We start from the raw sequence: 141784 nt of genomic DNA on the forward strand, positions 1-141784 counted from the left end.
TCCTCTGCTTTTCCCAGACCACTCCCTAGGAGCTGGATCAGAAGTGGAGCAGCTGAGACACGAACTGGTGCCCATATGGGATGCTGGTGTTGCAGGTGGCAGGTTACTGACTATGCAACAATGCTGGGCCCCCAGCACACGTATTTTTTTTTTTTTTTTAAGATTTATTTTTTTGAAAGGCAGAGTTAGAGAGGCAGAGAGAGATCTTCCATCCGCTGGTTCACTCCCCAAATGGCCACAATGGCCAGAGCTGGGTGGATCCAAGCCAGGAACCTGGAGCTTCTTCCAAGTCTCTCATGTGGGTGCAGGGGCCCAAGGACTTGGGCCATCTTTCACTGCTTTCTCGGGCCATAGCAGAGAGCTGGATTGGAAGTGGAGCAGCCAGGTCTCAAACTGGTGCCCATATGGGATGCCTGCACTGCAAGCGGCGGCTTTAGCCACTATTCTACAACACCGGCTCCCAGCACATGTATTTAAAAAAAAAAAATTTAAGATTTATTTATTTGAAAGGCAGAGTTACAGAAAGGCAGAGGCAGAGAGAGATCTTCCATCCACTGATTCACTCTCTAGATGGCCCCAACAGATGGAACTGTGCCAATCTGAAGCCAGGAGCTTCCTCCAGGTCTCCCACGTGGGTGCAGGGACCCAAGGACTTGGACCATCTTCTGCTTTTCCAGGCCATAGCAGGGAGTTGGATTGGAAGTGGAACAGCCGGGACTCGAACTGGCACCCCATGGGATGCTGGCACTGTGGGCGATGGCTTTATGTGTCACACCACAGTACGGGCCTCAGCACATGTATTTTTTAAAAATGTTAGCGAGTGCCTCCTTGTGCTGGTTCATTCTTCAAATGGTGGCAAGAGCCTGGGCTGGGCCAGACTAAGCCAGGGGTCTCCATCGTGAGTGGCAGGGACACTAGTACTTGAGCCATGACCGCAGCCTCCCACTGCATTAGCCGAGAGCGGTACTGCGCCAGGGCTGAAGGCCTGGGGAGTGAAAGCTTAACCTGCCGAGTCACAGTGCCCCACCCTGGCCAGCACATTTAGAAATGCACTTGGAATGTTGATTTAGTGGGGCTTTAGGGAGCCGGTGGATATCGTGTCACGCTGCGTCTCCACAGCTCTGTCCCGTGAGATCCAGGCCCTGAGAAACACGCTCAGAAAGTCCCAGCAGTGGTGGGTGCCTGTGTGCGCTGTGCTTTCCCACAGGAGACGCAGAGACCCAGAGAGGTCACACAGCGCTTAGACGCAGGTCTGAGACTGCCACCGAGTGTCCTGTTCCCCAGCCATCTGCCCACTCGCCACACACCTGTGCTCTCTGGAGTAGGGGGAGACAGTGAGAGAGCTGGGCCCACAGCCCCCAGAGGGCGGGGCCGCAGCGGGTATCTTGTCCTAGTGGAAAATGGAGCCCGAGTTAGCATAGGGACACTTTTTGGTCTGGAATTCATACGTTTGCGATCAAAAGTCATTGATGGCTCTCTTCAAAGGCAACACCATGTCCTCCCCAGACAGAAAAAAAAGTGCAAGTGTTAAGACTTTGCTTTCTTCTTTTTAAATCCCGGGGAGGAAGAGACAGCCCCTAAGGGAGTCCCCGGTCTGCATTGCTTCCTGGTAACCGGTCCTGCAGCAGGCGCTGGGCTGGGCTGGGCTGGGCTGCCGGGGCGGTGCGCGGTGCGGGGTGGCGGGCGCGGGTCTGCGGCAGCGCGGGCGGGGGCACTGCAGCACCGCGGCCCTCGGGCGGCGGGCCGTGCGCGCTGGAGGGGGCGCTGTGGGCTCTGCGCGGCGGCCTTTTGTCAGCGCGCACCGCCGGGCCAGCCCTCATTTCCTCCCAGCCTCGTGCGGGAAATGGATTTGATTCTCCCGGCAGGGCTGTGAGGGACGAGCGGGAACAGCGCCTTTGTCAGCGAGCAGCGGCCTCCGCGCTCCGAGATTAGCTCCGCCGTGGAGGAGCCGCGCTGCCGGGAGGGATTCCTGGCGGGATGCGGGGGACACGCGGCGCTGCGGACTAGCGGGGCGCCTTGATGAGGCGCGCCCAGAAACCACAGCAGCCCGCGTCCCGCTCCGCAGTGGAAGAGCAGACCCGGAGGAGATGCCGCGCGGGAGGTAAGGCGGCCTCTGCTTTGTTGATTTTCACTGCATCGAGGAGCCTTGGTAGCCGCCGTGGGTCCGACAGGTTTCGGGGGATGATGTAACGCTGAGGGCTCTTTGAAAACCCGGGCCGCAAACGCTGGCCCCTGCGTGGGGACGGTGGGACCCTTGCCCGGAGCGTAGCGCCTCGCCCGCGGGGCCGCCCACCCTCTTCTTCCCTGCCTGCTCCGCCGCCGCCCTCCGGGGCGCTGGGCGCCCTCCCTGGGGTCTCGCTCTCCGCCGCAGGGCAGCTGGAGCAGGTGCAGCGGCCACTGCCTGCTGTGTTCGGGTCGAGGCAGCTGACACGTGAGTGGGGCCCTGGGGGTTTGGATTCTGATGCGACTGCACCACTTTGAAGAGGGAAAAGGCCACTGTCCCTGAGGAGATGTTGCCGGCCTGTGCCCCTTTAGCTACCATCTTCCCTCCCTTCTCTTTCCTTGTCACCTTCCTCCTGCACCGCGGAGGAGGACACCTGGGCCTGGAGGCGGGAGTCTGCGGCTGCTTGTTTTGAAATCGCCACCTCCGTCTACCTGGTATGGAGGGAGGGCGGGCGGGCAGGGCCGGGCCCCTTTGGGATGCTCATCAGGCGCGGGGCTGGCCTATTGTCTTGCTTTTCCTTTTCCAGTTTCTCGTCCCTCATCTCCATCCTCTGCCAAAAAAAAAAAAAAAAAAAAAAGTAATAAAATAATAAAACCTAAAAATTGAAGAGGCAACCCCCCCAGCCCACATCCTATCAAATTCTTAAAAATTGTCATTTTTCTGTGATATGCAAGTGTCACCCGTCTGTTGCTTTGCGCCCACGCCTCTCTTCTCTGGCAGTTCATCCTGTAGGATCCAGCTGACTCCCATAAGCCTCATAAAGAATAGAAACGGCTTCTGTTTCCTAAGCGGGCATTTCATGCCCACTCACCCCTGAAGAGGGCCAGGTTCCGCGTCCTGGCTGAAGCTGGGGAATTGCAGAGGGTGTCCCCACCTCTCCTCGCGTTTGTGATCTAGCTGGGATTCATGAGATGTTTAACCTGTGCCATGAGAGGTGTTCTCCTTGATGGGACTTGAAGACTATGTTTCATTTGAAGGAAAAAGCAATAGCTGGCCAACACTGGAGTGAATTTCAGCCTTGCAAGTGACACCTCCCACTAGCATATGAATAATATATGTCAGAGATTTTAAAGAGGGTGCTAGCCCATTTGAGGTTTTGACTTTCTGATGTTCTGCCTTCATTCTGTGAAGCAAGCAGACTTTCCCTGTGCCTGTAGACCAGGACCTTGCCCAGCCCCCTCACTTCCTCCCCAACAGGTACCAGTTGAAGCAAACTTTTTGTTATTAGGATGATATCAGCACATTTTGGAAAACCACTGAAGATAAATCACTCTTTGATCCAAAATGCATAACAGTTTTGTAGCCAGCCCTATTTTGCTGGCTGGTCCAGTCAGAGACGTGTTTGTCATAGGAACAGCACACAGCCATGCCTGCAATGGCACTTCACCTGTGATTTCCAGCTTGGGCTGAATTTGTTTTAAATATGACTCATAGTGTTGAAATGAGCAAACCTCAACTGTTCTTATAGTTTACAGATGATCAGGTGTATTTATTGGCAAAGGACTTAGTGTCAAGGTTTTTAAATATATTGATTTCCTACCTCGTTCCACAGGGGTTTTAAGATAGTTTACTATAGCAAGGCAGCCTACCTTGGAAGTATCTGGAAAAGGAAAAAACAAATCAAAGATAGAGACATAATATGTTTTAGACTGAGGCTCTTATGAAAACATAAGCATGCAACCCTCTGTGCTGGCTCTGAGCAGGAACAAACACAGCTTTAAACTTCCCAGCAGCTCATGCAAAAACGAAATGGACTTGTCCACGGCTCATACGTTCCATGTGTGTGTTCATTTATTCACTCACTTGTTCACTCAACAGGCATTCAGTGAGGACTGGCCAGTGTCAGTGAGAGGTTCTGGGAACAAAGGGTTGAAGCAGTTGGGCGTGGCCCTCTGCCCTGACAGCGCTTAGAGACAAGTGTAAGAAACAGACAAATCTCTCAAATGAGCATGTAATTATAAGTTGTATTTAGGAAAAGCATGAAGCACCACATGCCAGAACACAAAATAACCACTTAATAAAAGCACAATGATTCTTGGCTCAAAGGAACTTTTCCCAAAGATGATCTAGTGGTTGGAATGATGTCTTCAATTACCCCCTCGGCAGACACAAGACAAGTCTCCTGGGTTGTCCCTGACAGTGGCCCCTGGTGTGAGCTCATGATTCCACGACACAGGTCCCTCAGACCCCCGGGGTTCTGAGGCTATGTGTATTTTGAGATATCCGGGCATTCTTTAAAACTAGTGGTTTCATTCCAGTGACAAAGTCATTAATATTGAAAGTGTGCTCTGGATCATTATGATGACAAGTCCCAAACTGAGGCTGAGGCCCATGTTGTCCTCTGTGCCTTCCCCTTCCTGGTGAGCCAAGGGCAGGCCTGATGGGCAGCATCATAGTGGGCCGGAGGGGAGGGGAGGATGCCCAGAGTGTGACTAGTGGAGAGTCTGCCCACGGTACCTGCTTGGCAGATGAAGAGAACAGCTGCTATACTGGCAAGGAGCGAAGATCTCTTGCAAACAGATGTGGTCCAAAAAGCAATGGGAAAGTTGCTGTTGGTGTTAGCAATACTTTGATTCGATCTCCACCTACACTGAGCTAGTAACACACATGAAGTACCCTGCATCTCAGGTAATGAGAAAGGTACTTTGTGAGTCATTAAGTGGAGTCAGATTGTCTGACTTCAAATCCCATTTTTCTCTATTTGCTGTAAGACTCTGGGCAAGTTATTTAACCTCTCTGTTCCTCAGTTACTTATGAGAACATAGCATTGTATGTGTGTGATATTAGTTTCATAGCAATATTACAGGAATTAGTGAATTATTATACATGAGACTTGGAACATATAGTAAAGTTCAATAAATTTTAATGATTATCACTATTTTTATTAGTCTTAGATGATGCCTCATTTATGTAGCCACTCCAGAGTAGATGGATGGCAGATTTTTTAAAGCTGCTATTTGATTGTCTTCAAGATGCAAACATGTTTTTGAGGTTATTAAGGCTGTTTTGCTTCACCTATATTAGTCTTGTCAAAGTTCTAAAAATGATAGCGTGTAGAAAGTAGACCTCGGGCTACAACTGCATGTTGTTAATTCCAAATGGTGTTTTCAGCAAGACAACATGACCTGTTGCAGTAAATCGACTTTTATTAATCTGACACTTTGAAGTTTGGTAGTTGTATTTGTACATTTGCTTTGGCATTTAGTAATAAAGCTGGGAAGCAGAGATGTTTAGACTTGGTCTTTATGAATGTACACATTTAGGTTACATTTTAATAAAAATCGCTTAGATCAACCCTGGGGTCAACAGATAATTTTTTTCCTTCAAAAGGGATTTTTGTGTGGTTTAGGCATTTTGAACTGTGTACAGGAACATGCCCAAGATTCCTAGAATAGCATTTTTGAATCTCTAGAGACCAGATTGCAGCCCCAGCTTTGGACCCCAACACGCACCTTGGCTACTGAAGTTTTAGCCAACTAAACTATGAAAGAATTTTTTTAAAGATTTATTTTATTGAAAAGATTTACAGACAGAGGAGAGGCAGAGAGAGAGAGGTCTTCCATCAGCTGGTTTACTCCTCAATTAAATGGCCACAACGGCTGATGCTGCGCCAATCCGAATCCAGGAGCCAGGAGCTTCTTCTGGGTCTCTCACGCGGGTGCAGGGGCCCAAGCGCTTGGGCCATCTTCCACTGCTTTCCCAGGCCACAGCAGAGAGCTGGATGGGAAGTGGAGCAGCTGGGACTTGAACTGGCGCCCATATGGGATGCTGGCACTGCAGGTGGTGGCTTTACCCGCTACACCATAGCGCCGGCCTCTATGAAAGAATTTTAAAGCAGTGATTCTCCACATTGCCTGTCCTCTACCACTGAATCCCAAACTGAAAGAGCACTGATGGAGAGAGAAGCTTCTAGCAAAGACTCATCCAAACCTATCTTCCAAAGCAGACTACTTTGCTGATATTATTGAATAAAGTGGAAAGGAAGTCTAGTCTTTGAGGGTACAAAGTCTGACTGTTTTAATTAAAGCAAGTTTATTGATTGCATTATTCAGATCTATTTTTAAGTTTTCTTTATGCTCAGTGATCTGTTAAAGATTGCAAGAGGGCCAGCATTGTGGCACAATGTGTTAAGCTGCTGCCTGCAATACCAAATCCCATATTGGAGCACTGGTTTGAGTCCTGCCTGCTTGCTTCCAGTCCAGCTCCCTGCTAATGTGCCTGGGAAGGCAGTGAAAAATGGCCCAAGTACTTAGACCCCTGCCCCTATGCAGGCCACTCAGAGTTCCTGGATCCTGGCTTTGCGTGACCCAGCCCCAACTGTCACGACCATTTGGAGAGTAAACCAGCAGATGGGAGATACTTACCTCTTTCCCTCCCTCCCTCTCTGCCACTCTGCCTTTCAAATAAATAAAGTGTTAAAAAAGATTACTGGGCTGGCGTGTGGTGTAGAGGGTTAAGCTGCTGCCTGCAGTGTCTGCATCCCATGTGGGCACCAGCTCGAGTCCCAGCTGCTCCACTTCCAATCCAGCTCTCTGCTGTGGCCTGGGAAAGCAGTGGAAGATGGCCCAAGTCCTTGGGCCCCTGTACCCACATGGGAGACACAGAGGCAGCTCCAGCCATTGTGGCCATTTGGGGATGAGCCAGCAGATAGAAGATCTCTTTTTCTCTCTGCCTCTGCCTCTCTGTAACTCTGCCTTTCAAATAAATAAATAAATCTTAAAAAAAAACAGGGGCCGGCACTGTGGCGTAACAGGTAAAGCCGCTGCCTCCAGTGCTGGCATCCCATGTGGGCGCCAGTTCGAGTCTTGGCTGCTCCACTTCCAATCCAGCGCTCTGCTGTGGCCTGGGAAAGCAGTGGAAGATGGCCCAAGTCCTTGGGCCCATGCACCCACGTGGGAGACCTGGAAGAAGCTCTTGGCTTTGGATCGGCACAGCTCTGGCCATTGTGGCCATCTGGGGAGTGAACAGAAGACTCTCCCCACTTTCTCTGCCTCTGCCTCTCCTTCTCTCTCTGTATAACTCTGACTTTCAAATATTTTAAGCAGCAACTTAACTCTTGCACCAAATATCAATCCCTATTTTAATCATTTACTCGCTTCCTTTTATAGTTTCATAATCTAAATTTGTATCTTCAAACAAAATAGATCAGACTTGTTTTCCTTAAACTTTATGAAGTTGGAATTGTCTCATTTGTCTTGCTGAGTGTTGTGACTGTACCACTCCTCTCCACGAGCACTATTTAGATGCTTTAAAAAGTATATTTATCCTAGGAGTGTTTGGAGCCCTTCGCTTGGCTGATGGTCAGAACTATCTTTGGTGGGTTGTTGGGTAACCCAGCATATCCAAGGCAGAGGTGGTTTGTGGAAGACAATGGTCACTTTGAGATGAGTTTGATGTATGGGTGGTCAGTAGAGAGGCAGGTGTGTGGCTCTGGGCTAAGATCCAGGAGGGAGATCTCAGCTGGGGGCATAGGGTTCTGGCACACAGATAGCAATGGTTTCAAGATGGCAGCATGGGCCTGCCTTTTCTTTCTCCAAAATGACCAAAGACAAGAGGGAAAACAGATCTGTCATCATTGTGGACAACAGAGAGATAACAAACAATGGGCCCAGATTCTTGAAGAACTCTGTAGAGCATATGGTACCAGCCAGTCCCTGATTCAATAAGGGACCTTCCTGGAAGAAGTGGCAATATCCTAACATCTGATTCTTAGGATAATCCCAAGGCTCAGTGCAAAAGGACTGATTGGGTATTGTATGGTCCGTGGAGTGAGGGGTGGGGTGTAAATCCAAGGGCTCTAGGAAGTCTACCAGAATTTCCACCCTGGGTTGTGGACTCCCAGTTTTATGGGCGGGGGCTTCTAGTGAAGGCAGGCTTTAACCAGCTTGCAAGATCAACTCTAAGCATCCTGACAGATGCAGGTGAAAATAGACGTAGATACACAAGTGTGGTCTGAGCCGGCAGTAGCTAACCTTAGCGTACTTTTTCTGATTTGAGGCCTCTGACTCCATGAGCTTCACAAGTGGGACCTGGAAGCCAGGGAGCCTAGGATGTGGCTGCCCAAAAACCTGTATTTCATTTGTGACCTGCAATGGACTCCCCTGTGCTTAGCCTTGAGCCCGCTGCAAAATCTTACCAGGTGGAGCAGCAAATCCCTCGACTTCATCAGTCACAGCTCCAAGGATCATTTGTCACCCTTTGCCCCAGCCCCCTATAGACAGTTGGCTTGACCAGGCATGGACTTGTGAGAACTTGGACTCTCAGGGCTGGCAGTCATACTAGGCCACTGCAAACAGGGGCCGGGGCCAGGATGAGAAGACAGAATCCTCCAAAACAGGAGAGAAATCATGGGTCTTCCCTTTGCTCTCCTTGTTGGTTGGTTAATGACTCCTTGAACTGATTCCAGTTCTAATAGCTTCCATGAGACCCAGTTTGACTTTGGTTCTAGGTCCACGTGGTTGCCCCTTCATTCTGCTGGGGCTGGTTGGCATGGGTTTCTGCTTCCTGAAGCCGTGCCGACCCTGATCAGTGTCTACACATTTCTACACATTTCATGAGTTCTTTCTGCCTCCCTAGATGTCCTCCATCCACCATTTATTTATTTATTTTTTTGACAGGCAGAGTGGAGAGTGAGAGACAGAGAAAGGTCTTTACCGTTGGTTCACCCTCCAATGGCCGCTGTAGCCAGCGCACCGCACTGATCTGAAGCCAGGAGCCAGGTGCTTCTCTTGGTCTCCCATGGGGTGCAGGGCCCAAGCACTTGGGCCATCCTCCACTGCCCTCCAGGGTCACAGCAGAGAGCTGGCCTGGAAGAGGGGCAACCGGGACAGAATCTGGTACCCCGACTAGGACTAGAACCTGGGGTGCCGGTGCCACTAGGCGGAGGATTAGCTTATTGAGCCCTGGCATTGGCCCCACCTTTTATTTAACAAGTTGATTGTTTTAGAAAGCCAATGAGATAGATAAACTTTCAGCAAGCCCAATTAAGACAAAAAAGAAATCCACAAGACTGGAATGCCATTTGGGACAAAGGGGAGAACAGAGCTGCAACCGTAAGAACACTGCATTGTTGTGTCCTTACATATGAAATTGGCTGAACTGAACCGTTTTCTCACCAAATAAGAACTACTGTATGGACTCGGGAGATGGGACGTCGTGTTCCTGGATGGGAAGAGCCAACGTTGCAAAGACGCTGGTGCTCACAGTTCCTGCTGCGTGGATGGCAGCCTTCCTGGGCACCAGAAACGATGCAGATTTGTTCCTATTTTTACAGTCCTTTGGCAGTTTTCTGCAGAATTTTGAAAGGGTAGTGAAATTCTTGTGCTCAGTTGTGAACCATGTTATTGAAGGGAAAATCCATATAAGTGCCTTGGAATGTGACTGACAAATTCTTTTTCTTGAAGAACAAATGAAGTTACTAAACTTTGAAGTGCATGAGGACTTTAGAAGACAGAATCTCATTTAACAGTGAATATGATTTTCTGCCTGTGTTATTTTATTCAGCATGCATTTCATTATGTTTGCTTTCTTCCCTTGGTATGGAACCCCCATGAGAATCTCTGGGCTTTTGCTTTTAAAAAAAAATTTCAGTGAACATTTGAGACCAGTAAAGAGTTCTTGGCTTCTGGCTTGAGTCATGCCCAGTTCTTGCTATTGTGGACGTTTGGGGAGTGAATCAGTGGATGGAAGATCTTGCTCACTGTCTGTCTTTCTCTGTGTCATTCTTATTTTCAAATTAATACATAAATAGATTTTTTTTTTTTTACAGGCAGAGTGGACAGTGATAGAGAGACAGAGAGAAAGGTCTTCCTTTGCCGTTGGTTCACCCTCCAATGGCCGCCCTGGCCGGCGCGCTGCGGCCAGCGCACCATGCTGATCTGAAGGCAGGAGCCAGGTGCTTCTCCTGGTCTCCCATGGGGTGCAGGGCCCAAGCACTTGGGCCATCCTCCACTGCGCTCCCTGGCCACAGCAGAGAGCTGGCCTGGAAGAGGGGCAACTGGGACAGAATCCCGCGCCCCAACCGGGACTACAACCCAGTGTGCCGGCGCTGCTAGGCAGAGGATTAGCCTATTGAGCCGCGGCGCCGGCCAGACCTTTTAAAAAATCTGTGAAGAGACCCAGTAAAGAGTGAGGGCTGGAGCAGCTCTCTCCTCTTCTACTTGTGTCAGATGGCAAAGTATGCATACCGATTATCCCAGCATCCTTTTATTTAGAATTTATTCCTCTTCCCATTAACACCACGTTTTCCTTGGATCTTTCCAACACCCTCGCTTGTGTCCTAAATTAGCTGCATCTGTTACCATAGCTATGCAGTATCCAGCTTAACCATTCCATGCTTGTTCTTGCCATACTATTTTCAAGACATCCTTTCTCTTACTTCATAAAATGCACTATTATTTTTCCTTCTCCTCTCTGCAGATTTTTAGCTTTTTGAAGGCAATGCATGAGTGTGTTAATAAATCAAACAGGACTGCAGGGGTTCTATCAAAAAGCACAGCTCCTGCCCCTCTCAGACCCCAAACCTACAGGCTAACTAGTTTTAGCCATGCTTTTTTTTTTTTTTTTAAAGATTTATTTTATTTATCTGAAAGAGTTACAGAGAGGTAGAGACAGAGATGTCTTCCATCCACTGGTTCACCACCCCCATTGGCTGCAATGGCTGGAGTTGCGCTGATCCGAAGCCAGGAGCTTCTTCCAGGTCTCCCACATGGGTGCAGGGGCCCAAGGACTTGGGACATCTCCTACTGCTTTCTCAGGCCATAGCAGAGAGTTAGATTGGAAGTGGAGCAGCCAGGACTAGAACTGGCGCCATATGGGATGCTGGTGCTTCAGGCCAGGGCGTTAACCCACTGTGCCACAGTGCCGGCCCCCTAGCTGTGTTTTTTTGTTCTGCTGTGGTTGTGTCTTGCTTCAGTATGCACGTCCTACTGTTTCTAGATTTATCCACCTCAGCTGTCATCTAGGGACATTTTGCCATGAAATCATACTACATCTCCTTCTCACTGCCTTTCTCTTGGTCAATCTTTTTTTTTTTTTTTTTTTTTTTGACAGAGTGGACAGTGAGAGAGAGAGAGAGAAAGGTCTTCCTTTGCCACTGGTTCACCCTCCAATGGCCGCCGTGGCCGGCGCGCTGCGGCCGGCGCACCGCGCTGATCCGAAGGCAGGAGCCAGGTACTTATCCTGGTCTCCCATAGGGTGCAGGGCCCAAGGACTTGGGCCATCCTCCACTGCACTCCCTGGCCACAGCAGAGAGCTGGCCTGGAAGAGGGGCAACTGGGACAGAATCCAGCACCCCGACCGGGACTAGAACCTGGTGTGCTGGCGCTGCAAGGCAGAGGATTAGCCTAGTGAGCCGCGGTGCCGGCCGGTCAATCTGACAACTCCAGACATTGTGCTTATTAAAAACCAGATTTCTCATTCCATGGGCCGTTGATTCTGTCACTTGATGCTCTATTCTGTAAGATAATACTGTCACCACTCCTCCTTGCTGGTTTCTACCTCATGCCCTGTAGTTTGGTGTTTACTTGCACCTTACCAAAGTTACTGAAATATTTTGTTCCATGGCCACAGTTAGTTTCCATGATTTGTCTGTAAGGTAATTCTGAAAGCTGAAAACTGTTCATTATCTGACGGCATTGACATTGTTCACTGCACGATAAATAGCGCGCTATAGATCCATATCCTCCTCAGGGGCTCCAGTATCTCAACCCTTGGGCCACTGAGTACCAGGGTGAAGTGCAAATGGATTCCATTGTCAGGGTCCCGGAACGCTCTCCTGAGAAGTTCTCAGAGGGCACCCGCACCGTCATAGCTGCTCCGGCTCTCCCCGCAGTGCCGTCATAGCTGCTCCAGCTCTCCCCTGCGAGCATGCGGTTTCCCTGAGAGATCCATCCCGGGATGAGAGCTGACAGGGCAGTACAAGCATGGTGCTTTGACATAAAGAGGGAGACGGCAGCTGAGTGCCTGACTGCTGACATGTGAGGGGTGGGTGCAGTGTGCCGCTCTGTACAGAGACCTGAACTTTGTGCCCCCGGGTTCAGCCTTTTTAGCCCCTCGAGCTCCCTGCAGCCCTGCCGTCTCGGAGTCAGGGACATCTTTAGGGCTCCAGCCTCCTCTTTCCTCTCAAATGTTAGTCTCCTGCCCTCTGCCATTTGCTCTCCAGAAAACTGTTGAAACCTCTCCTCTCCCTGTGAGTCTCTGTGGGTCTGTTTAATGGGGTCTTTGGAGACAGCTTAGAATTGAGCAGGCCTACCATCTGGAGTAAGAAGCCAGGAGCGTTAACTTCAGTTAGGCAACACCTAGTGGTGAAATAACCTACCACCAAGACCATGATTTAAATTCAAACCATGGCGAAGTTTGCTTTTCTTTGTTGTACAAATGCCTCCAAACAGCTGCAGCACCCCTCTGGGATCCTCCAGAAACAGTGTCACTTTCTCCCACCCTGCTTAGGGTTACTGACCTTCAGTTACATAACTCACCGGCAGAGTTATTCAGACTGCAGAGAAGTAGAAGTGGCAAACGAGAGAGTTTGGCTAATAGTCTAATGGGGATTAAGGATGAAAATGAGGATTACGAGGTGGGTGCTTGGCCTTGTGGGTGAGATGCTGACTGGGATACCTGCGTCCCTTATTGCAATGCTTGGGTTCCAGCCCCAACTCCAGCTCCTGACTTGAGCTTCCTGCCAACGCAGACCCCAGCAGTGATGGCTCAAGAAGCTGGGTTCCTGCAGTTCCTGTGAGAGACCTGGGTGTGTTCCTGAGTCTTAGCTTTGGCCTTGACTGTGGTGGGCACTGGGGAGTGAACTAGAGGATGGATGCTCTCTTTGTGTCTATTTCTGTTGACTGAATAAATTTAAAACAAAACAATTTAAAAACTAAACAGTTTTTGGGATTGTGCAATGTATCTTAACTGTTAAAATTACAGGCTATGAAACTTGTGAGTTTTGAAGCCTGTACTTACTATACTTAGTTCTGAATTGAAGATATATCAATATTTTGCATATCAAAGAATTAAAATCCACCCTTAAGACATCAGATATGTTTATGGATGAAATGATGTAATAGCTAGAATTTGTCACAAAATAACTTTTTAAAAAATTTATTTACTTGAAAGGCAGAATGACAGAGGGAGAGAGAGATCTTCTGTCTGTTGGTTTATTCCCCAACCGGCTGCAACAGCTGGGTCTGGGCCAGGCCAAAACCAGGAGCCAGGAACTCCATGCTGGTCTCCCAAGTGTGTGGTAGGATCCCAAGTGCATAGACCATCATTTGCTGCTCTCCCAAACACATTAGCAGAGAGCTGGATCAGAAGTCGGGCAGCTGGGACTCCAACCAGCATTCTAATATGGGATAGTTTCATTGCAGGCAGCAGCTTAACCCTATGAGCCACATGCTGGCCCCTCCAAATAATTTGTTGCATGTAGGGCTAGTGAGGTTAGAGGTGAGCTAAGATAGACTGTGAGTTGACAGTTGTAGATGTTGAGTGGAGTCTGTTACGTAAACTGGTGTACTTCTCAGAGTGAAAGAAATGCTACTACTAAGCACACTGGAACAAGAGTCATAAAAGGGATCTCCTTAGCAAGCAGCAGTCCAGCTCAGGCTAGCAAATGATGGGCCCTTGGAGTTCACTGTAGTATGCTCTCTCGTTCTGTATTTTTTCAAAATTTACCTCATTTACAAAAAGGCTACTGTTTGTACTATTTGCTGTTCTATTAAAATTGGAGCTTTTCATGGCAAACCATGACATTAAACATTAGCTTCAAACACAAAATGAAAATCAGACTCTTGTGAAAGAATAAATCTATTAAGTTGATTTATAGTAATGGAACAATAATCTATAGATTTCTTCAACTTGGACACCCAGGAAGCAACACTTAATTGAGTCTCCGGTGTTATAAAGCAGATCTGTAGCTTCGAGTTATACAAAGGAGCCTGGTTTTTACTGCAGTGCATCGGGTCCATAGGGATGCTATGGATGTGTGGATGCATCCTGAGACAGAACAGGCCTGTTGGGAAGGGAGGGCCAGGGCCAAGAAATTGGTGATGGGGGGGGGGATGGGGGGGGCTCCTACTTGCAGAGCAGATCTGCAGGTGCGTGGGTAGCCATCTTGGTGTGTCTCCTATCTGAGTCCTGCTGAGATAACCTCTTTAAAGTCAACCAGATTTTGAGAAAGAGGGTTTCCACTCCCACTTTGTAATTTTCATGATCCAGTCATTGGGCTTAGAGATGTTTTGTGCTGCTGCCCATGGAAGGCAGTGTGGATGAGGCACTTGGACAAGGCTGCAAGGTGGTGTCTGCCTTTAGGATGCCAGTCATTTTGATTCAGCCAGTCAGAGGGTCCAGGTGGCTGTGGGTTTGGAGGTCCTTTTGTGCCCTGTTCAAGATGGGGCTGAGATGGATCACTGCCCTGCACTCAGATGGCAGGCAGCAAGATGACACTTAGGTATTGCGTCATTATGTCAGTTCTTCAAGGCTAGAGTATAGCCACTGTAGGTCAGACACACGTTCTTTAAAGATGATTTGTCTTCAGTCTGTGTTGCTGTGTTATTTATTATTGTGTTCCTCCCAAAGTCATAAATACAGGAGGCTGCAGTCACACATCTGGTTTTGCATTTAGTATTGTCTTTTCCAGGATGTCATATAAATGACATTACAAATATAAATAGTTCATTCCTTTTGATCACTGAGTAATACAACTTTTAGATATATGTCCCACAGTTTGTTTATTCACCCACTAAAGGACATTTGTGTGGTTTCCAGTGTTTGGTGATCATGAATAAAACCATTGTATATGTTGGTGTACAGGTTTTTGTGTAGTTTGGGTAGATGGTTGGGAGTGGGATTGCAGTGTGGTAAGGTATATGTTGAACTTTATAAGAAACTGCCAAACTGTTTCCTAAAGGACTGCACCATTTGGCATTCCCGTTAGCAATGTGTGAGAATTCTAGTTGCTCGTGCTTGATATTGCCAGGGTTGATTGGTTTGTTGAGTTTTAGCTATCACAAAAGGTGCAGAGAGATATCTTACTCTGGTTTTCATTTGCATTTCCCTAATGATCAGTGACAATGAGAATCTTTTCGTGTACTGAAATGCCACAGTATCTCTTTTCTGGCTATTTGCTTGTCTTGTAAATGTCAGTACGGCTTTGCCATTCTTGGGCAAACAGGAAGAGTGTGTCTGCAGACTCAAGAGGGGAGCGGAGGCTCATCAGTGTGTGTGTGTGGGGGGGGGAATCGCCCAAGAGGAGGGTGATTTCAGGAGGATGGAGTCAGGAGCCAGGGGTCTGATCCCTCTCTCCTGAGCAGGCTGCTTCTGGGGTTCTGCTTTGCAGGATTTGGGGGTACTATGAGGGATGCTTCTTTGGGAGAAGAGGGAGGGAAGGAAGGAATACAAATTGTAATATTGATTTCTTTTCTAAATATGCTGCAAGTTCTGGTCTTTAGTTCAGTATACATTTCTCTCTCTCTCTCTCTCTCTGTCTCATGATTTATTTATTTATTTATTTGAGATGTAGAGTTACAGACAGAGGGAGAGACAGAGAAAGATCTTCCATCTGCTGGTTCACTCCCCAAATAGAAGCATGGCAGGAGCTGGGCCAATCAGGAGCGAGGAGCTTCTTCCGGGTCTCTCATATGGGTGCAGGGGTCCAAGCACTTAGGCCACCTTCTACTGCTTTCCCAGGCCAAAGCAGAGCTGGAGTGGAAGAGGAGGTGTCAGGACTCAAACCGGCATCCATATGGGATGCTGGCACCACAGATGGAGGCTTAGCCCAGTACGCCACAGCACCAGCCTCAGTATGCCTCTCTTTAAAATACTTAAGTGTGGCCCCGCTAAATAGTCCCGCTGCTAATTTTCACTGGGAGGCAAAGGGAGGGATAAGTGAAAGATGCTCAGGAAGTTGTGTATTTAAAATTGCTGGAGGTGTGCTGGCAACAGCAGGTCGTTGTTCACAGTGGTAGGGAAGCTGGTGTGGCTTCACCGAGTGAGTCAGCCGGTCAACTGACTTTTCCTGAGCACCTGCTCTATGCAGCTACTCTTCCAGGGGCTGGGGATGACTTGGTAAGCCAGGAGTTCACACTCTAGTAAGGAGAGATGGAAGCTAAATGTGCAAACAGGAGGAGGCTGCTTTAGCCAGAGTGGCCCTGGGAAGCCTCTGTGGGGAGGTGGCATTGAGTGGGTTCACGGAGGGTGAGATGATGGTGGCTGGCTGCAGGCATTTGCGTTACACTGATTGAAGTGACATCACTGGCTGAGCGTGGAGGTGAGGAGGGTGTGGGGAGATTCAAGGAGAGAGAAGGTGAGAAATGATCCTCTGGAAGAGGGCACACCAGGGAAGAGCAGTTTGCCTGGCGATGTGATGAAACCACATGGAAGGTGTGGAGTGAGTCCAGTCTGCGTGGTTGTCTGCAAGTTTCAGCTGCACAGATGCAGGCCAGGAACAAGGTTTGTAGGGTTTAACCAAGGGTGGGGCTTGGTGAGGTGAGGACAGGGGAGTGGAGAGCATGGTAGAGGGGTGAGAGGTGTTTTACGAGAGTGGTTATGCAGATGGGCTTTTTAATTTAAGCCACATAAGGAGGGGTGTAAAGAGTGGGATAGACAGTGAAGAAGTGAGTAAAGGCCTCAGAGGTATAAGGGGTGTGAGAGGGGGATACACAGCAAGGTAGGGGACTGGACGAGGGTGGCTTCCAGACGCAGAGGCAGTGAGCTTCTGAGTGATGGCAAGCCCTAGGGTGTGACTATGGGGGTGGTGGTGGCTGGGCCTGGGGTGAAAGAGCTGGTTTGGAGGTCACACAAATGTGAGGCGAGGAGTTGGGCGGATTGCAGTGTGGACGTTGAAGTCATCAGGAAGAAGTGAAGAGAGGATGGCCAGCCCAGAGTTGAAGTCGTCATCAGAGGAGGAGAGTCACAGGAGGGGTGACAGAAGTCAGGGTAGAGTCTGGGTGCCTCCTGGGTGACATTTTAAAAAAATTATTTTCATTTTTTAATTTTGAAAGGCAGCAAGACAGAGAGATAGGGACAGAGGTCTGCCATCTGCTGATTCACTCTCTAAATGTCTGCGATGGCTGGGACTGGGCCAGACTGAGCCAAGAGTCGGGGACACAATCCAAGTCTTTCCAAATGAGTGCCAGGGATCCAAGTACTTGAGCCTTCACCTGTGCATAAACTGGAAGTTGGAACTGGAAGCAGAGCCCTGACATGAACCTAGGCACTGGATGTGGGGTGCAGTTGTTTCAAACAACGCTTTAACTATGCCAAACGCCCACCCTGGCAATGGGGTTTTTGAAGGAGAAGACATCAGCGGAGGTGGCCACATGACACAAGGAGGAGGCTGTGCACCCTGCTGGCATGTGCAGGATGTGGGAGGGAGCACCAAGGGGTAGCAGTGTGCTCAGACAAGAGCCAGGCGTGAGCTTCTAGGTTTGTGGATCACAGAAATGGACTTTATGTAGCTGGATTAGAAAGAGCTCAAAGAATTGTGTGATTGTTCAGTTTGATTGGTTTCCCAGCAGGAAGAAGAGTAAGCAGGAGGAGTTATTGACTTTGGACTCTTTTAAAACTCTGTTAAAGGCAATTAGCAGTTTCTGGTGTTGTTTAGCAAGGTACTTTTCTCACAAGGGATCTCCTAGCAGATCTCATAGACTGTAAGAATGCGAGAAAAAACTTCCCGCCTCGAGACGTCCTGTTTTCGTGTCATTAATTCCGGCATCACCCCCTCAGCTATAAATCTCATCGAGGGGACAGAAGGCCTCTGTCCTTTCCTATCACCGTCTTGCTGTGTGATGTCTCCCTCGTCTAGCCTGGCTGGGCGGATGGTGACATTTAACGTAATGAAGTGCTTACGGAAAAACGAGGATTGATGGAGAAGATGGGCTTTCTGTGGTTCATGCTTCTGTGCATTCGAAAAGGACATCTTTGGAGGAATAAAGCATGGTACGGGAGACAGTGGAATTTTTTAAATGCATGGTCATAAGTCTCAAAAGAGCATTCCGTGCTACCTGGTGGTTTGGAGGCATTTACTTCCCTATTTTCCGTGGTGTGGGGTGTGGGGGAAGTGCTGTGGGGTGGCAGTGTGCTCAGGACAGAGCCAGGCTCTCACACGCTGGATGCCTCTGACTTCATTGAGAAACAATGAACTGGGAGCTCCTGCATCTTCCGACCTGACCATTGGACCCTTTCTTCAAACACATTCCTCTCTGCATTTTCCTGACATGAACCTCCCAGGTGCTCAAACCAAAACTCTTGGAGTTATCCTTTCCTTCACTTTCTCATCTAATCCATTAGCCAATTCTGTTGGCTCAATCCTCTTTCTACTTGTGTCCACAGTAATAGCAGTAACTGATATTTATTTAGTACTCCCTTAATGTTAGGCTATAGATATACATTTATATTTCTTTGTTTTTAAATTCTAACCATCACAACAACCCTATGATATTATTAATCTCATTTTTGGGTGAATGAGAACAGATATAATAAGCAAGAAACAATTCTTTGTGGATTGAGTCAACTTTATGATAGTTAACTCTATATAGACCTACAGTTTATGACTTAAGGAACTCAATCCATTCTTGTGGTTTATTTTTCTCCTTTACTGTAAGCATAATAGTCAATAGTGTTATTGATAGAGAATTAGGGACAGTATCTTATTTTAAGGTTTCTGTGTCCTTGCTAGGCATAGGTCACCTTGCCTGTGTTTGTGGGTAAATGTCCAAACGGAGTGTGCTGCAGAACTTCGAGCCTCTTTGGCATCCTCAAACCATTCCTGACAAGGATTATATGCATCTCAAGCACTAAAAATGTTTATGTCTGATCATTATAATACTGTGATGCAGTTTACTAAGTGTATCTTTGTGAAAAGCAAGGATTCTTTTCTTTCCCATGACTTCAGTGCGTTTTCTGTAACCTGTGGAATATTTTGAGAAGATGATATTCAACCTCCAAGAGGTGTTCCTTTCCTAAGTTTCAGATGTATTGATTGATTTTGAGACCGCTATACTCTAGCATTCTTACAAAGTATGATGAGAGGTGGTTGGAGTTCAGGAGAAAGCAACCAACATGATCAAGGAATTAGAATTTGGTGCATTTGATGAAAAAATCTGAAGGAACTTGGGCTGTTTAGATGGGGGAGGAGCTGGTTAAGCAGTTACTTTGTTATGCTTTTTTTTTTTTTACAGGCAGAGTGGACAGTGAGAGAGAGACAAAGAGAAAGGTATTCCTTTGGCCGTTGGTTCACCCTCCAATGGCCGCCCCGGCCGGCGCACTGCGACCAGCACACCACGCTGATCCAATGGCAGGAGCCAGGTGCTTCTCCTGGTCTCCCATGGGGTACAGGGCCCAAGCACTTGGGCCATCCTCCACTGCACTCCCTGGCCACAGCAGAGAGCTGGCCTGGAAGAGGGGCAACCGGGACAGAATCCGGTGCCCTGACTGGGACTAGAACCCGGTGTGCTGGCGCTGCAAGGCAGATGATTAGCCTACTGAGCCGTGGTGCCGGCCATGTTATGCTGTTTAAGAGAAATTTTTGTTCATAAAATAAAGATATCTCTTATAATACGAATAATTTATCTAGCTTTGTAAGTGCAAGTTTTTCTTAAGAGTGGGAAAGGGAGGGCCCAGCGTTGTGGCAGAGTGGGTTAAGCCGTTGGTTGCAATGCTTCAATCCCATACTGGGAAACCAATTTGAGTCCTAGCTGTTCTACTTCTGATCCAGTTTCCTGATAACATGCCTGAGAAAGCAGTGGAGGATGGCCCAAGTTCTTGGCCTCAGCTACCTGTGTGGGAGACCAGGATGGATCTCCTGGCTCTTGGCTTTAGTCTGGCCAAGTCTAACCTTGGCTGTTATGGCCAGTTGTGAAGTGAAATGGAATATCTGTCTCATCTAGGAGATGGAATATCTCTGTCTCCTGTCACTTCCTCTCTCTGTTGTTCTCCCTTTCAAATAGATAGATAAAACTTAAAAAAAAGAATGGGAAGGGGAGACATGAATTTAGTTCTAGCAATTTCTCTTAGAGTCCTCTTAAGAATCAGTCCAGTAGGGTGAAGCAAACATAAAATCAAATATGATATTGCAGTTCTAAGAGCTGTCCTGGGAATGAGATTCTTATGTATAGGCGGTCTCCAACTTAGGATAGTTCAACTTAGGAGTTTTTGACCTTATGGTGGTACAGAAATGATTCACATTTGATAGAAACTCTACTTAGAATCTTGAGTTTGATTTAGGATCTTCTCCCTGGCTGGTGATGTGTGGTGGGGTCGTTTCTTGAAATCATGGGCAGTGGTAGCAGCTACAGCTTCTGCTCAGCCTGGCCATGCCGCTGAGTGCTGATTGTTGGTTAGGTGTATCACATTGGTTTGGACTTAGGATTTTCCAGTTTAAGATGGCTGATTGGGACCCAATCCCATTATAAGCTGAGGTGTACTTGTATCATTGAACTCCACAAAACTCAACAGGAGCCCTAAGCAGGAGTCGGGGCCTGCTGTCTGATTTTTCATCCCAACCAGGCCTGCATGTCCCTGTGTGTCTGAGTACCATGTGTCAGACGTTACCCATGTGAAGCATGCCCACTGGAATTCCAGGATGTCAGAGCAGAAGGCACCGCGGAGCTCTTCTAGTCAAACCCTTCAATTAACGGAGATAGACAAATGAAGCTGAGGAAAGAAGAGGCACTGACCCAAAGCGAGAAATAATTAATGGCAAATCCAGGGTTCCTGAAAAGCTGTTCTCAGGGGCGTTTCTACTTAAAAGTCATCTTCTCCCTTTTCTGATGTCAGACTTTTCAAGATGCTGTTTGATTTCAAGGGAAAGTGACAGGAGGGATAGAAATTCTGTGGAATGATTTAAAATATGGTGGCTGGAGCAGGAACCTGTCTTGTTGGCCAGGTTTCAATGTTGATCTCTAATGGTCATTCCTGGACCCGGGGCGGAGCGGGGGGAATGGAACAATTTTAGACTTGGTGACAATGTCGTTTAGGGTTTTGATTCCTAGGGCTGCCTTACCAAAGTACGGCAAAATGGATGTCTTAAGACAACAGAAGTCACTTCTCTCCTGGTTCTGAAGACCAGAGCTCTACGGGGTCAGCAGGGCCATGCTCGCTGTGAAGGCTCTAGGGAAAAGTCCTCCCTGTCACTGCCTGCCTTTGGTCACTGCCAGTGGTTCTTGACATTCTTTGGCTTTGCTGCCATGGCCCCTTGTGCCTCCATCATCACACGTCCTCCATGTATGTGTCTCCCCCTCTTCATAAGGATGCTGTCTGATCCACTGTAATCTTGACTCGATTATGTCTGCAAAGACCCTGTTTCCAAATAGGCATGCATTTGCAGATTTCAGGTGGACGTGAATTTCTGGAGACAGTGTTCAACTCAAAGTTATGATGGTTTTATGTTTCTTTTTTTCCCCAAGAATTTATGTTTGTATGCCCTGAAAGGCGTGTTGTTTTGATGAGGAAAAGCGAAAGGGAAGGAGAGTGAGCGAGCGAGCCAGGGAAGAAGGGAAAGGAGAGAGCGAGCCTGGAGCCCTGCTTTTGAGAGTGGATTTGGTGGGACACCGTCCCCAAGGGAAGGAACATGAGCTGGAAGCCGCCACGGTCCTTTAGATTTGGGAGACCCTCTTCTCTGCCTTCCTCACTGCACCACCAGGCGTCCAGGGCCTAGAAGTCCTGAAACGAGGAGCTGAGTTTACCCTGGTAGCCCCAAACCTTACAGAACATGGAAATCTTGTGTCCGTGTAACACTCTATGTTGGCAAAGAATGGCCCCTGGCTGCATGAAATAGAAACTCAGTCACAATGGCTCAGCCAAACAGGGCTTTATTCCCCTCACCTACGAAGTCCAGAGGTTGGCCACCCAGGGCTGGTGCAGCCCCTCAAGATGGCACTAGCGTCCCAGGAAACTTCTGTCTCTCTGCTCTGCCATGCTTAGCCCATGGCATTTCTTTCTCTCAAAGATTTGTAGATCAGCCTCCTTACTACCTTCTAGACAGGGAGGAGGACGAGTATTCCCATTAGGAAATTAGACTTTCTCAGCCATTCCCAGTGGATTTCTGCATGCACACGATTGATCGGGACCGAATTGAATGGCGCCTTCTGGCTTCAGGGAAGGCTGGGCAAAGCAGTTTTTCAGTTGGGCAAAGCCGAGTGTCTGTTAGGGAGGACGACGGGGAGGTGAGCATTGCCTCAGTAGCCAGAGGTCATTGCCACACATAGAATTTCCCGTGTTTAGTGACAGGAGGTTGCCCCTGCTAAGCCTTTGTGCCAGCTGATCTTCACCAGATAGTACTTCCTCTGGAATTGTAGGTTTTTCACATTAGCCTCCCAGTGTTTTTGCTTTTTAAAGAGTAGGTGGTGTTCTATTATTATTGCTTTTTAAAGATTTATTTGAGGCCAGCGCCACGGCTCACTAGGCTAATCCTCCACCTGTGGCGCCGGCACACCGGGCTCTAGTCCCGGTTGGGGTGCTAGATTCTGTCCCAGTTGCTCCTCTTTCAGTCCAGCTCTCTGCTGTGGCCCGGGAATGCAGTGGAGGATGGCCCAAGTGCTTGGGCCCTGCACCCCATGGGAGACCAGGAGAGGCACTTGGCTCCTGGCTTCGGATCAGCGCGGTGTGCCAGCCACGGCAGCCATTGGAGGATGAACCAACGGCAAAAGGAAGACCTTTCTCTCTGTCTGTCTCTCTCTCACTGTCCACTCTGCCTGTCAAAAAAAAATAATAAAATAAAAAAAAATAAAGATTTATTTGAAAGGCAGAGTTTCAGAAGAGGAGAGACAGAGAGAGGGGGAGAGAATCTTCCATGTGCTGGTCTACTCTCCAAATGGCTGCAGTCGCCAGCCTTGGGCCAGGCGGAAGCTTCTTCTGGGTCTCCCACATTGGTGCAGGGTCCTAGCGCTTAGGCCATCCTCTGCTGCTTTCCCAGGTGCATTAGCAGGGGCCGGATTGGAAGTGGAGCAGCCAGGTGTTGATCTGGTGCCCATATGGGACGCTGGTGTTGCAGGTGGAGGCTTAACCTACTGTGCCACAGGGCTGGCCCCTAGCCTCCCAGTTTAACCCTGCTGTGTTAGTTCAGTACGACACCAGCAGCGTAGGACTGCCCATACACGTAGGGCTTCATGCTTCACCCAGAGCCTTCCCCCCTGTTTGATGGCTTGATATGTCTTTGCACTCCTATGCTAATTTCATTTTCTTTAATGTGCTCTAATGGAATTTGGAACGTACTTCTCTATAGCTCCCAAATCCCTTTCCATACAGCTGCCATGTTTAATGCAATATACTCGGAGTGCATTATAAAAGCAGTAGTGTGTCTTTTGGCCAGGATTTAAAGCAGTGAAAAGACAGAGCCTCTACCTTCTCTGAAACAGTAGATGCTGCAGGTGGCTCAGCTGACTTTGTCAGTGGTGGGATCTCCTGTGATCACCTCTGTGGCCACACAGTCTAATCGCCAGGGAGCCCAAGTGCAGGCCTCCATCCCTAGATGCAAAGTGCTCTGTTTGGATCCAAGTAAAATAGACCTGCAAGGAGGAGCCCGGTGGTAGGAGAAGAAGCTGTGAAGACCTCCTTTCCTTTTTGATTCTCCTCATTTTTGGCTTGTGTGAGGTCAGGGGAGGAGCTGGGTACTGCAGTGTAAATTAGCTGACACTGGGGCATGCCTATGTCAAAGGTAATCACACAGAGACATGGAACAGATGCCAGAAAAGGATTCCTTTGATCAGTCTTTGAATAGGTGACTTTTCTCTGAGCTCTGGGGACTTGGGTGAGAGGGCGGGGGCAGGAGTGATAAGGCAGCCGTGCTGTGAGGCAGGAACCTCTTCACAAGTGTGGGCGCGATGTCCAGGGAGAACACTGGCCATCACGCCGTTCGCCATGCTTTCCTGTGAATATGGGCTCTCTCCTCAGTTCTGGAGGGAGGTGACCAGCGACAAAGCTCCTGCTATCTCATCAGCAATACTGTCAAGATTTTCTAAAAGGCATTAAGATTTTATGCTGCTATAAATTTCCAGGAAAGTGCAGGTTGCAGGCCTCACACCCAAGGGCAGCAGTGGAAAGGAGCAAATGCCCTTGTTCCATTTTGATAGTTGACCTACAAAAAAATTATTTCAAATGGTAATCCCACCGAATACAAAGGGAACAGTGTGGTTATCACTGAGTAATGTTTCAGAAGGGTCAGTCTGAAATTGTAAGTGGTTTTGAAGCCACTGACCCATAAAGAGATACAGTGTCTGGAATGATGTGTGTAGATGATATAAAGAGATGGGTGATGGGGCAGAAGACAGGATGTGTTTCTCTTGCCTGAATGCCAGTGCTGTGGCATGATGGGAATGGATGAGGCATCGTAAGCATGGCGGGAGAGCACATGGCATTGTGGGGGAGCTCATGATGTGCTGGGAGAGCTCGTGGCATGATGGGAGAACACTTACCACACGGCTCTGGATTGTAATCTTCAAGTTCAGTGTCCTGAACTTCAAGAATCTGTTATTGGACTGTTAGCTCCAGGAGTTCAGGGGCCACTTCTGAATCTCTGCTGTCTCCCTGCACTTAGCCCAGTGCCCCATCTGACCTTCAAAAACTGTGAGAGGAGTAAAGGCATCAGGAGAGCAATGATGCCCCTGTAGTTCCATCCAAAAACCTTTGTCTCAGCAAAAGCATTGGGCACAGACACTAATGTGGCAGCTCCAGGCTGTGGGTCAGTGATGGGAAGCCAGCACGGGGTTCTTGGTGTCTTGCCAGGGAATACGGATGAGACCTGGAACTCTAGGGAGGTGTGGAAGTCTCAGAGGCTGGGCTTGGAGGGTGTGCATATTCTGGGGTTCCATAGTGAAAAAACTACCAAATCAAAACTTGACTCCATGTGTTTTGCCTCCTAGGCCAGTGTTTTCCCAACCTGCCCTATCTGGGAGGTGGCGGAGTCAGGCTGCCTGAGTTACAATCCCGACTGTCCTCACCTACTAGTGGTGTGACCTTGGACATGTCTCCTCACCTTCTCACCTCATTTCTTCATTAAGGTTTACTGCAAGGACTGAAGGGGTTAATGCATGGAGCTGGTGCTTGGTCCTGTGAACTGTTTCCTTATTGCTGGCAGCTGCAAGCTCTACTGCTATTGATGCTTTTAGTATCTGCCTCTTTACAGCTCCAGAAATGAAAATGAAAGAGTGGTGTGCTATGCATTGTAACCAAAGGGAACCATCCGAAAGAGACTTACCATGATAAATAATCCTGCTACCCACTGATGGATACCCCAAGGGCTCAGAGGAGCTGCCTATTAATTGTATTCCAAAGATCAGAGGAAACTTCACTAAGGGGCTGACATTTGAGCTGGGCCTTACAAAGCAAGTTGGAATGCTGCGTGGTTCAATTCCTTCTTGGAAGAATCCTTTTGAAGCTCAGAAGCTGTTTTACTATTGGGTGCTCTTTTAGAAGTGGTCATCACAACTGCAGCCTCACCAACTCATTATTATTTGACTTCTGAAAAGGAAACGTCTATTATTTATAACTCTTCTCCATAATTTACATAACCTGCAGGTTTTAAAAATAGGTGAGTTTCATGGCAAACTTCGGTAAAAATTGTGCTTATTTTTGGCAATAAGCTACATTGAGAGATTTGTGTAATGTATCCGGTTAATCCATTTCTCTAATTATTGGCCGTGGAGATTGGATCAATTTATCTCCTCTCTGCAGGGTCTTTTGTTGTCCTTGGATGCCCACCTCCCCTGTATCCCTGAGCATATGCTTCTGATGAATCACGAAAGTGGTGACAGTCCCTGGAATAATTGGGCGTTATATAAAAAGCTCTTGCTGTGCGTTCTCAAGAAAGAAGGGCAGGCAATCTACCAGTTAGCACGGACAGCTGCTCTCCTGGGACTCGGGGCGAGGTTGTCGTCTGGCTTTGGATGGGGTCTGCCCCTCACTCTCCTCAGTGGCATTTTCCTGCTTTGTGCTGGGATATTATAGAAACTGTGCCAACCTCAGGGCTGTGCCTTGTGCCTCAGCAGGAGGCCAGCGCCTTTGCAGCCAAGCTCTGCTTCCCCACTGTGAAGGTCTCTTCCACCTGCTCTGTCTCTGCTTCCATGCTCTGTGGCACTGTCTGGAAAGGAGTGGGAATGGATATAAAGATACGGGCCCATGTTGGGGTGCAGAGGGTTAAGCAGCTGCCTGTGTTGCTGGCATCCCATGTGAGCACAGGTTCGAGTCCCGGCTGCTCACCGAGTCCTTCCTGTTGTCCCCATGTGGACATCTGCTGCTGCCCTCTAACTGGCCTCCCCATGCGCATGTGTGCCTCACCCTGTGGGGAGCAACTCAGACTAGACTGTTACTGGAATTAAGACTTATTCTATGCATCTGCTCTCCCACAATATAGCGCTGAGAAGGGAGTAACAACTTCTACACAGCTGCCTCTCGCCAACTTGAGTGATGACCTGCAGGAGCTGATCCTGCTCCTGATTGGAGGAGAGCAGCGTACTCGGTGTGTGGGTAGCAGAGTTGGGATTGGTGGAAGAGGACTATAAAGGAGGAGAGAGACAACATGCACTGGGAACATCTATCTGAAGGAACACCTATGCAGCCCCCGAGAGAGCCGGCCGGCGGTGTGCCGCTCCCCCGCGGAAGTGGGGAAAGTGGCAGGGGGAACCGCCCTTCCACGGAGGTGGAAGGGTCTGTAGCCAACCCGGGAAGAACCAGCAGCAAACCCGGGGAGGGCCGAGCAGACAAAAGAACAGCGCAGGGTCCTGTGTCATTCCTCCACGAAGAGGAGGGACCTTGCTGTCCTCTGGTGTGAAGCCCGTGAGTGCTTCCTACGGGCAAGGAAAAGGTAAAAGTCCCCTGTGCTGGAATCTCATAGCGCTCGCCCCACTGCCTGCTCAGCTCTGGCTGCACTGGGCTTCTTCAGCTCACCATGGCTTCCCCGCCTCAGGGCCTTTGCTGTTCTGCCTGAAAAGCCCTGAACTGCCTCGGCTAGCTCCCTCTTGTTATTTGTCTCAAACTATGTTCTACTCCCATCTATGTATAGTATATGAGAGTACATGTACACACACATACACATATGTGCACACACATGCACATGTTTCCACACATACAGAATCTTTTTCTGAGTAAAGTGCAGATGTAATGCCCATTGACCCCTAAAAGACTTCAGTGTGTATTTCTTAAAAACAAAGACCTTAACTTATAAACCCAAATATAATTTTTGATCTCTGTAAACTAGACAGTTAACTTTGATAAACCAGGTAATTAGAATGAATATAATCTTGTTATCTACACTGTATTTAAATTGTGCCAATTCCACTAGTATTCTGTAATAAGAAAATCAAGCAGTGAAACATATTTATTTCAGAGGCACAATGAGAGAGTGAGTAGGCATGAGAGGGAGAGAGAACGAGTAGGCATAAGATAGAGAGAGAGAGAGAGAGCATCAGTCTACTAGCTCCCACCTGTTGATTCGCTTACTCCCCAAATGCCTGAGACTGGGCTGAAGCTGAGGTGAGGTCAGGAGCTATGAACTCAGCCTTTCATGTGGGTGGCAGGAACTCAAATCCTTGAGGTATCGCCACTACTTCCCAGGGTGTGCGTTAGCAGGAAGCTGGACTCAGGAGCTGGAACTGGGCAGTGAACTGTGCGCTCTGCTATGGATACCCTAACCATCACCTTAATCATAGACCAGATGTCCACCCCTGAATGAACCAATTTTTTTTCTGATCTGGATTTGATCCCAGGTCATGCCTGTCTGGGCTATTTCAGCCTGGAACAGTTTCTCTTCTTTTCTTGATGGGTCTTCTTTTCTTTTTAAAGGGTCTAGTCTTTCACTTTGGGCTTGTTTGGTAGCCTGTCACGGTCAGGTTCGGCTCATGCCAGCTTGACAGGAGTATCAGCGAAGGCACACACTGGCCTTATTTGGTTAAGGTGGCATTTGCCAGGCTGCTCTGCTGGAAGGGTCCTGTTTCTCTCTTTGGTTTGGAGAGGCTTTGAGAGGTGGAATCATTGTTTGTCGTCATACTTTTGCCTGATAGCTTTTGCATCCAATGGTGTTTCTTGCTTGGAACACTTACTACCACTGTGGTCACCATGAGAGTGAGTGCTATTCTCCTTGTATAGCTCTCATCACTTTGAGTTTTAGTATCCCTCAAGCATGTAAACTCTGGAAATAGGCTCCTTATCTATCTATGTCTCCCCTGGTACGTGAAACAGTACCTGACAGAAGGCTGCCAGTAAATACTTGATTGATGGGTGAGTTTGCTCAAATGGCTGAGTAGATGAATATGACTTAGCCTGGTTTGTGTCCCCTCCTTTGACTTCTGCAGTCTCCTTGGCTCTGTGCTGGCTGCATTAACCTTCCTTTGACTGAATGGCTGCTTGCCATCTCTGATCACCACAGGGCCTTTGTACATGCTAGTGTCCTGGCCTGGGCACCCTTTATTTCCTGTTGCATCCTGACTCTATTCTCCCCTATTATGTCACCTCAGACGCTACTTCCCCTGGAAAGGTGTCTGATCTCCTTTCCCATGAGGCAAGTTCTCTAGCTGCAGGTGTTCTAGTCACTGTGTGTGTCTCCTTCCCAGCACCTGTCATGGCACAAGTATAGTTACTTCTGCGATAAATAGTCAATGGCTCCTGCCCAAACCAACAAACTCCTCTGCTCACTGGGGTATTGCCTTGTTTTGCTCACTACCCAACCTTCTAAAAAAAAAAAAAAAACTTTTTTTAAAAAAATATTTGTTTGAGAAGTAGAGTTAAAGACAGACAGAGGGAGAGACACTGGGTCACTCCCTAGATGGCTGCTTCGGCCAGAGCTGAACCGATCCGAAGCTAGGAGCCTCTTCTGGGTCTCCCACGCAGGTGCAGGGGCCCAAGCACTTGGACCATCTCCTACTGCTTTCCCAGGCCATAGCAGAGAGCTGGATCAGAAGAGGAGCAGCTGGAACACGAACCCATGCTCATATGGGATGCCGACGCCGCAGAGTGAGGCTTAGCCCATTACACCACAGTGCTGGCCCCCAACCACCCGACTTCTACATAGCATTTGCTGAATGTTTCTTTCCTGCAGCTAAATAACTGACAGCTGATAATAGAATTAATTTCTTTTCTGCAGTTTTTCAGTTTGGATGGAGTTGATTGAATGAGTTCCTTAGCTAATTGAATCTTCACTGTTTGGTTAAAAATTCTCAGTGTGCTTTTAATACTATGAAACGTTCTACAAAGCCTTCTGTCAGATATTTACCAAGGGTCTTAACATAATCGAGCGTGTTCTGTTTGGAATGCTCCGTCTGAGTGTTTTCATTGTCGAAGCTGAATGAGCTTGGAAGCAGGTAACGTTGTGACCCCAAATTACCAAATTAAGCTAGTTTGGTTTTTTCAAGATATGCAGGCTAGAGCACCTTGGTAATAAGTTTGCTATCAAAAACACAAACTCAGAATAATTTCTTGTCTCATTTAAACACATATGCTGACACCTTGTCTGGGAACAGCCAATAAACTTTATAATGAAAAAGGAATATTCTGGAAACCACTGCCCAAAGTCTTAACAGGGACTAATTATAAGAAGAAGATCATTTTAAGACAGTATTTTAATTTGCTTGGTGAATTAGAACTTTGGTTTGAGAGGCAGTGCCCCTCCCAACCACCTGCCTCTCTTTGCCATGAGCGGTAAATACCAGGCATCCACAGCTTCTGCAAAGCCTTGACTCTTAGGGTTTTATTTAGAAATAAACATGGCACACCTTTCAGAATGTTGCAAACTTAGAAGAAACTAACCTTTTCTTCTTGTGCCAATGCTAAGAATATCCTTTTTTTTTTTTTTAAAGATTTATTTATTTGAAAGGCAGAGTGAACACAGAGAGAGATACAAAGAGATCTTCCACCTGCTGGTTCATTGGCCAAGTGACCTCAATGGGCAGGGCTGGGCCAGGCCTAAGCCAGAAGCCAGGAACTTCATCTGGGTCTCCCACCCAAGCACTTAGGCCATCTTCTCTGCTTTCCTAGCCACAGGAGCAGGGAGCAGGATTGGAAGCGGAGTAGCTGGGACTCAAAATAGCGTTCATATAGGATGCCGGCATCGCTTAACCCCCTGCAACCACAGTTCCAGCCCTCAGTGCTAAGTATTTGGAAGCAGGCATTCTCCCTCGTATATTACCTGGCTGATGGTAATGTATGCAAGAGCAGCATAGGGAGGACAGCAAGATCCCACCTCCTCCTCAGGGAAATGGATGAGTATTCCCAGTAGAACAGAGGTGCTGCCTCTCACGTTTATTTCATGGTAACCCAGCTCCTAGAGAAATGGAGTAAAAATATGACCAACTTGTATTTTGTGCAAGTCCTCTTATATGTCATATATTATAAGACTTATAAATTTCTTTTCAAAACATTTTGTTTGCAAGCACACACGAGAGAGAGAGAGTGTGTATTTTCCCATTTGCTGGTTCACTCCCCAAATGTTCTCAATGGCTGGAGCTGGACTGGGGCCAAAATTTGGAGCTGGGAACTCAATTCAGGTCTCCCACGTGGGTGGCAAGGAGCCAAGTACTTGAACCATCACTGCTTCCTCCAAGGATCCACATTAGCGGGGAGCTGGAGTCAGTAACTAGAGCCAGGGATCCAACTCAGGTACTCTGATATGAGATGTGAGCATCTACACTGGATGCCTGCCCTGGGCTTCTCATCTAACCCCTGTGTAACAAAATCCATGGGATGGGATTTCATATACTTTTCTCAGAGATCATGTGTTTTGCTCTCTCAAGCATGCATTGTCAAACTTAAATACTTTTAGGTAACCTTTTAAAAATAATAATGGGGGCTGGTGCCGTGGTACAGTAGGTTAATCCTCTGCCTGAGGTGCTGGCATCCCATATGGGCGCTGGTTCTAGTCCTGGCTGCTCCTCTTCCAATCTAGCTCTCTTCTGTGGCCTGGGAAAGCAGTAGAAGATGGCCCAAGTCCCTGTGCCCCTGCACCCACATGGGAGACCAGGAAGAGGCACCTGGCTGCTGGCTTCAAATCAATGCAGCTCCAGCTGTTGCGGCCGTTTGGGGAGTGAACAAACGGAAGACTTTTCTCTCTGTCTCTCCCTCTCACTGTCTCTACTAACTCTACCTCTCAAATAAATAAATAAAATCTTGAAAAATAACAGGCTGTTGGCTGTGTTCCGAGTGTAGCCAGGGACCTCATTTTTGGCTCTTGGAGGGTCGTTTGAGCAATGTTCTGCATCAGGGAATGCAGAACTATCTTGCCTGATGTCCAGAGAATATCAAAGACCTGAGTGGATTGCATTACCCTAAAAGCTGGGCCCCGAGGGTAAGTAATGGCCACTGTGTTTTCTCCTCTTTGAGTTTTTGTGGCATTCTGCTTATTTTGTTCACTATTGTTTTGTAGCCAGCAAGAATTGAAGAATACGTCTGGCTTGACTTAATGTTTGACCTTGAACTCTATTGCTTTGATCACAGGCATTATTGTGTTTTTTTTTTTTTCTAAAAAAATATATATATATATTTCTTTATTTGACAGGCAGGGAGAGAGAGAGAGGAGAGAGAGACCCAGAGATCTTCCTTCTGCTCATTCACTCCCTAAATGCTCACAATAGCTGAAGCTGGGCCAAGCTCAGGCCAGCAGCCGGGAACTTAGTCTGAGTTTTACATGTGGGTGGCAATGATGCTGTACTTGAGCCATCCCCTGCTGCCTCCCAGGGTGCACATTAGCAGGAAGCTGGAATTGGAAGCAAGGCTGGGACTTGAACCCAAGCACTCTAAAATGAGATGCACACATTCAAATGGTGGTTTAATCACTGTACCAAACACCTGCCTCCCACCCCCATATTTTCTTTTAAAACTCCCTCTCTTCAACCAGCAGTCGATTTCTCTTTCTAAGGGTAACTATGTCACTTCACATGAAAAATTATATGTACAAATATCAATATTTAAAGTTAATTGAGAGGAAGACCCAGAGCTTAGTCCTGCCATGTCCAGAACTGGCTCCCAGGAGATGTAGCTGAGCTGTTTACCTTCCTGGAGCCCAGCCCATGTGTTCTCGGCTGAGGGCCTTGGTGATACATTTTCATGTGAGCAGAAAGGAACAGCTTTACTCTCCAAAAAATAACCAGCTCAGAAATAGAACGTCCACAACCAAGGGTGTGTTTTAGGCAGTTCTCAAATCTGCAAAGGGAGGCAGGGATGTTTTATTCTGAAGTCCAGGAAAATTTAGCGCAAGATATGGGTAGTCTCAGATTTAATTAGGAATATGAGAGGTTGGCTTTAAAAGAGATTGAATCAAATGTTTGTGTAAACCCCTGATTCACCTCTTGGGAATCATCAGGGTTCTTGGAACACAGTTTGAAAACTTCCGGTCAAAAGCAGTAGAAGATGGCCCAAAATGTTTGGGCCCCTGCACCCACGTGGGAGACCCAGAGGAGGCTCCTGGCTTCGGATTGGCACAACTCTGGCCGTTGTGGCCAAGTGGGGAGTGGATCATTGGATGGAAGATCTCTCTCTCTCTCACTCTCTCTCTGCCTCTCCTCTCTCTGTGTAACTCTGACTTTCAAACAAATAAATAAATCTTAAAAAAAAAAAAAAAACTTCCAGTCCAACATCCCTTGTTTCCTTGCTGATTAGAAAGATGGTAGAATTGGTTAATGGGTTTGCCTGGGAACCCAAGCTTGGGTGGTGTGTGTGGGAGGAGCTGGAATCATTTTGATCCCAACTTCCTGTCTCCAGATTGGATGGAACTGGTCTGAAGGATGAGGGAGGTGAGGGGCAGAGGGGGAGAGAAAGAAGAAAGAAGAGGGAGAGGGAGAGACATAGAGTGACTGCTTAGAGCTGCAAGTGAGGACCTAGATCCTGCCCACTCACAGCAGGTTAGTGCACACCTGTTGTATCCCTCCCATCTTAGGGGCAGGTTGGTGTCAGGGTGGCCTGGGGCTCCCTCCTCCTTCTGCAAGGCCTAGCGACACTTGTAAGCCAGTGCTAGTATAAGGAGACCATGCTGACAAGACAGTGTGATGCTTGATGAGCCTGTTGTAGAAATGCTGCTTTTCTCCCCCTCCTCAACACCTGCAAAGCCAGAACTGAGTTTTCTCTCAGTTGAGAATTGTGCTCCCACAGTCTCAGGGCTGAACACAACAGAGGCATAGCTCTTGCTCCTGCTGCATGGCCACCGAGTCGGGCACTGATGGATCCTGTCCCCTCGCTGAGGAGTCCTGTGCCCTTTCTAACACTGAGCGGATGGCCAGGTGGCCATCTGGAAGCTGCAGGCAGCTGCAGCGGGAGGGAGGGCTCTGCGGTGCCTCTTCCCAGAAAGACTCGTGCTCGGATTTCACTGACCACAAAAAGCCCAGTGGCGGGGCCTGACTGGAAGAGGGTGAGGAAACACCACCGTCTCCTCCCAGAGAGTGGAGAGGAAGCAGATCGCAGCGAACAAAAGCGTCCGGCACACTTGCGAGCTCGCCTCCCAGGGGAGCTGCCCTCGGTGTCAATCCATTTGCCCTCACTAAACACTGTCCTCTCTCCCTAAGTGTCCCAAAGCTCCACTCACACGAGGCTGTGCTTCATATCAGACTTTTAATCACAGGCGTGGGCTTAGCAGGAAGTAGTGATAGTACAGTAGTGATAGAACAGCTTTAACCCACGTCCACAGGGATGGTTCTCAGGATGGGCTGACCATTCTCGGTCACCGGGCATTCCTCACGGGCTGCTCTGTGCTCTCATCCTGGTGCTCCCGAGTGTCCTCACAACCCCCGTTTCTTCCCATGTGCTGTTGGTGCACCCCTTCTGATTCTCTCGTTTCTTCTGCAGGGCAGTTTTCCTCTGTTTCACAGTTCCCTTCCACAACAAGGCTGGGGACAGTTGGCAAGGGAAGGCAGGAACTCACTTTTCATATTTTAAGGAGCTAATCAAAACATCTCTTAGACAAAAATGCCTTCCAGCAAAACCCCACTATTGGTGCAGGTATTCGGTCTCGTAGTTAAGACACTCGCATGCCAGGGTGGAGTGCCTGGCTTCCGTTCCCAGCTCCAGCTCCTGATTCCAGATTCCTGCTAATGTGCTCCCTGGGAGGCAGCACGGGGATCATTGCTCCAGTAATTGGCTTTCTACTTCCCGTGTCAGAGATCTGGATTGAGTTCCTGGGTTCCAGCTCCAGCCAGCCCCAGCTGTTGTGGGCATCTGGGGAGTGAACTAGCAGCTGTCTCTGTCCCTTGAACAGTAATTTAAAAACCCCATTATCTCCATCTGGATAAAAGGTGCTTCTCTCAAAATGGAGAAATGTTTTGCTGACTGGCATTTTATTCTTCTGTAGACGCTTGCAATGAATTAAGTTTCTACGATGCAGATGTTCAACACACCTGGCTGCCTGAATCTGTTCGGTTCCTGCCTCCCTGAGCCGGGAGGCAGCAGCAGGGGAGGAAGAAGGCGTCCCCTTCCAGCTGATGAGTGCTGTCCTCTAAGTGGCAAAGACAAGTGCCTGTTCCAGTCACTTTATGCCTGTGCTGTCCGTCTCACAGGTCTGGTGATGAGCCAATGTGCATCAGCTGGTTGTAGGCTAATTGTTAGCCATTTTTGAATTATGATCTTACTTTGCGTGTGAGTGGATGTTGGTTTTTATTGAAAAGTTAGGGGAGGGCAGCTTATGAATTGCTAGGCGGACACCATTCTAAACTGAAATTTCTTATAATATTTGGGCTCATTTTAAACATTCTGGCCTTTCCTTACTGCATTCTTGTTTTTTTGTGGATAAATCTCCCAAGCAGTGTTTAATCTGTCCTAAACTGTAAATAAGCCATGCAAACAACTGAATTCTACCTGGGTTATGGAATCAGAATGAAAACCTGTCTGGTGTCCACCTCTGCCACTTACTAGCTTTGTGCTCCTGAGTAATTTGCAGTAACTTGCTTGAGCCTCAGTTTCCCTTTCTGTATAATGGGGATAATGATTTCCACTCTACAGAGATCAGAGGCAATCTGTGGAGTGTCAGCCAGGTCTCACTCTCTTTTGGTCTCATGTAGATATGAGAAGCTGATCCAGTCTTAGGGAGATGGAGCCAAAAAGGAGAACTTGAAGAATGGAACGTTTCAAAAGCAGCATCAATCCTTTGTGTAATATGCCAGGTCCCTCCCTCCCTCCCTCCCTCTTCCTTTCCCTCTCCCTCTCTCTCTCCCTCTCCCTCTCTCTCTCCCTCTTTCCTTTACTCCCTCTCTCTCTCTCTGCCCCTCTCTCTCCCCCTCCCCTCTTCTCTCTCCCCCTACCTTTTTCCCCCCTCCCTTCTTTCTCCCTCTCTCCCTCTCCCTCTCCCTCTCCCTCTCCCTCTTCCCTCTCCCTCTTCCCTCTCCCTCTTCCCTCTCCCTCTTCCCTCTCCCTCTCCCCTCTCCCTCTCCCTCTCTCCCTCTCCCTCTCCCTCTCTCCTTCTCTCCCTCCCTCTCCCTCTCCCTCTCTATCCCCCTCTCTCTCCCTCTCCCCCCTCCCTTCTTCTCTCCCCCTCCCTCTCTCCCTCTTGATTGTGCTTTTAGTAGCATCCTGAATGAACTAATGATTCTGTCCACCTCCAAGCTGATGTCATTTTAAGTATTCACCTGGATCTGGCGCTGTGGCCTAGTGGGTAAAGCCACTGCCTGCAGTGCTGGCATTCCATGTGGGTGCTGGTTCGAGTCCTGGCTGCTCCACTTCCAATCCAGCTCTCTGCTATGGCCTGGGAAAGCAGTAGAAGATGGCCCAAGTGCTTGGGCCCCTGCACCCACATGGGAGACCCAGAAGAAGCTCCTAACTCCTGGCTTCACATGGGCTCAGCTCCAGCCGTTGCGGCCAACTGGGGAGTGAACCAGTGGATGGAAGATTGATCGATCGATCTCTCTCTCTCTCTTTGCCTCTCCTTCTCTCTCTAACTCTGACTTTCAAATAAAAATAAATAAATCTTTAAAAAATGTATTCACTTTTTTTTAAAAGCAGGAGTGAGGAGAACTAGATTCTCTGCATGTATAACATAAAGAAAGCATTAATAAGGATTTCTGAAGTGGAAAGTTTCTTGACAGGCATCTGAAGAGCTGCACAAGTTATACAACAAGCTAAAGAACTTATCTCAGTACAGAGACCTGTGTCAAGTCATATTTGGTTTAGAAATTTCAACTGGATGTGGTGGCCGACTTCAGGGGACTGTCACACTTATACCATGAAACCTGGAGGGGCATTTTGCAGGAGTACTTTAAAATTCTAGGTCAGCACAGGCAGGGGGCTAGCATAAGCTTTCTGTCTGCCTGATGGGCACAGAGCCTATTTAAACGTCATCACAGGAGGAGCTGTGTACGGAAACTTGAGTTAACTGGAGCCATGCTTCCACCTGGGTCAGTGGTGGTTTCCCGGTGGCTGATGGCTGGTCAGCTCCCAACCAGCTGGTGTCTGCATGTCTGGTGTCTGTTTCTGCATTCAGGCCTGTCTGATTCTCCTTCCTCCTCACGTACTTGTTCGTTATGTACCTGATGGTTCTCTGCCCTTGTGCGCCCCTGAATGCTGAAGTCTGCTGGCTTTTCCCCTTGCCCCATTGCACCCTTCTGAGGGGGAAAAGGCATGGCTGCCTTGTCTGGCAGGTGCAATGGGGAGTGGGAGAAGAGAGACTTGGAAGCTTAGTGGTGGGCATGGTTGGGGTTAAGGAAGGATAAATTGAATGAGCTTTTAAATTTGCATGAGAACAGTGAGGTTGTCAGGAAAGCCTGAGAGGAAGGGAAATAAGAACAAGGCGGAGTCAGCTGGGGCAGAGGAGTTCTGGGGGTGGGGAGGCTGAGGCATGTGGGCAGCTGCGTATGTGAATGCAGTGAGTCAGAGAAAGGGGGGTTTAAGGAGCTCTGTTGGGGACTCTCCATTCTTCGTGGCGTTTGAGAAATTCTAGCAAAAATTTGAGATGTTTTAGAATTGGGGTTGCATGAATTGCGTCTCCATGACTGTGAAGTGAGCTAGGTGTGTCATTTTCTCTGCCCTTTGTCATCACGCAGCTCTCGGCCCCAAGCAGCCAGCGTGCGCGCACAGACGTGTGTGTGTGCGTGTGTGCGCGTGTGCAGGGTCCACTTGCAGGATCTCCCTCATTTCTCTGTTGCACACGCTCCTCACCATCGTTGTTAGTAATAACGAAGCCATCGCAGTCACGGGAGCGGTTGGATGAATAAAAACCCGACTGAGGTGTGGAAATTCTGGAGATGGAAGGCTCATCGTCCTCACCACGGCAGGACTCTCGAACACCGTCAGCGATCGCATGGGGTTTGTTGTCAGAATTCATTCACTCGTGAAAACCCAGCAAGCCCTCCCCAGCCCCGAGCACAGGCAGCTGCTCTTGCAGGGCGGCGGGGGTAGACGTGGGTCAGAACTGGGCCCCTCAGGTCTTGGTTTGCAAGGACAGGTCAGGGCAGGGGTGTAGCCCAGTGGTTAAGAAGCAGGTAAAGATTCTCTTATCCTACATTGAGGTACTTGGGTCCAGGTCTCAGCTCTGGCTCCTCATTCCAGCCTCTTGCTAATGCAAACCCTCGGAGGCCGTGGTGATGGCCCAAGAATTTGAGTCCCTGCTGCTCATGTGGGAGACCTGGGCTGAGTTCCTGGCTCCTGGCTTTGGCCTGGCCCAGTCTAGGCCACCATGGTTATTCGTAGAATGAACCAGCAGATGGAGGCGCTCTCTCTGTCTCTCTTTTTCTCTCTCTCTCTCTCTCCATCTCTCCATCTCTCCATCTGTGTCTCCGACTCTTTAGAAGAAAGAAAAGAGGACAGCTAAAACACCCATTGGGATAGGTATCATGCAAGGTGTAGGCACTACATTCTGAGAGTGGTACAGACACACTGGCTCTTGGAGTTCAGGGGTCAGGCCCATGCACTGCTTTTCCATCAAGCCTGTCCTCGACAAGTGTCATCCCTGAGCCTTCTTTAATTGTTCCCGCCCTTGGTTTCCACTGAGCATTGCCCAAGGATGCTGTCACCTCCTGCCCTCTCCAGCCAGCAGCGGCTCACTCCTCTCTCTCTTCCTGTTTCCTTTCCCCTTCCTTGGTAGAAATGACATTGGGGTCCTCTCGCCCCCTCCCTCCAGACCCTTGTGCCACTCCTGATTCTGTACTGCACCCCCACCCCCAGGGAGGTTTCCCCAGGCTCTTTACTCCAAAGGCTTCCCCCGGACTGCCTTCCCTGCCTCAGGATGGGAAGATGGAGATGCATAGTTAGAGTAGCTCAGGCTGGGACCACGGTCAGGTAGGTCCCTCCTGCTTCCATCCCTTGGTGGATGGCCAGTGCGCTCAGTTGCATTTGGAGAATCACGGGGGTGGATGCTGTGGGGGGAGAGAGTGCTGGCCTGCACTGGTGCTCCGTCCTGCTGCCTTTAGCCATTCCTGGTAACATGGGTCACTGGCTTGTCCCGACACTTGCCAATCATCCTTTCACTTTCTGTGTAGATGAACTCAATCTTCCCCCATGCCCTGCGCTCCCTCATGCCTACTGGCTGGCTTGAACATTGATGGAGCCCCACTGCAGTGATGTGCGACAGATTTTGCTAAAGAAGGATTTTCAGCATCCCGGGGGAGGGGGGCAGGAGGCCCCATTGGGAGAAGCAGGCAGAAGGCACTGCTGAGGCCCGCCCCGGCTTTCTAACTCTAGAGCTAAGAACAGACTGGTTTCCTTGACGACGTAGATGCAGTCTGCTCCCCCGCTGCTGGGGGTGGGCTTTGTGTGTCTGTGGAGAGCTCTGGGACTTGGGGACAAGAACGGCAATCCTTTATCAGTGCAGCGAGCATTTCTGATACCGTGCCAGCTCTCACTGTATGATTGACAACGTGAAAACCTTCCCAGGAGGCAGTAACATCGGTTATGGCATCTGCAAATTGGGAGTCCAGACACAGAGCCCTGCTCTCCTTGCCACTGCAGTGCCTCTGGTCCCTGCTTTGTTTTACCAGATGCACAACACCTTCCTGATGACGTGTTTTAAAATGTCAGACACGTACCCACCCCTGCTGGGCTCAGAGGCTAACTCAAAAGCACTTCTTCCTCCCTCAGCGAGCAGTGAGCTGTGTGGCTGGGCTACTGCGAGGGACTTAAAACCAGCGCTTGACAAGCTGACGATGGCTCAGACCTGCGCTTGTCAGATGGCACCCTCAGAAGAGCCTTTCCCATCCAAATCCTCATTCTTGATGCAAGCCAGAAGATTCCAGCTAAAAGCCAGTCCATTTGCTTTACCCACCAGGCCTGATTGCAAGACGGCATATCCTGGCAGTGGCTCGGTGTTTTATTCATGCACTGCTCTCCCTTCCGATGCATTATTAAAGTCCCCTTAAAAAGCAGCCCGGGCACCACTGGGGAGAAGGGGAGCCAGCGGTGCCTTCACAGCTCCCTGCAAGCAGCAGCAGCATCGGGGAAAGGTGCTGCAGGGTCCTTGCCTGTGGCGAACTCGGTGGAGCTGACCCTCAGACCTGAGCTTATGAAAGCAGCTCGTTTGTTCAGATGCGTCTTACTTTTCATGTCAATGTCAGTGCACAGAATTCTTTAATGCTAAGTGATATAGATGGGAAACTGTGCATGGGCTGTATGTGGCAAGAGCGACTTTGAAGAGCTGGGATTTAATTAGCAGCGGAAAGTAGATTTAGACAGATGTATGAACAGACAGATGGAGGCCAAACCCAGTGCTTTCTACATCAGATGTTTCCTCTTGTGAAGCTCACGGCACTGGAGGTCACTTAGTTCCTGCCCTTCCCCTCTCCCCGTCGCCAGCGGGTGAGCTGCGCCATCCTGAAACCCTCAGAGCGGTTCCTTTGTTTTATTCCTCTCCCCAAAGGAAAGACAAATTCGGCAAGCTGGCAAGCTGTGGGCTCAGTCTGGGAGGAGACTGCATGCAGTCAGCTGCGCCCTTTGTCTGAAGGAGCCTCCCTGTCCCCGGGGGCTCTGCTCTCTGTCCCACCTCCCACATGCCCGAGAGCCATAAGGGGATGGCTTGGGGAGATCCAGAACCAGACCCCTGGTCTCCTGAGCCTGCCATGTGCTTTTCCTTCACAGAACAGCCCTCACAAGGCCAGCCCAGTGCCCCAGCTTCTCAGTATGGCGGGTGGCTCGTGTGTACACCCAGGAATGGGGAAAAGCTTTGTTTCGGACATAACTATGAGCTCCGCAAGTCCAGAGAATTAATGTAGTCAGGTTTCTCTACTGGGCAGGGTTAACCACTGGTCGCTGTAAGGCCAGTGCTGAGCAAGCATCTTGGCCGAAGGGCTGCAGGCAGGAGTGTCGCTGGCTAAACCCAGGGCTGGTTTTGGTTGGTTGACAGATTGGCTTTGCAAACTGTAGAGATCTAGAGGTCTCACACTATATTTTTGTAAGGTTCCACATCGCCACCTTTGTTCTGCCTCCCTACAGAATCATGGCTGGGTTCCCAGCTGCTGCCTGTGCCACTGTGTCCTCTGGACCCAGTGAGAGGGGTGAGGGAAGGCTGAAAATGGATCCTACGTGTCACCAGGGGGCACTGGGGCCGACAGAATGTCAGCAGTTTCATTTTCCCCTGCGGTGGCTCAGGTACATACCTGGGAGAATTTCCCTTTCGTGTCTCCCGGTGCTGAGGCTGCTGCTGTGTGACAAGAGGAATGTCTGGTTACTTGGTGCAGCCTCTGCCTCCTGCTGTACGTGTCAGGGAGGGCGCCCTGGATAACGTAGTGATGGCAGTGAGCCAGGGGAGCGGCAGACACCCAGGGGGGCTCCGCAGGGCCTTCTGTGCAGGGGTCTGCGGGGGATTTGCGTTTTCCCCGGAGGCCCATCCGTAACCCAGCAGCCTGCCATGGTCAGCGCATTTGAAGAATGGTGTGATTAGCTGGCCTTGAGCAGTCGGCTGTACCCTCTCCTTCATCGAATCGGTTCTTTCTGAGCACCATTCTAGGTGCCAGGGAGACAGAGACAAGCAAGACCAAGTAAGTCCCTGCCCTCTCAGAACTTCCAGGGTGGTGACAGGAAAAAGCCTGCCTCCAGTGCTTTGCTATTTCCAGTAAAGAAGTGGATTCACAATGGAGTCACACGCAGCCTTCTGGCATTTTTGTCCCTTGTCTCGGTCTCAGCCTTTTGCTCACATTCCCTTTCCCTGCACAGAGGAAGCACTTGCCAGGCAGCGTAGCTGTGGATGGTGGCCGCCTGTCCAGGCAGGTGGTCCTGGGCAGACCAGGGGAAGCAGGTGTTCTCTCCCCTCCTTTGGTGTGCCATCACCCTCTAGGACCTGTTTTCCCCAGCTTCCCGGGTGTCCAGGGCCCCTGTTACTATCAGGCAAGGCAGCCTGTACCCCCACCCCAGAGCGTCGTCTTCAGTTCCCTTTGACTCCCTGACCTGCCAGCCCCCAACATCTGGAGCACCAAGAATGCTGTCTTCTCAGACTGCACCGATGTGGGAAAGATTGATGAGTGTCTGATCAGCACTCTCAGGAGCTCCAGCTTTAAAAATTGTGATTATTTTATTTGCCAAATCTCCAAATGCTGAAATGCCAGGCAGAGAGTGGGGGAGAATGATTAGGAGGCCTGGTGTGATGTGGGGCAGAGCATCCCAGCTGCCATTCTGCACCTGTGGATCAGGTGGCCTTGGCTCTCAGGCTCACCCAGACTGCAGCCATTTTGCACTGCAGGTGCGGCACATGTATACACGTGGGCATGTGTCTGTGTCTTCTTGTTAGGTCACTGACTTCCGTGTAGCTGTGTACCTGTCTGGTCCCAAATCTGCCGTTGAAGAACACTGGTGTCCAAGGTGTGGTGCTCCCAGGTCCCTGTCATCCGGCCACTGGCTGGCATGTATCTCTTCTCTCCGGCTCCATTCCCCTCGTGGGGGAGATGAGACATTTCACAGATACCATCCCAGGGCTACGATTTGGGAAAGAAGTAGGATTCATTTTCTTGACACTGTCTTTCACCAGTTACAAGTGGCAACAATTGCCCGTGGGACTCTTGAGAAATTATGAAGTGTTAATTAGCAGAAGCACTGTATTTAAAGGATATGGCATATTTTAAATAACTATGAAATTAGACCTACTTTGCAGCATCAAGAAGCCATCTGGCCCCAAACTATGAGGACTTGAATTTTGCTGCATATGTTATGAGAAGTTTTTAAAATTTTATTTACTTTTATTTATTTGAGAGGTAGAGAAGGCACGTTTCCATCCACTGGTTCACTCCCAGATTCTCCCAACAGCTGTAGCTGGATGTGGCTGAATCCAGGACCTCAGAACTCAATCCAGGTTTCCCACATGGGTGGCAGGGTCCTAAGTACATGAGTCATCACCTGCTGCCTCCCAGGCTGCACATTAGCAGGAAGCTGGACTCAGAGCAGAACACAGGCTTGAACCCAGGCAGTCTAATATGGGATGTAGATGTCCCAAGTGGTGTCTAACCTAACCACTGTGCCAAATGCCCAGCCCTAGAGAAATTTTTAAGGACTCCGGGAAATGGTCCTGGGGCATTGCTTTTGCATCCTTAGATGCAGAAATGGAGGCCTGGAAGCAGGAGGGACCTACCTGACTGTGGTCACAGCCTGAGCTACTCTAATTATGCATCTCCATCTCCCAGAAGGAAATAGTTCGGCTTAACATCCAGAGGGCATACTTAGTAAAAGGACTAGAATGAATGACTGCTGGATTTCAAGTAAAAAGGCAGCACTTCCATAATTTGCAAACAGGTGGGAGAGAGAAACCAAGAAACCCATCTGAGTCCCTGACAAAGTGTCTGAATGTTTCTTTGGAGGAGTCACATCCCTCTTGGCTTGGTTTTCTTGACAGGTTTAATGAAGGGGCAGGGGAGGGTGGGGCTATGTATCTGGGTCTAACATGGAAAATAGAAACTTCAAGTTTCTCAGCAGAAGGAATTTAATACAGAAAATCTGTGGATAGTACAAGTGCTGAAACCCGACGAATGCTGGCCCAGAGATTGGCCTCAGCCAGAAGCCATCTCCACTCCAGGGCTGGAGGGGGAAAGGGAGGAGGTGTGGTCAGCTCAACCCAAGGCCTGTGGTCACTCTGGAGGCTGGAAACATGGCAGGCCTCTGGCAGGAGCTGGGGCCGGGGCGGAGATACCACTTGAGTTAGCTGAGGGAGGAAATGTCCTGTTCCCTCCTGCCTTCTAGGGTGGTATCTCCCATTGCTAGCAGCAAGCCACAGCTGACATGGGGGCCTGCAAGGGTCAGCCAGGAAGACTGAGTGGTTAGGCTGGTAAAGGCCCAGACCTGGTTGCCTTTGAAGTCCCCATAGCTCTGACATTCAGGGAGAGCTACAAGCTCAACGTAGCCTTCAGGGTTCGCCCGTGGGAAAAATCATGCCACCATGCCTGAGTGGTCTTTAACGAGACTCCTTACTCTCACCACCAAAAATGAACATCGCCAAGGTGCACCTGCCTTTTCCTGCACTGCTGGGGAGGAAGTGAATCCGTCTGTGTGACCAAGGAGGGGATGAGAATGAGGGATCGTGCCTGTGGGTAGAGAGGGACAACTGAGGCCAAACCCAAAGGCGCAGGGATCACAGGGCTGCAACCATGACGCGGGGTGACACTGAGCATGCAGAAGCGTGCTTCCCCTCTAAACTCACTCACATGGGGGCAGTGTCCTCAGCACAGGTGTCAAGAATCTGTAACATTTTCACCCAGGTGCCTTTTCTGCAGAGTGTATCCCGTTAATGCCTGCCCAATGGGTTGATTTGATATCTGCTCACCGAATGCCCCTCCCCTGGGAAAACAGTGCTGTTGTCAGCCACACCCTTGACACCAGCCCAGGATAAGTGCCTCTCCCGGGCGGCTCAGCCTCAGTGGACTCTGGGATGCTAACGGACCCGCTTCTCTGGACTTGGGGCTCCTAATCTGTAGAGTAGGGGGTAAGGAGGCAGGCTATGCTTGGAGGGCTTTCTCTGTCACTCTGAGACCCACGTGGGACCCTGGTGCTCAGGTCCAGGAGGTGATGGATTAGACCATGCCAGGAAGAGAGCACATGAAGGCTGGCCAGGACCACCTCCCAGGAGATCGGCACCCAGAACGTGGCTGTGGCCTCAGGATGGCTACATGATAAGAAGGGCTTCCTTGCTTTTGTCCAGTGTGGGATGGGGCGTATGTAGACCACAGTGGCATTTCTTCCTTTCTTTTTTAAAAATGATTTATTTATTTGAAAGGCAGAGTTACAGAGGGGCAGAGGCAGAGAGAGTGAGAGTGAGAGTGAGAGTGAGAGAGAGGTAGGTCTTCCATCTGCTGGTTCATGCCCCAGATGGCCTCAATGGCTGGAGTGCACCCATCTGAAGCCAGGAGCTTCTTCTGGGTCTCCCACATGGATGCAGGGGCCCAAGGACTTGGGCCATTCTCTACTGCTTTCCCAAAACCATAGCAGAGAGCTGGATCGGAAGTGGAGCAGCTGGGTCTCAAACCTGTGCCCGTAAGGGATGCTGGCACTGCAGGTGGTGTTTTTACCCGCTACGCCATGGTGGTGGCCCCTACAGTGGCATTTCTTATAAATCCACTCTCTCCGCCTCCTGGAGCCCTGAAGCCTCACAAAGCCTGTTCCTCAACACAAAGCCCAGCCAACCCACACACTGCCTTGAAGTTCTCATCCTCTGGTTCTCTCCCTCCCTCTCCCTCTCCTGACAAGTCTGCATTAGCAAGACCAGAAGAGCCCACAGGACCTAGCTTTCAAGGCCCTGCCTCTTCCTAGTGTTAGGAAAGCAGTCACATTTCAGCATGAGCTTCGGAGTAGACAGTTGAGCAGGGAGCAGAAAGCTGGGGAGACTCCGGCGTCCCCATCGCCGCCCTGACTCTCACGCAGACGTGAGCCGTCGCAGGAAAGGAAGCGCTTGGGCAGTGATGAGAGGCCCAGAGCTGAGGACAGGGAGGGAGACTCGGCCGTGAGAATGGAAGGCCTGGCCTGAGCTGAGCCACAGAGGCAGAGTCGTGTGCTGGGGAGCACTGGGGGCTGGTGCAGGGGAGAAGGTGGTCCCGGTGACTGGGGAAGAGCAGGAGAGGGTGTCTTAGGACAGCTTGAGGAGCTTGAAAGCCAAGATGCTTTATTCTGTCATCCAGACGGAAACGGCACAGAACTGCTCGCCTGCCCTAAGCCCCTGGCAGGCACGGGAAGGCCAGCCTGCTGTGCCTCCTGCCCGAGTGCCCACGACTCAACTTCCTTTAGGCAGCTGCTACTGATGGAGTGCCGTCGGCACAGGACGGAAAGCCTGGGGACCGAGTTGCCATGGACAACAAGACGTCACTGGTTTTCATGAAGCCTCTTAGAGTCGTGTGTGGGATGGGTTGGGCCGTGGTGGGGGGTGGTGCTGGAGAGTCCTGTGGCAGAATGCAGGAGAATTCAGGCTGAAGGTCACCTGTGTCTGTGCCCATTCCTGCACTGGACCTGGGATTTGGGGAACCTGCTTCCTTGCCTTCCCCTTTTCCTTTTATCACAGGCCCTGTTAGCAGGCAAAGCTCCCCACACTCAGCCGCATGCTGGGCGTGTGTGCCAGTGAGCAAGCTGAGCCTCTCAGGACCCAGTCGGTGGGAGCCCAGGCTACGTTAGAGGCAAATTCTCATCCCCATTTTGTTTCAAGTGTTCTTCACCCACTGGAAGCATGAGGACAGAAGTATTGATTAATAAGTTCAAGATCCCATCAAGATCGTAGATATTAGGGAACAAAGTCATCAAAGTTCCCATTCCCCCATTCTGCCCTCTCTGTGAGCCGTGGGTGAGGAAGTCTGTCTTTGTTGCTGCCTGCCCCTCTCCCATGCCCCACCCCTCCAAATCAAAAATCATGAGAGCGCTTCTTGGTTGACCCTGTTAGGGAGTGATGAACTAGAGCAGTCAGAATCCATTAGCAGTGCCTGGGTGAGCTGCCGTTCAATGCAGAAGCTTCGATTGAGCACAGGGACAAGTGCCACCAAAGGTCAATGACTTCGTCCCCTCTTTATCCTCTTCAGCTGGACTCCCGCATTGTGGCTGAGTGGCTCTACGACCTCAGCCCCTTTGTTCCAGTGATGCCCTCCTCGTCACACTGAGGCTGCCGCCAACATGCTCTAAACCTGGCTACCCCGCACCTCATGCGGCTGGCAGCGTTGCAGAAATGTGCTGCCTCAGTTCTCACCTCCACCTGCTGACTTAGAACCTGCGGGCTAGCAAGATTCTCAGGTGATTGCAGTGCACGTCCAGGTTGGAGAGGCGTCCAAGGTGCTGGAGGCCAGGAGTCTGGCCCGGTGGTGTGGGCACTGCTTCCTCCAAGGCCCTCGGGGACAGTCCTCCATTGCCTTAGAAGAGGCTTCTGGTGGCTCCCGGTGTTCCCTCGTTTGTGGCATCACTGTCGTCTCTGCCACCGTCTCCACCTGGCCGTCTCAGTGTGGCTTTATGACAACACCTGTGATGGATAGGGCTCACCCTGATAATTCAGACGATTCCATCTTGAGGATCTTAACCTAGTATCAAATGTAAAGTCTCATTGGCCAAATAAAGTCACAGTCACAGGTTCTGGGAGTTAGGACATTTTGGGGGGCAGGGGTCTGCGTTCCCAATGCCAGTCCTTGCTCACCCTCCCCAGCTAGTGTAGCTGTTTTCTGAATTATCAGCATTGACTGCAAGCTGCCACGTAAGACCAGTCTCATCAAATGCTTCCAGGACAGGCATCGCCCTGAGGGTGTTATGTGGATGAGCCCATTTTATTGCTCAACTCCTTGGGATGGCACCTTAAGTGCCAACCTGCTTGACAGCTGAGGAATTTGAGGCACAGAGTGGCAGTCTCTTGGCTTCTGGGGGCCTCTGGGATACCACCCAGGCTCTGTATGGGATCGTCTTCACTGTTATGAATAACACTCTGAAACAGTGAAGGGCTCCAGAGGTTTTCTCCCAGGCAGGGAGGAGAGGAAGAGGTGGACAGAGGTGGCATCAGGGCTCTTAGTCCCTCTACCCAGGTGAGCTTGGGCAAGAAGAAGGCCAAGACGTAGTGTGGGCAGCTGTCCTGCCTTCAGCCCACACTGCCCAGAGGTGGGAGGATCCCTCCCAGGATGTGGGGCGCATCTCTCTCACTAGGAAGTGGTCAGCACCCAGCACAGAGCCCAGCATCCATGTCAAAGGAGCACATGCGTCCCCTGGCCAGAGGCATTGCCCTTCACACCTCCTCCAGGGTGCATGCTTGCGTCTAGAAGATTAGGAGCTGAGTCCAGCAACACGCGAGGGGTCCAAGTCGAGATGTAAAAGCAGAAGCGGAGAGCCCAGCAGTGGGATCAGGAGTAATGGGGTGAGGCCACCAGGCCACCTCATTGTGTGCTCATGTGAGCAGTCTAGTGAGCCACACACCCCAAATTGAACTCTGGAAGGTCCACATGTCAATGCAGGGATGAGAGGTAGAGACATACATGCGCTGGCCTGGTGCCTGTACAAAGCGGGGACTTGAAGGTATACATATTTATTTGTACAAAGCAGGGACTTGAAGGTATACATATTTATTGCACCCCAACACCTTTTTCATTTAACACCATGAAGGTACACATTTCCATGAGATGCATTTTCTTTTTTTTTTTTTTTTTTTTTTTTTTTTTTTTTTTTTTTTTTGACAGGCAGAGTGGACAGTGAGAGAGAGAGACAGAGAAAGGTCTTCCTTTTGCCGCTGGTTCACCCTCCAATGGCCGCCGCTGCAGCCGGCGCACCGCGCTGATCCTGGCAGGAGCCAGGATCCAGGTGCTTTTCCTGGTCTCCCATGGGGTGCAGGGCCCAAGCACCTGGGCCATCCTCCACTGCACTCCCTGGCCATAGCAGAGAGCTGGCCTGGAAGAGGGGCAACCGGGACAGAATCCGGCGCCCCAACCGGGACTAGAACCCGGTGTGCCGGCGCCGCAAGGTGGAGGATTAGCCTATTGAGCCACGGCGCCGGCTCCATGAGATGCATTTTCGTGGCTAAATGCCAGGTGGGTGTTCATAACTGAAGAGGTTATGCAATGGATGTGTAATGTGGCTCCAGCACTTGGCATTTTTGGTCTGCAACATGCCTTGTTTTAACATACTCCATTTGGTACTAACCAGTAGGTGAAGCCTCATTGAATTTGCTTTCAATGCCTTTTTTTTTTTTTTTTTTGAGGCTGTTTCCTTTTGCATTTACTCTCTTTACACCTTTCCTGATTTCCAGCCTTGGTTTATAGTCCTTTGCCACCTTTATTTTCCCCAGAATGGAAATCTTACCCCTTGCTCTTGACTTCCAAGCTTCCCTTCCCAAGGCCAAGTGTGTCAGAAGTGGCTGGGCACAGCTTTCTGTGCCTGTTACGAATGGCGAGGCCGAAGGGTCAGAGGATTAGCTGGGAAAACCCGCAGCCCAGTGCAGGCCTTCTTACCAGTGCTGCAGCCAGCATCTGCACTGACGGAAACCTGGTACTCACCACTAAAATCCATGTCAGCCAGAACTCTACCCATGTCTTTTTTTTTTTTTTTTTAATCTATCTATCTAAGAGAGAATTACAGAGAGAGAGGTCTTCCATCTGCTGGTTCACCCCCCAAATGGCTGCAACGGCTGGAGTGGAACCAATCTGAAGCCAGGAGCCTCTCCCACATGGGTGCAGGGGCCCAAGCACTTGGGCCATCTTCCACTGCTTTCTCAGGCCTTAGAAGAGAGCTAGATTGGAAGAAGAGCAGCTGAGACACGAATCAGGTGCCCATATGGATGCCAGTGCTGCAGGTGGAAGGTTAGCCTACCACGCCACAGCACTGGCCCCTATATCATGCCTTTAGCACAGAAATTCAGTGGTTAGACATAACCTGCCTAATTCTATTGGGCTCAGTTTCACTGATTTGTTGACATTCCCTTGAGGACATTTGATGGGGCAATTAGCTCAGAGTCATGGTTCCTGGCAAGATGGAATCCAGACTTGTGATTTAAAAACAAAACAAAAAATTATTACAAGGCCAATAGGCCATAGGAGGAATGATTTAATAGTACGTAATGTTTATGAGTCTTTAAGCTTGTCAGGGCCTGTGCAGTCTGTGCTTTGATTCATTAGCTCATGTAATACTCTGTTCCCCTCCACAATGTACAGATAAAGACTGAGGTGTAGAAAAATTAAGTACATTGCCCAAGGTCAGTGCAGAGCTGGGATTCAATCCTGGGCCCTTGATGGGACCCAGCGTCTGGGTTCTTGGTCGTGATGCTGGATGGTGGAGGCAATTCCTGAGCCCGTCACGTAGCGAGATAGCTCTGGACGCCCATTAAGCTGTTCATCACTCCCCCCGAAATTCTCAGTTTTCTATGCTATCTCTACTCTGTCACTGGGGAAACACAGGGCAGAATCGAATGGCTTCTTGGTGGGATGATACAGGGGATGGGGGTTACCACCCGTTGAACACCTACTATGTGTTAGTCTTTCTGAAGAATACTTTGTGTAGCCTTTGTGCTTTTTATTGGCTCAGCAAATTAGAAACTCGGGTAGTGGATTGTTCTGGTTTGAACTTGATGTGGCTCCGGATCTCATGCAGACATTTAGACCTCAGAGTAATGAGTTAATATACTAAGAGAGTGGAAACTTAACCCAGTTATGGTGATGAGAGGTGGGCCTCCTGGGAGGTGCTCTGGGCACCGAGGGCCTGCCCTTGGAAGGCAGTTCCCAGACGGGGGGTTTTATAAAAGCGCTCTCTGCTTTCAGGATGGCCATGTGATCCTTCGGCCACAAGTGCCATCTGCCACCCTCATCAGAGGCCAACCCAATGGGGCTGCCTGAACTTGGACTGGAATCTCCAAAATGGAGTTAATTAAAACTTTTCTCTTGTAGCTATCTTCTCTCAGATGAAAAGCTGACCAATACATGGAAAATCTCCTTTATTAATCTCATTTTGTTGTCTTTTAAGATTTGGCTTTTTAATTTTTTTTAATTAATTTTTTTATTTTGAAGGCAGAGAGTTATCTCCTGTCCCTTGGTTTACTTCCCAAATGCTCCAACAGCAGGAGCTGGGCAAGTCTGAAACCAGAAGCCTGTAGCTCAAGCCAGGTCTCCCACATGGGTGCAGAGGCCCCAGATACTTGAGCTGTCACCTGCTGCTTCCCACGGTGTGCGTTAGCAGAAAGCTGGAATTGGGAGCCAGGTCAGGACATAAACCCGGGAACTCGGATATACGATGCAGGCATCCCGAGACCCATGTTAACCACTGTGCCAAATGCCTGTCTCCTAGAAGCCTTTGCCTTCTCATCCTGGTCTGGGCTCACCTTGGGATGTGATGCTGCCTCATCAAGACACGACGCACACTGAGTGAAGGTGTGTTTGGGGGCTGTGCCTTGTTTGGAGCACAGGACACCACGCTGGGCAGAGCAGGGATTGGCAGTGGGCACGCCTGTATCAGGCTGTCCAGGGGCTGCTGCTGAAGCCCCCGGCACCTGCTTCCTCGGTGTCATCCCTTGACTCCCTGCTCTGCCAGAGGTGAGCTGCCCACCGGAGATGGGTAGTCCCAGGGTTATGCCACCAACTCGGATTTGAGTTCTTGTACTTCATCAGTTTTATTTTAATAATAATTTTATTTATTTGAAAGTCAGAGTTACATAGAGAAGTAGAGGTAGAGAGAGAGAGAGGTCTTTCATTCTGCTGGTTCACTCCCCAAATGACTGCAATGGCCAGAGCTGAGCTGATCTGAAGCCAGGAGCCAGGAGCTTCTTCCAGGTCTCCCATGTGGGTGCAGGGGCCCAAGGACTTGGGCCATCCTCTACTGCTTTCCCAGGCCACAGCAGAGAGCTGGATTGGAAGAGGAGCAGCCGGGACTTGAACTGGCGCCCATATGGGATGCCGGCACTGCAGGCTGGGGCTTTAACCTGCTGCGCTACAGCGCCGGCCCCCTTCATCAGTTTTTGCCCACGTCTCAAATTTTCTAAGAGTTCACATGCACATGTGTCCTCAATGAATGATGATGTAATTAAAATTGTGTTTTGCCTTTCCTAGTAAATAAATGAAATGATGTATATTAATTGATGGTATCACAAGTCTGAAGAAATACAGTGGTGCCCTCACTGATAAATCGGTTCCTGCTTTGATACCTTTGTTTGCTTTTGTGACCAGCATCAGAGGTCCTCCTTGTGCTCCCCTGGGCGACTGGCCTCCTGGGTCATTCTTTGGAGCAGAAGATGTCCTGCGATGAGGCTGATCTGGGTCAGCAGGAGCTGAATGCTCTCTTGTTATTACGAGGTTAATCTTCCGTCCCTTCCTCACTGTATCTTATCCAAAGTGTCATGGCAACTCAGGAAGTTGTGAAGCAAAAGATCCTATTTTAAGCTTTGTGGTTCACCCTTGGGTGCTTTCAGTCTGATATTAATAGCATGACCACACTGCCACCTAAAAGAAATGGAATTTGAACTCTAAGTTTTCTATAAAAGAATATCCATTGTATAACCTGGATGTGGAATTAGATTGGTTTCCTTGATAATTCTCTTTTTGTATCTCTGATGTTAAGGGGATTGGATCACTGAAGCAGTTGCAAAGGTCAGGTTGTGTAGAAATTGAAAATCACCATCAATTGTGGGCTCACTACTCTCCAGTTCCAGAAGACATGTGACTTTGCTGATTACCATTTGTGAGAAGCTATTTCCCCTAAAGGGACTTGATATCACCTTATTTGAGAATAAAGGAAAAGAAAAACAACTGGAAGTGTCTTGAGGAAAGACAGGGAGAAATAAGTGACCTAGAAGACCCAAAAGAGTCACTTGGCTCTGATAATAATCTGCTGTAGGACCCGAAAGTAAAATATCAGAAACTGACTTGGTGTAATTAGGATAGTTAAAGAAGATGTGATTTCTAAGAAGTAGCAGAGGCGGTTCATGCAGAGAGAAGAGACTGAGATAAGATCTAAGGCAAAATGGAGATGAAGGAAAGTATACAAAAGATAAAATGCTCTATCAGAATTAAAGTGCACATTAATTTCATGGAATTAAAATCAGTGAAGTGGGTGATGGACACTTAACCTAGCAGCTAAGACACCCACGTCCCATATAAGAGTACTTGGATTCTGTTCCCTGACTCCAGCTTCCTGCTGCCCCAGATCCTGGGAGGCAGTAATTGGGTTCCTGCCACCCACGTGGGAGACCTGGACTGAGTTCCTGGCTCCTGACTCAGGGCTGGCCCAGGCCTGGCCATTGTGGGCATTTGGTGAGTGGACCAGTGAATATGAGTCCTTTGTATGTTTCTCTTTCTCGCTCTCTCTCTCTCTCTGCCTCCCAAATAAATTTTTAAAAAATAAAATGTGAAATAACAAACTAATGGAATGAAAACAAAATGTCAGGGTAGTATTTGGCACCACAGTTAAGATACCAGCACCCCATCCCATATTGAAGTTCTTGGGTTTGACTCCTGGTTCCTGGCTTTGCCTCTGACTCCAGCTTCTTGCTAATACATTTGGAGAATGAACTGGTGGATAGAAAGTCTATCTATTTATCTTTCTTTCTATACGCTTTTTAAATAAAGGGAAAATGTCAACAATAAAGCTAGTGGGAGGAAAAATGGCGCCGCGGCTCACTAGGCTAATCCTCCGCCTTGCGGCGCCGGCACACCGGGTTCTAGTCCCGGTCAGGGCGCTGGATTCTGTCCCGGTTGCCCCTCTTCCAGGCCAGCTCTCTGCTGTGGCCAGGGACTGCAGTGGAGGATGGCCCAAGTACTTGGGCCCTGCACCCCATGGGAGACCAGGAGAAGCACCTGGCTCCTGGCTCCTGCCATCGGATCAGCGCGGTGCGCCGGCCGGGGCGGCCATTGGAGGGTGAACCAACGGCAAAAGGAAGACCTTTCTCTCTGTCTCTCTCTCTCACTAACCACTCTGCCTCTCAAAAAAAAAAAAAAAAAAAAAAAATGGTAAATCTGGAGAAAAGAGATCCAACATATGGCTAATTGTGATCCTGGAGGAGACATAGAGTAAGTGGGGTGGGAGCAGGAACACAGCGTTAGCAGAAGACCATCTTGAGCCAAGAAACGATGTTAGTGTGTGCTCTGGGTAGGCTGTCTGCCGTTGCAGCAACTCAGAAGCTCGGTGAGGTGCTCAATGGGTATCACTGCAGGCTGCGGGGCATTGGAGAAGACTGAGTCATATCGTCAGGCCTAGGAGTTTCCACTGTGCACCTGCGTCCAGCAGAGAGGAGGGAAGGAGAAAGAGTGTGGAGAGGCACCTCTGCCCTTCACTGCCTCAGCTACAGGTGATGCCGATCCCTCTGCTTTTATTCCACATGGCCCTATCCAGATTGGGGGGGGGGATGGGTGTGAGGAGGAGGAGGAGAAAGTGGGTGTGGGGAGCACACAGCATTGTCTGACACATGAACATGCAAACACACACTCAGAAATAATCAGAAGCTGGAGTAGCTCTTTGCTGAGTATCTTGGTGATGAAAATCCAAGCCATAATCATCCCATACATATTCGCTGGGAGAGGAGTGGAAAGTTAGACAACATGCCTCCTATTTTTGCCATCTGGTTCCTGACACCCTGTGATGGTGCAGCCTCACTGCTCAGGCTCTGGGATGTCTGCACATGGCTGTTTCCCATGTGAGCCCCAGACCTGCACACCCTGAACGTTCTCCCTCCGGGTCCTCCTCCTGGGCTTACCAACTCCCTCCTCTTCCTGCCCAAACAAGACAGTCTCCAATCTCACTTCAGCTTTGAGTTTTCACAGCATCCACAGTCTGAAGAGGGGGAGGGATGTGTCAGACCCCTCTCCAGGCCTAGAGGTACAGTGTTCTTATAATTTTCTTTTGTGCCCAATTAATGAAAAACAAACCCCAAAACCCCCAAACCCAATTAAAAACAACAAAGCAACTTAATGTGCTAAAAGGATGTTCATTTCCCCTCCTTATGGGCCAGAAGAGAGTCTACTCTGCTAGACACAGGAGGGCTCGTGGCCGCATGGCTGGCTGGCTGCTGGCTCTCTTGGCTGGGAGTGGGTTTGAGGATGAGGAGCAAGGGTAGCTGTGTGTTGTGACTCCTCCCTTTCCTATAGGACAAATGCTGTCAGACTGGCCAAAAGTCAAGAATCAACTCTTTTATATTTGACCTTGATCAAGGCGAATCTTTTTGAAACAGCTCTACTGCTGTTAAGTTCAATCTAGCCTGAAGGCAAAAGGTAGACCAGGGGACCACTGAAAAGTCCCTGCAACTGGGTTCCCTGACGGCCTGAGGTGTGGAACAGTGCATCAGAGGATGAGCCAGCTTGGTTAGCCTGTTTGATGAGTCTTATCTGCACAGTCTCTGAGTTTGGACCAGGTAATTGAAGGCTGAGCCCAGACATCCCTACTATTCTGTGTTGTCTCTGCATCATCAGGGCTTCCCAAATGCCTTTCACCCCTGTGTGAAGCCTTGAGGTCCAGGTGGCTTTGTGACCAGTGGCGGAGGATCTGGGTAGATTAGAGCCCATTGCTGACATCAGGGTTGGGGACCAACTGGCCACTGTCATGAGCCCTCACAGGAGAACTGTCTCCTCAGTATTGTGGTAAAAAGTCAAAGTCCAGCACATGTGGTTAAAGGTTTTCATTAACTTTATTTCTGATTCTAGAATTCAGCATCACTTCAGTCCATAAAATAGAATAAGTGTTCCAGTGAGCCAAGAGAGGGGGATGGCTTTACAGACAGAGAAGGGCTGACGAGAGCAGAAGCCAAGAACAAGAGGCAGATTGGTCGTTTCAGTCACTTTCTAGGGTGGGTGTTGGGTGCAATGGTTAAGATGCTGCTTGGGACACCTACATTCCATATTGGTGCACCTGGTAGAATCCCAGCTCCTCTGCTTCCAATCCAGCTTCCTGCTAATGTGTACCCTGGGAGGCAGCCAGTGATTGCTCAAGGAATGGGTCTCTACCACCCGTGTGGGAGATCCTGATTGAATTCCTGGCTTTGGTCTGGTCCAGCTCTGTGTGTTGCAGTCATTTGGGGAGAGGAGGGGAGACATTTCTCTCTCTCTCTCTCTCTCTCTCTCTCTCTCTCTCATAAAAATGAAAAAGTCACATTCCTTGTAAGGTGAGGACAGGAAAGAGGATAATAGAGAAATGACTGCCTGGTTAACATCAGGTTACTTCTAGTTACTTTCCTGTAACTGCATTAAAGCAGAGAAAACTTCATTATTATGCTAGAAGCTGGCCTGCTTAGGAAACTTGGCTGTTATGTTTTATTATCCTAATTTCTTGGGAAGTCAGATAACTTCATTTCAGTTTGGGGATGTGGAACTTTAGCATGAGAGACTGAATTTTGATTTTTTTCATATGCAATTCCATTTATCTGCTGTTTTAAGATTTTGACTATTAAAGGTTTGGCGTGTCCTATTTCCTGTGTGTCAGCATACGAGAGTTTTGTTTGTTTGAAGGGAGGACAAGCTTTCCCATCATGACAGATGCAATGGAAAACTCTTCCTTGTAGGTGGAACCAGCCTGTGTGTCTACTAGTATTTTTTAAGCTTCCCCAGCATCTTGGTTGAATCTCTGCATATTGGTTAGCTTGCAAGGCACCTTATTCTCTGATCACTGAGGGCCAATGACATGGACAACACTGACTCATTTCTGAAAGCTGCCCTAGAAACATAGGAGTGTGGGCATGGTTCTGGTACCATGGGCCAGGGAAAGCCTGCTGGGCCATGGCCTGTATATAAATGGGTCTGGTGTTGCGGCCCACACACTGAGCATTGGTTTCTGAAAAGGGCTCATTTTCTAAGCCGAAAGTGTCTCAGGGCTATTCAACCCTCTAAACTGCTACCCACACACAACTTTGGAGAGCTGGATCTTTGCATTTTCATTTTCAGTCTGCTTTGTTGAGGCCCAGATCAAGAGCTTGGTCCAAAACAGTGGCATCCTGGGGCCAATGTTGCGGTGGTGTGGGTTAACCTGCTGCTTGCAGCAGATTGTTCATTCAGATCCTGGTTTCTCTGCTTCCAATCCAGTTTCCTGCCAATGTGCCTGAGAAGAAGATGGCCTGCGTACCTGGGGACCCATCACCCATATAAGAGACTCAAATGGTGTTTCTGGTTCCTAGGGTTGAACTGTCCCAGACCTTGCTGTTGCAGCCATTTGGGGAGTGAACCAGTGGATAGAAAATCCCCCTTTCTCTGTCTCACTCCCTCTCTCTGTTGTGCTGTCCTTCAAATGAATGAATAAATGAATGGGTAAATAAATAAATATATACATCTTTAAAGAATAAAACAGGGGCTGGCACTGTGGTGTAGCAGGTAAAACCACTGCCTGCAGTGCCAGCATCCCATATGGTATACTGGTTTGAGTCCTGACTGCTCCACTTCTGATCCAGCTCTCTGCTATGGCCTGGGAAAGCAGTATAGGATGGGCCAAGTCCTTGCACCCACATGGGAGACCCGGAAGAGGCTTCTGGCTTCAAATCAGCATAGCTCTGGCTATTGCAGCCATCTGGGGAGTGAACCACCAGATGGAAGACCCCTCCCTCTCTCTCTCTCTCTCTCTCTCTCCCCCCTCCTCTCCCTCCGTCCCTCCCTCCCTCCATCCCCCCCTCTGTCCCTCCCTCCCTCCCTCTCCCTCTGTCCCTCTCTCTCTCTCCCTCTATCCCTCCCTCCCCTTCCCTCTCTCTTTCTAGCTCTCTGTAACTCTGCTGTCAAATAAATAAATAAATCTTTTTAAAAAATAAAATAAAAATGATACCTTATAATTTATTTTATTTTACTTGAGAAATAGAATATGAATGCTCTCATCTGCTGAGTCATTCCCTAAATGCCTTCAGTGGCTAGGGCTGGGCTAGGACAAAGCTAGGAGCCAAAGACTCTATCCTGATCTCCCGTGTAGGTGACCCAGCCATTTCAGCTGTCATCACAGGCTGCTTCCCAGAGTACACATTAGCAGGAACCTGGAAACAGGAGTAGAACGGGGACTCGAATCCATGGCACTCCAATATGGTAGGTATATAGGCATCCCAATCAGTGTCTTAACTACTGTGCCGAGCACTCACCCCATATTTTTTTAATGTAACAATAAGGCTCTCTCTGAGCTCCTACCCTGCCATGAGCCTTTTGAGAGCAGGGGTTGTGATTACATCACTTGGCATCATCCGTGGTGATCCAGGTCCTGGCTCCTGGTGGGTGAGCATTTTAGTGAAAGGATTATCTTTAAGATCACGCAGGTCTCAGGGATGAGCTGTCCCCACGGGTGTGAGCCAGCACCTGTGCAGTGTGCGTTTGCCATCCCCTGCCACCATCCCCGGCACAGTCACCATCCTCCTGAGGAGGCCACCCGCATCCTTGTTATCCAAAGTGTAGCGCACCTTGTCAGAGTGAGGGCCTCAGGGGCGTGTCCTCTCCCTGGCCTCCTGAGCCCTCCTCCTGTGTTGGGAAGAGCTCAGCTCGGAATCTCCCTTTCAGGTCCTGGTGGAACCTCCATGGCTTAAGTTGGGGAAATGGAGCCTGAGCTTTGGCCATTTGCTGACTTCTGTCCACCCTCTGCTTCCTACGGGCCACTGGCATCTGCTCACCTGCACCCAGACAGGTGGAAGAAAGTCCGACGTAAAAGAACCTCTGAAACCAGATGGGTTCAAACCCAGGTCCTGCCCATTGCCAGCTCTGTGGCCTGCAAGAGGTCACTCAAGTTTCCCACAGCCTCATTGTCCCCGAAACTCTGGTGCCAGCCCCTCCACTGCAGGGCCAGGAAGAGGGATTCACACAGCATGAGATGCCTGTTTGTTTTTCCCAGCTTTGATTTGATTGAATAATGTCTTCAAGATCTGACTCAGGACCTTGGCCCCATAAATGTGGTCCCAAAGTTTCCAGTGTGCCACGCCATTCATTTCAGGTCACCCCTGGCATTCGGGCTCAGTGTCCTGTGTCTTGGTGATCCTAACAGTTGATTTCCTTTCTAGCCGTATGTGTCTGTATCTGTGTATATTGCATCTGCAGTCATGGCTTCACCTTAACACGACTGCGTCTCTCACAGGCACGGGCCATGTCTCCGTAGTTCTTGCTTGCTCCTGGGCAATAGATAACTACGCTTGACCCATGAGAAGGAAGGGAGTGGCTTTCCGGCCTGTGAGAAGCAGTGTTGGGGGCATTCCTTAGCAGGAGAGTGGAAGAAGTTGCCTACCAACCGCTGGGTCTGAGACCCTTTGCTGGAAGGCGTTTCCATTCACTGGCCTCTCCAGGAAGGCACGCATCACGGATGCTGGCAAAGAGGCACGTGTGGAGCTGTGGCAGGCGGTTGTGAAAGGATCCGTCCAGCCCAGGGGGTTTGCAGAGGAATGTGGAGGTTTTCCCGCCTCTCTCCTTCCCCTCTTCTCTTTCTTCTTTTAAACTGTTTTTATCCTAAATGATCACAGTGGTTCATGCCTCGTGTAGAACTGTGGAAAACTAAGAAGCATGTGAGGAGGTGATGATAAGTGCCCCCCGTGGTCCCACCACCCAGAGGCACCGGCTTCTGCTTTATCTGAAGGCAGCAGGCAGGGTGTGGTCCAGCCCCTTTATTCCCCTGCCTCCATTTCCTCTGCACTCTGGCAGCTTCACAGCCTGACCGCGTCCTCTCTTAACTCCGGGATCGGTGAGTTTAGGTTCTGACCTCAAACCCGAGGCTGGGGGCAAAGCTTGTGCTGGCCTGTGGGGTCAGGGCCTGGGGCTTTCATGGGGTGCCCCTGCTTTGAAAGGCAGCTGGGAAATGACAGCTTGTGGCATCTTCTTATGTTGGTCTTTGGGTGCTGAGCGATCCAGACTGGTTCCCTCCCACTGAAGTGGCCGTAGACGGGCAGTGCCTCTCCCTCAGGTGCACGGAGCCGAGGCAGATTTAGAAGCATATCTGGGCCTCTGCTACTCCCCTGCTACCCCTCCTGTTCCTTTCATAGCCACAAGGAGTGATGCACAGAAATATCATTTCATCCTCCAGGGCTTACTCATATTTGCCTTTAGTGGCCCAGGGAAGGGAATGCTGTGTCAGGGAGTGGGGTTTCATGATTTCATGATTTTGTTATCCTATGGGGCGAGTCCAAACTGGGGTCTCTGTTGGGGGCTGGGGTCAGTGGTATGAGGGTGCAGACTGATGATGGTAAATGGAGGCCCCAGAGCTCCCCTGAGCAGAGTGGGGGTCCTGGGTGAGTGAGAGAATCAGAGAAGGGGCTGAGGCTGAATTTCAGGAAGCCAGGAGGGCTGCCTAGCATTCCATGTGGTGTATGACAGACACGACCTCTCTCTGCTCATGACCGACACTGCCCTGCACAGCTGGGCTCACTGATGGACAGCTGCGATTAGTTGCTGGGATCCTGCATCAAAACAGGCAATCTGAGAGGCTGGAGGGGGCCAGCCATTGGGCTGGGAGACCAAAAGGATGCTTTGTTTAGGAGAAGGCAATATGGGCACCAGGGCACCTGCCATGCCTGTCTCACCTGTCTCCATTGACACCTGGCACCTCACCTGGCTGCTCTCCCCCAGTACGGTGAGCTCCCCCAGGCCCTGCTGCCTCTGGGGCCTGGACAGTGCTGCCCTGCAAACTTGGCCCAGCCCCCAATGTACTGCTAGCTGTGTTGTAGTTCAACTAACATTTATTCAACACGTGCATGACATGAGTCCCTATGGCAACACCAGGGATAGAGAAATGCCTGCCTCACCTGCCAGGAGCTCACAGTATTAGATCGTGGCCATCGGGTTGTGAGTGGAATGAAAGAGCGGAGTAAAAGTGAAGTGAGAGTCAGAGGGAGGAGGTGTAGGGACAGCTCCGAGGGTGGGGGAGAGGACACACGAGCTGCAGGAGGAGTTATAGAGGCAGGGTGTCCCTGCAGATACCAGTGCCACAAAGGACAAAGAGCCTGCCTCTCCCCAGTCCTGCAAATGACCCCCAGAGCACCAATGGGAGGGAGGGAGGGAGGGCAGGGCAGGTACTGAGAGGCACCCCACAGGGCTGTGAGTGTCATTCAGGATTGGGACCTCATTCCACCTGGTGGCCATCCTCCTCCTGGGGGGTAGGGTGGGCAGAGAGAGTGGCACAGCTCCATGGCTGACCAAGGGGTTTGAATTTTTATTTTTTTTAAGGATTTATTTATTTATTTGGAAGTCAGAGTTATGCAGAGAGAGAGAGAGAGAGAGAGAGAGAGATTCCATCCAATGGTTCAGTCCCCAGTTGGCCACAATGGCCGGAGCTGCACCGATCCGGAGCCAGGAGCTTCCTCCAGGTCTCCCACATGGGTGCAGGGGCCCAAGGACCTGGGCCATCTTCTACTGCCTTTACAGGCCATATCAGAGAGCAAGATCAGAAGTGGAGCAGCCGGGGCTCGAACCAGTGCCCATATGGGATGCCGGTGCTCCAGGCCAGGGCGTTAACCCCCTGTGGCACAGTGCAGGCCCCTGAATTTTTAAAATTGCATATGCATTGGCAAATTCTGGGAGCCAGTGTTGTGGCATAGTGGACTAAGTGGCCCCTGTGGCGCCGACATCCCATATGAGCCCCAGTTTCTGCCCTGACTGCTCCACTTCTAATCCAGCTCCTTGCTAATGGCCCAGGAAGGCAGTGAAAGATGGCCCAAGTGGTTTGGCACCTGCCACTGCATGGGAAAACCAGAAGAAGCTCCTGGCTTCAGGCTGGCCCAACCCTGGCCGTGGCAAGCATTTGGGGGGTGAATCAGCAGGTAGAAGATCTCTCTTTTTTACTTTCAAATAAGTAAATAATTAAATAGCATTTTTTAAAAAAAAGTAACTCTGGTAACTGATTGGATGGTGGTCCTAAGAGAGGAGGGGCCATGGGCCAGTGACCATCTAAGGGGTGAAGAGATGGGGGTAATATTTAGGCCATAAAAAAGCAGAGAGCCTAATGACTGATTAGATGTGTAGGACCATAAGGAGGAGGAGTCAAGGCTGCCTCATTCAAGGAGGGAGGGGAGGGGCTCTTGAGTTAGGGGAAGCTGTGGTGTGAGGTTAGCATGAGTGATGGTCTGTTTGGCAGGTTGACTTTTTAAAAAGTTTTATTTTAAAAATTTATTCGAAAGGCTGAGTGACAGCGAGAGCGGGAGAAAGGGTAAAGAGAGGCAGATACCTCTTCCTTTGCTGGTTCACTCCCTAAATGCCTGTAACAACCAGGGCTGGGCCAGACAGAAGCCAGGAGCCCAGAACTCAATCTGGGTCTCCCATGTGGATGGCAGGGACCTAAGTACTTGAACCATCACTGCTACCTCCCAGGATGCACATCAGCAGGAAGCAGGAAGCAGGACTGGAAGCAGAGCCAGGACTCAAATCCAGGCAGTCTGATATGGGATACTGATGTCCCAAATGGAATCTTAGCCACTGTGCCACATGCTCACCTCTGGCAGGTTGATTTTAAGGTATCTTCAGGACAGGCAAGGGAACAAGACCCCCGAATGCTTTAATATACAGATTCATCTGAACAGCAAGCAAGGACTGGAACCCACTTCCTAACTCTTCCTCCTCCCAGCTCAGCCTGACGGTGCCTTGACAGTGGGCAGCATGTGGCCCCGATGTGTTGTGTGGCTGGTGTTTTTTGACCTACCCTGTGCTAGGGTGTGTGTATCAGGCTCACATTCTCACTCCATGGGGCACCGTGGCTCACACTGCCCCTGTGTCTCAGCTCTGCTGAGGGCCCCCAGCACCTGGGGACCGGGTGAGCCAGCTCTCAGGGCACGTGCTGTGAAGCACAGGGAGCTGCGTGGTGCTGGGCTTGAGACCACAGTGAATGTCAGCTCTAGGACGTTGGCTAGGTCATGGTCATTCCCCTGGGCCGCAGCCCCACCCCAGGTGCAGGGGGCCCTCTCAGGTGGCCCTGGCATCAAGCACCTGTTGCTTTCCTTTCCTAAAACTTGCTGGCCCTGCTCAGCCTGAGATTTCAGTTTCCTTGCCACTGGGTAGTGGCTTACAGATCACCCATTTGCCTCCAACACCTTTCAGGGCTGTTTTTCTTGGAACCAGGGAGTGATGTTGTAACCCAAGGAATGGAGCTGCAGCAATGGAATTTCAGGACCATGGGGACTGGGATGGAGGTGATTTGGCTCAGTATGCACTCATCTGGGGGACAGATGTCTGCCTTCCTGCATGGATGGCACCGGTCACTTCTGGAGCAAAAGTCTATCAGTGGACCCAAGAAGTAAGGTTGTGGCCTCCGAGTCTGGGGCTGCTGGAGAGGGGGAAGATGACAGTACTTGAGGGACAGCAACTTACCTGGTGGCCACAGGGCCTTCGGGAAGGCAGCGCAGGTGATTTGGCAAACCCCAGCCTGGCTCAGCCCTGGAGGGAAGGCACCCATGTTGGTGGGTGGTGGACAGAAGCAGCACCAAGTACCAGCTGCGACCCTGTTCCAGCTAACGTAAAACCACAGCACAAGGGCCTAACTGAGCTGGTGCTGGAGATGCCAAGCACAGGGCCTTGCTCTTGGGAGCAGCTTCCTGGCCCCCAGCTGGACAGCGAGCCCTGGCCCTGGGCTGGGTTGAGGAGGAGACGGTGCTCCATGGGTGTGCAGGTACCTGGACTCTCCCAGGGGCCCACCAGGATGGACTCTCCTTGCCCCTCATGGGTTGGTGGGGCTGCCTGAATGGCTCTGCTGTGCACAGTCCTGGGTCAGGGAAGAAGCTGGGCTGCCCAGTGAGTGAGCCCAGAGCCACAGGCTGGGAGGGGGTGCCCAGGGATGCCACCAGCTCTGGGTGACATAGGCGCTGGCACCTCTGGGTATGGACAACAGGGTGCCCAGCTGGAAATGGACAGCTATCATTTGCCTTCTTATTTGTTTAAAACAAAAATGTTGATGATTCACCCTTTGAAGCCCCTGCTCCCAGGATTCTGGGAGCAGTGGCTCATCCTTGTTTGTAGGATGTTAACAACTTAGCATTAGTACCTATGTCCTGTTCCCCAGATTAGTTGAGAGCCTCTCCCCTTGAACTCTGAGTTCACAGCTCATGGCCTGGGCAGATCTCACTCCCCACTCTCCTGGGCTATGATGTTCTTCAAGCTGCTTCTGTCTCTTGGCCTGCATCCAAAAGTCACTCACACCAGCATCTGTGGCACAGAGTTTTCTTGATACGTATTGGGGGGGGGGGCTCCTAACCTAGCAACTTACCCCCCAGCCCCCAGCATCTCCCAGGCTGCAGCAAGAGTTGCACACCCTGCTCCCTCCTGGTAGACAGCCCCTTTCTCTGAGCCTTACCAGCCAGCACTTGGCAAAGGCCTGTTCCATCTCTCCTTTTTCAAGAGAAATTTGATCCTAATTGTAAAGGTCACAAAGCCTTTCCACTCCCCCTCCCACGCCTTTAAATAGTTTGCTTTGAAGATACAAACTCGAAATTGAAATTCATTGTTAGGAATTTCCAGCAGTCCCTCAAGTAATGGGGCTGAGGGCCCGGTGGTACAGACAAGGCCCTAATGTCTGCTGTGTTTATATTTTACAGGTTCTGCCTGATGTCTGAGGCTGTGTAGATGTGGCTGGCATCCCTGAGAGTGGAGAAGGGGTTGCAGACCGAGGACTGAGAGAGGGGCCTTGGACAGGACTGGCCAGCCTCCTGCTAAGTAAGTAGTTGATGGCTTTGGATGGTGATGGGTGTGATGCATTCTTTCTGACTGGGTCCACCGATGAGGATGAGCTTGGAGCCACTCAGGTCGTTGCCAGGAACATCCCCTATCCTGCCGATCGGGATTAGCAGGGGGTTAAGTCTTACACCCCCTAACGTTCCCTATCCTGCTGATTGGGAGCTATTGTAGAATCTGCAGGGCCTTAGCGGTCACTTGTCTCCGCCACCTCTCTCCTCAGCAAGGGGACGCCCCTCTTCAGCCTCCTGTAGGCACTCTGACTCCTAGGAGAAGGGCCCCGCCTGACAAGGCAGCCTCTTCTGCATCCCAGAGCCGAGCAGCTCCCATCTGGTGGAAAATTCTCCCTCGCGCCCTCAGCTAGAATCTCCCTGTCTACTACAACCGCCCCTGAGGCTCTGGGGACTCGGTCTAATCCCTCTCCGCATGACAGCCCAGCAGATGTTTGGGGATGATATGATGGAGCGGAGAAGTGCAGGATTTGAGGCCACAGACTGGCCTGGCTGAAAGGCTGACTCTGCTGTTAGCCCTGTGACCTTGGACAAGTTAGCATGTTCGTGATTCAGTTTCTTTACCTGTAGAACTGGGGCAATACCATCTACCTCATAAAGTGGTGCTGGGAATGAAAACGGACGAGCCAGAGAAGTTGCCTGGTGCTCTTATGTTCCCAGTCCTCTGTCACCAGCTGGCTGTGCTGCAGTTCACCTCTGTCAGGAGCGTCCCCTGGGGCACATAAGTTAACTGCCACAAGTCACCAGCAAGACTGTCCTCACTGCAGACACCAGCCATGAGTGGAGGCCCCGGGCCACCTGCACTCCTGACCAACTTGGCTATAAATATAGGGGGTTCCCACGACCTCTCTTCCGGTTCAATAATTTATTAGCATGACTCATAGAACTCAATGGAAGTGCTGTACTTGCACTGATCTTTTCTTGATAAAGAATCCACCCCAGGAACTGCCGAGTGCAGGGGACACATGGGGCAGGGGCTGGGATGAGGTGCACAGAACTTCCTCCATGCCCTTGGCTTGCGGAATCCAGGCGACAATTTCGGGCCACATCAACGTGTCCACCAGCCAGGACGCTGCCCCAAGGCTCTGTCCAGAGGTTGGTTTTGTTTGTTTATTTTGTAAGTCAGAGGGCATTTAATACTCATTGTGTCTCGATGCATATAAGGACCAGGGGTCTTCACAAAGTTCTTAAAGAATATATCTTAGGGGCTGGCGCCATGGCTCAATAGGCTAATCCTCTGCCTGCAGCGCTGGCACATTGGGTTCTAGTCCCAGTCGGGGCGCCGGATTTTGTCCCGGCTGCTCCTCTTCCTGTCCAGCTCTCTGCTGTGGCCCGGGAGTGCAGTGGAGGATGGCCCAAGTGCTTGGGCCCTGCACCTGCATGGGAGACCAGGAGAAGCACCTGACTCCTGGCTTCGGATCAGCATGGTGCGCCGGCCGCAGCGGCCATTGGGGGATAAACCAACGGTAAAGGAAGACCTTTCTATTTCTCTCTCTCTCTCACTGTCCACTCTGCCTGTCAAAATATATATATATATATATATATATATATACACACACACACACACACACACACACCTTAGGAAAAAATTTAGACATAGATTTCAAAATTTGTTTTTGCATCAAAATATTTCATTCCATTTTCCACGAACTTTTTTGAAGTACCCTCATTTGTCCAAAAATTAATTTTTGTTCAATCAAGGCTCATGCTTTTTTTGCTTAGTAGAGACCCACCCAGCAAGGACAGAGTTACAGCTCTGCCATGGCCACTCTGGGTGTTGAAGGAATGGAACACAAACTTGGGGGTCTGGCAGTGTTGCTCCACAAAGGGAGACTGGCTTGGGAAGGCACCCCAGCCAGGAAAGCGCCCCGGCTCATGGGCAGAAAGTCTCAGTGTATAGTCTAGCAGACACCCCTTGTTCAGCAGTTACGTTTGCCATGGAGTGCAGCTACAGAGAACGGATGTGGCTTTTCCCCAGCCTGGTCCTCACTGCAGGGAGCAGGTCCAGATTGGGGGTCGCGGGGCACCGGGCCTCTTGGCACCCTCCAAATAGTATCTATTCTTTGTTTCTCAGCATGGATTTAGTGGTGTTTTAGAGAAAATAATTTTCCATTAATAAACATGGCGTTGCTCTTTATGAATCTTGGAATAAGAATCCAATTCTGCATGAAGACACTTTCTACAGAAACAAAATCATCGCCGGTTCCTCTCCAGGGGCCAGAGCAAAGCCCAAGTTCTGAAGCAAAACATTGAGCAAAGCGACTCCTACCCTGCGCAGCAGCATGCTGGCGAGAATTTCCCACTGTCCTTTCCGAGGAGGCTTGGGGCTACGTTTCAGACCAAGTCAGAATTCCCAGTGAATAGCCTTCCGCTAGGTAGGCGTGCATCCCAGAAGTGCTCAGAAAGGTCTGCAGGTCTTGTTTGCGCTAGGAAACCAACTGCCTTGACCCCAGTGTTGCGGGTGGCGGGTTGGAGGGTGGTGTGACGACGACGCTCTCGCGCCCCCTGTAGGTTGGCATACCGGGCGGCTGCCCTGCCGCCCCCATGCTCTGCCAACCCCTGTGCATGCAACCCAACCCAGGCCGCCCCTCTGAGGGCACCCACCTGCCCGCTGCCGCCCTCTGCAGGTTCCTGGAGCAGACTGCAGCTCCACCCGGAAAATGAGTGACGAGCCGGTCCCCGAGGCGACCTCCCCGCCGCCCGCCCAGGGCCAGCAGTACTTCGACCGCTTCTCTGAGGAGGAGCCTGAGTACCTGCGCCTCCGCGGCCGGGCGGCGGACCTGCGGCAGGACTTCAACCTGATGGAGCAGAAGAAGCGCGTCACCATGATCCTGCAGAGCCCCGTGAGTGCCCGGCTGAGCCTTCCCTCCCTTCCTTCCTCACCTGACACAGGAACGGCAGACACATTCATGTGCACCGGGTCCAGCAGGGGACGCCACGGGGGAGAATTGGGGCACCCTTTACTGAACACCGCAGAGTGAGGCCTTGCCGGGAAGCCCCAGGCGGTGGGGAGAGCGAAGAGTTCAGTGGGGCACCGGGCTCCGGCAAAGGGGCCGCGGGAGGAAGGGCAGGTCCCCCAGGCTTGCGGACAGCTGGTGCCTACCTGGCGTGGACACAGAGATCATGCCAGCAGGACGCAGGAGGAGGACAGAGAGTAGGCCTCGGGGCCCTGGGATAGAAGGTGCTGCAGGTCTGTGGCGGGGGTGGGGGTGGGGGTGGGGGTTCCAGGGGGCCATGAGGACCAGGCTTGGGGGTCCTCAGGAAGCCCAGGGATGGAGATGGTTCCCAGGGTGGGCTTCAGGGTGGGCAAGCTCCCAGGCTTTGGGGTGCCCTGGGCTGAGGAGTTCCCAGGGGGTAGGCTTCCTGTTTGAAGAGCCTGAAAGCACTGGGGGAGGGGCCCTGGGCAGCCCCCAACTCAGCAAGTGACAAAGGGGATTGGCAGGAGAGGTGGCAGAGGGTGCATCAGCTTGGGTTTCAGGGCCCTCAGCAAAGAGATGAGGAGAGGGGAGACCCCGCTTCTTCCTGCCCTTTGATGGCTTTGCCGGCTGGGAATGGCTCCTTACCTGCCCCTGGGGTGGGGTGGGGGTGCCTGGCTTATGGCCTGGTGGTCTGAAACGATAGGCTTAGGGCAGGACCTCAGAGGCGGAAGGGGCCTCGGAGGCCGCCGGAGTCTTCCGCTGTTCTCCTGGCATTTCATTAAGCGCATATGGAAGCTGAGGCCCAAAAAGGCCGCTTCCTCTGAAGTCTGTCCTTACTCCGGGGAAGCCCTGTGCTGGCTGCTCTGGGGAGCGGTGGCCTTGGCGAAGGACTCACTGCTAGTGTGGCCTTGTGGCTTTCCACACAGCTATCTGGGGAGGCCCCTGCGGTTGTCATGGCATGGCCCAAGGATCCTGAGCATGGCCCTGGCCTGCAGGCTCCGGGGCTCGGGGCAGGTACCTTTTAGAGCTCATGGTTTGGCAGCTGGGCCAAGGAGTCCCCAGTCTGCCCCGGGGGAGGCCTTGGGGGACCAGCTCGCGTGCCTTCTTCAGTCTTTCAGGGAGGAGCTGGAAGGCCTCATCCAGGAGCAAATGAAGAAAGGGAACAACTCCTCCAACGTCTGGGCTCTGCGGCAGATCGCCGACTTCATGGCCAGCACCTCCCACGCAGTCTTCCCGGCGTCTTCCATGAGTATGTGGGTGTCTGGGTGTCGGGGAGTGGCCAGGAGCAGAGATTGGGGAGGGGGAGGGAGGAGCACCAACAGCTTGGTTGCCAGGTGACAGCACAAGCTGCGGTTGCATTGACAGGTCTGGGGGCGCTCCACAGTAGCCAGACAGGTACCTGACTCTGTGATGTTGCTGTGAATTAAAGACCTACGGGGGAATTACCCCTGATGGGCAGGGTGGAGGTGACTTCAGGGGCTGGGAAGAGGCCACGGAACCCCAAGTCTCCGTGCCCCACTACACAGGCCAGCTTGTCTCCGTCACTGAGGGAGACAAGAGACACACGAGAGGAGGCAGGGCTGTGCTGAGACCCAGCTTCCTAGGCTGTGACACCCTCCCCACAACCCGTGAAAGCAAGTTTTGATAAGTGCTGCCCTTCAGTAAGACTAATAGATTGTGATTGGAAATAAGTAAGTTGTTAAAAAAAAAAAGCAAAATGTTATCACTGTACTGTGTTCTGAAAACGTGGACATCGCTGTTCTCAACACTTTGGTCTGCGTTCTTCCCGCCTTTGTCTTATTGTTGGGGACATAAATTAGTTCTTTCTTTCTCCAGGATGCAGAAATTAGGGTGGGATTTGCCATCATGAATTAAAGACTTTAAATCATTTGTGTTCTTTGATCTAGCAATCCTAGGTTATATGAACAAAAATGTACTCCCTTTGTAGGTATAATTTTAATAACTTACCCTATCTTGACTAATCTCACACAGCATGAAATACAGTTCTGTGATATTTCCCATGAGCACATGCACTCAGATCAGTGTGCCACTATGGGACATTTAGGATGATTCCAATTTTTTGCTATTATGCACAGTAATGCAATTGAACAACCTTGTAAATAAATCTCAAATTCTATCCATGACTGCTTTCTTAAGGTACATTATGAGGCGCAGAATTGCTAGATCAAAGAACATGAATGTTATAAAGACTCAAATGCATAATAGCAAATTACATCCTTTCTCTATCCTGGAGAAAAAGATGGAAGCAATTTTACATTCCCAACAGTGCAGCGAGTGCCCGTTTCCTGTACCCTGGTGTGCAGTGCGCTCATAGTGCAGCTTGCTTCGTCTGCCTGAGGGGGTCCATGACAGCAGTGCTCTGTGTTTTAATGTGTATCTGTTTGACTAGGAATGAGATTGGATATTTTACATAGCTTCATATACATAGGAGGCATGGCTTTCTTTTTGTTGTAGATTGCTTATTCACATCCTCTGCCAGTTTTTCTTCCTGTGTATTCTTTTAGATTTTTAAGTCTTTATAAGATAAGGCTATATCCCCAGTATCTATCAAATATATTGCAGTGGTTTCTAGTTTCTCCGTTGCCTTTTAAATTTTGCTTCTGGAGTTTTTTTTGTCTGGTCGAATTCTTTGATTTCCATTTAGGTTAATCCATTGCTGTTTTCCTCGGTGTATTCTGGTTTTGATTGCATGTTTAGACGCACTTTCTCTGCGTTTATCATCAGGTGGGGCAAATACCCATACCCTTTCTTCAGTTTTCTCAACTCTTTATATATATTTATCCTTATTTTTTATTTTTTTAAAAGATTTATCCATTTATTTGGAAGGCAGAGTTACAGAGAGGCAGAAGCGGGGTGGGGGGGGGGGGGCTTCTATCCCCTGGTCCACTCCCCAGATAGCTACAACAGCTTGAGCTCGGCAGATCCAAAGCCAGGAGCCAGGAGCTTCTTCTGGGTCTCCCTCATGGGTGCAGGGGCATTGCTTCCTTAGGCCATAGCAGAGAGCTGGATTGGAAGTGGAGCAGCTGGGACTCAAGCCGGCACCCATATGAGATGCCAGCACTGCAGGCGACAGCTTAACCAGCTACGCCACAGCTTCAGCCCCATAAGTTTATTTTTAAAAATAACAAAATTATTTTGTCGAATCTCCTCCCCTCATCAACCTTAAAAATCCCTTTTGGGATTATGATTGAGATTTTATCAAATGAGTAGATTGCTTTGGCGTGGAATTTATACATTTATAATTGTGTATTAAAATGTAAGTTCCACAGGGGAAATCTGTGCGTTTGCTGTATTCTAGAACAGTCTCTTGGATTTGGAATAGTGTCTGGCACATATGAATTAATTAAAAATACTTGTATGAATAAAGCGATTTTAAATCTTTTCAGAAATGAGACATGTCTTTATTTAAGTCTTCCTTGCTGTCCATCAGAAAAACTTAGCAGTTGTTTTTGTTTAGTCCCATTAATTTCTTAAGAAGTTCATTCTGGGAATTTTGTGTAGTGTCTCCTTAAATGAGTCTTTGTCCATTCAATTTTCTTTCTGGTTATAACTCTCATTTAGGAAAATTGTTGGATATAAATATTTAAATAAATGTAAATAAATAAATGTTTATTGATCTTTCATTTCAATTTTAATATTATCCCAACTAATTTTCTTGGGGTTAATGTGTAGTAAATCGATCCATAATTAATGGTCATTTTGCCTCCCTCATTCCATATTTTCACTTTGGCTTATTTTCCAGTTTTCTTGTTGCGTATGTGGGAACTTCCAGAGCAGTGTCTAATAAGAGATCAGGAAGCAATCACCCTTGTTTCATTTCTGACTTTAATAGGAATTTTTTTACCTCAGAGTTTGAGAGAATTATTCTTTCTCGTGTTGAGGAAATGTCTTTTCATTCTAGTTCATTATGGGTTTTTCTCAGAAATGGGTGTTGAATTTTATAAAATGCATTTTGGGCATTTATTGATTTTTTTCTTGAGCAATTGATGTGATGAGTTATAGTCATAGATTTCTGAATACTATTGAACTATTTTTTTTTCATTCCTGAAATAAATCACTCCTGCTCTTGATGCATTCTTTTAAAAACTCTTTTCTGGATTTGATTTGTCAGAATTTTATTAGCAATTTTTGCATCTATAGTCACACATGAGATTGGTTAACAGTTCATCTTTTGAATAATCTTCCTCTAGTATTAATATTAAAGCTAAATTTCATACAATGACTCAGGGTGAACTCTCCTCACCCCCACTCCCCGCGGTGGAGTTTAAATGTGATTGGAAGGCTCGGCTGATTCACTTGCAGCCATCTAGACCTGGAACATTTTTAGGGGATTTTAACATTTTTTCCCTTTATTTCATCTAGAGTTTTTAACTGATTTTGTTACTTTTTTGTTTTAAAAGATTTTGTTTTATTTATTTGAAAGACAGAGTTACAGAGAGAGGTAAAGAGAGAGACAGAGGTCTTCATCTGCTGGTTCATTCCCCAAATGGCTGCAGCGGCCGGAGCTGCGCAGATCAGAAGCCAGGAGCTCCAGGTCTCCCATGTGGGTGCAGGGGCCCAAGGACTTGGGCCATCCTCCACTGCTTTCCCAGGCCACAGCAAGAGCTGGATCGGAAGAGGAGCAGCCAGGACTCAAAACGGCGCCCAAATGGGATGCTGGCGCTTCAGGCCAGGGCTTTAACCCACTGTGCCACAGCGCCAGCTTGTTGCTTCTTGAGTAAATGTTTATCACGTGATTGTATAAGATAAGCCATTTCATGGAGCTTTTCAAAATCGTTAGAGTGATTTGTAATGCCACTTTTAGCGTTTCCGTCTTCTGCTACATGTACATTGATTGTTTGTTCTCGTTCCTGGTGCTATGTGGTTGAACTTTATTGACCAGTCTAGATACTTTTATCCATAGATGATTATTTATTCATAGATATCCCATGAGTCAGTCCTTATACTTATTGGTTCTAAATTTCCTGTTTCCCAGTTCCTTCATTTTGTTTTTATATTCATTAACTATTTTCCATAATTTTCTTTATGTTTTTCTTTTATATGACTAGAATCGAATGGATTTGATTTATTTTCATGCTTAGTTCAATAATAAATATATTTGAAGCTATAATTTTTTTTCAGAATGTAGGTTTGTATTTATCTCATAGATTATTTTTTTTAAAGATTTATTTATTTGTTTGAGAAAGAGAGAGATCGATTTTCCATACACTGGTTCAAATGGCCACAATGGCTAGAGCTGGGCCTATCTGAAGCCAGGACCCAGGAGCTTCTTCCCAGTCTCCTACATGGGTGCAGGGGCCTGAGGACGTGAACCATCTTCCACTGCTCTCCTAGGCATATTAGCAGGGAGTGGGATTGGAAGTGGAGCAGCCGGGACTTGAACCAGCCCCCATATGGGATACCAGCACTGCAGGTGGTGGCTTAACCCACTATGTCACAGTGCTGGCCACTTATCCCATTGAATTTTTGAACAATGTTTCCTTTATTGTTAATTTCTAGACTGCAGTCACTATTTTGACTTTGTCTTTCTTCTAAGAGCTATCTGGGAGTGTGTTTTCTCATTTTCAAATGGTTGAATGTATATTATTTTAAAGATCCGTTAACAACATTGTATTTTACTGCACTACATTTAGGAACGGTGGCTTATTTAATTTCTGTGCTGGGGATTTATTGAGATTTTCTTGGTGACCTCATAAGATCATTTAAAAATGATGTATGGGTATAGATTATGACTAGGTCAGAGTATGTAATTCGTATTTCCATTTCTATTTGATTTTGTCAAAAATGACCATGGTGTTGTCTCTGCTGAATTTGATTTCTGCTCATTTCTCCTTGTATTTATGATAGGTTTGCTCTCTATGTCTTGGTGAAATATTATTCAGAGCATAAGGGTATATTATAGCTGTAACTTCATTATGGACTGTATCTTAATAACTCATATAAAATGACTTACAAAATGTTTGTTTTGATTCAAGAGATTATTATTTTGCCTGACTTCTGCTTGAATAATAATATCACGACTGCTTATTTTTTCTTTATGTTTGCCAAGTCAGCCTTTGATCTTCCTTTCCCTCTTACCTGTTTGGTGTCATTTTGCCTCAATGTGTCTTCATTTTTGCTAAGACTCCTGTAACATTGTCTTCTGGCATTTGGTGGCTGTAACAGAGAAGCCTATTTTTTGTTACTTGGAAGGTAACCACAGCTTTTCGTTGATGCTTTTGGATTTTTTCCCCCTTTTCCTTGTATTTCAAAAATGCTGCCAAGAAGCATGTCATTGTAGGCTTTTTTCTTTTTTACTGACTTTCCCTGCTCTCTAACACTAAGTCCTTAAAACCTGTGTACTCACACCTTCAGTTCAGAAAATTTTGTTTCTGCCCTATCCATATTGTTAGCTCTATGCTGGCTCTCTGGCCTTTGTCACACTCTCTTTCATGGCTTTCATGTTTCTGTCCTTATGCTTGTCCTGTTGCCGCAGCAACCAGCATCTGGCTTGGGAGATGGACGCGTGCCTCAAAACCTGCTCAGTACACGTCCAGAGCGGCAGAGGCAGCAGATGTGCAGAGGGAGGTGCCAAGTGTCAGGGGTTCAGCCCAGACAGGTTGTTCTCTGCGTAGCTCTGTTTTTCCTTAGAGTTTGGGAGTTTGGCAAAGTCTTAGTCTTAGCTGTCAGGGGCTTTGGTGCAGTTTCATCTCCTGCAGTGTTTTCTTAGGCCCTCGGAGTAAATGCCTCCAGTAGATCTGGGTCCCACACGTGGCAGGCAGCCACCCTGACTTTCATGAGGCTTCCGGAGTAGGCGTTCTTTAGACGGAGACTCCGAGAGAAGATGAGGGGGAACCCCCATGGGAGCCCCCTGTTCTCTTGACTCCCAGTGCTGTGGGTGGGGTACCCCTCATGGCCACAGCTCCACAGGGTGGGAGGGAGGGACCCTGCTGGGACAGGCTGCAGAGGACTGATGGGGTGTGAGTGTCTGCGGACCCGTTCTGGCTTCCTGGCCGTCCTGGGGTGCCTCAGTTGTTTGTTAGGGGATTCTAAGGACTCTGAAGATCCTCCCAACAGCAGCCCTGCCTGCCAGTGTTGCCTGGGCTCTTAGGATTTTGATGTACTTCCGGGGACGAAGCAAAGAGCAGTTTCTTGTTTGGGGACCCCACTGAGAGGAAGGAGGGATTCCAGACGGGCCAGTTTGAATTGGCAGTCCATGGCTTTGGAATTGTGCTGCTGTTGTTGCCTGTCTCACTGGGTCTCTGGAGCCCTGCTGTCCCTGTCCACTTGTGCCCTGGCTGGCCAGGGCCCTCTGTGACGTGATTCAGGGTGTGCTGTGGTTGCTGGGTGCTGGGTGACAGCATGCAGTCTGTGCTCATGTTTGCTGACTGGTCCTCCTCGTCCCCACCAATGGCAGGGCTGCTGTGGGACACCCGTCACACTGTGTAGCAGTGAGCTTTACAGAGACAGTGTACACTTCCCGAGGGCATTGTCACCCACCACAGTTTGTAGTGGGGAGCTGGGCGAGGCAGCACCAGGAGGCCCCAGCCAGATGTCTTTTTGAGCTGAATTCCTTCCTGTTGATTGCCTTGTTGATTCACAGACACTGACTAATCCAGGTGCTGGGGCTCGGAGGCCCCTTTCTGTGCCTGAGTATAGGCGGTGGTCATCGTGGTTAGTGACAAGGCCCCTTTCTGTGCCTGAGTATAGGCGGCGGTCATCATGGTTAGTGACAAAGACTAGACACCACCTCCTGGGCCCTTCGGGCACCCTGAGGATCAGACTGTCAAACCCTCCACGTCCATCTCGAAAGCTCTGCCACATAGCCCCGGGGACTGCAGTCCAGAGAGGCGGGCATGCTCGCTGGGGCCTCGCACCCTTCAGCCAACCACAGGACCTGTCGCTCCCCGTCTTCGTGGGGGAACGACACTAAGCCCTGCCTAGGCTTCATATCCGAGTCACGGCACCACTATGTCGCTCCCCCTCTTCGTGGAGGAACGACACAGGACCCTGCGCTGTTCTCTCGTCTGCTCGGCCCTCCCCGGGTTTGCTGCTGGTTCTTCCCGGGTTGGCTACTATCCCTTCCACCTCCGTGGAAGGGCAGTTCCCCCTAGCCACATTCCCCACTTCCGCAGGGGAGCGGCACACCGCCGGCCGGCTCTTCTCGGGGGCTGCACAGGTGTTCCCCTTAGATGTTCCCCATAGATGTTCCCGGTGCATGCCGTCTCTCTCCTCCTTTATAGTCCTCCTCCGCCAATCCTAACTCGGCTGCCCACACGCCGAGTACGCTGCTCTCCTCCAATCAGGAGCAAGTCCTACAGTTTATTGGTTGAACTGGAGGCAGCTGTGCGGAAGCTGCTTACTTCTCTCCCAGCGCCATATTGTGGGAGAGCAGATGCATACAATAAGTCTTAATTCCAGTAACTCAGTCTAGTCCGGTTTGCTCCCCACAAGGACCCACTGCCGGGAGCTCATGAGCTGTCGAGAAGTTGAGTTTATTTCCTGGCTGACTTGGCCTTCAGTCTGCCCTGGCTCCACATCACAGGAAAAGCTCTGTTGCATGGTAGAGTTCAAACAGCACGGTAATAGCAGGTCAACTTCATTGAAACAATGCACCCTGACTTCCATTCAGTGTCCATCTTGGAGTTTTTATGGTCAGCTTGGCATTAGGGAAGCTTTCATCCTGTGGCCTTGAGTCTTGTTTCTAATTTTTAAATTTTAATTTTAATTTTTATAAAAGCAATGCCATGCTCATCCAAATGAGCAGAACTTGGGCACAAATGCCAGCTCTGTGGACCTTCTGCCCCCTGGGCGGAGGCTCAGCGACGCTTGCGTCCCTGCCTGGCTGTCTCCTGTGTGGTCGCAGTGGCAGGGAGGTTGTGGGGAACACTGGAGCGAGGAAGGGAGGGTGGGTGGGAGCCCCGACCCTGCGAACACTGCCCTGTCTCTGCCCTGTGCCCTGCAGACTTCTCCATGATGACGCCCATCAATGACCTCCACACGGCCGAACCCCTGAACCTGGCCAAGGGGGAGCGGCTCATGCGGTGCAAGATTAGCAGCGTCTACCGGCTCCTGGACCTCTACGGCTGGGCCCAGCTGAGCGACACCTACGTCACGGTGAGGAGGCACCTCGGAGTGGGCTGGGCACTGCGTGTGGCCCCCACAAAATCCAAAGGGAGAAGCTCTGACTCTTGGCATGGCTGTGGCACTGCTGGTGACCTCTGGCCAAAATGCACGGAGTGCTTCCTGGGGTCACTGAAATAGACAACCAGCCCGGTAGGCAGTCCTTTGGATGGAGACCAGGAACTCCTTGATCCTGGGTTTACAGCTACCCTTGGCCATGTGAGAGCCCCCTGGAGCCCCCTTTCCCTGGCTCTGAGGAAAGCCTGGGTCCTCTTCATCTCCCGTGGGCTGGGGGAGAGGTAAGGATTCGCAGGAGGATGACACAGATACAGTGGACTCATGTTGCCAGCATCCTTGGCGATGTCCTTATCCCTGCGTGCATGTGTCTCTCCTCCAGTTGAGAGTCAGCAAGGAGCAGGACCACTTCCTGATCAGCCCTAAGGGAGTTTCTTGCAGTGAAGTCACAGCATCCAGCCTGGTGAGTACAGTCTGGCATCCCCCTGCACCCTCCTTGTTGAAATAATAGTGGCCCCTCTGCTCTTCCAGTGACAGGCCATCTCCATATTACCTGCTGTCCTCCTGTCCTGGTGGAGCTCGCAGTCTGGGGTTCTGTTTGTGTGGGAAGCAACCGGAGTACCTGGTATATGATGTGACCAAGACAGCAAACGCAAGGTGCAGGAGTGAGCTTAACAGGAGGGTGGGGTGGGAGGAGATGGGTCTGGAGGCCTTCAACTCTTGGGATGGTGCAGCCTGGGATGGGACCACAGAAGTTGGGTAGGGGAGCCTAGTGATGTGGCCCTAAAGTGCATGTGATTAGAGGTCATTTGTGGGTTCCCTTTTAGTGCTGCTCCTGTTAGCTGGAGTAGGGAGAGATTTCCAGATGGTTTGGATCCTGAAAGCTTTCTGGAGCAGAAAGGACTGTCCTAGGAGCAGAAAAGGCCCCAAACTTCTCAGATGTGTGGGCTGCAGCTGCTGTGCCCTGCACCGGGGAGAGGAAGACACTGCCTTGGGGGCTCTGCCAGGCCATGCGGCCCAGCCCCTTAGCTGAAAATCTGGGTTGACAAAGCCATAGGACACATGGGCAGGGCAGGACCTCAAGGATGGCCGAGGCTACTCTAGATGGGAGAGGATACTGCTGCCCAGCGAGGGTAACTGATGTACAGAAGCCACCAAGAAGGTGATGGCCGAGTAAGAGTGGGACCACAGCGACAGGAGGACACAGGCTCTGTCTCTAAACAGACTGGTGGAAACCAGCCCAGGAACCCAGTGATGGAAACTCAGGGTGAACAGTGCTCTGACAGAGCTCGAGGAAACTCGAGGGGCCCAGAGAAGGGGCTGCAGGGGTGGAGGGAGCGACGGCGCAGGGGTGGAGCCCTTGAGCCCATAGGACGGTCAGACTTAGATGAGGTGAAGGTCTGGCGGAGGTGACGCCCTCAGGAGTGCAGCGTGCACCAGGCCCAGACTCCTGCGTGATCCCCACGCACTGGGGAAGACAGGTGGCTGAGGGTGACTCAGGTATTTGATGTCTGGGAGGAGGGACCAGATGATGAATGGCATGCAAGGTGGAGGTTGTGGCTTTATTCTGCTGGACCCGCAGACTCCCTGAAGTATGGCAGGCACATGGGTGCTACAGCCAGGTTTCTGTTGTACTGAGAACACTCTGCTAGCTGTGTGGAGGCAAAGGGACATCAGGACAGCTGGTGAGACTATTACAGGGAGCTGGGAAGAAGATTCTTTGAGCGGGGAAGGAGTACAGAATTGTGTTTGAAGAGCTGGGGGGATGTTCAGCAGAAGTCAGTGGACATTTGGTTGTCCTTGGGTCAGGGAGGTCTGGTCAGAGATACAGGTTCTGGGGTCTGGAGCATGAGATTCTCAGGGTGGGGGTGCAGCTTGCGCACTGCAAGGCCATCATGTGTGTTTGTGCAGCTTGCGCACTGTACAAGAGAGCCTGGGTGATGGGGAGAGGAGGTGCTCCACTCACTAAGTATGTCCCAGCACGATGGCGACATCGTACCACAAGCCCTGCTTTCTCATCTGCCCAGAGGCAGCGTGTGGGAGAGCGGCTCTCCTGTTGGGCTGGGGTGGTTCTTGAGTGACACTGGATCACTCTGACAATGAGATGGGCAGTACTGCCTTCCCTGTGTTTCTGTAAATTCTGTATCCATAGCTGCAACCAACTGCTGACCGGATATTCTTGGAAAATAAATTGTGTCCGTATTAAACATGTACAACTTCATTGCCAATGCCGCATAACCACTATGTGTATAGCCTGTACATGGGTTAGGTATGAGTAGTCTAGAGATGATGTGAAGTATGCAGTGGGGGGTGCGTAGGTGATAGGCAGATGCTATACCGTCTTACAGGAGAGACGTGCGCGTCTGTGGGTTTTGGTATCTGCAGCCGGGGGCAGCAGGGAAGGTCCTGGGATCAAGCCCCTGTTTGTTCTGAGGAATAACCATACATGAGACCAGAGAGGGACCATCCAGGCAGGGCGTTCCACTCAGGCCGCATGTCAAGGGGAGTGGGGGAGCTGGGCTGAAGGGAAGCCAGACGTCATCACTAGACACGGAGGCTCAAGGTCCGTGTGGTGGGAGAGTTGCTGCTGCTGCCAGAGGTCAGGCTGCTGGGAACTCACGCTCTTCTGTGCAGCTGCAGGAGGTGGCGCCCGGGAACCAGGGCCGAGTTCAGTGAGAGCAAGTTAGGCGACACTGGCATCAGGGCTGGGGGCAGGTGGTTTGCAGGCTGTGGCCTTGGGTCACGTGCTGTCAGGCCACAGGGGCTATTCCGTGACTGGGCATTTTTCAGTTTTCAGCCAGGAGACGGGCAGTGTTCTGTGACGCTTTAACTGCCAGTGGGAAAGAAGCTGCAGTGCTGGCATTCGCCAGGAGAGGGAGGTGTTGGTCATGCTCGGGCTTGCACAGTGTTTCTGTGTATGAGTGATCAATGGGTGTTTGCTTGTCTTGCTGTTTCACAGCCACAAAGTGACCTTCTGTAATGCTGGTGGTCTGTGACATTGTTGATGTTCAGTGTGGAACCCCGTAGCCAGCCAACAGCTGTCTCGAGTGTGTTCAGACATACACATGTGCACACGCACACAAGTATGTGATTTTTCAAGAGCCATGCCAGCACCTAGCCCCTTGGAGGCAAAAGCAGATTGCCACCTGTGCTTCAGACAGGTTGCAGGTGATGGATAAGTGGGTCTTCATTACACTCTCCTCTTTACCTCTGTGCATGATTTTAAGAATCTTTTTCTTTTAGGATTTATTTGTTTATATGAAAGGCAGAGTAACAGAGAGAAGGAGGGGAAACAGAGATCCTCCACCTGCTGGTTTACTCCTCAAATGGCCACAAAGGCCAGTATAGGGCCAGCATGAGGCCAGCAGCCAGGAGCTCCATTCAGATCTCCCACGTAGGTGGCAGGGGTCCAAGCATTCAGGCCATCTTCTGCTTTCCCAGGCACATTAGCAAGGAGCTGGATCAGAAGTACAGCAGCCAGGACTTGAACCAGGGCTCTGATGGGAGACGATAGCATCGCAGACGGTGGCTTAACCCACTGAACCACAGTGCTGGCCCCATTAAGAATCTTAAAATGAACAGAAAGGGGCCGGCACCGCGGCTCACTAGGCTAATCCTCCGCCTTGCAGTGCCGGCACACTGGGTTCTAGTCCCGGTCGGGGCGCCGGATTCTGTCCCGGTTGCCCCTCTTCCAGGCCAGCTCTCTGCTATGGCCAGGGACTGCAGTGCAGGATGGCCCAAGGACTTGGGCCCTGCACCCCATGGGAGACCAGGAGAAGTACCTGGCTCCTGCCATCGGATCAGTGCATCGCGCCAGCCGTGGCAGCCATTGGAGGGTGAACCAACGGCAAAGGAAGACCTTTCTCTCTGTCTCTCTCTCTCACTGTCCACTCTGCCTGTCCAAAAAAAAAAAAAAAGAAAGGGTTCAGCTTAGACACTGCTTCCTCTTGGAAGGCCTCTCTGATCCCTGCTGTGCTGGGACCGGGGACACCACCCACCTACTCCTAGAGAAGCCTGCGAATGACTTCTGGCCTCTTCCTACTCCGAGTGCATGGTGGGGACCACAGCACTGACATCCCTTGGGAACCTGCTAGAAATGCACACTCTAGGGAAACTCCATGCTTGCATTTTTTTTATTTTTAAGATTTATTTATTTATTTGAAAGTCAGAGTTACACAGAGAGGGGAGAGGGAGAGAGGGAGAGAAGGAAAGAGAGGTCTTCCATCCGATGGTTCACTCCCCAATTGGCTACAATGGCCGGAACTGCGCTGATCTGAATCCAGGAGCCAGGAGCTTCTTCTGGGTCTCCCACATGGGTGCAGGACTTGGGTCATCTTCTGCTTTTCCCAGAGCTGTATTGGAAGTGGAGCAGCCGGGTCTTGAACCGGAGCCCATATGGGATACTGGCACTGCAGGCCAGGGCATTAACCTGCTGTGCCACTGTGCTGGCGCCTGTGCTTGCATTTTCCCTGTGGAACTCGACCCCCATAAGCCTGGGGCCAGCTCATGTTCCCCCAACACCAAGCCCAGCCCTGCTCCTGGCATCTGGAACGAATGAACGGCACCTGCTGGGAGAGGAATGAGGGGTCCCCGCCGCCCTGTTGCTCGAGGTCTCTCTTCTTCCCCGGCCCAGATCAAGGTGAACATCCTGGGAGAGGTGGTGGAGAAGGGCAGCAGCTGCTTCCCGGTGGACACGGCGGGCTTCTGTCTGCACTCAGCCATCTACGCGGCCAGGCCCGACGTGCGGTGCATCATCCACCTACACACACCGGCCACGGCAGCGGTGAGTGGATGTCAGCACCTCGCTCCCAGCAGCCAGCAGCCACACCCAGGCAGCCATTTCTCTGAGATTTTCCCCAAGGAAAGACATAATCCACTGGAGGTGGAGCGGTCTCATCATGTGATGTAACACTGCTCTGGAAAGGCCTTCTGGAATCAGGCCAAGGCGGGGCGAGAGAACTCCCCGCACGCCAGGCCCCATCCCCTCTGTCTCTCTAACACCAAAGCCTTGGAATAAGGTAACGATGTGGAAAGTGTGCGTTACTGTGGCCCCCAGCCTGCTACACACTCAAGCTGGGACCTTTCACCCAGGCCTGAGCTGGCATTGCCCCCACACAGCCATCCAGGCTCTAGAGGAGAAATCTTGACAGAAGGAAACCAGCAGGTGGGCCCTGGGCTGCGCCCGTTTTACCATAGCTCAAGGGAGGCTGAGAGCTGGAGACAGCAGCAGGCGAAACTGGGAGAGCGCAGAAGGAGTAACCTCGAGGTTCAGGCTGTGCCCTGGGTATCTCTGGTCATTTCTCCAGGTGTACCCAAGGCACAGCCGTGGACTTGGAAAGACAGCAGGCCACCAGCTCCAGGCGTTCCCCAGCGCTGGCCCAGGCCTACACCTGCAGCAGGGAGCAGAGCAGACTCGTCTCAGCCTGTTGTTTTCTGAGCAGAGCTCCCAGTTGTGAGCACTGAAGCCTCCCAGAATTTGAACCCAGCCTCAATGATGCATTTTTGCCTCATGTGCCCTCTGAAGAGCACTGGGCTGATGTGTGGGCCAGAGCGAGGCAGGGAGGGCAGGCCTCCTCTGGCCTCTACCTGCTCCTTGCTTTCAACAAGAAGTGTGTGTGTGTTGGGGGGGTTCACCTGTGTTTTACCCCTGGGCCCTGGCTGCAGCCTGAGGCTTCTCGGTGGGCCTCCCTATTAGTGAGGGGGTGTGGCTGTATCCCAGGGGAGCAGGCCCTGCGTCACCCAGCCTAGTGCTAATTCTGCCACACCTGCCTCTTGCTGGAGTCTAAGAGAAGAACAGAGCTGGGAGCAGGGGCAGCAATAGCTCGCTCACATACATTCTTTGCAGCAGTTAGAACAGGTGCTGTGTTGGCATGGCTGCCGTGAAACATGAAGGGAAAGGCGTTAGAGCTAGCGCATGAAGGCAGCCAGGAGCTGGGTGCAGGAGGACCCAAGGGCCTTTCTCACGGGCCTGCCCAACCCCTATCACGGGTCCCCAGCACAGAATGGACAGCCCATGGAGGAAAGGGTAGATGTGACAGCGCCCGGCTGACCATTCCTGTTGTCTCCGTTCAGGTGTCAGCCATGAAGTGGGGCCTCCTGCCTGTCTCCCACAACGCCCTGCTGGTGGGCGACATGGCCTATTACGACTTCAATGGGGAAATGGAGCAAGAAGCCGATCGCATCAACCTGCAGAAGTGCCTTGGACCCACCTGCAAGGTCAGCTCTGCCGTCCCGGGCTGGCACCTGCGCTGGCCCTGCCGAGAGCCCAAGTCACAAAAGTGACGTGCGTCCGGTGCGAGTCTATAAAAGTTGCAGGCAAATCAAAAGAAAAAAGAGAAAGTCTACCCTGCTACTCTGAGATTTGGTGCATAAGTATACTCAGGGTATTTGCAAAGCTAGGACCAAGAAGTAAGTTCTCCTTTTTTCTCTTTAGTAATAGACAGCAAATGCCATATATATATAAATATATTATATATATATATAATATTTATATATTTATATTTATTTGAAAGGCAGAGTTACAGAGAGAGAGAGAGGGAAAGACAGAGCGATCTTCCACCTACTGTTTCATTACCCAAATGGCTACAACAGTCGAAGCTGGGCCGGTCCAAAGCCAGGAGCTAGCAGCTGCTTCTGGGTCTCCCACATGGGTGCAGGACCCAAGGACTTGGGCCTTCTTCTACTGCTTTCCCAGGCACATTTGTAGGGAGCTGGATCAGGAGTGGAGCAGCTAGGATTTGAACTGGCACTTATATGGGATGCCAGTGCCACAGGCGGTGACTTTACCCATTATGCCACAGCACCAGCCCTGCAAATGCCTTTATGTGTCACTAGGAATTTTTTCTACCACTCTTTTAAATAAAACGTCACTGTGTGAATTGCTAAAATTAGGAGGATGTTTTCCCTGAATATTCTCTTAATATAAAAACACCGGGATGCAGATCCTTCCAGTTGCATCTTAGGTTGGATTCCTAGGCAGTGCCATTGTGGGACGACCTCTGGCCCCTGCCCACCTGGCTGCCTCCTCCCCATGTCTAATAGATGAGACTCTCTCCAAATGTAGTGCTCTCACACTCACTCATTAATTTTGCCAACTTACCTAAGGATTGATACCCCAGCTTCCAGGGGGACATCACCTCATTTCAAAGAGTTTTTTTTTTGTTTTTTTTTTTTTTTTTGACAGGCAGAGTGGACAGTGAGAGAGAGAGACAGAGAGAAAGGTCTTCCTTTTCCATTGGTTCACCCTCCAATGGCCACCGCGGCCGGCGCGCTGCGGCCGGCGCACTGCGCTGATCCGATGGCAGGAGCCAGGAGCCAGGTGCTTTTCCTGGTCTCCCATGGGGTGCAGGGCCCAAGCACTTGGGCCATCCTCCACTGCACTCCCTGGCCACAGCAGAGAGCTGGCCTGGAAGAGGGGCAACCGGGACAGAATCCGGCGCCCCGACCGGGACTAGAACCAGGTGTGCCGGTGCCGCTAGGCAGAGGATTAGCCTAGTGAGCCGCGGCGCCGGCCTCAAAGAGTTCTTGAATGTAAAACCAACCAAGAAAAGCTTCTGGCACAGAAGGTGCCCTTGGATCTTAGCAAGTCGTGCTCCCGGTATAAATTTGCATCTGGTTTTTGTCCTGTTTTATCCCGTGGCCCTTGGCAGAGTCATAAGCATTGCACCAGTAGTGCAAACTGCTGGGCTCTCGTTCCGATTCTTCCCCTGATAATCTGGGAGGCTTTTGTTTTCTCTACGCGTCTTTTCCCTCCTCCGCAATACAAGTGACTTGGATTAGAAGGCCACGATGGCGTCATTCATGGACCGGTGGGGTCTTGGAGCTGGCAGAGCCTGCTGGAGCCCAGAGAAGGGATGTGACACACCTGTTTCTGCAGAGTCAGCCCCTAGAGAACCACTCCTGAGCTCCAAACTGACGAAGGCTGGGGGCAGGATCCTGCTCTGGCGGTTGGACCTTTCCGTTGCACATGAGATCATTTCCCACACTGTAACATACATGCCAGTTTTTCAGACTTCTAAGACTAACAACTCAGGCATTGGCCAAAGAAATCAAACAAGCTACTCGGTCTCAGGTTCGGAACACCTTTGCACTTCCTTGGGTGGATGCTTTGTGTTGCAGTTACATGTAGGGCTACATGATAAGGATAAGGAGTTGGTGGGGGGACCTGGGATTGGACGTGGAAATTGATCTAAATGAAATGAAAGGCCTCTCCCTCTTAGTAAAGTCTGGGATGTTTACAGTCTAATTGATTATTTACTCCTCCACAGATCCTGGTGCTAAGAAACCATGGGGTGGTTGCTCTAGGGGACACCGTGGAGGAGGCATTTTATAAGATCTTCCACCTGCAGGCTGCATGTGAGATCCAGGTGAGTGAGTTCCTTGGGAAGTGGAGAAAGTGGAGAAGGCGGTGGCTCCATCGGCTTTGGCTCGGGAAGTCCTTTGTGCCCAGCTGTCTAAAACCCTTGCCCTGTTTCTCTGCCATGGTGCCCTATACTTTTAATGTTTTACATTTAGAATCAGTTCTGTGCATTTGAAAAATTCATCCCCATTGTCTTAACAATCTGCACCCAACTTTTGAGGGTCATTTCCCAGGACAGGGTGCTCCTGGGACTCATCACAGTCAATGGGAGACACTGATATAGGCACACAATAGTTCTCACCATGCTCTCCTGTTACCCAAGGTGTACCTGCAACACCTAGCTGTATCCAATACACACACAGGTGGATTTTCTTTTGGGAGGTATGAACTTAGGGACTTTGCAAAGGCCAGGAACATGGTCAAATTCAAAATGAGAGGTAGAGAGCAGGCAGGTTGGAATGTTGACCCAAGAGCCCAAACAGCCAGGGCAGCCCCATGTTGATGCCGGGGAGCCCTTCACAAAGTCCCCTAGCTCATTAGGTAGGGCAGACAGAGAGATCAGTGACCACACAGCCCCTGGAGGAGTTGGTGGAGAAGCAGTAGAAAAGAGACAAATCTGTAGTTTTATAGACAACAAGGTGTTGTCGGATAAGCCATACATATACTCCGGTGTGGCAAGTTGCAATGTGTTGAAGAGACTTGCTAACCCGGCTGATGGCTCCAGCTCTGGGCTCTGTGCTGTTGGGTAGGGGTCTTGTCCTCCACAAACCTGTTTCATCAACTGTACACATGGGGCTTAGGGGTTCACTGTGGAGACGGGGTTGTTCAGAAGGGGAGAGGTGTGCCCGGGGTATTTTTAGGAGGACTGGTTGCAGGGTGAGTCAGCTCCTGGCAGGGGCCTTTTAGTGTCCTCTCTGCCCTCTTGTGGCTGCCCTCTGCTGGCTGGCCTGGGTAGAGCAGAACCTGTAGAAGGAACGGCCCGAGGGAGAACAAGGTGGACCCGGGAGCATTGGCCAGTGGCGGCTCCACGGGGGTACCCTGTCAGTGGCCTTTAAAGGAATGTGTCCAGAGGACAACTGTGAAGACAACGATGAAGAGTTGGGAGACCCCTCTGCCCCAAACTACACTGGTCAGAACAGGACCCAGGGGGTGCCCCTCTGAGGTGGGAGGCACTCCCTGCCCTGCCTCCACCTAGGGCTGCTGGCCCTGAACTCCGGCCACCGCCTGCTATAAAGGGAAGTGCTCTGCCTTCCCCTCGTCTGGACTCTTAAGAGCTCCCCATCTTCTGGAAAAGAGGCTTCCAGGAGAAAACAGCTCAAGAACAAATGCTGTCTCTGCAAAGGCAGCCAGCCTTGGAAATGGAGAGCGACACCCGTGTGTGCCGCCACACAGGGAAGTGTGCCCCTCGCAGGCTGCAGACCGCAGAATTGGCCACTGGGCAGTCACCAAAGGCAGAACCAAGTCTGTGGTCGAAGGGCAGAGCTGCCGGCCGCTGTTTCCTACAGCCCTCCTTGCAGCTGTCACTGTCTTTTCCTGACCCTGTTAGAGAATCTCAGGCGATGCAGGCAGATGGCCCCCAGCAAAGCTCCAATGGCTTTTTTTTTTTTTCCAGCTGTTGGAGCAGAGAGGCTTCTAGAGGTGGGGAATGGAGGTGGAAGATGTGGAAGAAAAACAGGAAAGATTAGACCGGGGCACGGGTGGATTAGGACATAGAAGAGCCAGAGAGCCGCTTCTGCAGGTGCAACGGGGGTGACGGTCCCGGCCGGGTTGTTTGGGTGGAGCAGGCAGCACAGATGTCCTGTCTCCACTGTGGACTGAGTTTGCTTGCTCAGTGACCTTGGCAAACAGGCAAACGTGGTGCTCGGCGTGTCCGTGGCTCAAGGCTGAGTCTATTCCATTCTCCAGGGCACAGTGTTCTCTGCTCTCCATCAATCTGGAGAGCATAGAGAACAGAAAACTGGGTCATCCCCAGCCGAGAGAAGCAGCTCCTGCTTGGCCGAGAGGCAGATGGGAAGAAGCTCAGGCAGGTCTCCTCCATCTGCTACCCATTGCCATGGAAACCGGTGGAGGAAGAGGGAGGTGGGAGCAGGCAGTGCCTGCAAGGCTGTGGGCGGACCTCTCTCCGTCGTCTCCATCAGTGACTGGTCTCCAAGGGCTAGCGCTTCTCAAAGTCATTTATCACAGTCATTTCTATAGCACTTCCGAAACAGCGGGTGCTGTCCTCGGTGCTCTACCACCATTGCCTGCAAGCCTCCTCACGGGGTAGGTGCTGCTGTTTCCGCTCTAGAGGCGAGGGAACTGAGGCATGGAGGCGCTAAAGAGCTGGCTGCCCAGCGTCACACAGGGAGTGAGTGACAGGCACCGAGGCGGCAGGCACGTCTCTGCCCTTGAGTGCTATCTTGGCAAGCTTGGCCTTCAAGCAGACGTGAGTCTGGATGAACAGGGTGAGGGGAGTGTTCCTGCTCCCTTCTCTGCACACGGTGGTGGGAATCAGGTAGAGAAATCCTGGCTCAGCCCTGAGAGGTACAGGGGGTGCTTGTTAACACCCTTGAGTTTCATACACTCCAGGCTCTGCCTGGATCCTAGGTTCACGTGTCTGCACGGGCAGTGGGCTAACTTACACCCATTTGTTTTCAGTTAAAAAAAATATCAAAACAGCACCAAGACGCTGAGGGTCTATATCATCAGAGCAGCTGCCCCAGGGTCAGCAAGCCTACAAGGAATAGCCAGTCTTACCCACGAGGCTAACGTGTTCATTTGCAGCACAAAATACCTGGCTCACTGCCTCCACTACTCAAAGGCCCCCATCTCTCACTCTAGCTTTACTTACCCAGGAAGCCACCTCCTAACCACTTAACAGCTGGGTGGTGGCGATTTGGGGATACATGGAATGTACAGGGGTCCTCCCTTACCCATGAGGGATACATTGTGAGCCCCTAAGTGGGTGCCTGGAACTGCAGATAGTGCCAAACCCTACCACATAATGCCTTTCCCATCCGAGCTGAACCTTAGCACACGCTGCTGGAAACTTGCAGTTTGAGGTGCAGCAGCAAAACCAGCCCAAATTCTTTCTGTTTCCACACTCTCACCAGTGGGAGAGTCATTCTTACGGTAGATCTTAGCAACCTCAGCAGATGCTTGAGCATTTACACCTTTTCCCATAGAGGAAGCACTTTGCAGCTGCTTTTCCACGCCTCCGGGTTGCCGCCATCACGACTGTTGCTCTTTGGGGCTGTTATTGGAACAAGGGCTACTGGAACATGAGCCCTGCAGTGCTCCGCTAGTGGATCAGGTAGAGACAGCTCTGAGGGCCGAATGGGCGGATGGGGAATACAGCGTGGATGTGCTGAGCAGAGATGGTTCCCGGCCCAGGCTGGACAGAGCAGGACGGTGCAGAATTTCACCATGCCACCAGAATGCATGTACTTTAAAACTTAGGAACTGTGGATCTTTTCCATTTAATAATTTTGAATTGCTGTAGACTCCAGGTAACTAAAACTAAAGAAGGCAAAAGCCACGCATAGGGGAGGCAGGGAGGGAGCGGCTCCTGTACATTCTGTTCATTCCTGCATATCCATCACCACTGCCATCAGCTGAGCGTGGGATTAGAAAACTGGGGTTTGGTTAGACCAGTGAGTGTCTTCTAGGATCATGCTGAAGTCGCCTGTTGTACACACAACCTTCACCCTAATTCTCAGAGTCCACTGCCTGCACGCACCTGCCTTGTCCCCTCCCCAGAACCTGGACAGTCTCAGCCCCAGCGTGAACGCCCTCTGACCCTGCACAGAGCCTGGCTGTGCACCATCACCGCCTCCTCTGCCTCTTTTTTCTGGGTGTCCTTGGCCACCTAACCCTGTTGTGGAGGATGTGATGCTCTGTTAGAACTGTCAGCCCAGGCCGGCGCCTTGGCTCACTAGGCTAATCCTCTGCCTGCAGCACAGGCACTCCGGGTTCTAGTCCCGGTTGGGGCACCGGTTCTGTCCTGGTTGCTCTTCTTCCAGGCCAGCTCTCTGCTGTGGCCCGGGAGTGCAGTGGAGGATGGCCCAAGTGCTTGGGCCCTGCACCCCATGGGAGACCAGGAGAAGCACCTGGCTCCTGGCTTTGGATCAGCGCAGCACACCGGCCGTAGCAGCCATTTGTGGAGTGAACCAGTGGAAGGAAGACCTTTCTCTGTCTCTCTCTCTATATCTAGCTCTGCCTGTCAAAAAAAACAAAAAACAAAAAACAAAAAAAAAAAACACACACACACACACACACACAAAACAAAAAAACTATCAGCCCAGCCCATCAGGTCACACTCAAATTTCATTGTCATAGAAACTAGCTATATATACACACACACACACACACATACATACACACACACATATATACATACACACAAACACACATATAATGACTTTACTCTCTGTCTCTCTCACTGTCCACTCTGTCAAAAAAAAAAAAAAAAGCCTAGGAGATATTTCAAACATAGAAAAATGCAGAGAATAACACAAGAGATGCCCACCTTCCACCACTCAAATCTAACAAAAAATACAGCCTTTTGCGGTAAAAGAAAGAATATGTTACAGATAAGAACAGAAATCCCTGTGGAGCCCTTTCTGATCTCCTATCCCCTCCTTCAAGCACACACACAGAAACAGCCACAATGCCAAGTGTGTCTGTGTCCCAGGTAGCTTGGCGGTCCTCTGTATTATTCCTTCTTAAGGTTTAACACTTTGCAATTCCTTGTGTCGTGTGTGAGAACTGACATCAGGAAATAAGCTATCCACACCTCTTTCCCTGGGAGGGAGTGCATGCCCAGCAAGCCGGAGGTGGCTTTCCCTTGGTTTGTTTCCCAGACGTTCCTGGTTTGTAGGTTCTCCCACATGGCCCCCACGCTCCCACTGCCTACAGGAGCAGAGGTGAGTGCAGGGACCCCCTGCAAGGGTGGCTGAGCCTCTGCTCCCACTGCAGGTGTCGGCTCTGCCCAGCGCCGGGGGAGTGGAGAACCTCATCCTGCTGGAGAAGGAGAAGCACCAGCCACACGAGGTGGGCTCTGTGCAGTGGGCAGGGAGCACCTTCGGGCCCATGCAGAAGAGCCGGCTTGGGGAGCACGAGTTCGAGGCCCTCATGAGGATGCTGGATAACCTGGTGAGTTCCTTACCCTTCCAGGCCAGTCTGTGGAAGTCCATGGAAGCCTGGCCCCTAGGCCCCCAAAGACCACTAAGCCATAACAATGATGACCCATTCAGAGAAACTTTGCTTTGAATGTTGATGGAAACTAGCAAGTAGTACTGAGTATAACACTGGAATAATAAAACACAATAACTAGGTGAGGATTCATTATTAGAATTCAGGGGTGGTTGAATGTTAAAGTTCTTTCAAATATACAGATATTCCATGAGACTGAAGAATCAAAGCCTTAAAACCTTTTGATCATGTTAATTATCAAAAAGTAGTTGAGAAACATTTCACAACAGTTTATACAAATAATAACTGTTAACTAGGATAGGAGGGCATATATTTAACATGACTTCTTTCAAAATAAGAGTCAGGATGGGGCTGGCGTTGTGGTGTAGTGATAAAACCTCTGCCTGTAGTGCCAGCATCCCATATGGGCACCAGTTCAAGTCCTGACTGCTCCACTCCAGATCTAGCTCTCTGCTATGGCCTGGGAAAGCAGTAGAGGATGGCCCAAGTCCATGGGTCCCTGCACCCATGTGGGAGATCAGGAGAAAGCTTCTGGCTCCTGGCTTCAGATTGACACAGCTCCAGCCATTGCGGCCATCTGGAGAGTGAACCAGTGGATGGAAGACCTCTCTCTCTCTCTCTCTCTCTGTCTCTGTCTCTGTCTCTCTCTCCCCGCCTCCGCCGCCTCTCTGTAATTCTGCCTTTCAGGGGCCAGCGCTGTGGCTCACTTGGTTAATCCTCCACCTGCGGTGCCGGCATCCCATATGGGCACTGGTTCTAGTCCCAGTTGCTCCTCTTCCAGTCCAGCTCTCTGCTGTGGCCTGGGATAGCAGTAAAAGATGGCCCAAGTGCTTGGGCACCTGCACCCGCATGGGAGACCGGGAAAAAGCACCTGGCTCCTCTCTTCGGATGGGCGCAGCTCCGGCCATTGCGGCCATTTGGGCAGTGAACGAATGGAAGGAAGACCTTTCTCTCTCTCTCACTGTCTGTAACTCTACCTGTCAAATAAATAAAATCTTTAAAAAAATTTCTGCCTTTCAAATAAATAAATAAATCTTAAAAAAAAGAATGAGGATAATTGTAAAAGTAGAAATATTTCTGTAATACTTTGAAACATAGCAGTGATTCTGGCTCTTAGCAGCATTATTTAATATTCTGTAATAATATTGGAACTCATTCCAAGGCAGTGAGACATAAGAGGTATAAATATGTAAAGGAAGCAAGATTATTGTTCTTTATACATAATAAGATTATATGCCTATAAAGTCCAATAAAATAAACTGAAAAAATTTGAAATAATGAGAGTATTTTAAAGTGGCCAATTATGAAAACTTATGAAAATTGTTTGCTTTTGTATTTTAGCATTAACTGATTTGAAGATATAATGGGAGACAATATCCTATTTGCAAATGCAGCAAAGTCGTAAAACATAAGTATAAACTCATTCAAAGAAAACCACAAAACTTCACCAATAGACAGCAGAGAAAACTTGAAATCCTGAGAAGTTGTAATTTATTCTTCTTTGGAAAACTTACATTGGGCCAAGAAGACACTTTCCAAAAATTAATCAATAAACTCAGTATAATTCTTTTAAAAATGTTGGAAGGTACATAACTTAACAAAATGTTCTTCCATGTGAATTTCAGAATGGCCAGGAAAATGCTGTAGAAAGAAAACAAATCAGTGATACCAGTCCCATTGCCCCCTTCCAAGGTCAAGTGTGATAAAGCGTTAGTAACTCAACAGTGTGGCATTAGCAGAATGAACAAGCCAACCAAAGCAACGTGTTAGAGAATCCAGAAATAGATCCCAAAATATAAGAGAATTTCACACAGGATAGCGGGCACCTTATCCATCTGTGTGGAAGAGAGAGACTAGTAGCCATTTGGGAAAGAAAACTAAGACATTTTGATCTCATTCCATTCAGTAAGATAAACTCCTCACTTATGAAAAGTTTAAACATAAAAAGTAAACTCAGAAAAAAAAAATAAACTCAGAGGTGTTAAAAACAGATTCATTGATGCCCTTGTGTTGGAGGAAAAAGCCTTGTCAAGCATAGCAGAAAAGTCTGAAATTGTAATGACAAATATGATTACATTAAACATTCAAAACTTGCAGTTCTATTAATCATCATAAACAAAAGTACAAGACAAATTATGGAGGAGATACTTACAATATCTGTGACAGTCCAAAGATTAATATTCTCAGTGTAAAAAGAGACTTTACAGGCCGACGCCATGGCTCAATAGGCTAATCCTCCGCCTGTGGCGCCGGCACACCGGGTTCTGTCCCGGTCAGGGCACCGGATTCTGTCCCGGTTACCCCTCTTCCAGTCCAGCTCTCTGCTGTGGCCCGGGAGTGCAGTGGAGGATGGCCCAAGTCCTTGGGCTCTGCACCCACATGGGAGACCAGGAGAAGCACCTGGCTCCTGGCTTTGGATCAGCGCGGTGCACCAGCTGCAGCACACTGGCCGTAGCGCGCTAGCCACAGTGGCCATTGGGGGGTGAACTAATGATAAAGGAAGACCTTTCTCTCTGTCTCTCTCTCTCTCACTGTCCACTCTGCCTGTCAAAACAAACAAACAAGCAAACAAAACAAAAAAAAAGAGACTTTACAAATCAATGTGAAAAGTAGGAAAATGGGCCAGGCTGAAGCCAGGAGCCAGGAGCTCCATCCAGGATTCCCATGTGGGTGGCAGGGACCTCAGTACTTGAGCCATCAGCTGCCGCCTCCCAGGATACACAATGGCAGGAAACAAGGGAGTGGAGCCCGGATTTAACCCCAAACACTCCAGTGTGGGATGCAGGCGTCCCAGGGAGTGTCTTAACCGCTTCACCAAATGCCTGTCCAGTAGTCAGCATCATTATTCATCACCTGTCAGGTCTGGCGTAAGCCCCACAGAAAGCAGTTGTCCTTGTGTCCTTTTTAGGGCTACAGAACAGGCTACACGTACCGCCATCCCTTTGTTCAAGAGAAAGCCAAACACAAAAGTGAGGTGGAGATCCCGGCCACGGTCACAGCCTTTGTGTTTGAGGAGGACGGAGCCCCGGTGCCCGCACTGCGGCAGCACGCGCAGAAGCAGCAGAAGGAGAAGACCCGCTGGCTCAACACGCCCAACACCTACCTGCGCGTCAACATGGCCGACGAGGTCCAGAGGAGCATGGGCAGCCCACGGCCCAAGACGACGGTGAGGGGAGGCCTGCGCCTGGGGCGGGAGGGGCAGGCTGCGCTGGTGGGGTTGAGTGGCTTTAGGAGGGACCAGGACAAGTCTTCCCTGAACGTGGGACTGTATCCCGTTGCCTGTTTGGGCTTCGTATTGGGCATCTGGGAGCAGCTGCTCAGGCCCCCTGAGCCCTGACCACTTCTGCACTTGACCTGAGCCAAAAGGCCTGGAAGCGATGCCCTGACCACTTCTTTCCTGCTCCTCGGCCCTGACTTCCGGGGCCTGAGGAGCAGGCTTCTGCAGAGGAGAGCTGGACCAGGCCACTGCGAGAGCATAAAACCCAGGAGCAGTTGGTCTTTGCTTCTGGCTCCCACATCCAGGGAGGGGGTAGTCCAGAAATCCAAGGGATGGGCGTCTCACAGCTGGAGCTCAGGAGCGATGCAAAGCCAGCCAGTGGGCAGGACAGACAGTTACCTTCTGTTGCACGTTCTCTTACATGCAGACTCTGAATCTGATTTTTCATTAACCAAGAAGTAGCTGGCAGCCCGATAGAAAAGCTCTCTTATTAAACAAAATGAAGCCCTCCAAACTCAAATCGAGTTGTCGGGTACAGAGGCCCAGTGGCTGCCTGCGTGTCTGAGCAGGTTACTAAGGCTGTGAGCCTCCCTCTCCAGGGTTCTTTAAGGCTCCCCATTGGCCAGGGGGCCTCCTAGGGCACCTGGGCCATGTGCTGCTCATCTCTGCTGAGAGGAGCAGGGGTGTTAGGCCTGTTCACCTTCCATGCAGACGGGGGCCCCAGACCGCATGGGCTGGAGCCCTGGGGAGGACTCGTGGGCCTTTGTCCTTGGTCTCACGCATACCTGGCCTTGTGCTTGCAGTGGATGAAGGCTGACGAGGTGGAAAAATCTAGCAGTGGCATGCCCATACGGATTGAAAACCCCAACCAGTTCGTGCCTCTCTATACCGACCCCCAGGAAGTACTGGACATGAGGAACAAGGTATGATGGTGGCTGCTTTTCCCCCTTCTCCCACAAGGGGGCGTCTCAGGTCTGCAGACACAAGCTGAATTCCCAAAATGTGGTTCATAGGAGAGAGACTACCAGTTATGCCTGGAACATGTGCTACGTGCTGCCCTTCTGTAGTCCTATACAACTGCTTCATGCTTTGCACATGAGATGTGTCTCAAGGACCTGCCACAAATTGAGTTCTTACGAGTTTTATGCTGTTTTCCTTTTGGTTCATTTTCTTTTCTTTCTTTCTTTTTTTCTTTTTTTTTTTTTTTTGGTTAAGATTTATTTATTTATTTGAAAATCAGAGTTACACAGAGAGAGGAGAGGCAGAGAAAGAGAGAGGTCTTCCATCCGATGGTTCACTCTCCAGTTGGCCACAATGGCTGGAGTTGCACCAATCTGTAGCCAGGAGCTTCTTCCAGGACTTGGGCCATCTTCTGCTGCTTTCCCAGGCCATAGCAGACAGCTGGATCAGAAGTGGAGCAGCTGGGACTTGAACTGGTGCCCATATGGGATGCCAGCGCTTCAGGCCAGGGCGTTAACCTGCTGCGCCACAGTGTTGGCCCCCTTTTGGTTCATTTTCAAGATTTCAAGATCCTTCATGTTCATTTCCAGGCCTTTGCCTGCCAGCTCACTCACTTATATTTCTAATGTTCCTTTAAAAACTTCAGCTGCATCAAACCACCTCCAGTAGGCCAGTAGGAGACAGGACCATCCTCAGTGTGGGGCAGGCCCCCTTGCAACACTTGTTTCAAGATTCCTGTGTGGGGGAACCTTCCGGTTCTTCCCTGGTTGTTTTGAAATGTGTAACTGATGGTTGTAGTTAAGGCAGGATTATATTTACAGAGATGGAAATGCTCACCACCCTGATTTCAGCATTCACACTGCGCACATGTATCAAATAATGATGTTATGCTTAAGTATGTGAATAAGCACAAATATTCTATATAATTTAAAGAGTGGGTTGGAAATATATGAAGAAAGAGAATTTCAGAATGAAATGCTATATCAAAAATACAGTCCAGATTCCTGAGTCACTCTCCCACCCAAGAGACTGAGGTTCTTTACGTAGGGGGTGGCCCCGGGATCGTCCACTTAGGGAGATTAAAGTTGGGGAGCGTCCTTCCAGGATCTACTTTTGGTACTTGAAATGAACTACCTTCCTGGAGTTCTGTCCGCAGCACGATGGACCACCTGGGAACAGGAGGCGGGCTCCCCACCCCCATGCTGGGGCTCCTTCCCAGGCTCCGGGCTGGACACTGCCCAGCTGGCTCACTGTCCCTCTGCCCTTCCCCTACAGATCCGAGAGCAGAACCGACAGGACGTGAAGTCGGCGGGGCCTCAGTCCCAGCTCCTGGCCAGCGTCATCTCCGAGAAGAGCCGGAGCCCGGTACAGCAGAGGCCGCCCCTGGCTGGAGGGGAAGCGTGGTTGCCCTCTGGGTCCGCAGAGCCGGGGGCTGGGCAGCAGGAGCCCTGAGTCCTTACCTCACCTGCCCCTGGGGTCGTGGCACTGCAAAATGGAGCTCTAGCTCCTGGGTGCTGTGAGCTCCTCCATCTCTGATTGCCCGCTTTGGGCTCTGGGAAGGGGCGCCGCAGCCGATCCACTCCCAGGAGTGACACCGGCCGCTCCAAACCTTCCACCAAGGAGCTCCTCATTGGCCTCCATTAGTGCCCTGCGAAGGGGCACTTGGGCTGTGTGGCTGGTGGCTGTCGGGTGCTCCGGGTCTGCTGGGCCCTGAGTGTTTCTGACCTCTGAGCATCAGGCCCAAGCTCTGGGGAGGTGCCCGTGTCCCCCACGGAGAGGGGCCATGCAGCCAGGTGCTCCTGGACTCAAGGTGGCAAGGGACAATTCGTTGCCCACACAAACCCACATAGTTAGAGTGAAGTCGTGTTCGTGTTTGAGACAGGGTGTGTTTTGTCTAGTGCTTAGCAAAGGGGGGGGGGGGTGGAGTTCCGAATTCTGGCTGTGCCTGGCCTCATTCCTGCCCATCGCAAGGTGGCAGTGGCTGTGGCGTTTTCCCCAGCAAGCAGCACAAGCTGGGGAAATGCGCAACACGCTCCTCTCTGCAGAGCAAACGGCGCTGCCGTAATGGTTTCAGATCAGGCCGCAGCCCACAGGGCGGGTGCGCACTGACAGGAGAAGTGTGAAGGTTACGGTGGCACGCCCACCTCCTCCCCATCCCGCCCCACCCAGCCGAGGTGAGGGAACTCAGTGTGCCATGGGGTCAGGGGTGGAATTCGCCCGTGATGGTGGGGGCAGGTGGGAGTTCAGCACAATGAGCAAAATTGTCAAAAACCAGCTCTGCCATTTAAAGTCAATGCTCTCCGTGGAGTCGCTTTTCTTGGGAGCTTGGTCTTGGGTTCTCCGTGATTCCCTTAAAGTAGGCCTGCCACTGCTTCCCTTTGGGGGGAGCCTACGGGGCTGTCATGAGGAGACCTGGCTGGCCGGGGAAGGGAGGATGGAGGGCGCAGCGGGCTGGCTGCCCGGGCCCGCCTCCTCTCAGCCTTGCGTCCCTTTGCTGTGTCTCAGCTTCCGAGCACTGCCTTCTCAAGGCCAAGACAAGGATGCTGAACCGGGAGGAAGGGCTGCCGCGGGGTCTGGATTTCAGTCCCTGTCTTAGCTAGAAAGCCTGAGGATGCCCGAAGCTTGCACACTGGCTGGCTGGTCAGCTCCCCAGAGTCAGGGGCTCCACAGAGCTGCAGGCCCTGCAGGGAGCTGCGGTACAGGCAGCTTGAAGATCCGAGTCTCAGAAGCTTGGCCCCTTTGTCATTCACGACTGCGTGCAAAACAGGACTAATCTGTGCTGAGAACGCCGAAGCCGTGTTTCACATATGACTTACTGCTGCATGCTGCGGTCTGCACTGCTGTGGGGGCGGGGAGGCCGGCATGGAGCTTGCTTGAGCCAGTGCTACGCTTGCTGGGCTTTGGCTGGCTGACTCTGGGACACCAACTGTATTTGTGTCGCGATGGCTTGGCAGTGTCCATAGCAGGGAATGCAATAAAGGTGTGTCTTCCTTCTGCTTGGAAGCATCTGATTTTATTTCAGGGGCAGAGAGTAGATCCCCTGTGTTCATCCAGGCAGTGCAAAATCGGGGCCTGAGGGGAGGTAGCAATGGGGAGGAACGAACAAACCCTGCTACAAGGCCCTGAGCTGTGTGCAAGGAGCTGCACGCCACGCTGTCCCTAGCCAGACCACTGGCAGCCACCTGAGTCTGGAAGGAAGCGCGGGCCCGGGGCCCCAGCAGCAGCGTTCAGAGAGCAACACACACTCTGTGGTTAACTTTCAGTCGACAGAGAGCCAGCTGATGTCCAAGGGCGATGCAGATACCAAAGATGACTCAGAGGAGACAGTGCCCAACCCCTTCAGCCAACTCACTGACCAGGAGCTGGAGGAGTACAAGAAAGAGGTGGAGAGGAAGAAACTGGAACTGGACGGTAAGAAGCCTGGGCCATCAGGGCTTTAGCACCTCCCAGGATGAGGGGAACACCTGGGCCACTCGGGAGGACCCTCCTGCCCCGTCTGCCAGACGCTCTGGGTAGCATAGCGCTGTCAGCCACGCTAATGCCTCTCGGTGCTCTGTGCCCTCATGACCTCATTTGACCCTCTCACCTGGGGAATAAAGGAATTCATACTTGAAAAGTGCTTGGAGTAGTGCCTGTGAATATGGCCCATGTCTGTACACACCTGATGAATGCCAGTTGCAATAAGATAGTTAATAAGAGCCGTAAGTATCAATTTTTACTAATGTTTTTGAAAGAGTGAGACAAGGCTGGGCCAGGTTGAAGCCGGGAGCTTGGACCCCAATCCAGGTTCTCACATCGATGAGAGACCCAAGAACTTGGGCCATCACTGCTGCTTCCCAGGGTGCACCTTAGCAGGAACCTGGAATCAGGTGTGGAGCTGGGACGTGAGCCCAGGCACTGCAGTGTGGGCTGCAGCTGTCCCAAGTGATGTCTTAGTCCGTGGGTCAAATGCCTGCCCCAGAAGGCCTAACTATTACGTGATACCTGCCAGGTCTGGTGGAATCCTTTCAGCCTGGCAATGACTCGCCACCACCTGGCCCTTTGTGTCTTTTCTCCTTCCTTTCAGAACCTTTGGAAGGGTCGAGCCCGTCGCCCTGTGTCCGTGCTCACGAAAGCCCCTGTGCCCTGATTCATGCCTTTGTCCCTTCCTCGCTTCCCTTCTTGGACAGCCTGATCCAGGTCATCCACACTGCAGGCTCCGTCTCAAACCTGCCCCCAGCTGGGAGGGCCTCCCCTGTGCACTCCCCACTCTACCCAAACTGAGCTGTCCCTTGCCTTCACCTCAAAAGCACTTGGCGTCTAACACAGAATTCAGCCTTTGGTGTGTCCACCAGGCAAGATTGTCCCTCAGGACAGGGTCTTCTGCCACCACCCCTCCCCACCCAGGGTCAGCCATCATCCTAGCACAAAGCTACGCCCCTGCCATCTGGCTCGGAAGTCCACTGTGCCGACTGAAAAAGCAGACAAGAAAAATATGGCGCTTTTTCTCCCTAAGGATCATGGGGACTGAAAATGTAAACCAGGGGGCAGGCATTTGGCACAGTGGCCAGGATGCCACCAGGTATGTCCTCATTCCATATTGGGGTACCTGGATTCGAGTCCCAGCACTGCTTCCAATCTAGCTTCCTGCTAATGCTCACCCTGGGAGGCAGTAGGTCATGACTCAAGTGGCTGAGGCTGTGCCACTCATAGCTGAGACCCAGATGGAGTTCCTGGCTTCTGGTTTCCGCCTGGCTCAGCCCTAGCTGTTGCAGGTAATTGGGTAGTGAATCAGCAGATGAAAGATCTCTCTCCCTTTCAAATAAATAAAATTTAAAGAATAAACTAGTTATGTTCAAACAAATCATGGGTCTTTTTTTTTAAAGATGTATTTAGTTATTTGAAAGAATTACAGAGAAGGAAAGACAGAGAGAGAGATCTTCCATCTGTTGGTTCACACCCTAGTTGACCCCAATGGCCAGGGCTGAGCTATCTTCCACTGCTTTTTCTAGGCCATTAGCAGGGAGCTGGATGGCAAGTGGGGGCAGCCAGGACAAGAACTGGTACTCATATGGGATGCAGGTGCTGCAGCCGGCAGCTTTACCTGCTGTGCCACAGTGCCAGCCCCCATGGTCTTTTTAAGGGGACTCAGTGGCTCTGGTCCACTCCATGCCCACGGACGTGCTCTGTGCCCACAGCATGAAGCACCTGGCTGGGCCTCTGCAGAGACAGGATGCAGATGAGAGGCAGGTGCAGGCCTGGCCACGTGGGAGTCCTCTTTCTTCTCGCTGCCTCCCCACCCCCCCACCCCCCCGCAGGAGTAACGCACTCCATCAGTAATGTGGATGGAGGAAACAGTCTGACTCTCAGTTCTTCCATTTGCTTCCCCAAGGAAGCAGCAAAATCGAGAAAAGGGTAGGGGAGCAGAAGATGCATTATCAGCCAGGAGAAATGACCAAACCAAAAAAAAAAAATGGTTTTAAAGATTTATTTATGTATTTGAAAGGCAGAGCTGCATAGAGGAGACAGAGAAAGTGAGAGCGTGAGCACCTGTTCCATCTGCTGGTTCACTCCCCAGGTGGCTGCAACAGCCGGGCCTGGGCCAGGCCAAAGCCAGGAGCCTGGAGCTCCATCCAGGTCTCCCACCTGAGTGCAGGGGCCAAGGATTGGGGTCATCTTCCACTGTTTTTCCAGGGAGCCGGATCAGAAATGGAGCAGCTGGGACTTGAACTGGCACCAGTGTGGGATGTCAGCCTCGCAAGCAGTGGCTTAACCCACTGTGCCACAATACTAGCCCTGAAAAAAAATGTTTACGTGCTCTCATTCTCCATCCACCTCTCCTCTGTTTGGCTTTTGTCCTGAGGTGGTTGTCTGTGTTTTCAGGAGAGAAAGAAACTGCCACAGAGGAGCCTGGCTCCCCTGTGAAGTCTGCACCTGCCTCTCCAGCACAGAGCCCGACAAAGGCCGAGACAAAGAGCCCCGCCGTCTCTCCTTCCAAGTCCGCAGAGGGTGAGTGGAGCTGAGCGGGCAGGGAGGGGCCGTTCACCGGCTGAGAAAGGTCTGCGTGGAAGGCAGGAGGGATTTCCACGCTGTAGGTACCTGCCTTCCATCAGGTGTTGCCCCCCCTCCCCAACCCAAAAGTTTCCCTCGTGCCTTTCTAGGGAATCTGAACTAAGTGTTCCTAATTTTCAGCCTGTGTCACTCACAAGCTATGACAGCGCACTTGCAATGTATGCCCAGCCTAAGCCGTGATGACTAGTCATGGTGACCCGCGGCCTCCTCACCTCTAACAAAGACGTGGCAGCTGGGGGCCTGTCCCGGCGCACTAGTCCATGTGTCTGGTGCATAGGGACCACCTAGGGGTCTTGTTCAAGTGGAGATTCTGATCCATTAATTCTGGGGTGGGGCCTGAGACTCTGCATTTCCCAGATGAGGCTGATGATGTCATTCTCAACCTTAACTGCATGTTGGGAGTCACCTGGGAGCTTTAAGAAGCCGGAAGCCTGGCTCCCACTGCTGGTGTTTCTGGAGTGGAAGGTGGGGGGAGGAGCAGAGCCTGCAGGTGTTGGGTTCCGCTGAGGAATCGGAAGCGTAGTCCAGGTTGAGGACAGCTTTGTTTGGGAGACACTGCTTAGAGAACTGCGTTCCCGGCCCAGCAGAGCTGCTAACTAATAATGACTCAGTTGCTAATTTTAGCAAACCAGATAACTTTCTCTCTGCCTCAGTTTCCCTGTTTGTCAAATGGGGCTACTGATATCTTCCCTTCTTAGGGTTCTTACATGTGTAAGGGAAGTGCAGGTGAAAAGGATTGGAGGGTAAACGCTTGCTCTAAATGTGAGATTGAATCTGATTGTGGGTAGCAACATACTCACTGAGGAGGGTCATGCTGTTAGCGCTCTAGGCACCTAAGTCATCACAGCATCTGCACTGAGCTCCCGGGATCACTCCAGGGCCTGGACACATCCCCCAGCGACCCCCAGAGGCTATCCGTCCCCCGGGTCGGAGGGCTCCTCTGCCATCTGGAGAGCAGCAGCTTGGCCCGCTGGACTCTGCTCCCTCCTGGGTAGACCCCACACATGTGGGTCCTGGTAGACTCCCCCAGGCCCTGCATGCAGACCCAGCACTGCCCGAGGAAACCCTTCTTCTCGAGGCCCGAGCCCCACGTGGGTGTCCTGGGGTGTGCGTTCCCAGCCGTGTGTCTCATCGTGGTGTCGTGCTGTCGACCTGTCCACAACGTGTGCCTTTCTCTTCCCACTCGTGCCTTCATCACAGGCGTTTCCTCCGGTTCTGAGTTCTTGTCTCTGTAGTAAGTATAGAGGGGCTGTTTACTGACCCACTCTTGACACTTGCAGTGGGGAGGGAGGGTCTTTCCAACAAAATAGATTGCTTCCCCTTTGTTTTCTTTTGGACCGCACAGCCCTGCCCCCAGGAGGTTTCCTGGCTGTGAAATTCATGACCAATTCCACGTATGCTATGCATGGACTAGGCTTCCCTGAGAGACATGGATGTGCACACATGCACGCCCACACAGGGCACACCCCCACCTGGAAGCATCAGGCCCTCTGTGAGTGGGTAGGGTGCTGATGGCCCTCATGGATGCACCCATCCCTGGTCCCCACGCATGGGCACCTGTGAGGAGCCCATAGTCTCTTCTAGGGCTGTAGGCTGGACCCTGAATTCTCCTGGGGGCCCACTGCCTTACAGGGATGCACAGAGGGCCTGGCCTGACCAGGGCTGAGAGGAGGCTCATGGCAGGAGTGGGACAAGGGGTGGCAATCCCGTGTCAGTTCCTGGGAGGGACAGAGAGTGGGAGGCTGTCTGATGGGTGGGCTGACTGTTTACCCACTGCCTGGCATTGCACTCACTGTAGCGACATTCCTTGCTCTCTCTGGGGCAGATCCCTCCTCCTAGGATGATGTGTGTTAGTGCGTGGGTGTCCTCTGTGTGTGTGTATCCAAGTCTAAGGCCTTCCCTGAAGGTTCTTCCTCTAACACAGACACAGCTGGAGAGCGTGGCCGCTTTGCTGAGGGCCCCACATGATAAGAGCCCCAGTTGTAGTCACCTGGGAGCTTGCCTTGGCTGCCTGCTCCAGGGCTCACCCAGATTCTTGGGGAAGACAGGACTGTATCTTAACTTTCATACACAGCTCACCCATCAGATCAGGGATGGCTTTGTTCAGCCATTTGTCACCATACTCCCCAACCCCCCTGCTGTCACCTGGTGTCACTCCTCATCTGTCTCCCTGACTTTACCCCGTCAGCCTCTCAAGCATCTTCCAAATCTTCCTTTGTATCTGGCCATCTGTGTCGTCCCCTTCTCTTTGATTAGCCCCTGACGGACCCTGTCCCAGCTGACTCCTTCACCCTGTATTTGGTATCAGATGGTCAGCTCTGTCACTAACTAATTTTGTCATCTCAAGTCATCTAAAAACACTGGTTTTTAGAATGGGGGAATCACACGAACCCTTCCCCTTCCTTACAGCATTGTGTTCAGGATAAATTGAGCTAATGAATATAAAGGCACTTTGTAATATGCTTACATAAACTGATTCCTGTTATTATTATACCATGTTTTCTGAGTTGTGACAGCTCATATGCCACTTGATGTCTCAGGCCACTAAGTATTGAGCAGATTTGTTATGTAGCAACAGATAATTATTAAATCATGGAGTAGAATAAGACCTACTTTTATGGAATCCAACTCTGTGGATTCACTAGCATTGACTGGGCTTAGCTGGAAGATTCTTCTGCCCCATGTGGGCCAGCTTGGCTAAGCCGGAACTTCCAAGATGGCACACTTACATGTTTGGCACCTTGACAAAGACAGCTGGAAACAGGGCTCAGCTGGGATACTGAGATGGCAGGTGTCTCTCTCTCTCTCTCTCTCTCTCTCTCTCTCTCTCTCTCTCCCCCCCTCCCCCTCCCCCTCTCCCCCTCCCTCCCTCCCTCCCTCCATGTGGCCCCTCCTTGTGTTTTCATCAGTGTATTCAGATCTTGTATATGGTGGCCTAGAGCTCCCCAAACTGCAAAAGCAGACGTTGCTAGGCCTCAAGTTTTGGCCTGAGGCTGGCTCTACATCCATTACTCTGTATTCTGTTAGTTCTCACGGGCCATGGGGCAGCCCAGGTTTACTGTGGGAGGGGAGCGTGGGCATACCTGGAGGCATGACTCATTGGGCCTCATTTGCACTCCTGTTCAGCCCCAGACTCAAGATGTATTTGGTCCCTCAAGGGACCTTTTATGTCCCAAATCATGGCACCTGTTTGCAAGAAACTCTGCACTCTTTCCTATCCATGGAGCTGTCTCAGTCTTTGGGGAGGTAGAGGTGGAAGGAGACACATCATTCTTAACCTCTGTTTCCCAAAGTGGAGCCAATGGAGCTCTTGTATCAGAATTACCTGGGGCCTTGTTAAAGACAAGTATTTCTAGGTCCACCTTCTGCATCCAAGGCTGTTTTGGGGGACAGGACCATGAAGCTGCATTGCCACAAGCCTCTTGGATGGTTCTTTCAAGACATTGACATTTCCAGTATTTGAGGATTTGAATCCAAGCGGAAACTTGAATCCGGCCTCTGCTCATGGCCAGCATCCAGTTTTGTTTGCCAGTCTTTGGCTGTTCTTTGAGTACCATAAGGGCCTTTATTTAATTTGAAGATTTGTTTATTTGAAAGGCAGAGCAAAAGAGCAGAGGAGAGCTCTCGTCTACTGATTCACTCCCCAAATGCCCACAGTGGCCAGCGCTAGGCTTGGCTGATGCTGGGAGCCAAAAAAGCAACCCAGGTCTCCTACACAGGTGGCGAGAACCCAAGTACTGGAGCCAGCGCTGTGGTGTAGTAGGTTAAGCCTCCACCTGGGGCACCAGCATCCCATATGGGCACCTGTTAGAGTCCTCTCTGCTCCACTTCCAATCCAGCTCTCTGCTGTGGCCTGGGAAAGCAGCAGAAGATGGCCCAAGTCCTTGGGCCCCTGCATCTGTGTGGGAGAACTGGAAGAAATTCTTGTCTCCTGGCTCCTGACCAGAAGCCCAGCTCTGGCCATTGCAACCATTTGGGGAGTGAACCCATGCGTGGAAGATCTCTCTCTTTCTCTCCCTCTCTCTCTAACTCTGCCTCTCAAATAAATAAATCTTATAAAAAAAAAAAAAAGGAACCCATGTACTTGAGCCTCCCAGGGTCTGCATTAGCAGGAAGCTGGAATTGGAAGTGGAGCTAGGTATTGAACCCAGGCGCTCCAGTGTGTGACAGGTGTCTTGCCCATGAGGCTAAATGCCCACCTTGGGGGTCTTTTTGAACATCACTGAATGAGCACCCAGCCTCACTTCCCAAGCAGTTCATGATCTGGGGGTCTCTGAGGCCACGTGGATGTACTGGGCATGGCCCTCATTTTCCACACTGAGAACAACTCCGAGTGTCACTCTCCTCCACCACGAAGCACACCAGGGGCTGAGGCTCTGGATGAGGTTGATAGCAGAGTGTGTGGGGGCGAGGGGACAAGGACGAAGGGTGCTGTTGGAGTGAGGGCTGTCATCACCACTGGCACAGGAAGTGACACCCGGACAGGAAGCAGGAGGTCTGGGCATTTGGTACAGCAGTTAAGTCGCCAGCTGAGACCTGAGTCCCATATTCCAGTGCCCAAGTTCAAGTCTCAGTTCTGCTCCTGAGTCCGGTTTCCTGCTGATGCACTCCCTGGGAGGCAGTGGTGACAGGGCGAGTGGTTAGGCCCTTGGCACCCACGTGGGAGACCTGGATTGGCTTCAGCCAGCCTGGCCCAGCCCCACCTGTTGTGGGGACATTTGGGGAGTGAACCAACAGATGAGAGATCAGTGTGTGTGTGTGTGTGTGTGTGTGTGTGTGTGTGTGTTTCTGCCTTTCAAATAAATAAATGCTTGAAAAAAGAGAGAAGAAGAAAGTGGCAGACCCGCTTACCCATGGCTGTGCTCCTGGAGCTAGAAGACAAGTACCAGAATCAACTTTTTTAAAAAAGGAAAAAAAAAAGATTTATTTCATTTATTTGAAAGGCAAGGTGGCAGAGAGAGGTCTTCCCTCTGCTGGTTCACTCCCCTGATATCTGGGCCAGGCTGAAGCCAGGGTCCCAGAGCTCCATCTGAACCCCCCCATGTGAGTGGCAGGATCTTAAGCCCCTGGCCCATCTTCCACTGCTTTCCCAGGAGCATTAGCAGGGAGCTGGATTGGAAGCAGAGCAGCCAGGGCTCAAACCAGTGCTCCAGTGTGGGATCCCAGCTTAACCTACTGTGTCACAGCCCCGCCCCCTGCTCCTCCCCGCCAGTCATCTTCAGAGAGAGAGCACGAAGGGTAGAGGCTGAACAGTGTCTCCTGATGCCCATCCAGGTGAGGGCCTGCAGTGGGTCTGGACTGAAGTGTGGAGCCAGGAGGTGAGGGTGAGGACCGCAGGGACAGGGCCGGGAGACAAGGCCAGCCTGTGGTGCTGGTGTGTGTGTGTGTGTGTGTGTGTGTGTGTAGGTGGAACTCAGAAGGCTCAGGCTGGGACAGACAACAAAGATGAAGATGAGCTGATGATGGGATTGGCTCGGCGAGCATAGGTCCACTCACACAGCCATTTATCTGCCTGTGTGCTCCACCATGTGTAGACTGCACAAGCATTTCCTCAGGTCTGTCTGTGAGCTCGCTAGGTAAAGGACTGGACAGTCTTGCTCTGATGTGTTTGGAGGGCAGAGGAGGTGGGCGGTGGGCGCAGATAACGAACATGCGTGTTTTGCAGTTGTGTGGCGGGAGTGTGTGTAGAGGAGGCATGGACATGGAGTGGGGCTCAGGAAAGACTCTCCGAAAGGGGAAGCACCAGGCAGGTTCAATGTATGGGAGGAGGGTTGGGGGCAGAGCAGACAGAGGGAAACAGGCTGGGCTCCTGGGAGCGGGAGGCGGCGTTGTGTCCAGAGCCTGGCAGGCTGAAGAGGCCAAATAGCAGGTGCAGTGAATGAGGAGGGTGCATGGAGGGAAGATCGGGCAAGACTAGTTGGTGGCCTTTGAGAGTGCTTCCAGCAGTGACCCCAGGGGTCCAGGGCTGGAGGATGGGCTGTAGGAGGAAGGACACAGGAGGGTTTCGCAGCTGGGTAGCAAAGGACATAGGCTGGGCAGTGGGGGGAGTGGGAGCCCACAGCCAGTCTTTTTTACAAAGAGGGGAGTCTCTGGAAGTGGCCTGGGGAAGGTGGTGGCTTGGCACACAGTTTTGGAGAACCTCATAAGGAGGTCTCACCCAGGGGTTACACCACCCACCCTGGCAGTCTCAATCTACCCGGCTCTGTCCCACCCTCTACGTGGCCATGTATTTCCCTGGCGTTTCTCCCACCAGCAACCCTGGGCTTTCCCACCCACTGCTTCTGTAACACTGGTTACACCTGTCCCCCGTGCCACATCCCCACGCAGCAGAGCGGGCAGGTGCCTTTCTGCGATGTGGTAACACACACACCTGCACATACTCTCACACAGACACACCTAACATTCTCACATGCCCACACCACACATGCTTGTACCCACTCTCACACGCATTCATACACACTAGCACTCACACCACACAAGCTCATATAGCCCACACCCATTCCCGTACGTGTACACACACATATGTCCTCACACATTCACACATACTCTCACATACACACACACCCCACACAGTCATGTGGTAAAGAGAGCACTGAACTGGAAGTCACAGGCCTGCCCGGTGTTTTATGCTTCACTCAGTTTTCCTAGCTGGGAAATGGGTGTGTGGGAGCCAGAGGATCTTCGCATTGGTTTGTGCTCAAAGTCCCTAATGTTATCACCTTCCTGCCTGCACGGAAGCAGAGGGGGGCGCACGGGGAGGGTTTAGCTCCTGGGGCCTGAGCAGCTCTGGGCTTAAACCTGGCAACAATCCCATCAGGTTCTCCAGGTGGAACACAGGCTGGGGACGGCTGAGCAGGCGCCCCCTTTGGTAACCCTTACAGCCTGGGGATGCGTGGGGTCCATGTCACTCAGGGAATCCCCTTCCTCCCTCCGCCCTCTGCTCCCTGCCTTCTGGGAAGAGTCTCCAGGTGGGAAGCAGGAAAACGAGGTTTCCTCTGTGTATCGGCAAAGCTGAGCAGGTTAACATTCTCAGATGCCTCCACGGAGGTGTCCACGCTCCCCTTCCTGCAGCCTCTCTCCTCCCCTGAGTCTGGTCCTCGTTTTGTGCCTGGAAACACTGCCCTGAGCCCCCGCTGGGCGCCTGCCACGTTCAGACACCACATCTGTTCAGATTTGTGGAGAAGAGGCCAGGGTGTGTTCCCCAGGACAGTCGGGAGGAAGGAGGTGCAGGGACTGGCCATGCTCCCCGCCCTCCCATCTCCCTCCGAGAGCCTGCTCCCCCCGCCCGGGCCAGTCTGTCCTCCCTCGTCCTTGGACCTACCCTCCAGAATTGCCTAGAAACGGTTCTGTTGATCCAGGTGGACGCTCGCATCAGAGTAAAATCTTATGGGTCATGGTGTTTTGTTTTTGTTTTTTTTTTTCAATCTTTTTCTAGAAGATGCTAAGACGACAGAGACAAGCAAAGACACCACAGAGCCCGACACAGCCCAGCCGGAGGGGGTGGTGGTGAACGGGAGGGAGGAGGAGCCGTCGGCAGAGGACCTCCTGAGCAAAAGCCTGGGCCAGATGACCACACAGGCTGACACGGACGTCGAGACCTCCAAGGACAAAACCGAGTCGGTCACCAGCGGCCCCATGTCGCCCGAGGGCTCCCCTTCCAAGTCTCCTTCAAAGAAGAAGAAGAAGTTCCGAACCCCCTCCTTCCTGAAAAAGAGCAAAAAGAAGGAGAAAGTGGAGTCCTGACTTGGGGCACCCACGGGTTCCGTCTGCACCCTCCTCTTCCTCTCCCCCTTCCTTCTCCCATCTCTGTCCCTGGAAGCGCAGGGCCAGGACGGGAGAGAACTGGACCCTGGATCACACTTGGAGGGGAACCTGCCGTTCGCCTGGCCAGTCCCACATTTGACAGTCACCAGAGAAACCAGGTGACTTGCCCGCAGTCAACGGCTGGTGAGCAGCAGAGCCTGTACCAGAATTCAGGGCTCCTGACTCCCAGTCCAGTGCTCCTTCCTCTAAACAACACTGCCGAGTTGTGGGCCGCCTTTGTCGGGATGTTGCCCACCAATCTGAGCCCAGGGCAAGGAGGCCAGAAACGGGCTGTGAGCTCGCAAAGGCTGCAACTGAGTCAGACAGGCCAAGGCTTCCTGAGTAAGGTCCATTTCCATGCAGGAATCCAGTCTCCTGGTGGTAAATCAATTTCTCTCTCTCTCCCTCTCCCTCTCCCACCCTCCCTCTCTCCCCCCATTCAGAAATCTCTCCTCTTCGTTTTGGGTCCCTGCCCTGCTGCTGAAAGCAACCAGACAGATTGACCCATCCCCTCCAACAGAAGTTACTCTTTGTTCCCAAGGGCTGATGGCTTCGCTTGTCCTTCCCCAGACACTGACCCTGAGCTGGCTTCATGGAACCTCTTGAATGATGGACAGAACAGTTGGTAGAGTTGGCAGACACGAGGGCAGGCTGAGGAAGCCTGAGCCCCAGGGGCTGTTGAATCGATAGAAGACACCAGGAGCTGCACCCATTGGAATCATGCATCTCAGGCGCCTCCTAACGAAAACCAAATTTAGCATAGGAATCAGTTGTCTCATGCTCAGGGCAGGCATTTGGAGAAATTGAGATCATTCGTAGGCTTTGGGTTGTACAGGGGAGGTCAGAAGAGCAGAGGAAGCGCTGTGCCTGCCACGTGGAGTGCTGTAGTCAGTGTCGGGGGGCCTGTCCTGCCCTCAGGCCCAGGAGCGCCTGCTCACAAGCCACGGCAGCGTCTTATCTTGGCTCCTCACTCTGGCTCCTTTGGTTCCAACTCTGTGTCACTCTGGTCCGGCAGAGGGGAGCCACAGAGGAGCCCTTTGAGACGCATCCTCTTGGCCTGCCAGCGAAGTGGGTGGGTGTCCCCAGCCCTGGCACCCTCTGACCCTCCCAGAGCCCGAGAGAAGCCGCCAGTGTTGTTTCAGGTGCCAGCATTGTGTGTTTGTGTTCATCCACGGGGCACCCATGAGTACCGGGGGCTTCTGACAGTTAGACAATCCATCCTCCTTAAAGCACAGTGTCCTCAAAGAATATTTTCCCTTTTTGTCTTGATTATTGTAAAAATATTTTTGGAACTTCTTATCGCAGTTCACCCATTTTTGAGCATTTTCTACACACAGACACTGTGCTGGTTTCCCATCCATCACATCTTTTAGCCCTCCTGCTAACCCTGTGCGGCGGGAAGTGCCATTCCCATTTCATGGGTGAGGACATGGAACCGTCAGCAGGATGGTTGACTTGCCCCAGGTGACGTGGATAGAAAGACCCAGAGCCTGCATTCCAGATATGGTGAAAGGACAGCTTTAATCCCCAAGTGTGATTGGGCTGAGGACTCATTTCTGAGACTGGTCTCCACTCCATGATGTTAGCACTTGACACTGAGGTAGCAGCAGCCTGCCTGGGTCTGGCTGCGTTGGGCACCTTAAGTTCGTGGTTAATGTAGACTGTGGCAGTGCCAGCATGGACCTCTGCAAGGGCAAGGCAGAACCTGTCTCCCTGTCACCCTGCTGTTTCTTGAGAAGGAAGGCATTGATATGTGGCCAAGGCAAACCTAGGACTTGTAGGGCAGACTCCTGGCTGCAACCCCGGGCCCCGTTCTCAGCTCTGCTTCTTGACTGGGTCACGTCTCTGGTGGACAGCCCAATGGTCAGAGGCCCTGGTGCCTCAGAAAAATCTATTGTATGGGACATGCCTATAGAAACCAATCCTTGGATGCCTTCTTTAAAAAAAGCAGATTTCACATTTGTTCATTCGGCCTTTCACAGTATTTGCTAAGCATCCACTGAGCATCCCGCATTGTGCTGACGTGATGAGAAAGCAGTCATTGTGACTAGAGTAGTAAGTGGCAACAGTGTGGAGACAAGGGTGGACTGGGCGTGGCCTCTGTGTGGCTGGCTGTGAGTGGTTGTGGTGCAGACAGGATGTTGAGTGACAGCATCTAACCTGCTCTCTCTGTTCCCTTTGTAACAGTGAGACAGGCGGCATCGAGGTGAAAATGTCGGGGCCTTGCCTTGGGGACCCACTTAGCATTTTGTTTATTCCTGGTGTAAGAATAAAAGGCAGGCATTGCAGTCAGGTCACGAGCCAGGCACGAGGGTAGGCCATCTTCTTCCTGCCCTTAGGAAGCTCATGACAACAGGAGGCATGCGGACAAATCACAGAGCAGGTGAGGGTGCCAAGGCCCCGGGCAGGAAATGGTGAACTGTCTTGGAGACCAGAAGAAAAATTCCTGAAAGGAGTGATGGCCGAGCTAGGTTTTCCAAACCAGGAGAAATTTTCCAGGAGAAGAAAAGGCTAGGCAGGGCGTCCCGGGGTGAGTTCAGGATGCACGCAGAGGCCTGGATGCGTGGGACTTCATGGTGTGTTCCACGTGCTGTGCACACAGAGCACAGAGCGGAAGGCAGTGGGGATGCTTCTCCTTGCAGTGGGCAAGCCGGTTCCTGGGGAAACTTGTAGGAGGTGTGAAGGAGCTGGGCTTTATCACGTAAGGGGTCGGGAGCCACTGAGGGCGGTTCCTTAGAGTGAATCGTGGTTAGACTTGGAGACAAACCCTCTGGTGCCTGAGTGAGATGGACTGCAAGAGCTGGGGGTGTGGGAGATCTGATGAGGAATTTCCGACGTCAACACTAAAGCATATTTGATGGCCCACTGCATGCTGCATTGTTCCAGAATTCATTTCCATAAAATGCTGTGGATGGAGCGTCTTCAGAAAGGCTTCCAGGAAGGAGAGGGGAATATTGGGTAGCTGTCGGCCGTTCTCCCCGCCTCCTCTTCTCTTGGATGCACAGGCCATGGCATGCTTAGCTCCAGGCTCGAGGCTGTATGCCAAGTGCTGTAAAATGGATGTGCAGTTCCAGCAAGACCTTAGCTCCTGGGGTAAGAGGAAAGGACATTTCTGTGGTTCTGGATAAAAGTTGGCTCTAAGCTTTGGGTTGTACCAGTGAGTACCTGGAGAAAATATATTCGAGAGCTCAGAAGTGGTAGGCAATGGGTTTGTTTCTAAATGTGTTGCTGTGCTTGGATATGCCACAGACAAGAGACAGGACATTTTGAACGAATCTCCCACTCTGTGGCTGGCTGAGCAAGGAAGTGGACAGGTTGTGGAGCCTGTTTGCATGGAAAGATGGCAGGGGCAGGGAGAAGAGAGGGGTAGATGGTGACAAAGAGGCTTGGCCTCAGCGACTTTCTGTGCGCTGTTGGTTGATTTCCAGTCCCGGCATGGGGGAACCAGCCATTCCACATGACCTCCCCCAAAGCTACAAAAGGCTGGGCCCCTAAGAGCCTGCTTGCCTGCAGGTGACTCAAGTAACTCTGTAGCCAGGTCATCCACAAGAAATGACCCACTCAACACTGCAGTAGCCAAAATGAGCTGCTCCCGCTGCGTGCAGATAAGATCCTTGTAAAGGACTTGGGCGAGGAGCAGCAGGACCTAGAGGAGGAACCCCACTGTGTGAAGCACTGCCAGGCACCACGCATTCATGTGGGCTGAGCCTTGCGTCCTGTTCCCTGTGGGGGTCTGTCTCACTCTTGTGTGCTCTCTTGCTTTCTCTCCCCCTCCTCCCCCAATATGGGAGGTGGTCGGACGTCTTTTGCCGCTCTCAATCCACTTCTTTGGTTGTGGCAGATTGGAAAGAACAGGATGATTCACTTCCCAAAGGTCTAAGAGGTTAAAAATAAGTTTGGATGTTTCCACGAGGGAATGCATACAGATGGACAGACATGGAGCCTACCGTAGGCCTATAGGCCAGGGTTTTCAGTAAGAGTGACTCCTCTGTTCTAGCTCAAGGCCAGAAGCGCACAGTTCTGGAATATCAAACAAACGAGAAACATTTATCCTTTATTCGTTTTGCACCTGCGGGTCGGCAGAAGCCCTTGATTGGTTGGTGTGGTTGCAGCTGACTTGGAGCGGGGCAGAAACAGGGCTTCTTATGCCTTCTCCATCACATGAGCTCAACTGTGTGAGAAATCCGGAGAGAGAGGATAAACCTGTGCACTCCGCTCTCACTAAGAGGACAGGGATCCCTCCAGTTCAGAGTCTGCTGGGACAGCACATCATCTGTTCCACAGCTGTCCTGGGAGGGCTCATTCAATGCAAAGCGTTGGAGGCCTGATGTGACTCCACGTTTATGAAATGGACTCACTGGTTATCATCTGTGCACATTACCATTTGCATTGCAATACAAAAAAAGGTATCCTTGGTGTGTGGTTCTTTCCAAAGCCCTGTCCAACCAACCCATCACCTGGATGTGAACGCTCGTGGTCAGAGGAGAGACCCTGCAGAGAGCTGTCAGCGAGGCGCAGCTCCCCCTTGCCGTGTGCAGTGAGAAGCCGCCTTCCACTTAGCGGGGTGATGTCCTTCAGCAGGCGAGGCGCCTCGCCTCGTGCTTCTAGGGACAGACAGCTCCCTTGCGAATGTAGTTTTCTCTTCCTAGGGAAAATTTCCAGTTGACAGTGCTCTTGAAAATGTGGAAGTGATGGTTTATATTGGTCCGTAGTTAGGTGGCGTTAGGGATTGTCGAATGGATGTTTGGTGGCAGTTGACATCAGCGGTTTCCCCGGCAGTCGGGTCATCACTCTGAGAAAGTGGGGCGTGAGCCTTGATGCAGGGCTGAGGTCAGGGTAGTTGGAGACGGCGCCCCGGTGTGGGAAAGCCTGGGGCATTCCCCAGAAGGGGCGGGTCTCTGCTCCCTTCCTCGCCCACCCTTTCCCACGCATCATGATGTGGCCAGCTGTGACGGGTGCATCCCTTCCTCTGACCAGTATGTGGAAGACCTTGCACAAGTTGAGGGGCTGCTTGCAGATTAACTGCAGAAACACCCTCAGCTTTGTCCCCTGCAGCAGATCGTGCCGTGTGAGAGCCCAAGGGACAGAGGACCCACACCTGAGAAACATCAAAGCCCCTTTCCACCGTGGGGAGAGATTTCAGGGCAGCCGCGCCCACCTGCCGCTTCCACCTCATGCCCACCGGTCCTTCCTTGTGGGTGGGCACTTGATCCCCAAGGAGCGGCTCCCCTTTAAATTCCTGCAACCTGTGCCACGACTCTGAGTCCCAACACTCTCCCTCTCACGGGAGAACAGTGCAGAGCCTGGGATAGCCCGGCTGGGGCGCAGGGCAACAGGACCCCAGTCTAGACAGAGGGTGCAGTGTTCTGTAATGCTATGGGTGGTCGCGGTGTCTGTGTTTGACAATCGTCACGCGAGAGTACTCCTTGCTGTGTTCCCTTGTACATACATTGTCTCTGTGTAGCTCTCCCAGTATCGTGTGGTTTCGGATAGGGGTTCCATGTAAATACTCTTCCTGCTATCGAAATGCCAGTGCCCCGATCATGAATCACCCCCACGAGCGGTTTTGCCTCTATGCTAACACGTTTTGAGCCACTGACGTGCAGATGGATGGTTAGTTTCTTGGGCTTTTATTTTGCAATTTTATATATATATACACATATATAATATATATATATTTATGGATTGGTTTTGTATAGTTTTCTGTTTGAATCTCTGAGCACCAAAGCTGCCCTTGGATTTTGGCGAGAACTTTCCGATGCCACTTCCTGACCCTCTGCTGCTTTGGTGTCTGACCGTGTCGCGGGGGTGGCGGCCCCGCCCGTGGGTTTCTGTACGTGCGTGCTGTTATCTCACCTGCAGATATTGCCCTAGTAAATCTAACGTGCTTGGCTTCCCAGTGTCTGTGGCCCAGTTTCTGTCTGGTATTCGGTTCTCCCGGCTCCTGGGGGAGCAGAAGTTGGAAAAGTGGGCCCGTGTATGGAAACGGTAAACACACAAGACCACTGATTTCTCCCATGCGGAAAGCTGAACCTGGTTATAATGGATGCGACTTGGGAAGGGAGGTGATAAAATGCTAGAGTCTTCTGAGAAGGGGAAGGCCGTGTGGATCGGAAAACAGCCCTGCAAAGGACAGTGGACCCAGCGGTGTGAGGACGGGGCAGGAGGGCTGCAAACGACGATGCGTGGCCGGCGCTGCAGGGCGGCAGTAGGAGCTGGAGTGGAAGCAGGTCAGGCCAGAACCTGAGGCAGGCAGAGCGAAGAAGCTGCCCCAAAGAGTGAGTGGGGAATGGAGAGGCCCAGAGGGGCGGGAGGAAGGGAGAGGGGAGCAAAGAGCCCCCTCCCCCTTCTCTAGTCAAACAAGTGCTGCAGGTCTCAGTGTCCTCTGATCATCCCCACGCCCCTGCCCCCATGCTGTGCACCTGCTGCTTAAGAGTTGGACGTGGTGCCTTATTCAGTCCTCAGGGTCGTCTGTTACTGCTCCTGCTTACAGCACAGAACACAGGCTTCCAAGTGAGGGGACGCCCCATGGCCAGAGGTTAGCACGTGGGGCAGCCTGAGTCCATGCTTAGGTCTCAGAGACCCATGCCATCCTCTTCCGCCACTTCCCACTGCCCGATTGCCCTCACCATGCTCTACAAAAGCAGCCTTCGTCCTCACCACAGGCCCACTGCTTCCAGGAAGACCCACTACCCAGGTACCGCCAGCCGCCTGGCTGAGAGTCCCCCCTGCCTTCATCCTTGGGCATCTCGGCACACCCCAGGTGGCCTCAGGGAACCTAGGTCCTCACCAGCCCCAAAGCCATCTGTCTCCCCTTCACTGGAGTCACCAAGATCTCTTGTCGGGAACACACTGCGCAGCTGTGTGCGTGGGTCAGGGCAGTGAAGCGATGCCACGTTCTAGAGCTTGGTGTGGTCCTGGAGCGTGACGCTAACCCACAAGCTGAAGCCCTCTTTCTCCTTTGAAACTCCCCACTGGTGACTAACGAGGTATGAACATGGGAATACGATGTCCTCTCCCTTCCAGGAATTCCTCCAGACCAGGTATACGCAATGCAGCAGGAAGTGATGGGCTCCAGGGTCAGCCCACCCCCAGTCACTGCGGGTGAGGAAGGCTGCCTCAAGAGGAAGAGGGTGGGTCCAATCTAGAAGGCAGCTCCCATTGGCAGCCAGCAATGTGGACAGCAGTGAGGGGCTCGGCACCCTGGCAAGATGTGGCAAGGCCAATCCTGGCCTCAGGAAAGTGAGCAAGGTGCTGGGGTGCACCCTGTTTCCAAGAGCTAAGTACCAAGGGCTGGAGGATGCGGGGGTGCTGCAGCAGTAGAGTCCTGGGAGGAGCAGAGCAGGGTGCCGGGGCACCCCAGCCACCTGAATAAATACGAGAATGGAAGCGTTCAGCCAAGTTCCTGTGGATCCCACCAGTGCCACACACAGGACCGGGGCTCCACTCTGACACAGGAAACTGCAATCTCCTCTCTTCATTGTACCTTTGCAGAAGGAGCCATGCAGCGCCAGCGGGAGCCTGGATGGAGAGTAAGGTTGTCCTCCACTAAGTAGGAGCTTCTTCCTTCCCCACTGCTCCCCTCACGGCTGCCTCTGGGTGGCAGGAAGCTCAGTAGCTTAAGAGTCATCTGAGAGACTAGACACAATGCCCTCCAAGAGACAGAGCCACTGCAAGAAGCAGGAGGAAGAGTGGAAAACCTCTGCTGACGTTCGTCCACCAGGAAGGCTCGCTCGGGCCTGGACAGGAAGCCCCTGGGGTGAGGATGGCACGTGTGAGATGGAAACCACTGCCAGTTCTACAAGGAGGCACAGGCAGGCAGTGACAGGCTGAACACTGGCGGTCACTCATGGGAACATGGAGATTTGTTTAGGCAAATAAAGGTCCACTTAGCCGATCGCACAACCAGTTGATTGGAAAATTAATATGTAAATGAGAATGGGAAGGATGCAATTACACAAGGTGGTGAGCAATTGAACTAAATTTGTCAGTGTAATCTTCGTTAATTTAGCAATGCGAATGTTTAAAAGTAGTTATTTGAATATGATCTTTTTCTATGTGATGGATAATTTGGAGCAGCATGCTAAATATCTCATTATTGCCAAAGGCAATTAAGAGATCATTTCTTACACTGTTGGAATACTAGTTTGATTACATTTAACATTGTTGAAATACTCGGTTCCTTTCACTATATGAATTTTAGAGAGATGCAGACATTCAGTCCATAACAGTTGTGAACCTAATAACTTTTTAAAAATTTAAACATAGCATTCATTAAAAGGTTTTACCAATTCCAAATCATTAAAGATAAAAATAACCGTGGAAAACAAGTGAATAGGAATCCAGCCGAGGTGGAATAATGGAGACGAGTTTATCACCCTGCCTACGGTAACAGCAATAGCAGAATGGACAAGGCACCTGAAGCAGTCACCTTGGAGACGCGTCACATCCCCCGGAGAGGTGGGACACATGAAGTGAGCCCGTGACTGTCACAGCTTACTGCCTGAAGACAGCCTCCAGGCCCGGGGGTAGGAAGGTGAACTTGGCTGAGTCTGGCAACTGTCAGTCGGGGAGATGGGACTGAGGGTCCTGAGAGACCAGGGTAGCTGCAGCGTGCAGGATGGAACACAAGAAAGAGGGGCTGCACACAGAGAAAGCTCCGGGGGTGAGCAGACGGCCCCTGAGTGTTCAGCATGTGTGTGTGTGTGTGTGTGTGTGTGTGTGTGTAAACCACCAACGACCAAGGCAATGCCTGCCCATGAGGGTTGCCAGCAACCTGTCCAGAGCTGACACAGGGTCAGGGGCAGTGCCGCTTCCTCCGGGCAGCCCACAGGACCTGATACCTGACCTCAGTAGTGGGGAGAAGCTAGTGTTAGTGTTAGCACTAGTACTAGTATTCTAGTATTAATACTGTTTTGGTCCTGTCTAGAAAATGTTCAACACAAGACCCCACAGTATCATGCTGTCATGCTGCTTCTGAGTAACTGACCTGCACGCCAGGAAGGTCAAGATTATCTACAAGAACGCAGGAATACCTAGCAGCCAACAGGGGAAATTCACATTGTCTGGCAGCTACCAAAAGATGAAGGTGCAAAGAAGTAGGAAAAGAATGCAACCAACAAGAAAAGAAAGACACTGACCTGCAACTCATCCAGGTGCTGCATCAGCTCCAAGTGATAGCAGCTGTATTCCGTGTGCTCAAGGAGTTAAGACACAGACGCTCGAAAGGGGAAAATTTCAGTATATGGAGTGGAAAATGCCCTCAGTGGGATCCAGAGCAGTTTAAACATTGCAGAAGAGAAGACGAATGGGTTTGAAGACACGACAGTAGGAACTATCCACAGGGAAATATGGAGAAAGAGGATTTGTTTTTTCATGAACAAAGTGTAGGGGCAGTTGGGCAACTTGAAGCAACATAGTGCACACATACCTGGTGTTTCTGAAGTAGGGGAGATGGAGGGCAAGAGTACTTGAAGAAATAATAGGGGCCAGCGCTGTGGTGTAGCAGGCTAAGCCTCCGACTGCGGTGCTGGCATCCCATAGGGGCGCCCGGTTGAGTCCCGGCTGCTCTACTTCCAATCCAGCTCTCTGCTTATGGCCTGGGAAAGCAGTGGAAGATGGCCTGAGTGCTTAGACACAAATGCCCATAGCCTGGTCATATCTGAAAACTCAAATGCCCATCAGCTACTGAATGGGCACACAGACTGTAGTATATCTGCACACTGGAATAATATTTAGCAATAAAGCAGCATTCAGGAAGACAATGTGTCAGGCGGAATGGGATGATGGCTGAGCTCCTGTCAGCAACCATGCAAATGGGAAGACAGGAGCATCTTTCACGTAGGGAGGAAAAGCCTCCACCCAGGATCCTCCACCAAGTGAGTTCCGCTGATGCACATTACAGCACGGGTGGATTTCAGAGCAACGATGCTCAGCGAATGAAGCCAAAGAACAGGACAAACTGTGTGATTCCATTCACATACGATTCTAGAAAGTGCAAACTTAGAGCGACAGAAAATCAACAGTGGCAGGGGTGATGTCGAGTGTTGTAGAAGAATTACTAAAAGGAATGGGAAGCTTTTGAGAGTGAAGGGATGCTCATTATCTTGATTGTTTCATGGATGTATACAAAGAAGACATCATAACACACACAATACTCATGTGCGTTGATTGCATGTCAATTACACCCCCCACAAAGCTTTCCATAATTAACCTTTGTACCAAAAGTCAGAAAAAAAAGGAGAGAAAAGGAATAAGGGGAGCATAAAAAGTAGAAATCATAAAACCAAACAAAATAGAGCTAAGTAGATAAATTCTCAGAATAAATGTAAATGGGCTAAACTATTCCAATTTTTAAGGGAGAGGGGTTTCAGTTTGCATCAAAAAATAAAATTTGGAGCCAGTGCTGTGGCACAGTGGGTTAATGCCCTGGCCTGAAGTGCCAGCATCCCATATGAGCACCAATTCTAGTCCTGGCTGCTCCTCTTCCAATCCAGCTCTCTGCTATGGCCTGGGAAAGCAGTAGAAGATGGCCCGAGTCCTTGGGCCCCTGCACCCACGTGGGAGACCTAGAAGCAGCTCCTGGCCCCTGGCTTCAGATCGGCGAAGCTCCAGCCATTGCAGCCAACTGGGGAGTGAACCATCGGATGGAAGACCTCTCTCTCTCTCTTTCTCTCTCTCTCTCTCTGCCTCTCCTCTGTGTAACTCTGACTTTCAAATAAATAAATAAATCTTTAAAAAATATGAGACCTTTAAAAATAAAAATGTATTACCTGCTCAAAATATGCAAAGACATCTTTTAGTGGGATGTGCAAAGAAGAAATTAAGAAAATGTAAAGGAAGCATGGAGAGGTAATAAGGATATATAAATTTGCAGGAGTCAAAGGCTTGGTAATAAATGGTACAGGGGTCGGATTATATCAAAATCCCGATCTACGATGGCGTGGTCACAGCCAAAGGAACTTTTTCTAATGAATAAACATGTAAACAAAGGCAGACGGAGGAATGGAGAGAAACACGATTGTGGCAAGCCTCTCACAGGGAATAAATACATGAACATAGAGGGTTTTAAGAGTATATAAAAAAACTTGATTTAACAGACAAATATATAGCCTACAAGCAGAATGCACACTCCTTTCAAAAGCGATAAAAAGTGCTCTTCCCCCAGGATGCTGGTGGGCTCCTTCTGCCATTACCAGAGCTTACCACCAGGTGGCGACATTCCCTTTCTCGGCTCCCATCTTGCAGCAATAGTCCCAAGCAGGCCGCCCTCCCGTCTTAGCAAACAGCCCCCCGCAGGGAATAAGGGTGAGCAGTGAGCCTTTTAACTCACCCAAGACCCTAGAAGCCACCTGAGCAGTTTTTAACCCTTCCCTAATATCTAGTTCTTTCTGCCCAACTTCCTGGCGTTCCACAGGGGAAACCGGCAGCGTGCAGAGAGCTGGTCCCCGGTGGTAACCCCACACCTGAGGCCCTGGGGCCTTCTCTCCCCATCGCTGAGTCCACCCATGCCACAAGTGGCCCTGTACGTGTGCGTGTAGACACCCAGAGCCTGCATCCTCGCTTTGCACCCCACAAGAAAACAGCGTCCTGTGGCCACCCTGTGCGTCCTTGGGCGAGCGGGCAGGGAGCTTGGTGGCCTGCAGAGCCAGAGCCTGCTGTGCTCCCAGGCACGTCCCTTAGTCCTGCCGCCTCCACTGTGCCCTGTGAACCGCAGGCCCAGGGCAGAGCCCGTCTCGTTGGGTGTAACGGTTGGTGTTGCTGTCACAAGTCCTAAGGGGAAACCAGGGAGCAGTGGCCACCCTCGGCAAGGGTCACGCGGCCGTGATGCGACTTCCTCCTTCCCACTCATTCAGCACACAGCCCCGATGTCTCTGCTACTCACAGCTCCATGGCTGCCATCGTGCTGCCCCCGTCGTCATCGTCGTCATCCCCGCGTGTGCTGACACCGTGAGGCTGTCTTTCCGGAGCCAGGACTGCACCCCAGGCTCCTGACTGCTGTAGCCTCTTTTTTTTTTTTTTTGATAGGCAGAGTGAACAGTGAGAGAGAGACAGAGAGAAAGGTCTTCCTTTGCCGTTGGTTCACCCCACAATGGCCACTGCGGCGGGCACACCACCTGGTCTCCCATGCAGGTTCAGAGCCCAAGGACCTGGGCCTGGGCCATCCTCCATTGCACTTCCGGGCCACAGCAGAGAGCTGGACTGGAAGAGGAGCAACCAGGACAGAATCCAGTACCCCGACCGGGACTAGAACCCGGTGTGCTGGCGCCGAAGGCGGAGGATTAGCCTAGTGAGCCGCGGCGCCAGCCTGCTGTAGCTTCTTAACCTGTCGGGATCAAGGCAACGCCAAGAGGCAGGTGCTTGGCCTAGTGGGTTAAGATGCCAGCAGCCTATACAGGAGTGCCTGGTTTGATACCTGCTCTGGCTCCTGCCCCATGCTAATGCAGACCCAAGTAACTGAGTCCCTGGCTGCCACTTTGGGAAGACCTGGATTGAGTTCCTGGCTCCATCCCAGGCATTTGGGGGAGTGAACCAGCAGATGGGGGCTTTCTTTGTCTTTCTGCCTCATACACAAATAGATTTAAAAAGATTTTTAAAAGATGCTGAGAGCTAGAGACTCCCCCAGAAAAGTGCAAAGCCTTGGTGTTCAGGCTCCCAGTGGAGCAGCTGCCTGCGACTAGGAGGGGAGGGGGGGCTCTGCACTCAGACTCTCAGGTTCAAGTCCCAGCTCTGCCCTCCCCCGTAGAGCAGAGATAAGGGGGTGCAGGTGCGCGCCCCACCGGACTGTTGTGGCCATGAGACAGGTTGGCCTGCTGCACCCGCGCGTCCAGCGTGACTGCTCCACTGCTGCGCCCGCCGTAGTCGTCATCACCGCGTGAACCCCTTCGCGGGAACCGCGGCAGCCAGCAGCGAAAGAGGATGTGAAAACCCGGCGGTGAGTGCAGCGCTGCCGCTACGCAGCTGTGCCCTGGGACGCAAGCACATCTGGCCTTATGTCTTCGAGTGCCACCGGCGACATAGAGCATTTCATAGACAGCAGTCTCGCTTGTGAAAAATGAACAAAAAGTTGCAAAAGAACATGCGCGCCTCTCCCCGCGGGTATGGGGAAGCGGCTCGCGGCGCGGCCCCGCGGCCTCCAGAGGGCGCCCTCTCCCACGCAACTCTACCCGATCCTCCGCATCGGCTGAGTCCGAGGACCGCTGGTTCCTCACGGCGCGCGTCACGACGCGCAAGGACACCTAGCGGCTCTGGCCACACGTGCGCCGTCAGCCTCACCTGCTGGACGCCGTGTCCCAGCCATGCTGCGTTCCTGCGCCCGCTTTCCCTACTCTTCCTCCCCCTGGCCCTGGTGTACCGGAGGGGTCTTCCGGACTCACTGGGGTCCCTAAGAAGGGAGACCGAGCCCCCAGGAGCTGCCTGTGCCAGCGCAGAGAACGCGGTGACCCCTGGAGAGCCTCCTCCTGGCACTGGGGCGAGGGTTTGGGCTCTGGATCCTGCAGGGGCTCATTGAATGTGCACCCTCCTTAGTTACAAAACCAACCTTTGCAACAGCCAAAGGAGAAGCTTCCCATCTGACTCCACCCCGCCCCCACCCCAGTTGTTTTCCCCGCCATCAAATAATGTCCCGAAGCCCGGAGCTGAGTGGACAGCTATGCACCGTGAATAATATTTTACTCCAATCTTCCCGCTCTGGCGTTGCTTCCCCAGAACCTTAGGAGGCTGAGGGTGTAGGGAGCCGTGTGGAGGTTTTGAAAGGACCACGCTGAGGGTTTTATCTGGGACGTTCCATGCCATTCTGTGGTCACCGGAGCTCTGGGTCTTGCAGAAGCACTCACAGCAGGGACCTTGGGCCCAGATCTGGTTGCCACAGCCCGAGGCCGGCGTGGAAGACAGGATGGCGACCCCCGCCTGGACTCGGGTCCTCCCTCCGCCTGACTTCTGTGTATTTGTGGGACTTCCATGTGCACGGAATCATTAGATTTTCCGGTCAGCCTCTGAACCCTGGCATGACCGTCAGTAACCTGGCTTTCATGGCCCAGCGCCTCCAAGTTCCGGGAGACTGGATTGTTCTTTTGATGATGTGGTTCGCGCTCTGCCTTAGCCCTGGCCACCTGCGGGGCAGCGCAGGTCTGGGAGAGACAGGTGCAGTGTTCCCTGAGACTGGGCGCAGACAAGTGTCTCACAGAGGCCACTGTCTATTAGTACATTTCCTTCAATTAAAGAAAAAGATTAACAAAGCTTTGAAAGGCTAAGTAGGGAGAGAAGGAAAAATAGATGAGAGAGAGAAATCAGCCACCCACTGGTTTACTCCCTACGTGGTCCCAACAGCTGCCAGGAGCTTGGAACTCCATCGGGGTCTCCCATGTGAGCAGCAGGGCCCCAAGTGCTTGGGCCATCCTTTGCTTCTTTCCCAGGAGCGTTAGGGAGCTGGCTCAGAAGTGGAGCAGCCGAGACTCAAACCGGCGTCACGAGAGACGGTTTAACCTGCTACGCACAATGCTGGCTCCTATTTCTCTCATTTTTTAACATAATGAAACTGGGGACTTTGGAGAAGCAATTTGCCTATGAACTGCTGTGCTGACAAGGTTGAGGCTGGAGTCCCATGGACACCGTGTTGCCAGCCCAGCTGCCTGCGGAGCTGAGACGTCCTGTCAGGGTGACAACTGGGGCAGCGCCCGGGCTCCCTCCACCCGAGGGAGGAAGGTGTAATTGACGCTTGCAGTAGGCTGCGATCTGCAGATGAAAGGAAGTGCAGAGCGAGGTGTCATTACCAGTGTTTTCCTCTTATCTCTGCCTTTGAAGTTTATTTTGGTGGCAGGACACAGTGGTTTCCCCAGGGGTCTGGCGCACGTGGCCTCCCCTCACCCTGGCCAGCCCCGGTGCCTCCCCTTCCGAACGCCCACAGCCGGCAATTCCGAGCGAGCGCAGGGCTCGGGGCCCAGCTGGAAGCGGCTCTTCTCTCTGCCATCTTCACACTCAGCCCCTGCGTAGCCCAGGGCTCCCAGCCACAGCTAGGGTTGGAGAAAGCAAGGGGAAGAGAGTGTTCCCCAAACGCTCACCCTCAGCCCGTGACACTGACGTGGAAACTGGCGCTCAGGGTCATGGGTCCCTGGCCCGCCTTCTGGCATGACACAGTCTCTGGGGATGGAACGTGCTGTCTTGTCTTTTCTCGATGGAGCCCACAGGCGTCTGTGGGTAAGCACAGGCTGTCAGGTCATCCTGTCCTCATGGTGTTTATTTTAAAAGCCACGAGAATCGTTCTGATTCACGTCTTTAATGATTCAACCTGCCCTGTAATTGTGAGGGAGGAGAAGTTTGTCGTGAGGCCCCGCCCCACCTTGCCTTTGCCCCTAGGCTGTCCTGAGTTGCCCCAGGCTCACGCCTCCGTGGTCACCGCTGTCACCCCTGCCAGGAGTCTTCCCACAAAGCCGGGAAGGGGAGAAGCCCCAGAAACAGACACCGGCGAACGACAAAGAGTTCATGGAAGACGGGATTAAATATGAGGGGCTTGGGGAGGGCGCAAAAATCACTTTGAGATGCATGCATAGTTTTTCTCTCTCTCTCTCTCACACACACACACACACCCCTGTCTTAGCACCAGGCACACCAGGTGACCTTTGCCCACGCCAGCTTCTCTCTGGGTTCTTGCCAGATAAGCGGTGGGGGAGAAGGTAAACAGATCTCAGCAGCTCTAACAATAAGCGTAAGGATTTATGAAAATCTTATCTACTTATTTTTATTTATTTGAAAGGCAGAGGGGAGAGAGAGGGAGAGAGATGGACAGAGAGAGATCATACCCTAAATGCCCACAACAGCTGGGGCTGGGCCAGGCTGAAGTCAGGGGCCCAGAACTCCATCCCGGTCTCCCACGTGGGTGGCGGGGACCTTCGTATGGAGCCGTCACCGCTGCCTCCCAGGGTGCACAGGATTGCTCTGAGGCTGGGAAAGCAGTTCGTTTGTTCAACTCATAATCGCTGGGATGTTCTGTGCCAGGCTCGGGATGGAGAGCAGGACTCTGCTCCGAGGGAGAGAATGTTCTTGGCTCTCAAAGGGAAGCTGAGCATGAGAGAAAGAGCTGGACACAGGCTACCCCCAGGAGGAGCCTGGGTCCTCCAGCATGCCACAGAGCAGCTCCCATGGAGCTGGAGCCAGGTGGGGGGTTTCCAAGGAGCTGGCCAAGGGCTGCAAACACAAAGAGAACATCTGAAGACTCCCCAATAATTGAAAAAAGAAGTTAGCTGCATGGTCAATGACAATGGTCGAAGTTTAGGAAGATGTTTGGCCTAAGTGTTGTCTTTTGATAATTTAATTACAATTTCTTTGCCTGTGAATCATTTTTTTTTTCATTGCCCTAGACATTTGGCGTAGGGCATCATTCTTAGAAATAATAGCAAATTTAAGAAATTTCATCTATAGAGAAATAGGAGGCGGTTGTTGGCGGGGCGGGGAGAGGTACAGGCAGGACGGTCATTCTTCTCGAAGCCCCACCACTGAGCCAGGGCAGCCAGGGAGGCACTGCAGCACACAGAGGCAGCACAAGGCTTCCCTCACTGGCAGAAATGAATCGGTTTTGTAAGTTAGTTTTTATCAGTGCATAGCGTTCCAAACATCAAACGGAGCTAAAACACCCACAGCAAAATGCGATCCCTTGTCCCAGCTCTCCCGGGTCCACCTGCTACCCTCCAAGGGGGTGCTACTTTCAACTCCTCCTTTCCTGGATCTGCATTGCCAGGTTTCTAAGTAACGTGTCTATGCTGACCATGCACTGTGTCGATCTGAAATGCTGTCAACTCACTTCCTGTTATGGCTGTTGAGGTCCAAGCTCTCACACACCACCATCCCTTTCCTCTCCTTCCTCACCTCCGCCTCTCGTGCAGGTAGATGGCCGTTCCTGGCCAAATCAGCATTCTCTGTTTACACAGTGATGCAGGGAAACACTGTTTACATCCGAGCACTGTGGTGCTCTACGGTTATGTTTCCTTTCTTAATTTTTGTTTTGCCTGCAGTTAATAATTACCTTCTTTATATACAGATGTTTTGTTCTTATTGCTAATTCCTTCCACAACATCCAGAAGGCTCTCAGAACACGGTTCTTTTTTTTTTTTCCCCAAAGATGTGTCCATGTATTTTGAATGTCAGAGTTAGACATGGGGGGGGGGGAGAAAGAGAGAAAAAGAGAGAGAGAGAGAGAGAATCTTCATCTGCTGGTTCACTCCCCAGATTAGCTTAATGGGTTACTTGCTCCAGTAGTCTCATCAGGTTAAAAAGATGGTCCAACCCCGGAGGACCTAGTGATGGATGAGCTCATCAGCTTGTCCTTTGAGAGACCCTGCTCTGATACACGCCTGTTTCCTGATACACCTGCTGTGTAGTTGCCACGTGGGGCTCTTTGTTCACCATATCCCTGGTGATTCCTTTTACTTCTTTACTGGCTTGAAATTCGTGTTCTTGGGGCCAGCGCTGTGGTGTGGCAGGTAAAGCCACTGCCTGCAGTACTGGCATCCCATATGGGTGCCGGTTCAAGTCCCAGCTGTTCTACTTTCTACCCGGCTCTCTGCTATGGCCTGGGAAAGCAGTAGAAGATGGTCCAAGTCCTTTGGCCCCTGCACCCACTTGGGAGACCTGGAAGAAGCTCCTGGCTCCTGGTTTTGGATTGGCACAGCTCTGGCCATTGTGGCCAATTGGAGAGTGAACCAATGGATGGAAGACCCCCCCCCCCTCTCTCTGCCTCTCTTTCTCTCTCTGTGCAACTATGATTTTCAAATAAAATAATAAATCTTTTTTAAAAAATCAATTCATGTTCTTTATCTCATGTCCTTCTCTGTCCAATAACTTCCAATAGGTTCCTGAGAAAGGGTACCTGGGAGGTAGATCTTATTACATCCTCACGTATCTTTGTTGGCTGAATACAGGCATTTAGGTTGGAGAAAACTTAATTTTTCTAGGTTGGAAAAAAATGCTAGTAGTCGTTCATAATTCAGGGGTGGGGCTCCCCTACATTTCTGTTTCCACTGTTGGCACTGAGAAGCCCAAAGCAGCTCAGGTTCCTCTCCCCTGCAGCAATGCGGTTTCTCTCTCTGGAAGCTTGTCTGACCTCCTCTTTGTCCTCAGAGTTCTGGAAATTCGCAGTGCTGTGCCTGTACGTGGGTTTGGTTTTGATCAGTTTGCTGGGTCCTTGATGAGTCTGGAAATCATGTCCTCCAGCTGGGGAAACCCTCTGAAGCTCTCGCTGACTCACTCTCCTCGGTCTCCTCTCTCTTTTGTAGCTCCCGCTGGTGAGATTTTGGATTTCAGTATCACCTGCCAACGCTCTACTGTTGTCTCTCCTGTCTTCCATTTGTCAGTCTTTTTGCTCTACTCTCCAGGAAATTTATTTCAATTTAACTTCCAGTTCTTCTATTTTCTCATTTCTGCCATCACCTTTCAATTCATAATGAGCTTTTTGTTGTTTCCATGTTTTATTTCCTTTTACAAGAATAACACACTGTTCCTTCCTCATTCTCCAGGAATACTGATTTTGTTTGTTTTCTTCTTCCTGCACTGACTGAGGGAATGTTCTAGATGCTGATGCTTTGGGCCGGGAGTGGGGGAAGTGGCCTGGAGTCTTGGTGCTCAGCTGCATGTGCCCATCACCATGCCATGCACACACAGTGCTGTCCTAGAGCCTCCCCCCTTGGCGGTCCTCCAGGGTGAGGAAGGGCAGTCGGAGGAATGTGGAGTAGACAGGGACTCAGGAACCCAACCACTTCTCGCCGGCTTTCCCCCTTGTTTCCTATTCTTATCCTGTCTTCTGGGGAAGGCCAGTGCCACCCATTTCTGAGCCCCATGAGGAGTTTTTGGAATAAATCTAGCTGGTTCTTCACTCTCTCTACAGATGACCCAAGATTCAACTTTCTGAGTTCTGCAAACTTTCTGTTAGCAATCAGTCTTCCAGGTTATGGCTTCAACCACTTCATACCCATTTTCTCCTTTTGTTCCCCTATCCTTGCGAGTTTACTTTTTTTTTTAAAGATTTATTTTATTTATTTGAAAGACAGAGTTACGAGAGAGGTAAAGCCACAAGGAGAAAGGTCTTCCATCTGCTGGTTCACTCCCTAAATGACCACAACAGCCAGAGCTGAGCTGATCCGAAGCCAGGAACCAGGAGCCTCTTCCTGGTCTCCCATGTGAGTGCAGGGGCCCTAGAACTTGGGCCATCTTCCACTGCTTTCCCAGGCCATAGCAGAGAGCTGGATTGGAAGTGGAGCAGCCAAGACACAAAGCAGTGTCTATATGGGATGCCAGTGCTGCAGACCACGGCTTTAACCCACTGCACCACAGCACTGGCCTCTACTGTTTCGTTTTAATTTCTTTACTTTTGACATTTATTAATTCAAGGAGGCATCTTAACCTGAAAACCTAATTTTTCCAACCCAAAGATAGCCAATATTTATTGGTTATTTATTATGACCCAAGTAGCCATGTATTTTACATTTCTCAACTAATTTAATCTATATACCACTCATAGGAGATAAGTACTGTTGCTATTAACCGAGGAAGATGAGGTACAGAGGGGTTATGCCACTTGTCTTAGATCTTCCAACTACTGAGTGGTGGAGCTGGGATTTAAGCCCACGATGTGGGCTGGACACCTGCTGTCCCTCTCACCCATGGAATGTTACTCTCTGCTCTTTGATCTTGGATGGCCTAGTGATCAAAAGGCAGAGGGGTCTACCTGGGAGTCCCTCCAACATCTTTCTTCCCATTAAGTGATATCTTTTTGCAGGGTGCACAATTGTCATTTAATCTCCACAGCATTCTTAGGTGGTAGGCGTTCATGGGCATATTTTATAAAGGAGCTCACTGGGGCTAGGGATGCTAAGTTACTTGCTGAAGCCTCCTGTAGAAACTGGAAGAGCTAAGGTTCAAATCCAAGACCTTGTGGCTTCAAAGCCAAGGAGAATTCTGGGATGCACTCAGGATTTTGGAAGATGTCTCTGGAAAAGGACAGATGAGATCTTGTACCTTAGCTCACTTTCTCCATGTCCAAATAGTCAGCAAAGTAAGTCCTTATGGTTTGTAGTTTTGATTTTCTTCTCCAGGGATTCCAATTATGCATGTGTTGGATCTGTTTTGTCTGCATCCCATATACTCAGTTTTCTCTGCAATCCATTTTAAAATCTTTTTAGTATTGCTTGATTTTCTTATTTCAATCTTTTATGTCTCTCTTCTTTGTTTTCCACAGTGTTCACTTTCCCTTGTTTCAGTCATGGTTTTCTTTTTTCACTTCTTCCTTGAGCTCTGCCACTTCATTTTCATTTCCTGTTGTTCTATCATTTCTTTTCCAAGCTCCTCCTTCTCTCCTTTCTTAGTTTATGAAGAAGTTTCTTAGTTTATGAAGTTTAAATCAAGGTGAAAAAGAGCTTGCCTGCTCCGTGACAACATCACCTCTTTCCCCTCTGTCTTTCTTCTTTTCTTCTTGTGGAGTTTTCTGCAGAGATGCTGCTCTGCTTGGTTTGGAGGAGGTGACTTTGTCCTGGACCTGCTAGTTCCGTGAGATGAATGGGTTCGTGCGACCAGGACTAGTGGGAGTTGTGTGTGAATGCTTGTTTAGCTTTTGTTGCTTCCCAGCTGATGATGAAAGACAACCGTGAAATATATTTGAATGCAAAGGCGTTTTTCCCTCATTGCCCAAGAGGGAGCCCACTCTCTGTAATTGTGGTTTCCTGACACAATTCTTGTTCCATCACCTTTGCACTTTGCTGCTTCTCCAGAGAGCTGACGACTCCTTCAACATGGCTGGCGGGAAGTTATTTAGGCTTTCCCTCATCTCTAAGGCTGGATCTTTGCTGGATTTTCCTGGGGTCTGTGGCCCTGGCCCCTTTTCTCTGCAGCACCCTTTCCCCCTACGAACACCTCCTTGTTGATGACAACCCCTTTTCACCCGACAGATGGACGGATGTTGTTGCTGCCTCTAAGAGTCTTTTAAGATGGACGTTGCATTTTTGTGTTTCACTCTCCTTATTGCTTTTGGGTGAATTCCAGGAAGAGTAAGGGGGAAAGGTTACTCTGAGCCAGCATCTTCAAGCAGACATCTGCTCTGAGTGTATTGTCAGGCCTGTTGCACAACTCTCTGTTTGCTGGGCTCTGGTTAGGTCTGCCATTTATATCCCACATCTTGCTACCGTTCATGCCCCCCTCATTTTTGCTGGCTTTTCTGCACAAAGTACACATAGGTAGTAAGCTTTCTATTGGTCCACTAAGAAGTCGATTTCAATACAGGATTAAACGTTCTACTTGTGGACAAATAGCTGGGTAAGGCAAGAAGGCTGACAGAGCACTATGTGATGGAGTGGGGGAGAGAGGGTTGGGTAGAAGTGTTCTGAAGTTCTGTCAGGTCAAAGGGAGGGTTCGGCAGAGACGTTGGAAGGTCCCCTGTCTGCCAGCAGTGGCTCTAACTTGGTATCTTTGCCACATTTACTCTGTGGCCGGGAGGAGTCGTGCACACAGGTGTCCGTGGGTTTCATGCACTAAGCAGAGCCCATGGGAAGTTGCATTCACTTAACTGGGGATCTGCCAGATGCGTTCTCAGGGCAGCCACACTTCTTCACTTCACATTTCTGAAAATGCTTCATTTCAGCTGACGTCATAAATAAGAGCGCAACAACAGGATTCACTGCGCACTTACTCCCCATGTAGGACCTCTGTCCTTAATGTGTCGTACTATGCGAATTAACGGTAAAACTAGTCTTCAAACAGTACTTTATTCTTTGTGTGTCTGTGTGGGTGCAAACTGTTGAAATCTTTACTTAGTATATACTAAGTTGATCTTCTGTATATAAAGATAATTAAAAATGAATCTTTATGAAGAATGGGATGGGAGAGGGAGTAGGAGATGGGATGCTTTGAGGGTGGGAAACTGGTTATGGGGGGAAAAACCGCTATAATCCAAAAAGTTGTAATTTTGAAATTTATATTTATTAAATAACAATTTTCTAAAAAAAAGAAGTCTAGATTCACAGCAATTTTCCCTCAGAACTTTCAAGAAATTGGATCCACTGTCTTCTAGAAGCCTGTTGCTGAGACAAGTCTGACGCCAATGTGATTCCTCATTTCCAAAAAACTTTGCTGTTTCTCGTTTGCTCTTTGCCTCACTGCCTGTCTCCCTGCCCTCAGCGTCGTCTTTACTTTCATACATACCCTGTCATCACTACGTGGAAAGGTTTAAAGATGTGTGTGGTTGGTAACATAATGCGAACTTCTTGAATATGAAAATTGTCTCTCTTCAGCCCTGTCTGTATGATCCACTTTCTCTGCTTTCTCACCATGGAACTTCTGTTAGTCAGATAATTGACTTTTTTCTTATCTTTAAGATTTGTTTATTTATTGGAAAGTCAGAGTTACACAGAGAGAGGAGAGGCAGAGAGAGAGAGAGAGAGAGAGGTCTTCCATCCGCTGGTTCACTCCCCAGTTGGCTGCAATAGCTGGAGCTGAGCTAATCCGAAGCCAGGAGCCAGGAGCTTCTTCCAGGTCTCCCATGTGGGTGCAGGGGCCCAAGGACTTGGGCTGTCTTCCACTGCCTTTCCAGGCCACAGTAAAGAGCTGGATCGGAAGTGGAGCAGCTGGGACTCAAACCGGCACCCGTATGGGACACTGGCACTGCAGGCAGCAGCTTTACCCACTATGTCACAGTGCCGGCCCCAGATAACTGACTTTCTAGAGTTCTTTTACGCCTTTTATCTTTTCTTGCAAGTTTTCATCTCTTTGTCTTACATTCTGGGAAATTTCTTTGCATTTTTCTTTCAACTATTCTTGACTTTGTCCTAATTTTCTGACTTTCTCTTTGTTTCCGGCTTTTGTTTGTATCCCTATCCATCCATATCTCAGAAACTCTGATGACGTTAATTGGAAGGTTTTTTTTTTTTTTTAATGTTTTCTTCACTTGAGTTACCTGTTTGCTCTGGAGTGATTTCTTCTGTTTGTGTATCTTTGTCATTTCACTCATAGGTGTTTGTCTCCTCTCTGATGACTGTTAAGTCCTGCTTAATAATGGGGACTAATGTTGGTTTTTCTCCGGGCTGCCTTGCTTGCTTGTGGGGGGTGTGTCTGGTTTCCTGCCTAGGTCTCTCCTAGCAACCGGTGTGTTGACCGGAAGCTCCGCCATGTTGGTGGGGCCCAGCCCGGGACCGCCCCCCCAGCTCCGGTTGATTGGCATGTGGGTAGCCAGCCTCTCAGCTGGGGCTCTCCAGACGCATGATGCGTTAAGTGGCGGGGGTTTACTCCCAATGGCCTTCGCAGCGCTGGGAGTCCCACTGGGCCTCCGGAGGTCACTTAATAGGGCTGAGAGGGGGGAGCAGAAAGGGCCCCTTCCTCTTAGGACTCCCCTTCTCACTCTGCCCTCCTTGATTCCTGCCGACCATGGCCGGGCCCGGGACTTCCGTGGGGCATCTTGGGGCCACCGCCTTTCTCCTCTGCTGCTGCTTCCTCCTCAATCACGCGGGACCTTTGTTTTCACTGCGTGTACTCATCCAATATCTTAGGTCCTCTCCGCACACCCATCTCTCACTCAGGAGTCTCTTGCCCACCTCTACGGGTTGATTCCTTCACTAGCATTTTACTGGAGTCAGGCGGAAAGGAAAAAAGCAGCTGGGTGCTCCGAGTGCCAGTGTGGATTTCAAGCCTCCACGCTATTCGTCTGTTACAGAGCAAGGAAGGAAATAAGGTGCTGCCTGGCTCACCTTGTGAAAGTCAGCCTCCCCTCCGCAGCCTCGCTCTCAGCTCCTGGCACCCCAGGCCTGGCAGCCACAGGTGCTCTCCTTGTTCCTCATTTCCGGCGTTGACGTCATCGCTTGTCATCAGACCCTGCCACCTTCTACCACCTTGTGCTAGTCAGCCACACCATTGCAATCGTCTGTTGCTATAATAAAATACCTGAGATGGCCACATATAAAGGAAAGAAGCTTTTTGAGCTCAAAATTATGGAGGTCCTGGAACACGGCAGTGGCTTCTGCTTGGCTTCTGGTGAGGGCCTCGCGCTGTGTCGTAGCTTGGGGAGGGTATGACCTGGCAGACGGAGCGAGCTGGCTGAGCAGCCAGCTCTTCCTCTTCCTATAAAGCTACAGTGAAACCACCAAGGTCCTGGCCTCAAGGTCTCATCTCCCGCTGACTGTCCGCCAAAGGCCCCACCTGCAAATACCATGAACGTTTGCCCATGGAGATTGCTTCCAATGCATAAATTTCAAAGAACACAGCCAAAACGGAGCACAGCCCAGTCACTTCCACCTGTTCCCAGAGGATTTCGCCCTGGCTCACGGCCATTCATTCTCAACACTACTGCTTTCATAATCTGTGAAGTTGCAGTGGCCACACAAATGGCATTCCCTCACCGGCATCTCAAGTCCTTCTCCCAGTCTGTTCATCTTCCTGTTTTTATTCACGCTTCCTCATGCTGTTTTTCATGTGGGTTTTTTTTGTTGTTGTTGTTTTGTTGTTGCTGCTGCTGCTTTTGGTCTTCACTAGCTTGAATGTCATGGTCTAATCCAATAATTTCTTCCTTAAAACTCTCTTACCCTATTCTTATTCACACCACTTACTTGTAAAAACCCCAGACTTAGTGAAATCCAACGCTCATCTACTTTGTAGCTAATCTCACACAAACGATTCAGGTTGGATGTAAACATGGAAACCTTCTGGGGCCAGTGTTGTGGTTCTGTGGTTAGAGCCACCGCCTACGATGCCAGTGTCCTGTATCAGCACAGGTTCGAGTCCTGGATGCTCCACTTCTGATCCAGTTCTCTGTTAATGGACTGGGAAAAATAGCAGAAGATAGTCCAAGTGTTTGGGCCTCTGCACCCACATGGAGGACCCAGATGAAGCTCCTGGCTTCAGTCTGGCCCAGCCCTGGCCACTGTGGCCATCTGGGGAATGAACCAGTAAAATGGAAGACCCCCCCCCACACCGTGTGTGTGTGTGTGTGTGTGTGTGTGTGTATCTCCCTCTCTCTCTGTATTCTGTCAAATAAATAAATAAATCTTTTAAAATAGTCAATGACTGAAAACATAACAAAGAAAGAAAGAAAGAAAGGAAGGAAGGAAGGAAGGAAGGAAGAAAGGAAGAAAGGAAGAAAGGAAGAAAGGAAGAAAGGAAGAAAGGAAGAAAGGAAGAAAGGAAGAAAGGAAGAAAGAAAGAAAGAAAGAAAGAAAGAAAGAAAGAAAGAAAGAAAGAAAGAGAGAATTTGGATTCTTTTCCATTGGTTGAAGTTTGTCCCCTGGCCTGGAAGATGACAGATATGAGACTTGAGAAAGTTTGTGGAAAACACATATTATGAAAAAATATGCTTAGATTTCAAACTCTTGCATCAAAATAAACTGATCTTTTCAGTCCATTTTCCCAAGAACCTTTTGAAGTAGCCCCATTTATCTTGGTGGTTGTTCCTGCACACTCAGAAGGAGCGTGCAGGGTGGGCATTTGGCCTAGTGGTTAAGACAACAGTTGGGACACCCACATCCCATGGTAGGGTGCCTGGGTTCAAATCAAATCAGGGCTCCTCTCCTGATTCCAGCTCCTCCCTGGGAGGCAGCAGGTGACGGCTCAAGTGGTTGTGTCTCTGTCACCACACAGGAGACCTGGATAGAATTCCTGGCTTCCAGCTTCAGTCCGGCCCAGCCTTGGCCATGGCAGGTATTTGGGAAGTAAACTAGTGAATGGGAACTCTCCCTGTCTTTTCATCTCTCTCTCTCTCTCTCTCTCTCTCTCTCTCTGCCCCTCTGTGCACCCCCCCAATCTCTGTTTTTCTGGAGAAGTTTTTCTTTTGCCTTTGTTTTGATTATCACTGGATGCGGAGCAACAGTTCATCCCTGTGGTGTTTTGCAGGTGCTGCTCTGCTGTCTTCCGCCTGCTGAGGTCTCCTGCTCTCCGCCTAGACCCCCCTATCCCATGTGCAACGCGCCCCGCTCCCTCCTCCTCCCCACCACTGCTTTCTCAGGGTTCAGACTGATGCGCTGCGGGTTAGTTTGGTTTGGTTTGTTTGTCTTTTAGAAGTGTTCATCCTTCTTGGTTCTCTGGGATTTGGGCCGGTAGTTTAATTATCTCGTTATTTGTATGCGATTTTTATTTCATTTAAAATTTTTTTTAAAAAATATTTATTTTATTTATTTGAAAGACAGTTACAGAGAGAGAGGTAGAGACAGAGAGAGGGAGAGAGAGAGAGAGGTCTTCCATCCGCATGTTCCACTCCTTAATGACTGCAACGGCCGGAGCTGAGCCCATTAGAAGCCAGGAACCAGGAGCTTCTTTCAGGTCTCCCACGTGGGTCCTGGGGCCCAAGGACTTGGGCCATCTTCTGCTGCTTTCCCAGGCCATAGCAGAGAGCTGGATCGGAAGTGGAGCAGCTGGGACTCCAGCCAGTGCCCACAGGGGATGCCGGCGCAGCACCACAGTGCGGACCCCTATTTGTATGCAGTTCTTGACCACTCTCTGTTAAATACCTCTCTGGCCTGTTCTCTCAGTCTTCATCTGGTGTCCAGGAGAGCAACGCAGGCAGCTGCCCCGCACTGCACTGGTCACCCTCACACACGTGCCCACGCCACGACGCTCTCTGCCGGCTCTGCTGGAACTTTTGCCTTTCCCTGGAGCATCCTGGGAGTCAGGGGGGCAGCTTGTGAGTGAGTGCACCCCACCCCCACCCAGCCCCTCCCCACCTGGAGCCCTGGCCCCGGCGATGCTCCCCTCAGAACCCCTCTGGAAATCAAGTCAGTTGTTGCCTTGCAACCTCAGCTCTCTGTCAGTTTCAATAAATTCAGTGATTGTGGAGCAGTTAGGAGGGGGTGACTTTTTTGCAGTTTTGTTGGGCGAAGGTGGAGTCTCGGGCACTGAAGGCGCTTGGAAGTCATGGCCTCACTGGGCAGCCCAGCTACGCCTCCCTGCTGTCCCACTCTCCCCTGTTCCTGCATCTCCCTCTCAGCTGCTCCCCCTCTCGTGGTAAATTGGAAGACACTCTGTAGTGCCTCTCACTGTGGCATGGCCCCACCTGCCTGCGTCCGCCCTGAGTACACTCGACCCAGGCAGCGGACCACACCCGTCCATCCGTCCTCCGGAGCACAGCCTCTCTCCCCACCGAGGGGCAGTGCTCAGCCGTCTCCGTGCCCCTGCCCGCCACTTTCCCCAGCCTTCCCTCTGGCAAAGAAACGTTTGTAAAATTTCTTCCACTGAAGAAAGCAACAAATTTCGCTCTCCCTTGAGCTCCCACTGCCACTCCCATGCTACTGGAGAGCTGCTCAGAAAAGCTGCCTCTGCTCACACCCCTCCTCCCATGCGGCCCTAGCTCAGTGGACATGGGCTCACCCCACCCCTTCACCCCTGGCTACACCCCTCCTCCCATGAGCCCCTAGGCTCAGTGAAGGTGGGCTCATCCACCTCCACCCCTTCACCCCTGCTCACACCCCTCCTCCCATGAGCCCCTAGGCTCAGTGGACATGGGCTCACCCCACCCCCACCCCTTTATCCCTACTCACACCTCTCCTCCCATGAGGTCCTAGGCTCAATGGACATGGGCTCACCCTACCCCACCCTTTCACCCCTACTCACACCCCTCCTCCTATGTGCCCCTAGGCCCAGTAGACATGGGCTCACCCCACCTCCACCCCTATACCCCTGCCCACACCCCCTCCTCCCATGCACCCCTAGACTCAGTGAAGGTGGGCTTGCCCCAACCCCCACCCCTTCACCCTTGCCCATTTCCCCTCCTCCCATGAGCCCCTAGGCTCAGTGGACATGGGCTCACCCCACCTCCACCCCTTTACCCCTGCCCACACCCCCTTCTCCCAAGCACTCCTAGACTCAGTGAAGGTGGACTCGCCTCAACCCCCACCCTTTCACCCCTGCCCAATCCCCCTCCTCCCATGTACTCCCTAGACTCAGTGGACGTGGGCTTACCCCAACCCCCACCCCTTCACCCCCACTGCTCTTGGGGCCATTTCCAATGACCTCCTAGTCACTAAATCTGGGGTTAATTCCCAGTTCCCACTTGACTTGACCAATACGGCAGTCTGCCAGAATGTCCCTATTCTATATCCATTTTCCTGCCATAGTTACTGAGTGTCCCTATTTGATCTCAGCAGTGTTACACGTTGTATAGTGAGATATATGTTCACCCTACTACCCCCAGTGTGTGTGTACATATGTGTGTGTGTGTGAGAGATGGGGAACAGTTCCTGTCTGCCTGTTCATTCCTGCAATGCCTGCAACAGCCAGGATGGGGCCAGCTGAAGCCGGGAACCAGGAACTCAATCCTGGTCTTCCACGGGGGTGGCAGAAACACAACTACGAGAGTCACCGCTTGCTGCCTCCCATGGTGCACATCAGCAGGAGCCTGGTCTTGGAAGCGGAGCTGGGACTTGAACCCAGGCACTCCGATGTGGGATGTGGGTATCCCAGGCAGCGTCTTAACCGCCCTGTCTATCGTGTCTGACGTTCTGATCACTCAGTCTTCCTTAACACACTTTCTTCATTCGTCCTCTAGACACCACTCTCCTGGTTTTCTTCCTCTCTTGTTTGTTGGGAAAACTTAGCACTCATACAGTCGGCCTGCCTCCCCATTACTGTCTGATCTAATTTGTTACGACACTTCATAGTGTTGTTATATGATTAATGTATTTGTCAGCTAGTGTCACAATCATGCTGTGTAACATCTTAAAATCCCAGTGGCTTAGGACCACAGTCACTTATTTCTACCCTCACTGGTCTATAGATTGGCTATGGCTTGGGAGGGGTGAGCTGGGCTTGGCTGGATTCCGGGCTTCTGGTGGACTGGCACTGCTCACCTGCTCACAGCGCCCTCCCCACTCCTCCTCAACAGGTTGGGAGCACCCCTTCCGAGGGATACCCCCCAAAATTGTTTTAAAGTCACCAAATTAGGTTTTGGTGAAAATTAATGTAAATATATAATTTATTTTTCTGCCAAATCAAGAGCAGACCTTTCAATTGATCAACAAACCTTAATCAGGATGCAGCATCTGTTAAATAGAATGAGATAAGAACATGGGCCCAAGTCAGCTACGATTTATTAATCTACCCTTGCTGTTGCTAGAGCATTAGCCACAAAGGGCAGCATCGGGTCCCTTCGAAACTTTTCCAGGTGTAATATATAACGGAGGCCTGGATTTGTGCATTTCAGTTTTTCATAACGGTTATATGGGATTTTATTGCCGTTTATAGACATGGAGGCGTGTCTACTAATTTGCTCAAATTCTATTTCTTCTGCACTTCCACAGGTTGGCCTGCAAGTCGCTGAGAATACTCCCTGTTGCCAGCAGATGGCGCTTTCCTCACGCCCTGGCTCCTCCCAGGAACCACAGGAAGCTTCTGTTTGGGAAGCATTCACCTGAGTTTCTGCTTTATCATATTTCCTCATCAGGCACCTGTTTGGCATTTCCTGGCAGGCATCATCTTAGCGCATGTCTTTGTGGATGGAGCTTGGCTTGAAGGGAGGTTTCGGTGACATGAAATCACACCCGCAGTGGGGTCAGACTTCCTGAGCTTGGAACCCCAGCTCCAGTGCGGTAGAAATCGCCACGATCTTGAGCAACCCCACACCGATAAAGCTGTTACACTAATAGGGTGTTAATTAGGAAAGGGTGCTTAGCTTTGTTACTGCCAACCTAAACAAGCTGGCTTTGTGTTTGGCTGTGGGCCCTACAACTGTATCTCCAGGTGCTCCACAAACATTAATTAAACACCTCAGCGCACGTCCAAGTAGGAGGCATCATCCCGCCCTCCTCCAGGATGTGAGACAGGTGCCGTAAGCCGGTGCTTGCCGTACCTGAGGTTCGGCCCGAGCCGCGGCAGAGTGAAGAACTCTGTGAGCGATTGCAAGCTCTTGCCCTCAGTCCCAGCCCTTGCTGGCCAGGAGTCATCCTTCAGCCACCCCCGGGGTGTCTCCCCTGCCAACAGCTCCAGAGCTTCCGGGTGGCAGTGATTTCTGGCGCCCTGCCCGTTTGTCCTGCTGATACATTGTGAACCATCTCCTAATTTCTGTTTCAGTCTGTGGTCTTCAAGAGAGTGGATCACTCAATACACAGACTCAGCCTGGTTAGGGAATTTTTCCCAGTACCTAGGTTGTCCTCCCGGCTTCTGGGCCTCGGGGCTTGGTGGACTTGGCAGTGGGAATGTCACAGGGAGCACAAGGCTTCTTCCCTGAGGCTTCCACCCTCAGGGTGTTTGTCTCTGGCTGGAAGAAGAAGCCAGAGGACAAAATTTGCACAGGCAGTCCCCCATGCATTCCATGACCTGTGCCCAAGGCAAGTTGTTCCTCTCTGCCCCGCCCTGGAGGCTCATGGTGGGGCAGTTTCATAGAGCGGGGAGTGGAGCCACCTCTCCCGGCTAGAGGCCAGCCTGGCTGTCTGGAGTGAGCGCTGCTGAGTGCCAGGCTTGGCCCCTCCGCGTGCTGCGGTGAGACACCTGTAACACACCCTGGGCTTTCCTGCCTGGGTCTGGATGTGCTGTCAGGCTGACCTAATCACTGTCCTCTGCTGACTTAGTTGACTTTCCCAGAAGAGGCTCCGACCAGGTGAATGCTCTGAACTGGAGATGAGGTAGCTCTCACGTGGCTCCTCCCCCAGGAATGAGCTGCAGGAGGGACGCCCCCCACCCTGCTCCGCTCCGCACCTGTAGTTCACCAAGCAAGGGGGCATTTGAGAGGAAGCCCGACGACCACCAGCCCGTGCTCTGCAGGGACTGCCTAACCGGGTTGAGATTGTCCCGCACAGAGAGCTGGGCCCTGCCATCCGCTTCCCTCCTCCTGCCGCCATTGCTTTCCCGACTTCCCATGGCACCACAGAACCTCCTAAGTACCTAGCCCTTCCCAGGCTCTGTCACTGGACTTCAGCCAGCACGGGACTAGAGCGCCGAGCTGAAGCAGCCGTGTAAATGAACTGCCTGTGAACTTCCGGAGCTCTTGGCAACACCTGTGTGGATTTCCCGAAGCATCAGCGGAACAGGCAGGCAAGTCAGAGACCCTTGGGGTCTCTTCAGCCCCTGGACATCCTGGCCTTGCTGGAGACGAAAGGTGGTTGGCAAACGCTGTGTCGACATGGACAGAGGCTGGGCTGGACTTTACGGCAGGAGGGCGTGAATGAGGCTCACTTGTGGATGCAATGGGTTGAATATTTGTGTCCTCCCTGAGTCGGGATGTTGAAATCCTACGTGCCCACACCCCCGGGGGCCTTCGGGAAGTGGTTAGGTCCTGCAGGTGGAGACCTCACTTCAGAATAATACCTTCATGAAAGAGACCCCTTGCTACTTTCACCCTGTGGGGATACAGAGAAGACCGCTGTGTGGGAACCAGTGAGTGGGCCCTCGCTGGAGACTGAATGTGCCGGGATCCTGAGCTAGACTTGCAGCCTTCAGAACTGTGAGATACCCATTTATGTTGCTTGTCAGTGTGAGCAAGCCAGTTCACGATATTCTGCTACAGCACCCAGACAGGCTAAGACCACGGGGGTCACTGAATACCTCGGGACACCTGCCTCTTGCCCCAGTGAGCAGGTCTGGTTAACATCATGCCATCCATCGGTCCCCATGACTGTTCCTGGAGCTGGGGGCGGGGTCCATGAGTGTTCTACAGAGGGGCAGAGTGTTCCATTCACCCCACCAACACCAAAGCAGGGAGGCAGAAAAGAAGCTGTAGGATCTGGTTAAGTCAGAATGCTGACCTCCTAAGGTTGCCAGCCTCAAGATGGCAACAGGTGAGACAGCAACCGATCTAGGGATAGGCCCTAAGATTTCTGCAGCTTTATGGATAGTGTGTATTAGTTAATAGTATTCTACAATGCACAATACAAATCACCTGCACAATGTACTGGGCTAACAAATATCTTCCAAGATATGCTGTCAAGGACATGAGGAAAGTCTCTAGGGGCCCCAAGCCAACAGGAGCAGGGACACAGTGAGGTTAGTGAGAGAGAAAAGCAGCAGGAGCCCCCAGCATTTAAGACAGCTTCCTGCGTCTTAGAACTGCATTTGTAAGGCCACACACAGGACAGACAGCTCCAGAGTGGAATGTCATACTGACGACTCAGAGCAGGGAGGCTACCAGGGGCTACATCATCAGGTACGGGAAGAATCAGAAAAAAAGAATGAAGGCAGCAAGAACAGGTGTCTCAGCCTTGGCTTGCAGAGAGGGAAGAGGAAAACAGGCCCTCCTCCTTGCGAAGCTGCAGGAAAAGCTGCCCTTCCTGCTGTTTGTGGCCTACTTTATCCTACAGGTGCCTCAAAGATCCTCAGGTCTGCCAACCAATGATGAGCACGTGCAAGTATTTGGGAGGAAGTAGATACTGATGTCTGGGCTTACCTTGCAATGCCTTTGAAAGATAAGGTGGATTGATGGTGGGAGAGATGATAGGTGGAAAGAAAATGATAGAGCAGAGATCATCCAGTGTTAACAGCAGAATTCAGGTGGAGAGTATAGGATAGCTTTGTGAGTTTTCTCATCCACGAGTGTGTCCTAAGTTCTCGTTTATTTACGTCTTTGCTGCTGTCCTTGTATAAAGTTTGATCTTCTCACTATTGCCTTAAATATATCCTACTGGATTTGTTTCAAGGATATTACTGTTTTAAGTGTTATTGTGTCAGGAGAGTTTTTTTTAAAAGGCATTTAGCTTTCTACATTATTAGGAATTAATTTTTGAGGTTTTGAGCTTTGTTTAAAAGAAAAATCTTGGGGCTGGTGCTGTGGCACAGTAGGCTAAGGCACTTCTTTTGACGCATCTCACATGAATGCCAGTTCGAGTCCTGGCTGTTTCTCTTCCTATCTAGCTCCCTGATAAAGTGCCTGAGAAAGCAGCAGAAGATGGCCCAAGTGCTTGGGCCCCTGCCTCCCACATGGGAGACCCACATAGAGTTCCAGGCTCCTGGCTTCTGCTTGCCCCAGCTGCAGCTGTTGTGGCCATTTGGGGAGTGAACCAGCAGATGACAGATCTCTCTCTTTCTCTTACTGCATTTCAAATAAATTACCCTGTGTCTTTTTTTTTTTTTTTTTTTTTTTTAAGTATTGAGGATCTGGGCCGGCGCCGTGGCTCACTAGGCTAATCCTCTGCCTTGCGGAGCCGGCACACCAGGTTCTAGTCCCAGTCAGGGCGCCGGATTCTGTCCCAGTTGCCCCTCTTCCAGTCCAGCTCTCTGCTGTGGCCAGGGAGTACAGTGGAGGATGGCCCAAGTGCTTGGGCCCTGCACCCCATAGGAGACCAGGACAAGTACCTGGCTCCTGCCATCGGATCAGCGCAGTGCGCCGGCTGCAGCGCGCTGGCCACGGCGGCCATTGGAGGGTGAACCAACGGCAAAGGAAGACCTTTCTCTCTGTCTCTCTCTCTCACTGTCCACTCTGCCTGTCAAAAAATAATAATAAAAAGTAATAAAGTATTGACGATCTGAAAAGCAATTCCTCAACTGCATTGTGTCTATTGTGTTAAAACATGCATTAGACACAGATACAAAACCCATGAAACAAACCATCACTCATTATGAGTGCAGTTAAATGCCTAAGGAACCCCACAGATGACTTGCCACAGATGGGCTTTTTACTCTAAGCTCTGCAGTTAAAAGGCGCAAATGCACAAGTGAGTCCAGGTGTCAACACTGAACAGAACCTTTGGCACCAGGCATCGGAGCATTCTGTCATACAGCATTAACACATGTGATAGAAGTGCATCATACCTGGGGGGGAAGCCATTGTAATCCATAAATCGTACTTTGGAAATTTATATTCATTAAATAAAAGTTAAAAAAAAAAAGTGCATCATACCAAAGGGGTAGCAGCACCAGCTTCGACAGGCAGCTTTCTCAACCAGGCAGTGAAACACTGCAGCAGGGGTGGGGAACAGCCGGCCCGTGGCTGTACAAGGCGCACAAAATCATGTGGTCTGGCCCTGCCAAGGCACCCACAGGCGGGACTCGAAATTCCATCCATCCATAGCAGCCTGATCTTCAACTGGACATTTTGTATGGTCCACAAATGATGCTATAAATAGCTAAATGGCCCCCTTGCAGAAAAAATGCTCCCCACCCTGCTCTACAGCGTGTCCCTCTGTTGTCCATCTTTACAGACACTGGGTGCAACTTTGAAATAAAGAGAAAAAAGAGTTGCATCCCCTTGTATTTTCTCAGTTTAAAATCAAATAGAAAACAAACGTCAATTCTGTCACACACGGACGTCTTTAAGGTTCAGCATTTAGACAAGAGAAGGACTGAGACCAGAGTCCAGGCGTCAGCGAGTGGACGCCTCTCTGCAGCTCTCCGCGGGCCTCTGGGACTACGGCAGGATCTCAGCACTCACCAGAGGTGCGGAGTTCTTTCCCGGGAGCTTTGGGAAATCATGCAGGAATTAGCAGTTCAGACACTGTAGGGGGAGTAGATGGGGAAAGACGACCCAGAGAACAAGGACAAGTGTCAGCAGCGAGGACCCTGGCCCACAACCACGCCTCTGAGGGCGGGGCTGGCTCCTCCCCACCAGGATCCTGCCTGCAGACTTTCAGGCCAAACCCAGCTCTCCCCAGACCCAGAGGGAAGGAGAAGGGTCTGGACC

General features: G+C 50.9%; 1 protein-coding gene across 4 annotated transcripts; it reads left to right on the top strand.

Moving 5' to 3' along the window:
• The first annotated feature begins 1704 nt into the window (after window positions 1–1704).
• ADD2 (adducin 2) lies at window positions 1705–113129 on the top strand. Of its 4 annotated transcripts, XM_051837627.3 has the most exons (17): window positions 1707–2101; window positions 46078–46285; window positions 63444–63561; window positions 66218–66433; window positions 67619–67757; window positions 75474–75625; window positions 76029–76109; window positions 80280–80429; window positions 81719–81862; window positions 83914–84012; window positions 88962–89138; window positions 92107–92364; window positions 93219–93338; window positions 94651–94740; window positions 96639–96786; window positions 99238–99363; window positions 106862–113129. In XM_051837627.3, exons 4-17 carry the CDS (start codon window positions 66251–66253, stop codon window positions 107167–107169), a joined length of 2175 nt encoding a protein of 724 aa, XP_051693587.2. In that variant the 5' UTR covers window positions 1707–2101; window positions 46078–46285; window positions 63444–63561; window positions 66218–66250; the 3' UTR covers window positions 107170–113129. The 4 variants fall into 4 exon arrangements, with proteins under 4 accessions (XP_051693602.2, XP_051693587.2, XP_051693579.2 ...); XM_051837642.3 differs by lacking the exon at window positions 46078–46285 and having other exon boundaries at window positions 1705–2101; window positions 106865–113129; XM_051837619.3 differs by lacking the exon at window positions 46078–46285.
• The last annotated feature ends 28655 nt before the right edge of the window (window positions 113130–141784 follow it).

This window comes from Oryctolagus cuniculus, chromosome 2, assembly GCF_051225735.1.
Source record: "Oryctolagus cuniculus isolate XC-2025 breed Fujian yellow rabbit chromosome 2, ASM5122573v1, whole genome shotgun sequence".
Taxonomy (NCBI): domain Eukaryota; kingdom Metazoa; phylum Chordata; class Mammalia; order Lagomorpha; family Leporidae; genus Oryctolagus; species Oryctolagus cuniculus.

What these genes read in the sequence shown, in the direction of transcription:
- ADD2 (XM_051837627.3), top strand. Translation starts at nt 66,251, where the DNA reads ATGAGTGACGAGCCGGTCCCCGAGGCGACCTCCCCGCCGCCCGCCCAG. An exon ending in AGGCTGCATGTGAGATCCAG is followed by an intron (nt 84,013 to 88,961) that starts GTGAGTGAGTTC and finishes CTCCCACTGCAG; the next exon opens with GTGTCGGCTCTGCCCAGCGC. An exon ending in CCGAGAAGAGCCGGAGCCCG is followed by an intron (nt 94,741 to 96,638) that starts GTACAGCAGAGG and finishes GTTAACTTTCAG; the next exon opens with TCGACAGAGAGCCAGCTGAT.